The sequence below is a fragment of the Callorhinchus milii genome, unplaced genomic scaffold, assembly GCF_018977255.1.
Source record: "Callorhinchus milii isolate IMCB2004 unplaced genomic scaffold, IMCB_Cmil_1.0 Scaffold4, whole genome shotgun sequence".
NCBI classification, from domain to species: domain Eukaryota; kingdom Metazoa; phylum Chordata; class Chondrichthyes; order Chimaeriformes; family Callorhinchidae; genus Callorhinchus; species Callorhinchus milii.
Window position 1 is genome coordinate 45,872,192 of NW_024704745.1, and position 144,179 is coordinate 46,016,370.

The 144,179-nt window shown below is 39.1% G+C and overlaps 1 protein-coding gene across 1 annotated transcript; it reads right to left on the reverse strand.

Moving 5' to 3' along the window:
- Nucleotides 1-1,679: 1,679 nt before the first annotated feature.
- On the reverse strand, nt 1,680-102,529 carry gap43 (growth associated protein 43). Its single transcript, XM_007903037.2, has 3 exons — nt 102,438-102,529; nt 59,915-60,461; nt 1,680-3,910 (listed from the first exon to the last, which is right to left on the reverse strand). Exons 1-3 carry the CDS (start codon nt 102,465-102,467, stop codon nt 3,822-3,824), a joined length of 666 nt encoding a protein of 221 aa, XP_007901228.2. The 5' UTR covers nt 102,468-102,529; the 3' UTR covers nt 1,680-3,821.
- Nucleotides 102,530-144,179: the final 41,650 nt, after the last annotated feature.

Consider the following 144,179-nt stretch of genomic DNA (forward strand, 5'->3'; position numbering starts at 1 on the left):
ATAAAAGGCTTTACTGGAAGTATAGATAACTGATACAGTATTCCATCAATTTATTACCTGCACTCTCTGCTGAAATTGCTATTGGAGTACAATTGCTATAGCAATTGGTGCTCATTTAGCCACATCAACAAGTGGATTAAAACAATTGTGCAACTAAAATTTTCTACAGCTCTGCCTACTTGGCATTTGGGACTTGCATTCGGTTTGCTACAGTGAAAATGACAATGGATTTATTAAAAATACTTTCAGATAAAGACTCAAATTTGCGGTTGGATTAGGGTTACAAACATATGAATAATTCATAAATTAATTATATTAAACTATTTCTCCAAAGGAATTTAAACTGTAACCATGCTGATTATTTCTTAAATATATTGGTTTTTTTTCCACAGCTAAACTCACACCAATAATGGAAGTGACATTATTTTGTTATTTTGGAACAAAATGAAGTCTACAGATTCAGTTAACTTTTTCACAAGATGTGGATTCAGTGTTTGTATTTTGGCCTTGATTAATGTTTAACTTGACAAAATATATTAAGATCCCTACAGCCTAAGTAATTCTTAAACCATCAACAAAGTGAATGAAATATTGTTCACTTGTGGCACTAAATAAAAGCTTGTTTATTTTTTTTTAAAAGTTCACATCGCTCCAAGGTTTTAGTGAAGAAATCGATCCAAACCAGTTAGTAACAAAATAATTCAAATTCCTTCATTTATCAGTAAATATGTCTTGTGTTTAAAAAAACAAAATATTTGAAATGTAATGGAAACAGATCCTTCTCTAACTTGTATGCAATAATTTGTCAGTGTGACTCAGTGACTTTTTCTGATTTATTTTACCACGTTGATCCCATTCAAGGTGGCTGTCAGCAAATGACACACAAGAGGTCATGTTTATTTCATAAAAAGTGCAGACACATAACATGAAGATTCTCGATGCCCATTAAAACTAAAATGTCATTATTTGTGACAATGTAATAGACTCTAAAACTACACTTGCAACCAAAACTAAAAACAAAAATTAAACTTCAGAAACAGCTTTTATTAGCTGAACTGAGTTGTCCCCCTGTATTTCCTACCAGCCTTTTCCCACAAATACACAGTCACCACACTTTGAAGCACTTTCAGTTGGTTTCATGTTGTGATAAGGTATTATTTCAAATAGTAGGATTTATATTATTAATGATAATGGATTTTAAATTTGTAAATTGAAAATGCAGCTTAATAAGGGCTGTGCAGTTGAAGAAACATGTAAAGATGTGTAACCTAACCAGTCTGAGTTAGGTGAATTATTCAATTTAAATAGATTTTCAGTTGGGAAACAATAATATTCTCAGCACAAATAGAATATATGAACAGATTAATACAGGCAAAGGAAGAGAACATCCAATACCTGATCCATTGACAAACTTCTCTCGTGCCTTACATCTACAAACTTCAAATTGCTTAATATTGCCTATTTTTGTTCATGCTGTCTATAAATTGTAATTGTTTAGCTGCTGTCCCAGTACACCAGCTATGAACTCATGGCTTTGATTTTGCTAATCAACTGACCAGCACGGGTGTTAAAATGAAAGAGAACATTAAAATCTATCTGGTTTTAGTTACTGAGAGATGTGTATGTTTGTTTTGTGTGGTGCGATTCTTTGCTTCAAGTCATTTTTTTCTGACATCCAATTGACCACAAACACAAACCTTTATTTCATCTTGTAAGATAGTTTACAGGACATCCCAGACACGCTTGAAAGTTTGTTTTACAATGTGTTCCTACCCAGCTAACTCACACAGATAACTAATAGAGTATTCTCTTTTGGCATTGGGTAACATGTTTTCTTTCTTAGTTGTTGAGCAAACGGGGTGCCAGAAGAGGTGATAACGTAGGAAAGGTTTGAAGAGAAACTTAAGAGAAGGGGTTAAGTAATAACAGAATAGTGAAGGTAGTTTCTACTGAGAGGGATGAGCAATATTTTGGGCAGTTGCAACAATGAATATTGTAACAAAGTAAAATTCTGTCCATTTATTCACTAATAATCTGTAAGCAGATCTGGTCAGAGGATAATGAGTGTTGGTAGCTGGTAATAGATCAGATTATAAGGAAATCATTCTCTACATTCCCAAACAAAAAATCAATGGGATTTTGTGTGATTGTAACTTTCTTCATGATCAGTCCTCAGCTTGGACTATAATTGGGCATTAATATGATTTTAGGAACTCATTTTCACCAAGAAAGTGCATGATCCAAATGGGTCTGCCGATGGTTCTGACTAAAGGTCATCAACCTGAAACATTAACTGACTTTCCTCTCTCCATAGATGCTGCCTGACCTGCTGAGTGTTCCCAGCGAATTCTGTTTTTAATCCAAATGGGTGATGGCTTTTAGACTGAATTCATCTTCAGAGATAAAGAATCATCACTTTCTCACTCCGTTACCGATGTAGAAGTTCAGTGAACTTTCTGTGTCTGCCATGCTTGTTATGTGGCATAATGTTCCCGTCTTTGGAAGGATGAGAGGACCTGTAGTTAAGGCAGCTATGTGAATCTGTTCTCTTGAAATGTATACTGCAGCATTTCAGTGCATGATAGCAGTTGTGTCAATGAAATGCACATTTTCTTTCCCCCAGAATGCATGAAGTAAATTGAAGTGTGAAATGTGAGTTACTGAGAAAGTGTTTCAAGTTTCTGTTGTAATATCTACACAGACCATATAAAAACAATGGTAAGAGATTGGTATTTTAGGTAATGAGAGACTTGTTACAATTTTTTAAAATTCGGATAATTCCCAAACAAGTCTATGTCCAAATGTTTGAGCATCTTTAGGCATACTAGTCTGGAGTTGCATTTTTATCTGTGGTGTAAAAGATCACAGAATAAGAGAGACAGAAACCATATGCAAATAGGGTCCAACTCATGCAATAATCCCAAATCAGTTATTCTTCAACTACCGAATCCTAAATAATCTGAGGTGTATGTACTCTGCCACGTTTATTTAGCTACTTATTTGATCTCTTCTCACAAAATCTCCTGGATCTTTTACTTTTGAGGTGGAGTTTCCTCCTCTTGATTGTAAATGGAGGAATATCCCATTTTTTAAATTAGATGTGTTTCCTGCTAGTAACAAAATAGTTTGGAATACCTTGGAAATTCTGTGATGAACAAAGGATTGCTGCAAAGTACAGAGAATGGTAAATCACACCATGGCAAGAGGTCACTTAGCCTTCTGGCAGTGGATTGTTGTTGGTTAGAAAATCAATACATCCCCTGTCCCTTCAAAGCACAATATGTTTCTGCCAAAGGTCATGCAACAAACATCAGTAGAATATGTCAAAGGTTATGAGACATTGATGTAATTATCACATATTTATGTTTCACTGGGTCAACTAAAATCCAATCTAAAGTAAGTTTCAGTTAATTTGATTACAATCAAACATCGTCGGTTATTCTATTCTATTAAATGGAGATTATGTTTGAGATAAATAATAACCCATATTTAGGGTCAAAATGAGGCCTTACCCACCATTAATTGGCACTTTGCTTTATTCTCAAAACAAATGCTAGATTTGTTCCCATCACATTTAAAGAATACCATTTTCACTTACATTTTTACTTCTTAAAAGAACATTGCACACAGTGAAACAGAGAGCCAGAGAAATTTGTACAGTGCAAGAATTCCATGATGGTCATCAAAATGCCATAACAACACCAAGAACATTTAAATTAAGCCACACTGTTTGACTGGAAAACTTTCCCGCCTTTAGCCATATGGGGAATGATCCACACGTCAAAGGGGAGAGCATAGCTGGGATCGGAGAACTTGCATCTTCAGGCATTTTCCTCAGCATCCTTGCTTCCATCACCTTTAACCTCTTCATGTTGGACACTTTCAGAGAGTTTTGTTTCTTCCGCAGAGTCTGTAAGAAGAAACATTTGTTTCACTTGAACATAGGATTGATAATTGAGACTTTTATAAAATGTCCATCATATTCCCACTGTTATTAAAGATGAGCCAACATGGATTACTTATATGGCCTAGTTTGTACGTATATCAGAACTATTTGCTAATTCTCATATCCCTTACTTTATGTGTCAGACAGTTTATTTTTATGGTTGTGGACTGCTTGGCTGTTGGATGGGATTGTGGTGCAGAAATATGGCCACAATGGGAATTGTAATCATATGCATTGACTATATTTTATACACTATATTTTTGCATTTTTCACTTTGTGATTGTCTGATGTTTCCACATGTTATGATGTCCGGCACGGACTAGTTGGGGCAATTGGCCTGTTTTTGTGTCATATCACTCTATGTAATCATATCGATCCATACAAGCATAACAGAATTTTCACCAGGGAGGAAGCAAAGACCACAAAGGATAGCATCGAAAAAACAGCACCAGTTTGTCAATACCTTCAGACTGGCATCAAAGTGCGTGCCGTAAGAGTTACAGTGCAAAGAGAAAGTATAACAGGTAAAAGATATCTATACTAGTAAAGACGAAGTGTCTGTGTGTGTGTGTGTGTTTCCGCCAATAACGCAATAACCGATTGACGTAGAGACATGATTTATATCTCATGGGAAAGGTCTTCCATGCAAGAGTGTCATGGGCATTTTTCTGTTGGGGATCTCCTATCGTTGATGAGCTATATATAAAATGCTTTAATTAAGCCCCAAAATATGAGGCATGCATGGTATTCTGCAACAAAGTAATGACAGAGGAAAGCACACACCCTTCTAAGGAGATGCATCTATACTAATATATTCTGCAACAAATGTATGGCAGTTTTTTTGGGTTGTCATGAGAGCTACACTCCTCCCAACCAGGATTCCTCCCACTGAGACCTACCAATAGGAGTCCTTCCACTGAGTCTTCCCACTCAGTCCTCCCAACAGGAGTCCTCCCACAGGAGTCCTCCCAATAGTCCATTTTCTCAATCTTAAAGGAAGATGGCTAAGAAGCGAAGTTCAAAACTTTCAAGGATGAATAATAATACAAGACAAAAGAGATAAGGCCGATTAAATGAAACTGAAGAACAAAGAACACCATGGCTGGACTTCAATGCTGAAAGGAGTACAAGAACAAAGCAAAATGAGTTGCCCGCTCAAAGAACAGCACACATATGAAATGTCTGTCTGTGTGTGTGTAAATCTACATTCCATATTGGATTCTTTGGTTACGAGCAAAGCTGCAACCAGTACAGCTAGTTAATGATAAAATAATAAAGCAAATGTGTAATAATAATAATAATAATAATAATCCTTGCATTTGATATAGCGCTTTTCACGTCGGGAGGACGTCCCAAAGCGCTTCACAGAACACACTGTAAAGTGAATTGACTGTAATTACAAAGTTGTAGATGGTGCTCTGAGTTTTGAAGACATTTTTGGTGAACATTCCGCAATTTGGTGTAATTATTATGCCCCTACCCTCCAGTTTTCTGCCCTTCCCTTTAAAGGTGCTAATGTATTCTAGGATATAGTTCCATGGAAGTTGGGATCTCTCTATTGTTCACGTGTGAACATTGGTCTATTCTAGTCTATTTGCCATAGGATGTATTATAGCATAGAACCATACAAAAATTTGAAAAAATTCTTCCCACTTTGATTTTCAAATGAATGAATTCTGTTTGCAGTGTTTTTACTTCTGATACTTGTTTCTGTAAATGTGAAACAGGTTCCTGCACTCCACAGAGATGTGACGGAAACAGAACTACAAACTTTCAGCAGCTGTGTGGCTGCTGCCCCATTTTTAATGTTAAAGCTGCTCTGGTACAGTAAGGAGTATTGTTGTGAAGTTAAAATGTAATTCCTTACTCAGGTTTATACAAGAAAGCTTCATACAACATATAACAACAATAAAATTATATTTGTATAGTGCCTTCACATCCCAAGATGCTGGATAGTCAATGTTTTGGATCCAAGCTGGGGATCGGGATCGGGGAGGGGGAAGCGGGGTGATCGAAGCACGGTCAAAGAGGAGAGTCTTGAGATGGGTTTTGAAGGAGGCAAGGGAGGGGGTGAGGCAGAGGGACTGCGGGATGGAGTTCCAGAAGGAGGTGCAGGATGGCAGAAGGCCCACCCGCCATTGGTGGGACGTGCGAGGCGGGGGACGTGGAGCAGGCCGGAGCCCACTGTGCGGATGGAGCGGGCAGGATGGTAGCAGGTTAGGAGGTCACAGAGGTAGCAAAGCCCTCCATGGAGCAAGACCATGGAGGGCTTTGAAGGTGAGGACCAGGATCTTCAACTGTATCCTCTGAGTGATGGGAAGCTCATGGAGTCGGGCGATGATGGGGGTGATAGCGTCACGGAGCCTGGTGTGGGAGAGGACACGGGCTGGATGATCTGGAGCCTATGAAGGGAGGAGTTGGGGAGGCAGACAAGCAAGGAGTTTACATAGTCAAGCCTCAATGTAATGAATGCGTGTATGTGGGTCTCGGCAGCCTGCGGTGTGAGACAGTGGCGGAGCTGAGCGCTGTTGCAGAGGTGGGGAAAGGCAGAGCTGATCATGGCACAGATGTGGGGTAGAAAGGATAGTTGAAGGTCAAACAAGATGTCAAGGTTCTGGACTGGCTTAGTAAAGTGGAGTGTGCAACCATGGATGGCAATGCTGTCAGCGCCTGAGGTGAGGAGGCGCTGATGGGAGCCAATCAGGAGAGCCTCGGTCTTGTTGATGCTCAACTGAAGAAAGTTAGCTCTCATGGAGGCTTTGATGTCTGACAGACATTCTGTCAGGACAGCAGTGGTCCTGGAGTCGAGGGTGGAGGTAGAAAGGTACAGATGGGCGTCATCCACATACATGTGGAAGTTGATCCCGTGTCTGCGGATGATGTCACCAAGAAGGAGCATATAGATGTTGAAGAGCAGGGGACCAAGGACAGAGCCCTGAGGAACACCGTACAAGACGGTGTGGGGGCTAGAGGAGAAACCGTTTGTGGAGATGAAGTGGAGGCGGTGTGCGAGGTACGATCTGAACCAATCAAGGACAAGCCGTGAAGGTTGAAGTGAGAAGAGAGGTGGTGGATGAGGATAGAGTGGTCAACAGTGTCGAAGGCAGCAGAGAGGTCAAGGAGGATGAGGAGGCAGAGGGAGCCCTGGTCGCGGATGGACAGAATATAATTTGTCACTTTGACCAGGACTGTTTCTGTGCTGTGGACGGCACGGAAACCCGATTGGAGTGGTTCATGAAAAGAGTGGCGGGAGAGGAAGGAGCAAAGCTGGGAAGCAACAACTCGTTCCAGGACCTTGGAGAGGAAAGGGAGGTTGGAGATGGGGCGTTAGTTTGAGAACTTCATCTAAGCTGTTACTTTATGCTTATTGTGGAACATTTTCCTCTAGGTTCTAAGTGATGGCATTAAGCACTCTCAGGTCAGTTACAGCATTTTAATTGTTTAGAAACGTATCATTTTAATTGTTTTGAGAGGCTAAAATAATATGAACCACAAAATGTTTATCCCTATATTTCTCTCTTTTTGTGATTGCAGCTTATTCCTTCTTCTCCAAAGAATCAAGAATTGGATCACCAAAATGCTTATATAAATTTTGTGCAAAATCTAATCGTGGAGGAATATGTTCACTAACAAAGCCACAAGGGGATTAATTATTTTACAGCAGACCTCAGCACATGAGGTGGCAGAGAGATGGATTACGCAAATGATATATCACAGGAGCTGCAGCACTGGCTAGCCAATCATAGCAAGGATTTGTTTCAGAGGTAATGTGATAACCAGCAAGAATGTAACATTGGGGGAAATAATTGACAATGGATTTAACAGACACTCTCATGTGGCATCACAAAATAGTTTATATTTGATATATACTCTGTGTATATATTTTAGTTTGGTGGTTTAATTGATTAATAATATGAGAAATATTAGCACAATTAACTTGATAAATTGTTACTCCATTAAATAATACCCAGTATAAGATATGCAAGAATATGGGTACTTAGCGTATTGACCATATTGTGGATGTATCAAAGGTAAAGTAGCCATCTACTGCAGTTCCAATTTCAGTAGCCTAAAATGTTGCTGCAGTTAAACATTCACGTCATGGCTGTTTTGGGAACATTGCTGAGTACAAATTGGCTGCCATGTTCACCTACAAATTATAGTCATTCAAGCTTTGAGACGTCCCCTTGATGTGAGAGGCTCTATATCAAATATAAGTAGTATTATTATTTTAATTGTTGTACAGAGCAGAAATAAACAATAATCCTTGTATTTGATGCAGCATCTTTTATAGGGTGCCTCAAAGCACTTCACAGGATTTACTGTTAGGTGTAGTGTATTTTGTGGGCAAAGGTAAAGCATAGTTAATATGTATGTTTTATATATGAGAAAAAGCAACATACTAGATGTTACAATATCATGTTAGTAATTAAAATGTAATAAAATTTGTGGTGCAAATATTTTGGTTTGCAACGAGTCTTGCATGTGTAACTCATAGAATATATTAACCTTGTGTTCTACCAAAAGAGTCTGGCTCTATAGGGCAGATATTGTTCCTCAAGCTTGTAGAATCCTTGATGAAGAAATATGGTGGGAAACTAATTATGCAGTAATTACAATACTTACACAGTGTCTGAAATGTCATTGGGCTATATTCAATGTGCAGGTTTTGAATTTCATAGATAGTGCATTCGGGTCAAACTAAGACCTTAGAAAAAGCCACCAGAAATTACTGACATACAAGCAGACCTAAGTCTTGTGTTTCAGTTTTTCTTAGGATGATCAGTAGTCAGCCACGACCAGTTTGATCTGGTTTTCTTTAGATCTTTCAAACTGAAAATAATGGTGTTTTCATTCAAGTGAACTGCTTTGTGTTATTCCCGCGAATTATGCCTTTTTCATATAAAGAAAATGTTGCGCTACAACTGAACTATTTTTGCAAATTCACTGTTCATCAGAAGAATTGCATCAACACAGCTGCTAAGATGTGAGAGCAGAGGAGCAAGACAAGTCTCCCAGGACCCAGAGCACAGGGAACCAAATATACTAATTTTTAAGAAATGACAGAATTCCTAGCTTGGGACGTGGACTTTAATTCCTTTATCGTGGGTCCTGATGAACTTCTTGGCTACAATGCACATCAAACAACTTGCCTTGAATAAAACCTGTTTATCAAGTCTTAGTGGATTCCCAGGGCAGATTTAGGCAGTGGAGGACATTTGAGATATTCATATAGCATATGTGGCTTCTACCTTATATTAGAAATAAGGAAGCATTGTTACAGCCATGAGCATTGACTATGCAAAGCATTGGGTTATTACCAGGCAAAGCTGATTGTGCAGGGGAGCGGTAACATTTTAACATCCCAATTATTCACTGATCCAGAAGTGAGTGGTTGGACTCAGCAAAGCAAAAGGTCAAAAAGCACAAAGGCAATCCTATAATTGGACAAGGTTAAAGAACACTTCTTCAGTACATTTTTCATTTTAACATTAGTGCTTGCATCTCACCAGGCAGCTAAGGGGGAATCAAGAAGCTCCAACTACAGTTATCTATTAGCTATTTGTGGTGGTTGCACAGCCATCATAGAGGTGTGGAAATCAGACCAGAATCTAGCCATATGTGTTTGACTTGGTATTTTGTATAGTCCTGGAGATAGCTCCAGGAGTCTGATTCGTACTTGTTTCTAACCCAAGAAGCTGTTCAACAGATATTTATCACTATGCTGGTGGGAAACAAAAAAATAATCTCAATTCAATCCCACCTCAAAAAACTCCACATAAGGACACTTTACAGCACTGAAGAAGGCCATTCAGCTCATAATGCTTGTACTGTCTATTTTAAGAGCAATCCCTATTCACTTACTCACCACTGGACCACTTTTGTGGAGCCACACATAAGTAACTTTCATGTGTATAGAGCCATTCATGTAGAATAACATCTCACAAGGTGAGGATCACCAAGCAAGTTGAGAAAAGGATAGTATGAGAGGTTTGAATAAAGGCACTATCAAAGAGGTAGATTTTGTATGAAGGTTTTGAAGATAGAGTGAGGACACAAGATGAAGACATTTTGAGAAAGGGTCCCAGAGGGCTGGAAACTTAACCAATCATAGTGGGATGAAGGAGGTAAGAGACAAACATAAGAATTACCCACATGCCAATATCATTGTCTCACACACATACCCGTCCACTTTAGGAGTACAAAGGGGACTGGGCCTGAAGGGAAATCAATCTGGACACAGATGATTATCAGGTGATATCACTCTCGGCCCATTCTTTCACCAGTCTTAACTTAGTTCCTTCTAAAACCATGTTCCTTGCAGGATCCAGAAGTGAATAAACGTGTGGGTGAGACATTCTGTCATCAGCACCTCCTGGGAGTGTGTGCACCTGGGAAACACTTCGCTTAGCATCAGTGCCATAACCTAAAGCTGGAATAAGACTCCTAATACAGTTATTACTTATTTGTGCCAAATCACAGACACTTTCGTGCTGTGGATTTACACCTACTTGTTAGCAGGCTTGAAGTTAACTAAACTCAGTTAAATCAACCCTTTACACCAGACAGAGGAATCCATGCCGGAAGCAAGTCCAGGACCTGGAAGTAAACAGTTACTTTTTTAGCAATATTATTCATGAAGAGTTCCAAAAAAATTTAATAAAACTTGCATTGTTGAGTGAAAATCTAAGTTTAAAAAAAGAGCATTTCAATTAGTAATGCACAAAAAGGACAATAAATGATATTTAGAAAATAGCTAATATAACCCACTGGAATTGAACTATATGTCAAAACTGTAACAACATTTAAAAGCACATTTTTATGTTCCATGTTTCAAGTTTACAAGAATAGAACCAGATTCATCAGTGTCAAATTATAAAACACAGTCCAGGTTGCAAAATTTGCTGCCTCTGTCTACCAATGTTTCCATAGGAGGCTATCTTTTATTATTATCTGGAGTGCTTTTATGGATTACCTTACTGTCAACCATCAAATTCCTTCACTTTAATGGTTTTAAAAGGTTCACCATCAGCATTTTAGAAAGATGTCCAATGCGCTGATTTGAACCACATACTTGACAGGTTTCAGAATGTATGACTAAATAACAATTATTTAATCTTGATATCAAAAAAATTAGATATCTTTTCTTCCCTCTACCCCCGTTTGAATACACTTGTAAAATGTCTTCCTCCTCTCTATGATATTTAACATTTTGTATCTAAAAATGAAGGTTTGTTATGAATGCTCAGCCCAAAAACATTGCTGTTTTTGAATCATCGTATATACAGAGCAACAAATGCATTAAATCAGAGAATGAAAGCGATAACAATCAAAATACACTTTCTTTTATCAATAGATTCTGACTTCATTATTTTTTGTTGCAAAAGCCCATTACAATAAATGAGAGGATCACAGTTGAGAGAGATCTGTGACGAACAGCAGTAACCTAGTTTTCTGTACTATTTTAAGGTGCTTTCACTGAATTACAATATTTACACCTGTCTTTCAGGTGTCTCTACTTGCAGTTTTTACCTGTCATGTTGCTACCTACATAGAGGATTGCAACTCTCAACAGAAGAACACCACCTGCTGACTTTTCACAAGTCAAGTGAAAATGTCGCCAAAAATTTAAATTGCGTGATCATGAGATTACTATGTTTCCGATTACTCAAGCAGCACAAGGTGCAGAGGTCTGATGATCAGATCCAGATAAGTGCATAGAGACAATTAGACATGTGTATGGATAGACAAATACATATCTGAATAGAGCTAGTACCAATAGGTGCAGATATTGGATTCTCTAGTGTAGATGTAGTGAACTATTGAAGGTGCAAATAAGTTTTGATTTGAAAAGAAAACCCTGTACTTTTACTGACGACGGCACTGAGATTGAAATATGATCTTCTGGAATATATATTGTTATAACCCAAATAGTTAAAGGCATCTGCGACAACCCCAAAAGATTGTTTCTGACCTAAATAACAGAAACTATGAGCATTACATGAATGAAAATGATTTATGAGGAGCCTTTATTTCTGAGCTATCTTTGGGTGATGTTTTGAGTCAGTGATCAAAGCCTGAGCTGAAGTGAACTGGCCACGCCTAGTTCAGGATAATCTGCAACAAGATAAGGCATTACAGCGGTTGGACATTTTTTTACATCAATGCACAAAGCACTTCTCGCTGAGATATACCACAAGCTCATGGTGATCCCATTTTAATAATTTAACAAAATATGATTATTAAAAAACAAAACACAGTCAAACATTTGATTATTCAGACAACAGAAAAAAAAGTTTTAAATAAACACATCGAGCTCAATACTTTGTAACACAAAGAGCAAACTTCTGAGTATTTGTGGGTTATAGTAAGGGTCAAAACTATCTCTCCACCATCCCCCACCCCATCTCCAAAAAAAAGACAGTCTTCATGGTGAGATTGCTTTGTCCTCTCTTACCATTTCAAAAGATGGAGGTTGGCTGCTTGCCAAGTTGTATCGCAAAGGACAAAATGGAGATTTAATTTGCAAAAAACACATTGAGCTGCTTGCTTAAGTCAAAATGCCCCATATATGAGTGAACAAAAACTGTACAGAAAATCAGACTTGATAAGCAATCAAATTCCAGTTTAGGTATATTCAAACTCGCAGAAGCAATGGTCACGTCTATTCAGTGTCTTAAATAGTTTATCCTGGAGCAGATATCATCAACACTTCATTATCCAGAATTTTGCAGGCCCTATGCTTTACTGCACTTGTCTCCACGAGCCCATCAGCCCCATCCTTACTAAACTCCACCGGCTCCCTATTCCCCAGCATTTCAGGAACCTCATCCTAACTTTTAAATGCCTCATTCCCCTTACCCCATCCTACCTCTGTGATCTACCACCGATTCTTGCCTATTGTACGAATCCCAACCTCTCCATTTTATTTGTGGTTGAGCATTCAGCCTATTTGCCCCTGTCTCTGAAATTCCCCTGACCTTGCACCCTCCCTTTCTGCTCTCAAAAGTCTATCTCTTTGACTGTGCTATAGTTATCTCCCTTCGTCCCCCTCTATATCTACCCCACCTTACTTAGATTCCTACTCATTCTCTATAATGTGCTTCAAGGAATTACTCTATGAATATTGTGTTAATAATTGCAAGTTGCTATTAAATGGGGAATACATGATTCATTTTCCATAACTAATCCAAAATTTAAAGTGCCCTATACTTAGTACCATAGGTAACACCTAAATCAAGTATTATATCTCTTTGTTGCATATTTTCGATTTGACCCAAATTAAAAGAGAATTTTACATTGTGAGAATTTGAGACAAATTTGTTCATTTTAAATACACCTTTCCATATATAAGTGGGATGTATGGAACTCTGGTTTGGATACTCTTAAGAGCTGTGTTGAGTTTCCGCATGTGTCAGACACCCGGCTGACCAAAACAAAATGCAAACTATATTGAGATGTTGCTAACAATGAACTGGTTTGATTAATATTTTCTGTTGTTTTGTTTTCACCCTGTGTGCTGAAAGCTTCCGAATTACAGAGATTGGTATTTAACGGCAGCCAGAACAGAATATTAACCGAATTTTTATAACTGCACACAATACCGTGTGATGCTATCCTCAAATACTACCTCCAGGATGTCACATTCTCCCCAGCACACGGAAATTCAAAAATGGTGCTGCAAAGCTTTTGTAGTAGCCCATAAAGGCCATTCTCAATTTGAGATAAATCAAAAAGAAGAAATGGATGATATTTTGTAATATGTTCAGTGTTATATTTATCACAATGATGTATTATGAAACACTGCTAATTCACCTCTATGTGTGGCACTAATGTATATTCCTCATGAATATCGTTCATTTATTTGTGTAAGAGGTGTTGGCTACAAATGCTGTATTACTGTGCTGGCACGTGGCTATTTTCACCAGCCTCATTTTAGGGAGGGGGGTGCACCAGTGAGTAGTTTCCTCTAGAACCAACAATTTGTTGAACTTGCACAAGACTATTTATCCTTTAGATTGGCTTAGGTTCTTCGGTTGCAATGATCTCTATGAGGAATTACCATGTCAGCAAAAGGCTGCGATTCAGAGGTCAGTACTTATGCTGAAATTGTTTCAAGGCACTAAGAGTGTTGAGATGATGGTTATAAATCGTAAGTGAAAAGGTCAAACAAGTGCTTAGCAAAGGTTTTCTTTAACCTTGAACAGCATTATGTGCTTAAAATATTGGCATCTTCTTTATTCTGTATGATACTGTATATCTCAATGCAGTGGGAAGGCAATTCCATTTGGTTGTCCATGTCAGTTGTTCCCCCAACCCACCCCTCCCATGTACCATGATGGAGAGTGATGAATGGCAGACTACCTTTTTGGTTCAAATGGCTTGAAGACTATTTTCGTGAAGGGGCAGATGACTGCTGGACCTCAATTGTGGAAAACAAAGCAGCTCCAGTTAACCCATGTAAGGAATGCTAATGCCTCATTGCTAAGACTAATCAAAAGCTATTTAAGAGAACTGGCTTCAGCGCAGGGAGGAGAGGCATCACACCCAGGACTTGCGGAATGGTACTGTTTCTTTGATTCTATGTCTGAATAAAATATTGTTTTAAATTTCTTAAAGTGATTTCAATGGTTGAGTTTGGGGTCACAAACACCACAATCTCACATATTGTGTCAGAAGTGGGTTTCTCACTTGGACAACCACCAGTGAAATGTGCAGAAAAAAGGAAAGTGTTGATGTTGGACTAATGTGATGAGTTGGATCAAAGAATATCTGGGACAATGGCTTTTGGATTTGAACCCACAACCTTCTGACTCAAAGGTGAGAGTGCCATCACTGAGCCAGGCTGATACAATGCTTCTGTCTTTGAGTGAATATTGTTGGTGGAGGTTATTGTATGGCCATAATTACTCACACTAAATGTTTTTTTTTCCTTCCACATTGATATCTCATTTGATGAATACATCTGCCCCTGAACTATTTCATAAAAAAACCTGAATGTTCTAAGTATGTTAATCATTTCAGATTAAATAAACTTTGAATTTGATAAATTCACAGCAGGACAAAGTGTATTTGGGACGTTGTGTTCTTGTGAAGGGTCGCACCCCAAATGCTAACTATCACAATATTTTTTGCTTACAGATTTTTTAGTGAAAATGCATTCTCCTAGTGTTCCATCTTTTACGAAAAGGCAGAAGAATATACTCGGATGAAGACGCCAGAGAGGAAAGATAAGGTACTTGGGAGCAGGGTAAATATTGTGTTTGAAGGGTTGAAATTGGCTCAAGTTCAAATAAGTACCTATTTCAGATTAAGTGGATGTTTCATATGAGAACCATTAGTTTCAGAATGGACATTCTGGATAATACATTTCTCAATGAGAGACCGAGAGTTTTTTTTTAAAAAGTGGCATTTCTACTCTTTTATTATGCAAGTATAATTGAAAGTCATTCATGGATTTCCCTGCTATTCCCATGGTAAACACAACTGTATGATGTCTTTATACTTTACAGGTTAACTGCCATTATGAAAACCATCTTTTTACGTGAATTTCAATAATTATTCTTATTGATTTAAATGGCTCCATTGTTAATGGTTTTCTGCAATAAGTAATGGTCTACTTGACTATTTCTGACTGTCAGCACTTCAATTCAGTTTTATTGATGTCAATATATGGTTAGCTCCTTTTAATCTGTACAGATATTCATAATTGCTAAGTTTTTATGATGCACACAGTATAGAATTGAAAAACATTATGGTGAAATATAAGTAAAATATAAATAAAATAGAATTTAGTTGAATTTACAGGAATCCTGATACATAATTGTGTGAATTAAATTGCAGTCCTTTCTATCGCTGTCTACAAATAACATTGTAATAAATCAAAGAGCAGCGAGAGACCGAGACTCTAGTTTAATTGCAGAGCATCCCTCAAACTGGCTAGACAGTGCAGGCAGTTGCCATAGCAGCACTGCACTATTGGTTGGTGGCTTAGGAGTCTCCAGTGGCTAGGTGCTTCATTAGTTTTCAAATTTAATCTTATAGATAAACTAGAAGTATCTGATATGAGGCACCAATGACATATTCATTGACTGTTACCAAGGTAACCTAAATACCAGACAATTTGCTGTCATGTCCTTCATATTGATGATGCCGCTTTATATTTAACAGCCTTCCTACGTATTTTTCAACATGTATGTTCTTCATATTTGCTATTCATGATTTTGACTGAGTCAGATTTATCATTGCCCGTTAATGAAGTTCTGCCATAGATTAATTGGATTTAATTCTGTTAACTTGTTCCTGAGATGAATTTGCATGATTATTGAAATGGCTGCAATTTAGAAAAGAGAACCTGCATTTATATAGTAGCCTCTGACATCAAATTAAAGTGCTTCACAAGTAATTGTTAAATGTAGTGACTATTTCTTCGTAGGCAAACACAATTGCCATTTGCATTGGTATGGTCCCACAAACAGTCAGGAGGTGATTGACCAACTAGTCTGGAGGCTTGTTGCCAGCACAAGAATATTGCTGCCCTCCCCACAGACATTGGTTGGGCCAGAAGAATTCTCTGCTCCTGATGATCAAGATTGGTGTTTGAGGGAACTTAAAAATGGGGAATTGATTTATCTCAACCGATATCCTGCAAAGTAGCACTCAAATGCTGGCTCTGGGGGAAAAAATGGCACTGGCTAAACAAGTAAGAATATCTTTGAAATTGATCTTTTGACCAAACTGTAAGCCAAAATTAGGGGAGGGGACGCAGCCTTGGTACGATGGTGCAGTCCAATGGAATCACATATACTGTATCCCAATGCAGAATATCGATATCTGAATGCAACAGAAGAGGATATAGTTGAATTAAATCAGTTTTCTCTTCTGCTTAAGTTGAATTCTGCCTTCAGGGCAGCAGATCTGCTTAATGGGCCCAGCACAGGAAATTCAAGATTATCCCATCTAACTATTCAAGTGGCCACTAAATGTTCTGTACAGCAATATTCCTTGCATTTGATATAGTGCCTATATTGTCAAATATCTTGTAGTGCTTCAATATTTTTTAAAATTGGAGTGACTGTATTTGTAGGCAAATCCAGCAGCCAAATTGTGTGCTGCAATATTCTACAAACAGCCAATACGTGAATGACAAACGTGATGTTCTCCAGAAGATCATCGGTCCATGCTGCTATTCTAAAAGAGAAGGGAGTTTCTTTCAGTGTCCTGGCCAACATTCTTGCAGATTGATTGATTAATCTTGATGGTTGATGGTTGTTTGTGGGCTTCATTGGAGCAAATGGCTGCCATGTTTGCAAATTTAAAAAAAAACACTCCTTGACTGCATTACTTGTGAAATATGTTGATGTACCCCAAAAATAAAATGCAATTTCCTAGTTCAGTTCTTCGCATCAAGTCATGAAACTTCATGATTTTTACTGCTGCTGAATACAGTCTCTCAGGCATTAACAGAATGTTTTCATCAATTTTTCCAACTAAATGAACCTTTCATGTTAATAACGTGATTTATCTTAGTTAATCTGCTATACATTGACTGCTGATGCATATTAGAAGGGCAAAGTTTAAAAACTATGAAAAAGTAATATTTATTGCTCACAATGTATTTTCTCATCATATATGAGATATGTTTTACACATTAAAATGCATAGATAGTTAGCTTTCTAGCTGAATCTAGGTAGGTTTTAATGCCCAACACAAATTCAGTTCTTCATATTGTTGTGACTGCATTCATCATGTTAAATATAAGGATTTACAGCATTAATTATAGTATTTATTATATTATATATAATCATACCTATGACAATGTACTAATGGCGATTTGTGCTTAATATAATTCAATATATCAGAATATATACTTAGGTGTTATGAATAAAATTAGAGCAAGTCAAATTTGTGTAGGAATAACTCCTCAAAACCTATGAACCATACAAGGTTCCCTGATCCTCTTATTATAGAGAGCCCTCTGCAGAAACTGGAACCGTTTCACCGAGCGAAACGTACAATTGTATTTAACATGGATGAAAATGTTTGCACCGTGAAGTGAATGAACCAAATCAAAGAAACAGAGAAAGAAGGGACTGGCAGGCGATCGGTTGACTCATTTTATCTGTGCCATTGATCCCCAATTTTCTAAAACTTTCTTTAAAATGATCCCACTTTTCAGCTCACTCCCCATATCCCTTAATGTTTTAAATGCTCAGGTGCTTATTCAATTCCCTTCGAACACATCGATTGATTCAGTCTCAATTGTTACTCGTAATTAATTTCAAACTGTAATGACTCACTGAGTGAAAAATTCTATGCAACTCTTTCCTCATTTTTCTAGCAATCCTGAAACTATGTCCTCTCAATGATTTCCCCCAACTAATCAAAATATTCCCTCCCCACCCCCTCCCCCCACCCATATCTACTCTGTCTTGCTCCTAGAATATTTTAAATGCCTTTATCATATCCCCTCTTGATCATATTCTGCTCCACTTAAGGAAAAAAATTCAGCGAGCCTCTCTGCACTTATCTATTCGTGTTTTGGGCTGTGATTGAGGTATTCAATGTTTTGAATTAGAGGATTGCAAAATAATATATAAACAGTGTTTAAGTATTATTTTGGAAAAGACATCTGTGGCCAACTTCAACTATCAAACATGACTATCAGCCCCTGAGTAAGTGGGGACTGGAAATATTATTCACAAGTTGAGGGGGTAGAGTATTTTTCAAAACTTATTTTAATGATTTTTGTTAAATAAAGAGCAGAGTGTGTTTAGGAATACCAGAGTTTTGACTCCATCAGATATTACTTTTGAGAAGAGTTGAAGTTTGAGCCGGGTAGCCAATAACATTAATCTGAGGCAAGACGGAGATTTGAGACCTTGGTGAATTTTCGGTTCGTGTTTTGCAATAAGAAATAGGCAATGCTGGCAGGGAAGGTGTTCCCATGTATTCCACGGGGATTACTTTGGGAGGCTTGTACAGCTCTGTACATTGTGGTTGGTTTGATTATTTAGATTTTAAGAAAACAGGCACACAACAAATTGCGATTCTGTAAAATTCCAGAAGGACTCATTGGAGGCTAATAGCCAGGATGAAGTTAATGAAGAAATAATATTACGTGAAAGTTTTACTAAAAATATTATTATTGAACAGATGGAATGGGCAATAAAGAATTCTATTCATTAAACAATAAATATGCTTGCAATTGAGAAAGTGCCTATAACACCGAGACATCTCAAAATGTTTCTCAGATAATTGCTTTCAAGTATAGTGACTGTGTATTGTAGGCAAAAACAGTATCCGATCTGCAATACAGTAATATCCCACAGTCCTAAAGCTAGCTAGTTAATTTGGAGGATTATTGGATAGGGTAGAAGAAGAAATTATTTTCTCCTTTTGAATAGAACCATGGAATCTTTAATATTGACCTGAATTGGCAGGTGGGATCTCAGTTTAATGGCTGATCGGAAAAATGGCACCTCCAACAATGCAATGTTTTCCCCTCCTGCATCTCTAAAAATTACACAGCCTAGCCTATGAGCTGAAAGTCCTGAAGTGGAACTTGTTGTACAAGCGTCTATAATGGGACTACTATTCCATACACTTACATTGGAGTTGGCAACAATCTGGATCAATTGGAATTTTGCCAGGAATTTGCTTTTTATCATAATGTATCAGTGTGAATTGAGATAACCAGCTTCACAAACTGCGAATTAGGGTCTGGGTTAACCATTTGATACAATAGACACTACAGAGCTGTTATGGGTATCAGAGGAGCTGGACCTCTGAATATACAGTTCTAATCAGAGCAAAGTGACAAGGTCACCTAGAACATGGTGCCTTAACTCAACTAATATAATATGCTCCTCGACAGCAATTGTTTTGCTGTAATGTTCATTCGAATACTGTGTGCATTATTTACAAATCATATTTTCCACTCTCTTTTGCTGAACTGTACAACATTGAAGTTAACTGAAAAAGGATCAAAACATGTTTAAAGTTAGATTACATTTCTAAATCAAAATATTTTCAAATTCACTCCTGCTGCAACAGTATAGACAGCATTTTATGTTCTGAAAAGATGCCACGACCTTCAGATTTGCTTAAATACCAGAGAATTGGGACAAAATATTAACCTAGGCATTTTAATACTTTGTTTCACCTTCCAGATTCATCAGGTGAAACTCTTGGTTTGCAACATAATCAGCAAGACTTACAAAATAGCCTTTTTTCAGCCTTTCTCCGATTACCTTGTCTTTTCTATTATAATACAATTTGATCCTGATAACTTTAGCCTTTTAAAACATGTATTTATTTATGCCCATTGTAATTCAGATCCTTTCCCAGTGCAATATTGAAGGGACTTTAACCTCCACTGAATAAACAGGATCTCATTTATTATGACCAGTGCTTTCAGTGTTGGGAGAAAAGGACACCAGAGAAAGAGAAACCAATGAGCCTCAGGAGCCTTCACTTCCTGAAACTATGGACCAAGTGATGTGCTGTTGTAGTGTAATTGCATTTGTAAATTGTTTCCCGATTCTGATATCTTCTAAATATGAGAATCTGGTTTCTACATTACAAAGAAACGACACTGGCAAAACCTCACACAGCAAGCTGTATTTTTCCAGTACCCAAATTATTGTAAAACAATAATCCTTGCATTTGATATAATGCTTTATCATGTCATTGAGACATCTCAAAGTGCTTCACAGAACAATAATAATCGGAAAGTGAATTGACTGTATATTATGCACAGAATGCGCACAGCAGTATCACACAAACAGTCGAGGATTGAGCAACCAAATTATTTATTTATTTTGGAGGGATTATTACCTCCAGAGAAAGATCCGCCAATCGACTAACAACCGGGTTTCTACTTACTGCTAGGTACATAGGGGTGTCTGGAGTAATGAAATTTCACGGTGCCCAGGAATCAAACACTGGTCCTCTCACTTGCAAGGCAAGTGCACTAATCACTATGCTAGCAAGATGACAACAAATGTCTACGATTTTACTGTTAGTGAGTTGGTTTAACCCTTGTCATTACAAAAATCTACACAAAAGTTTGAACAAGAAGCATTAATCAGAGCAAAGTGACAAGGTCACCTAGAACATGGTGCCTTAACTCAACTAATATAATATGCTCCTCGACAGCAATTGTTTTGCAGTAATGTTCATTCGAATACTGTGTGCATTATTTACAAATCATATTTTCCACTCTCTTTTGCTGAACTGTACAACATTGAAGTTAATTGAAAAAGGACCAAAACATGTTTAAATTTAGATTACATTTCTAAATCAAAATATTTTCAAATTGATAGGATTGATAGGATTACCTGATGCTTTCCTGCGCATTACCTAATGCTTTCCAGCGCTAACAAAAGTGTTATTTGTCAGTGTGCAATTGTGTAAGTGGAGCACATGAAGTTAATGAGTTGTTAAGTGAAGGCTAGAGTCAAATTTCAGATCCAATCATTCTGGATCAGGAAATATTCCCACAAGTACATCAGTAGATGGTTTATTCTAGGTACAATACCCTGTACCAGGTTTACTCAGCATCACCTGCTTAATCCTGTTCCTCATGTGAGGGGCTTTGTTAAAAGACCTGCTGTGAAGCTGCCCCCTCCTTCGAGTCAATTTCCCTATTTACCACAAATGCACCTTACTGCTTGGTCCTGGATTTAGATCATATGTTATGAACAAGTCTAGAAGGCAACATGGTGTCATTTCTTTAAGCGAGAAAGATTCTATGAGAAATGTTCATATTGGTGGGTTGTGGGAGAGACACGAGAATGGGACTAACTAGCTCATTCAGAAAGCCAACACGGGCACAAAATATATAAAATATATTTTTAAAAAGGCCTCTTTCTGAGCTGAAATTTGTGCTCCACTGCTGATCTCTACTAAGATTAAGGGTAAGATTCTTGATCTGAAATTTTTTTTAATGTGTGTGCATATATATATATATATATTTCAGACCCCTTCTACTGCCTGAGTTGGAAGGTTGTATGCTCAATCTGCACATCAAGACTTTGAGCTCATGGTTTTAGGCTAATGCGACAATACAGTGCTGAAGTCATGCCTTCCAATTATATGATTAGATTACAATTTATTATGTATAGTGAATAAATACCAGTCATAAATGCCATTATTAGGTGCAAACATAAAGGTTTGAATCAGATTTCCTCAGCCTCGATGCACTGAGACCCTGGGGAGGGGCTGAATTTCAATGGAATTATGCTATAGCTCGAGAGAGATTCTATATTTTTTTCAAAATGTTTTGGAGCCAACGATGGCATCTCAAAGCCAAAAGAACAGACACTGACAGTTGGTTTATTCCAGGTACATTGCTGGATTCCAGATACATTACTCAGCAACACCTGCTATATCCAGGTCCTTCTGTGAGGGACTTTGGTAAATAGACTTGTGAAGCCAGCCCCTCAGGCAAAGTGCTTAGCAATGTAGGCCAGAGCCCTGCCTCACTGCAGCTACTTTCCCTTTTTACCACAAATGCACCTTACTGCTTGGTCCTGGATTTCGCAATTGTCTTAAATGAGCTGAAGGAAATCCCTCTGCTATATGCCCAGGAGCTCGGAACGAAATGCAGTTGGGAGTTGACAAGATGTTAATTCATTTAAATGTGTAGCTCCCCATAGCCTCAGAAGCTGCAAGGAAGCTGCTTCAAAGATGAATGGTCTGTCATTTCTTGGACTATAATGAGAGATAAATTTAAATATGAATATAAGTTGAAAGTACCCTCATCCTAGAAATGGTGTAAATTTTACATTGCTCAAAGTTCAAACCTATTGAGCCTACAGCAGGAAAGAAGTAACTCATGACTTGGTTTCTCAACTTTGCTCCTCTAAGAAAGGTACAATAGATTTTCCTGGTATGCTGGCTAATAACTTCTCCAGATTGATTTACCTCAATGCCGTTAGTGGAACTTTTCTGACGAAAATGGCTCCTGAGTCTAGCTACAAAAACACTTTACACTAGATATTTGTGAAGTACTTTGAAACATGATAATGTCTTATAAAATTCTCGTTAGTCTCTGTTCTTCCTTTTTGCAACTTAAATGTCCTTACACCTAATCTACCAGGATTTAAACAGTTTGCAAAAGCCTTGTACAATAGGAGCTTTGGATTTCTCCAAAGGATTACTACTCTATACATGCCGTCATTTATACGCTATATTGTATCTGCATGTGGAATGCTAAGTCTCAGAGGTAGCTGGATTGCTCAGTGTTCATAGTTAATTTAAACAACCAATTACTATATGTTATGACGTCCTACTGGCATATTGTTCACTGACCTAAAGGGATAGAACCTGCATCAGTAGGTAGATATAACTGACAGTTTCAAAGTTCATTGTGACACTGTGTTGTCAGGATAATATATTGATCTTAAGGCGTCATGTAGTTCTGAATGTTATACTGGGGCTGACATAACACAAGCCCATTGTCAGATCAGCACCTCTTTGTCTCATGTGAGTCTCAATGGAGTTGACACAGTCAAAGCCTCTTTGGATTTAGCTGCTCTGTAATAGGAATTGGTGCTATATTTGTGCTGAAAGAAACAATGTGATACAGGAAGTCCTTGTACTGTATAATGAGCTATTAACGAATAATTTCAAAAAATCAAGTTTAACAAAATCCTCCTTTTCGGTGGGTTTCCAGAGTCGACAGCAGAAAATGCAATATCTCACTGTGCCTTTCTCATCGCATCGGAATCCTGTAGCTCAGTGGTTAGAGCACTCGCCTTGCAAATGAGAGACCTGGGTTTGATTCGTGCCAGGTCGAAACCTTGTACAACTTTCCTTACTCCACATGCCTGATAATAATCTCTCAAAAAAAAACAATAATAAATTGGTCACTTCAATCCATGACTGTTTGTGGGACACTGCTGTGCACAATTGTCTGCGGGATTTTGCCCACAAATATAGTCAATTCACTTTACAGTGTATCCTGTGAAACACTTTGAGATGTCTAGAAGACGTGAGAAGCACTATATCAAATGCAAGGATTATTATTATTATTAATTGTGGGCAATAGTGAAATAATAAGCGGCAGAGTAATCAAGGCTAACATGCCTACCCACCTGCCTCAAGCTATGTCCTTTTACAATTAAAAAGGTTATGAGCGCTTGCGTCTGCTAAGGTTTGTGTAACTAACAGTGCATTTACATGGTACGTTTACAGCAGTTGAGAGATGCGCACCTTTATTAAAATTATCTTTAAAAATAATGGACTGAAGTTTTTCATAACAGATTCGATATAATTGACACTGAATCTGTTATGAAACATTGCATTTTCATCACAATATTTTATTTGGACATGTTTTAAACCACCCTCAACCTCTGTTTGCTCCAACTATTGCCCAATTTCAAACCTTCCCTGCCTCTCGAGTATTAGGACCAATTGTTAGCTCTCTGCTATAGCTATTTCTCCCACAACTTCATTTGGGACCATCCAGTCTGATTTCGGTTCCACCTAAGTCATCGAGAATGATCTTGTCAAATTCACTAATGAGATCCTATAAATCTGTGGCTAGGAATCTCTGTGCCACCTTGTTCTCAATCATTGTCACCTTCAACACCATCAACTATTTCATCTTCCTTCACCATTTTTACACCCTGCTCCATATCTATTGCATTATGTGTCCACCTGTCTGTTTAGATGGCTATCAAAAATTCTGTGCACTCCCTGAAAATAGAAGTGAGTTTCTCCGAGTGTCCTGGTCAAAATCCCCCAAATAAAATTGGCTATTCACTTCATGGCTGTTTTTTGAGGAGGATATTGAGTGCAAATTTGCTGCCGCATTTTCCCATAAGGTACACATCATTACACTTAACAATAAATCCTGTGAAGCATTAGGAGACAGTGTGTGGATATGAAAGGCAGTATATCAAAAGTATTTTTTATATATCTATATATGTGGCAGTGATACTATTCCATGTGATCCAAGCTATCTATTGCTGAAACAAACCTGCAAATGTCAAGACTTTCAAAAATGGCTCTGTATACAAGTGAAACTTCTAATTTGACATTCCTTAAATGTGCTCTGAGAAATGTTAAGTGCAAACTTTGTCTACTCTTGAATCAGTCTCCAAGTCGATACATAATGCATTAAGGTGTCAATATCACTCGTGCAATCTCAGCAGGTATTATACAGGTCAGTAGAAAACCCATGGCAATGCATATGTAATGAACAAAAGACACTTGGTAAAATCTTCATTATCTTATATTGAATCAATTTTACATGCAGAGTGTGAGCTACGCATATGCCTTTCAGTTAAACAATAATAGCTTCACGTTTTTGTACTCTCCTGAACATGAACACATTTTGGATGGCTGAATGACTGAGGAAAAGAGCAAAGGTCAGGTCCATCAGTCTTGCAGCTGTCTGCCTTTAATTTGCTCAGACACTGTGTACAGACAAATTCCATTACTGCTGTTCAATTACAATTTTAACTCTTAGGCTGCTTTTTTGTAAGCTGAGTGTCTCAAATGCAGAAACTCATTATCATGCTTAAGAGGATCTAACCAGAGCTCCACAAATGTATGCTACCTACACATAAGAACTGTCCTGTGTTTGGAATGGAATGTGCATTCTGTCCCTGTGGGTTATACCCTACTTACCTAATTCTAGATTATTAATTGCAAGTTAGCAAGAGTTGAGGCTTGGGAAACACAGAGTGTGTGTTGGGGTACTGCTGGAGCTTAAACAACTAAAACCCTAAAGTTTGCCGATGAAAGCACTGTCTGACAAACTTCCCACTGCTTGTCCAGCTTGGATTACCCTACCCATTATGAAGTTAACTTACAAGGTTAATAGAAGCTGAGTGGAAGAATCTCTGACCTCAGTGTCTGCAACTTCAAGTCCTGGTGATGAGGTTGGCTGATCTGTCATCAGATGTACTTTGGAATATTGTGAACCCGCCTAGCCCAGGAACCAAACTATCAAGACTGCGACAGAAGGATGACATTCAGCATTTTAGAACATCTTCCTAACATGAAAGGCGCTATACAAATGAAATTTGTATTGTATGACTTGATTCTGACATCTTGTTGCCAAGCATGTCACCTTAGAGCTAGCTAAACCCCGAATAGACCCCTTTACCTTTTTCTCCTTCCCTCCCTCCCCCCCACCTGCCCATCCTGGAAGGAAGAAAAACGATAGATGTAAGTCCATGTAAACGTTAGTACGTTATTTTTTGTTTATATAAATTTGGACAGACCACAAGTATCAAAAAGAATGTAACAGACTTGTAGTCACTGTTAATGTGGTTAGTTTGGCTTATTTAAACAAAATTAAATTGACTTGATTCAACACTGCACAAACATTTTCATACGTTCCCCTGATGGTTAAATGCACCATCTGTTGTGGCAGTGAGCCATGCAGACGAGGAAGGTCCCAGGTTCATCCTGGTTTTCGTTGTTTAAAAAACTGAGAAAGAGTCATCATGATTTTCAAGAATTTTTTTTATATAGTGCAATAGAAATATTGTTTTGACTGAGAACAATTTGATTAAATGTCAAGACTTAGAAAGGGTTAATATCTCTGTTTCTTTTAAGAAGATGAGATGGGAAAAAACCCTTCTTTGATCTAAGGTTGATTTTTCATTCTGTGGAACAAGGTAATATATTCAGGATGTGTTATGATTGCTCTGCAAGCTCTTTGTTTAGTGATATAAGCTTATTTCTCAGTTTGGCTCAGAAGCTAGCACTCTTGTCTCTGGATTAAAAAGTTGTGAATTCAAATCATATGTTGAGAGTTCAGCTCATAGTCATGCCTGACACTCCAGGAGTGGGGAATGGAGTTAGAGATTCGGTTTTCACATGAGATGTTAAAAACTGATGTCCTGTTTGAGACTGCTGGTGCAATGGCTGCTGGATTTGCCTACAGAAACTATCGCTACATTTGACAAATTACGTGTGAAGCGTTTGAAAAGTTTTATCTGATTAAACATTCAAGTTTTTTTTCCACTGAAAATGTCTGTACTCCCATGGTGTTATGGAATGGCTCCAATTCTCGTTCAAGCCAGTTTATTATAGCAATCATTCATTGAATTCAACTAATGGAAGATAGGCATTTTAAAAAAAATTAAGACATGATGATGATCCTTGCATTTATTATAATGCCATATAGTGCCTTATCAAATTGTTGAGATGTCTCAAAGTGCTTCACAGGATATACTGTAAATGTAATAACTATTTTGTGGGTGAAACTTGAGGACTATTAGGTATTGAACTGTTCATCAAAAAAACTCCACATAAACAAACCTGTAAGGCAAGTTGTCTGTCACTAATAAAATCTCAAACTGGGCATAAATGTGAAATCATATTATATGATGTATACTGTATCTTCAAAATAAATTATGAAAGCTACTGTGACTTTAAAAATAATCCAAGTGAAATAGGATGTAATAAAATGTCTCTGGTGTTGAGACCACAAGTTCATATATCATTTCTGAAAACAAAATTCAATAATAAGTTTATTAAATTTGTGTTCGCTATCTACAATATTGAATAAACTCACTTCTGAAAAGAAAATGCTAGATGTAAGTACATAAATGTGGGTTCCAAACTTGACAGCAATTATATTAAAAATAAATCAATCAACAACAATAACTTGCATTTATATAACGCTCTTTACGTAGGATAACATCTGAGTGTTATCCTATTGCGATAGGGTTGGATGCCAAGCAAGATACGGCTGAAAAGGTAGATTTTAATGTGGTAGAAAAGGGCAAAATGGAGGGATAGAGGCAGGGAGCTCCAGAAATCAGGAGTGTAAAGTCTGAAGGCTCGGCTACCAATGATTGTAGAGAGGGGATGCTATTTGGCTGTCTTCTGTTGCATATTTTATACCTGGCAGAGTGGGTAAAGACATTAGGTCATTTGAACCAAAATAGTTCAGGTTTTTATTCTGGTATTTGCTAAATTAGCTGATTTCAACCAGGGCAGCAATTGGGGTGTTACATTTGGCCTCAGCTCTCTACTTTAGAGAGTTCTCTAAATCAGCATTCTCAAGCATTCTCAAATTCTCAAGTGCCTCTTCTCAAACGTCTGTTAGTGGATGTCAGATGACGGCGGCATTAAATTCTGTTGCGATGCCTCATATGCTTAAAATGCCCTAACAATGTGGAGGCTTACTTATGGAATAATAGCTACTTGGGTGACCAGTGCTTGTATAACCATAAACCAGTAGAAATAAAATTGAATTGCTAGGAAAGGAGAAGGAAAAAAAAATTGGCAGAGAGAGGAAAATAATGTGCCAAGAATTTAGATCACATGGCACTTGTATTAACCATTTATGAATCTATTATATCCTTCAGAAACAATACTTTGTATTCTCCAGAGATTTTTTTTGCACTGATATTGCAGGACGAGAGAAAGTCGTAGCAGAATAGATGCAGCACCATCTGTGAATCTCTCTGTCCAGTTTCACACAACCGGATTTACTGCCCATATGTGATCACAGAAGGTTGTCACAGTTATGAAGTTATTAAGCTTGATCTGCAAAATAACCTTTTTGATTAAGGTGTGTCCTGCAACATCCCTCAGTTACTCTGTTCTGATGCAGTATTGACACAAGTCTTCTTTGAAAAAANGGGAATTGTGCAGGGAATTATGTAGCTTTTAATAGTGAATGAGTTAATGGAATTATTTTATACTTTGTTAGTTCTAAACTTGCATGGGTTTGTTAAGGAGTGTCTCTTATTGCCCCTGGAACATCGCCAGACCACGGCACTACCTCACCACTCATGATGCTGAAACTCTGGTCCACGCCTTTATCACCTCAAGGCTGGACTATGGGAACTCTCTCCTCGTTGGACTTCCCGACACCTCCCTCTACAAGCTGCAGGTCATTCAGAACTTGCAGCTCGTGTACTGTCCCGCACCAGGCTTCGCGACCACATCACTCCCACCCTCGCTCGCCTCCACTGGCTCCCCATCCCCCAGAAGATCGAATTCAAGATCCTCATCCTCACCTACAAGGCATTTACTACCTCTCTGACCTACTATCCCCCTACTTACCTGCGCGTACCCTCCGCTCCTCTGGCTTCGGTCTGCTCCACATCCCCCGCCCTAACCGCCCTACCATCGGTGGCCGGGATTTCAGCCTCTCAGCCCCTAGGCTCTGGAACTCCAACCAGTGCCTTCACCTTGCTTCCTCCCTTTCTTCTTTCAAGGCCGGTCTCAAGACCTTTCTCTTCAACCATGCCTTCAGCTCCCCTCTCGACTCTCTACCCCCTCCTCGCTCCCTCCCTTCCCTCCCCTCACCCTGACCATTTCCCCCCTGCTCGGGTCCCGACCCAACTGTCCAGCGCCTTGGGACGTCCTCCCAACGTGAAAGGCGCTCTATAAATGCAATCTTGTTGTTGTTATTTAGCTTTTGAAGCTACACTATACTATACTAATCTTTGCTACCACCCCAATTTTTTTCCCTTGCTAGTCCCTCCTATTGGTTGCCTGACAGTTGAGGGTCAAACAAGATGCCAAGGTTCCAGTCTGGCATCTTGTTTGACCCTCAACTATCCTTTCTATCCCACAACTGCGCATGACCCACTCTCACGTCCCCCACCTTCGCAACATCGCGCGGCTCCTCCACTGTCTCACACCACAGGCCGCCGAAACTCTCACACAAGCTTTCATTACATCGAGGCTTGACTATGCAAACTCCCTGCTTGTCGGTCTCCCTAACTCCTCCCTCCATAGGCTGCAGATCATCCAGAGCTCTGCAGCCTGTGTCTTCTCCCGCACCAGGCTCCACTATCACCCCCATCCTTGTCCAACTCCACTGGCTTCCCATCACACATAGGATCCAGTTCAAGATCCTGGTCCTCACCTTCAAGCCCTCCATGGTCCTGCTCACCCCTATCTCTATGACCTCCTAACACCCTACCAGCCTGCTCGCTCCTCCTACTCAGCAGGCTCCGGCCTGCTTCACATCCCCTGTCTCGCTCGCCCTACGGCGGGTGAGCTTTCTGCCACTCTGCCCCCACCCTCTGGAACTCCATCCTGAAGTCCTTCCGCCTCGCCCCCTCCCTTGCCTCCTTCAAGACCTATCTCAAGACACTCCTCTTCAACCGCACTTTCGATCTCCCTGCTTCCCCCACTGCCCTCCACCTTGCCTGATCCCAACCCCCAGCTCGGGTCCGAAACGCAGGACATCCTCCCGACGTGAAAGGCGCTATACAAATGTAATTTTGTGGTTGTTGTTGTTGTCGTTGTTTTCTTCTAAACTACACCACTCTGAACCAGACACCTGGTGAGTTCCCCAATTGATTATGAATCCTCAGGGAGCAAGGTCTTGATCTCCAATATGTCTAGCCCAGTTGACAGCAAGACCCCAATTGAGTGGAAAATGCCCCTCCCATTATTTAGAATGAGGTCTGGATCAATTCAAAGGCCTGGTCACAATCAAGAAAATATTTCTGGACCAGGTAAAATTAATAGCATAATATTATTTTAAATATAGTATTGTACCCTGTTTATACATTGGAGACCTAAAATAATGAATATTATTGATCAGAGGGACCTCCAAGTCATAAATTAACACATTGATGGTTGCCACTGATCTCCACACCATACCATGTTGCTGAAATAAAAGCTGTTAACACTGGGCAAATCCTACTTGTGAATCAGCTCCATATCGGATGTTTTGCCTCATTCGAAAATCAAAGATGGCTAAAAGTGACAAGTTGTATCCATCGCATGGATGCAGGACACAGCTTGTCTGTCCTTTAGACCAAGTTCACTCTCTTGTTATTGCTGATGTTTCTGCTCTAAGTCACTGATTTTCTTCATTTATCGGTAACTAGAGAGTCCTGTTCTCCTGTTAACTGCCGGAACCAGTGTTTTCAGCCAGTGAGAATCAGAAATTACTGTTCTCACCATTAAAGTTGCGCATTGGGCATAGCACAAGAGCAGCTGGTGTGAAGCGTCACTAAAACTAGGTATACTTTTAAAGTTATAAATGGAGTCTGCAGATCAGCTGTACCATCGTTGATGACTGAGAAGATATGGCTTGCTTGTTAGTTCTTTTCAACCATTAAAGATCACAATGGCAAATGGGCGGCCAGTGGAGAATGCTCTTTGCATGTAATCATACACGGAGCTCTGCCTTGCCAACTTCATTACATTGTGAACGAGCTGGGAAAATGTGACTCCAACTTGACTCACGTTGTACATAGACCCCATTCTCCTTCCTGCAATGCAGTGTAAGAGTGGCTTTATCACATTATTGTTCTCTCTTCCTCTATTCTCTGCCTTTCATAATTTTACAAAGTAGCTACCAATGAGGGGGAAAACCCATTGGCTTCTACTCCTTTTTTGAATCTAATAATATATTCCTGCTTTTCATTTCTTAGTACTTTATGTAACATTTTATTTTGTTTTAGAAGATAGAATACTATAACTGGCCTCCATCCCTCTTGATTCCAACCACTAGCTCAGGTGCAAACCCTTAACTGTCCGGTGCCTTGGGACTTCATTCCAATGTGAAAGCCGCTATATGAATGTAGTTTTGTTATATAATTCATATAATATTCTTACATTCATTTGGAGGAGTGTCACTCAACACATACTACAAGCTTTTTGTAGAACAGAACAAGTATGATATTGATTTTTAGAGAAATTTGTAACTAGCAGACTTGATGTGATTGAATATGTTGAACAGAATTTCATGTCTAAACACCCACGTTAGCACACTAATTAGCTACATAGAAGCTTTTGATAATTATTTAGCTGTCACCTTTTTCTGTACCAAGCAGTATGACTAAAATACATGTTTATGAGATCAGACACAGCATGTGAGTGCTGATTTACTGGATACCAGCTGAGTTAAGTCGTAACCTACTTTTTGATACTCAAACGTGCTCTTCTCCAAGATCGATATCTTCAAGACCAACCATTGTGCTGAAGGCAAAGGAATTCTCAATACTTGTCGAACATCTGTCATAAAGTTGAGGGAGGCTGGGGGGGTCACTACATTTTAAACTAATTTATGTGTAACTTTAATAAGGTTCACATCACATCCATTTTGAGATTAAAAGATTAATAAGAAGACCCCTATTAATACAACAACTTGCATTTATATAGTGGCCTTTTCAATAGGATGTTTTGGAGTGCTGGACAATGGAGGTGTTGGACACTGAGGAGGGGAAGGGAGAGATGACCATAGGCACAGAAATTTGTAATGCACCCAGAATTAGCTCAAACTGCAATGATTAACAAACAGTGCCTTTCACATCGGTAGGATGTTTTAAAGTGCTTAAATTTGTAAGAGTAAGATCTAAAATCCAAGCAATTCAATTAACAGCTAATTTTACAAGTGAGAGGTGCGATTTGATGGTTCCTGTACTGCTGGAGCCACAACGGGTGTCATCTGTTGAATGAAACTGGCCAATACTGAATAACTGAGTCAAGAGTTTCAATAGTCGGGTGGAAAAAGGACTTCTCAGAAAAGCTGTTGACTCTCAATTGGAAAAAGTCCCTCAACATCAGCCCACTGGGAAATATGCTTTCATTTTATTCCTAAAATTCTATTTGTCAAATGCCTGCTGCCTGACTTCAATAATACTTGAGTCCAAAACTGTTTATAAGACTTTTTTTTTAAAAATCATCGTCTCATCTCATTATCATTTAGAAGGGTTATAAAGCTCACAAATTTTACTTCATAATCCCACTAGTTTCATTTTAGATTAAAATATCTAAAAGGTGGCTCTGTTATGACCAATTTGGGTGATTAATCTGTCCCATCTTGGATTGCTAGCTTAGTCGGTGCACCTGTTAGTCGATTGGCGGATCGCTTTTCCGGGGATAATAATTCCTTCAATATAATTTTTTTTAAATAATAATTTGTTTATCCAATCCACAACTATTTTGTGGGACACTGCTGTGTGCAATTGGCTGCGGGTTGCGTACACAAAATATATACAGTTAATTCACTTTACAGTATATTTTGTCAAACACTGAGACGTTTCAAAGACATGATAAGGCTCTATATCAAATGCAAGGATTATGATTATCTTTTTGATAGGCTGTAGTTTGAATTTTGAATATTATTGCTAGCTCTTAAAAAAAACACGATCGCTGTGTAGGGTCTTCGAAGTTTACAGAACAAAAGGCTGTTCGGCCCTTTATGCCAATTTGGCCATTGGGTCATTGGCCATTGGGTCATTGGCCATTGGGTGATTTGATGAGAATTTGTGATGCTCATCTGTAAATAAGAATAAAAGGGTAGTATCGAGCAATTGGAGACTGGCTGAGACCAGGTGGAGAAGGTGGGATACAGGAAGTAGAGAGAGTAAGATGAAAGCATTTAAGAGCTGCCAGTTCATCTGAGTATACTCTAAAAGAGCCTTAACCCAACACACTCCATTGTAATTCAATTTCAGTGAATCATCATTAATTGTTCAAAGCTTACCAATTTTTGTGAGTTGAGATTGATTTTTTTTAGTTTTGGGTTCTATATTTGGTGTATCAAATTGACCTAGAACAGCACGTTTCAGAATCTCAGTTTTTGATGACAAAATCTAAGCTAGGCAATACATTTCTGGCTTAAGGATTTGACTTCCAGATGGAGGGATTTTGTGTAAACAAAAAAGCCAGTATTTTGATAATTGACAGTCAAATGGTATAATCTGTGAGTTAGTAATATAATGCTTCAGGCTTGATTTCTTGGACCTTGACATTAAGAGTGACATTGGGGATGGCACAGTCTACAGATGCACATCTTGGTCCATTTGATGTGCCAAAATATAACAGTTACTGCTTAATTAACTCTGTTGTGTGCACAATACCTGTTCACATGAAATCTATACTAATTTATCGTGAGGCGAGTTGGTAAAGGCATCCACCTTGGCGATATGAGCTTTTCTTGTGATGAGCTGAGGTCAGTAAATTAACTCTAGTGCAAAGGTTAGTAAAATTATGCTTGCTTCATAGTGTAAAAAGGTGAAATTCTGATCCTCTCCTTTAAACTTTTGATAATATGTTGAATGACAAAGAATATTAAGTTCAAGCATTTGGGGGGGGGAAATTGGGAGTTTTATGTGGCACATAAATATGGAACAACTCTCCAAAGGTTTTGATTTAACAGTGTTTGGATTGTCTATAAAAGGATGACACCATTCTGTCTTGAGAACAGTAAATATGCATAATTCTTGCGGTAGATGTTCCAAAAAGTTTTATGCCATCAACATTTTTTGACACTGTCCTATTTTAGGAATAGCTATCTAGCAGCTATGATTAACATGTGACTTAAGAGAGACAGACTGGCAAAGTGGGTCACATTCATCTCATTTTTCCATTTTTCTCATCTGCAGTATTAATTCAAATGTAGCCAGAATTAATGGAACGAAAGTCTATTCTGTTTGTTAGCTTTTAGTGTTGGGCTGTAAGTGATCTGAAAGCAACCAGCCTGTGTGGCACATTGAGATTGATGAGTTTTATTTTGAAAGAGCAGCACAGAGATGCTTCAATTAGAAGGGGGCAGTTCTATTAATTTCGTCCAGTTTATATTTGAGGCTAGTTTACAAACAATTATACATATCCAATAGGTTTAAAATCATGTTTGTTAGTTCACTGGCTATCAATAATATATTGTCATGTACCACAGATCAAGAGCTAATTTTGCAGAGGGAATACCTTAATATATAGCTTCCAGTAACACTGTCTCAAGAGTTATGGACAAAATCTCTTCTTAAGGGATCAGAAGTTAGGGTCAAATTGTACAGTGCTTTTGTTGAGATACATGTGGAGAACAGTGTAAGATGCTTGTCATAAGAGGGCTGATCCTCTTATGTTGAAACAGATCTGTATATGCAGAGAAGACTACTATGACTGATCTCAAGTGTTAAAAGAATGAGCTATGTGGAATAACTAGAGTTTGTGTTTACATTAAAAGGAGATGTCTGAGAAGGGATCTTTTATAAAGGTACATATTCTGGAAAGATGAGATCAAATGGGCCAAAGGGCATTATTCATCTTAATTATCTTGTGATACTTCATTTGCAGGAATGTCAAAGAAGGTAGGGCTGTCATCAGCTGCACCGTTACAAAGTAATGGCACACAAAATGGTAAACTAATTTAACAGGCCACAGGGCAGATGGATTGACAAATGAATTGTCACATTAGTTCAGCAAGGTGTTATTTTCTGAGGTTCGGCAGGAGACCAATTTGTGGGCAGTGTGAAGGAGAGCTTTGTTCTGCATAGAATTTACGCCTTACAATTCACCCAAGTGGCACCTGCATTTTCAGGAGCACCTGTAGACCATGCAGTGCCATTGAATTGTACATGGCAGTTGTGAGGACAGTGTGGAACACTGATGGGATTAGTATCCAGTTATGTCCAGGATGATATGCTAACCTGTGCTTCTATGTGATCTGGAAATGCTTGATGCTGGTTTCCAGAATTATAAGAAATAAAAAGGGTAGTTAAATTCACCTAGAATATCAGTGATGTTCATTTCCCCAAAAGAAGCGATGTTACAAAATAACATCCTTTATTAAATGACAGTTTACTTTTAATAGGTGAGATTGCAATATATTCCACTGACCATCAATCTGTTCTGAAGCACTGACAGCAAAGATTCATTGTGTCTGCTTACTTAACTCAAACTCACCAGAAGGAGATGTTTCCATGGTTACCAGAGGCAGGCTATGGTCTATGCTAACAGGATATTGATCTGAGGAAAATCAGGATGGGAGATAAATATGTCTGTGATTGATATTTTTTTCTTAACATTTATAGTTGCGGAAAGAAATATTATCTTGCACATGAGGTAAGTAAATGTGACCTTCAATGCCACAGTTATCACTAGGGATCATTTTCACTGATGATCATTATCACATCATCAGACAATGCACACCTGGCAATGCCCAGTCAATATGTGGTGAACACTATTTCTCCCTCCCCTAACTTTGTGAAAAAGGTTGGACCCAAAACCTTGCAGCAACCAATGAGCGAGCCACTTTGAGCGTGTTTCTTTTCCTTACACAACCCCAGTCTCCTTGCAGTGAAGTTCAGCTTTTCAGAGCCAGTTTGTGAAACACTGTCTTACCGCACTCACACTGCTGTTGAAACGCTTATCCATTCCTTTGGGACCTCAAGAGCAGATTTTTCCAGTGCTCTCCTTATTGACCTCCCCAGCTTTGCACGCCAGAAACTAAACAAGAGGGGTGCCCTGCCATCTTGTGGCTATATTTGCTGGAGCTGATTAGTAGATTTAAAAATCTACAAACTTTGCTCCCAAAAACTCTTGAATAGCCTTATTCGATGAAATGTCTTTAGAAATATTTGCTGTTGGAACTTGGTACTTTTATGGTACTTGGTACCTTGCTCGTCCCACTATTGGCGGCCGGGCCTTCTCCACTCTGCCCCCACCCTCTGGAACTCCATCCCGCAGTCTCTCCACCTCACCCCTTTCCTTGCCTCCTTCAAGACCCATCTCAAGACCCTCCTCTTCGACCAAGCTTTCGATTTCTCTGCTATCCCCCCCTGCCCTCCACCCTCCCCGGTCCCGACTCCCAGCTTGGGTCCGAAACTCTGTCTGTCCTGTACCTTGGGACGTCCTCCGGATGTGAAAGGCCCTATACAAATATAATTTTGTTGTTGTTGTTTATGTAGTTAAACAAGGTTGTGCAATTAAGCAGCTTCTCTTAAAATTAATGAACAGAAAAGAAATCTCAGCCTAGTAGAAACGTGTGTCCACTTTCCTGTTGAACTCTTGATACTATAGTATGGATATGGCACTAAATGCTGAAACAATGAAACACCTCCATTCTTGATTGATTGGTGTGTATGGCATTTATATTACTACTGTTCGTATCTGGCACAGCAGCAGAAGTTCTCCCTGGTACTAGATGGATTAGAAGAGCAAAACTATGATGATAACATGCAAACAAGCAGGTAAAGGAGAATCAAGTGAAAGTCCATGTTTTACACAAATGGTGGTCTATGCATATATAATATAATCTATGATATGAGTTATGATTATGTATGAAATAACGGGGGAACTCAAGCGTTGTCATCTCTTGAGATTAATTTAAATTAGAGCTAAGACCTTTTTTCAAGTCAATTTGCAGTTGTAACAATTCCTCTGCGGCAAGAATTTTTATGGACCTTTTAATAAAGACAAACAATCTATGCAGCTGGAATTTATTTGGAAAAAAATGGTGGGGAAGCGCAGAATTCACAATCATTTTTCTTGTATTTAATACAGTTTGTGGGGCTGAAGATTTTTCCCCTCCTCAAATTCCTAACTTTAGGAAAATGTATTTTCCTTCTAGCTGGTTCAAGGATCAACTCAAACAAATGAGTTGATCTGAACTTTGTTTAGCATTCTAGTTACTGCAGTCGCTTTTAACACCATTTGGCCAAGAGCCTTAAACTCCCAGCTGTATGCAGTTTAAGAGTTAAATATCGCCTTCAAAAGCTTCAGGTTGGAAGATTGACTAGGCTAAGGTCACAGGTATTTGGTTCCTCAAGTTAATTCAAACTGCTTTTCCCTTGGCTCCTCTATTTTATCGATCTCAGTCAAGCAGTATTGGCCAGTGTTAAGTGGAAAGGAACAAATATTGCATCCACTGAATCCTGAGAACTACATACCAGAGAAACCACAATGAATCAAAAGTTGTTGCAACATTTTAATCAAAACAGTCTGCTTCTTGAGAACAAATTGTCATTTTTTACAACAAGAACTTGGAGTTATATAGTGCCCTCCACGCCGGACGGAGTCTCAGAGTGCTTTACGGTTTAGGATCCCGGGACCGAGCCAGGGTGGGAAGGAGACAAAGGGAGTGAGGAAGGCAGTTCCAGAGCCTTGGGGCATAGTGGCTAAAGGCACGGCCGCCGAGGGTGGAGCAGAGGACTCGAGGGACAAGGAGGAGGTCAGACCCGAAAGAAAGAAGGCAATGGGTACTGTGCTGAGGAGAGAGGAGGTCAGAGAGGTAGGGGGGTGCAGAGGAGTGCAGAGACTTGAATACGAGGGTGAGGATCTTTATATCGATCCTCTCTGGCATAGGGAGCCAGTGCAGTCTATCAAGGACTGGGGTGATCAGCTGAAGGAAGTTTGTGCTCATCCAGCCCCTGAGATCTGACAGTCAGGCTGTCAGAACATCAGGAGACTGGGTGTCGCAAAGAGAGGTGGAAAGTAGAGTTGGGTGTCATCTGCATACATGTGCTGCGGATGACATCCCCAAGAGGGAGCATGTAGATCAGAAAGAGGAGGGGGCCAAGGATGGATTCTTGGGGTACCCCGCAGGTGACCGGGTGAGAGCGGGAGGAGAAGCCGTTTATGCAGATGTACTGCTTGTGAGGTAGGACTCAAATCAGGCGATTGCGGTCCCACTGAGGTGGATGACGGAGGAAAGGCGGTGGAGGAGGATGGTGTGATCGACTGTGTCGAATGCGGTGGAGAGGTCCTGGAGGACAAGGAGGCAGAGGGAGCCCTGGTCACAGATAGAGAGGATGTCGTTTGTGACTTTCACAAGTGCAGTCTCTGTACTGTGGGCGGAAACCGGACTGGAGGGATTCGAAGAGGGAGTGGGAGGAGAGGTGTGGGTGGAGTTGGTTGGCAACAACGCATTCTAGAACTTTTGAGAGAACTTTTTTAACACTGTAGGACTAAGATTTCATCTTGTCTTACAATTCAAATTGTCAAATTTTAAATTCAGTTTTAATTTGAGAACAGGTTTTTTATTTTTCCTAAAATAGAACTGGCTCCAAATACAAGACTGCAATAATTTCCCTATTTTTACATTTAAGACAATAGTTTTTAGGGCTATGTGGAATTTAGGGTTGGCTATATGGTAAATTTAGAGTTGTCAAAGGTTTTTGCCTACAAAATATACAGTCAATTCACTTTACAGTATATTCTGTAAAGCGTTTTGAAACATCTCAAAGATGGGATAAGCCGTTATATCAAATCCAAGGAATATTATTATTATAAGAGACTTTTGAAATGCCATCAGCTGAGAGCTAGCACCGATGTTGATTTTTGAAATGGAGTTTGCCATGTTTAGTCAAACACTAAGTGATCACTGGTTGTACGTGGTATGCCCTGGTATCCCCGAGTGCTGCCCTACCCCCGCCCCAAGCTTTTTGAGATCAATTGGCTGCCATGCTCAAATAGATCTGATTTTAATTGTGAATTGTAGAGCATGAGGCAGCATTAAACATGTTTTTTTTTTTGGGTATGATCTCATGAGGAGGGGTGACATATTTGTTCTCCCATTACATTTTACCATTCAAATGTGAGGTTGAAAACTTAGGCCGCTCCTACATTGAAACTCAATTGAGGGAACTGCCTTGACTTTGCTAGCTTCCCCCAATTCTCTGTCAACTGCCTGCTCTTTAAGTATTTCTTTAAGTTTTTATGAAACTGTCACATGGGGAGGGGGAAATAAAAGTGCAGCTGAATTATCTCCACAAGTCAATGTTAGAAGCAAAGCTTCAGCATGAATTGCTTTGCCACAACAATAATTTCTACTGTTATTTCTGGTGAATCACTGTTAAAGTCCATTCACTATGAAAGATGCATTATAAATGCAGTAACATTGGGAACACTGAGTCCTTATCAAACGTTTGCCTTCAGGGGTTGATGGAAAGGCCTGTGGCTATTTAGCAATGGTCATTGTGTGATCTGTTTCATTAGCAGGCAGAGGTAAACTTACGTCAAAGACATAGATTTGGAGGGTAACAGAAAGTGAGGCTTCAAGAAAGCCACAACAACAACAACAAAATTACATTTGTATAGCGCCTTTCATGTCGGGAAGATGTCCCAAGGCGCTGGACAGACAGAGTTACGGACCTGAGCTGAGGGTCGGGGTGGGGGAAGGAGAGGGCAAGGGGGGAAACAGGGAGATCGAAAGCACGGTCGAAGAGGAGGGTCTTGAGGTGAATCTTGAAGGTGGTGAGGGAGGGGGCTAGAGGGAGGGACTGCGGGTTGGCATTCCAGAGGTGGGTGCAGAGTGGCAGAAGGCCCACCCGCCGATAGTGGGGCGAGCAAGGCGGGGGACATGAAGCAATCCGGAGCATGCTGAGCGGAGGGAGCGAACAGGGTGGTAGGGGGTTAGGAGGTCGCAGAGGAAGGTGGGAGCAAGGCCAGCCATGGAGCACTTTGAAGGTGAGGACCAGGATCTTGAACTGTACGCTCTGTGTGATGGGAAGCCAGTGGAGTTGGGCGAGGATGGGGGTGAAAGGGTCGCAGAGCCTGGTGCGGGAGAGGACACGGGCTGCAGAGTTCTAGATGATCTGCAGCCTGTGGAGGGAGGAGTTGGGGAGGCCGATAGGCAGTGAATTTGCATAGTTGAGCCTCGATGTAATGAAAGCGTGTATGAGGGTTTCGCCATCCTGCGGTGTGAGACAGTGGTGGAGCCGTGCGACATTGTGGAGGTGGGGGAAGGCAGAGCGGGTCATGGTCCAGATGTGGGGTAGAAATGATAATTGAGGGACAAACAAGACCCCAAGGTTCCGGACTGGCTTAGTAAGGTGGAGTGTGCAACCATGGATGGTGATGCTGTCAGTGCCTGAGGTGAGGAGACGCTGACCGGAGCCAATCAGGAGAGCCTCTAATTGATGTGAATCAAGTTAGAGATACCGTCTTATTTAGTTGTTGTTCTGATAACCTGAGATTAAGATGTTAAAAGCTTATTCTTTGGATAGAAGCATGTTTAACACAGGGGTCTTGCCATGTTGAACAATTTGCAACAACAACAAATTATATCTGTATAGCCCCTGTCATGTCGGGAGGATGTCCTAAGGCCCTGGACATTCAAAGATTTGGAACCAAGCAGAGGTTTGAGATCAGGGGTCGGAGGCCAGAGAGGGTATGGGTAGGAGGGTGGCCGAAGGCGCAGTTGAAGAAGAGGGTGTTCAGACAGCAACATCAGAAACACTGAGTTTCTAACAAATTAAGGATCTGTCCATTCTCTCCGCTCAGCAGACTCCAACCTGTTCCACGTTCCCCCATCCGGCCCAGCCCACGCCACCATCAGCGGTTAGGGTTTCAATTTCTCGGCCCCAATCCTTTGGAACTCCATCCCACATTCCCTTCACCTCGCTCCGTCCCTTGCCTCCTTCAAGGCATGTTCAACCCTCCTGTTCAACTGTGCCTTCAGCCACCTCCCTACATCTACCCTTCCTGCCCCAGTGCTTTGGGACTTCCTCCTTACGTGAAAGGCGCAAATGCAAGGATTATTATCATTATGCTATAAAGTGAATTGACTGTATATTTTGTGTGTGAAATGCGGCAGCCACTTGCGCATAGCAGTGTCCCACAAACAGTCGTGGATTGAGTGACCAAATTTGTTTAAGGGATTATTACCCCTGGAAAAGCAATCTGCCAATCGACAAACAACCGGTTGGCAGCTTGAAATAGAGTTAGCTGAGTGATTTTAAAATCTTACAAAATGCCTGTATGCAGATGTAATAACATTGGTGTAAAATTATCATCATATATTTTAGAATTGTAATTTTTAAAAGATTTCTCAAATAAAAAAACTATCATGAGAGGAGAATAAACGATATTTCCTGCAAAGATTCCCAGTGTATTTTGTAGGATGATGATCAGAATAATAGATAATCCTTGGATTTGATGATGTGACCAAGCTACACTGCTGAGGACAAGAGATTCTTAGTGATTGAATTCAGTGATATGATTGCAAAAGACCTTCTAGGCTAATTGTTGGCAAAATGGCTCATTTTGAGCATAAGTGATATGTTTTACACACAATCCATCCAGAATAGCAATTACAGTATTTTTTTTCTTCCGAGGCACTGGAATGAAATGGAGGAGACAGGAATGTCCAAACGTGTTTCGATTACACCCAGGAGCCACACATTCCATTGAATGGTCGCATTGTCACTTGACATTAGCAGAATTTCTGCCACTTATGATTGTCAAAGAATTTACCGCATCTCCAAGTCACAAATGCAGCTAAGCAAACCTGACCAGCCAGTATCTGGTGGCTGATTGATGTCTCATCTCATCATGAAAACATTGGGATTATTTTGAGGTTCAATTTATAATGACAAATGAACCAGCAAGATATCTCTCATTCTCAACAGTTTGATGACTTGTGTTGCACTGCAACATGCCACATCCAGAACTGTGTCAACACTCATCTCAGCTCAGTGGAATTCTTTCATATCAACTGGAGAATGCATCTAGCCAAGGAAAGGTGCTCCCTAGGCCCGTCAAAAGTTATGATGCAAGAAGTTTGTGACAGCTGCATCACAATAACAGAATACAAGTCATATCAGAGCTATGTGAGTGCTATAGTCTGAAATCTGAAGAAAGGAAAATTACATCTTTGGGAATGGGGTGTTTCATAACATTGTGCTTTCATATCTGGGGTCAAGATTTGAATCCAGTCCAGAATAATAGTGAGATGAATTACTGACATTTATCTCATCAGTATTAACAGTCTCGTTAAAAAAGTCCATTGAACAAAACTTTGCTTAAATTTGAAACAAAAACAGAAATCACTGGGAACACTTAGCAAGTCAGCAGCATCTATGGAGAATGGAAAGTGGGTCAATGTTTCTGGTCCATGACCCTTCGTCAGAACTGCGGGATCTGCAGTATTTTGCATTTTATCCTTAATTTTGCATTGGAGTGGAAGGATCGCTAAATGAGGCTAGAAGAAATGACTGAAATGAGGGGTGGACACTTAACTTTAGTGGAGCAGAGAATTTTCTGAAGTGTTTTGGAAGCATTTAACAGAACTTTATGAAGAAATTCCCTCATGCTATATCTAACCTAGGAAAGCTAAAACCAATACTACAGCAACAACAACAAGATTGCATTTATAGAGTGCCTTTCACGTCGGGAGGACGTCCCAAGGCGCTGGACAGTTGGGTCAGGACCCGAGCAGGGGGGAAATGGTCAGGGTGAGGGGAGGGAAGGGAGGAAGCGAGGAGGGGGAGAGAGTCGAGAGGGGAGCTGAAGGCACGATTGAAGAGAAAGGTCTTGAGACTGGCCTTGAATGAGGAAAGGGAGGAAGCAACGCGAAGGCACTGGGGGATGGAGTTCCAGAGCCTAGGGGCTGAGAGGCTGAAAGCCCGGCCACCGATGGTAGGGCGGATGATGTGGAGCAGACCGGAGCCAGAGGAACGGAGGGTACAGGCAGGTACATGGGGGGATAGTAGGTCGGAGAGGTAGGAGGGAGCAAGGCCATGAATGGCCTTGTAGGTGAGGATGAGGATCTTGAATTCGATCCTCTGGGGGAATACTTGGGAAAGGATAAAATCTATACTAGTAATTTCATTACAAAGCATACTCAATACCTGAGTTAATTTGGCTTCATCCATAACATGCAACAGCAACAACAAAATTACATTTATAGAGCGCCTTTCACGTCGGGAGGATGTCCCGAGGTGCTGGACAGTCAGGGGTCAGGACCCCTTAATTCATGACACTTAGAACCATAGGTAGATCCAAAACTTGGAAATTTGTAATACGTTTCCTTATTAACTCCCAAGTCTCATTGGATTGCTGCCAGTAATTGGATGTTGTGCTGACCTGTGGGAATGCCACTCCAGATATAGATGGAGATAGACTGGAGTTTGCATTCCGTTTACTCTCCTATCTTCTTTCTGACTGTAATTAATGTCAGAATTTACAGGTAGCTAATTTGTGAATCTTGCAAGTCGATATTCACAAACTGAAAATTACAATCAGCAAATCTGATCCGCTTTGTAAATACCACAAATTAAAATGATGTTGACAAGTGTCAAAGTAATACCAGGAGGAGAGGGGTTTGGCCATCTGAATTGAAGATCTTTCTTTTCCACAGTAAAACGATGGTTGGAAAATCACTTCAATTTGTTGGAAAGGTGTCCAACATGTAAAATTCTGTCATTTTTGGATTACAGCTCAGAATATTGTAGTTCTTTGTCTTTGTTCTTAAAGGTCACAGTTTACCTAGTTTCTGACAGCATTAAAGTTCAATAGCTATTTTTGTTGGCATTTCATAATCTAATTAGAAATGCATTCTATCAAACCAAGCTCTAAGGTCATCTATTTTATGACCCTGGGAGGGAAAAAGGTTCCTCATAAAAGGTTCACTTAATTTTCTCTCTACCTCCCCTAATATCTTTAATTCATCACTTCTCAGTGGGGAAAACTGTCTTTAGAGGTGAGACTAAATTCAACAATTTGTCAGATTTTGTATGCTCTGAAATACTAAGAAAATATTTCACCCAGGTGAAACTTTTCCTCCTTTGCCTGCATGTGTCTAAATATATTTCTGAATGCCTATCTGCATTTTAATTAAAGAACAGATTTCTGTTCCACAAATATTCACTACTGTTTACCTTAGTCATGAGAATTGAACAACTTAAATAGGCTTGGTTGGGTAAAGGTCCACTTTCTTCCTTCCTTCCTGTTATGAATATAGGTTGAATGTGGAATCTTCTCATCATGAACACATTGCCCCAAAAGGGTTTCAGAATTTTTTTGAGATTTTAATCCCGCATTCAGGATATAATAATATAATAATCATCCTTATATTTGATATAATGCCTGATCACATCTCAAGGACGTCTCACAGCGCTTCACAGAATATATTGTAAATTGAATTGACTGTCTATTTTGTGGGCGAAATGCGGCCAATTGTGCACACCAGTGTCTGATCAATAGTCATGAATTGAGTGACCAATTTTTTTTGAGGGAATTGTTTCCCCCGGAAAGCGGGGTAATAGCTAAGCAAATCGACTAAGAACTGGGTTCCTACTTACTGCCAGGTATGGAGTAAGGAAACTTGCCTAAGGTTTTGCCCCGCCCGGGAATCAAACCCCGGCCTTTTCACTGGCGAGGCGATGCTCTAACCACGACTTTAACCATTACTCACTTTAGCCACACTTTAACCACTATATCAACAAGACCGAGGCCCTCCTGATTGACTCCCGTCAGTGCCTCCTCATCTCAGGCGCTGACAGCATCACCATCCATGGTTGCACACTCCACCTTACTAAGCCAGTCCGGAACCTTGGCATCTTGTTTAACCCTCAACTTCCCTTTCTACCCCACATCCGTGTCATGACCCGCTTTGCCTTCCCCCACTCCGCAACATCGCCCGGCTCCGCCCCTGTCTCACACCCCAGGCCGCCGAAACCTTCATACATGCATTCATAACATTCGTGGCTTGACTATGCAAACTCATTGCTTGTCGGCCTACCCAACTCCACCCTTCACAGGCTGCAGATCATCCAGAACCCTGCAGCCCGTGTCCTCTCACGCACCAGCTTCATGACCCTATCATCCCCATCCTCGCCCGATTCCACTGGCTTCCCATCACTCAGAGGATGCAGTTCAAGATCCTGGTCCTCACCTTCAAAGCCCTCCATGGCTGGCCTTGCTCCCGCCTACCTCTGCGACCTCCTAACTCCCTAGCATCATGCTCGTTCCTTTCACTCAGCGGGCTCCAGCCTGCTTCACGTCCCCCACCTCGCTCACCCCACTATTGGCGGGCAGGCCTTCTGTCACTCTGCACCCACCCTCTGGAACTCCATTCCTGCTGTCCCTCTGCCTTGCCCCCTCTCTTACTTCCTTCAAGACCCATCTAAAGACCCTCCTCTTCGACTGTGCTTTCAGTCACCCTGCTTTAACCTCCTAACCTCCACCCTCCCCATTCCCATCCCCCAATTCGGGACCGAAACATTGACTGTCCAGCACCTTGGGACATCGACCTGACGTGAAAGGTGGTACACAAATGTAATTTTGTTATTATAATAATAATAATAATAATCCTTGCATTTGATATAGCGCTTTTCACGTCGGAAGGACATTCCAAAACGCTTCACAGAACACACTGTAAAGTGAATTGACTGTATATTTGTGGGCGAAGGTGGCAGCCAATTGCGCACAGCAATGTCCCACAAACAGTCGTAGATTGAAAATGACCAATTTAATTATTGTTTTTGGTTTTGGAGGGATTATTATTAGGCGTGTGGAGTAAGGAAACTTGCCCAAGGTTTCGCCCTGCCTGGAATTGAACTCAGGTCTCTCGCTTGCAAAGCGAGTGCTCTAACCACTGAGCTACAGGACTCCTGTAATATAAATATAAATATTGTTATGCCTGTTGTGTATCTATAAAAATTGGTAACTATTACTTGGAATTCTGGTTGCTTAATTACTCCTAGTGATCAGCACAAAATAATCCCTCATGCCCTTATAAGACAGCACAGGAAGAACAACAAATGTAGGGAGGGGAAAACACCAGGGAAATAATTAAAGGTATTTTCAAGTGATTTTCTCCATAGAGTAGTTTTGTTTCTTGAGCAGTTAAGCTGATGTATTATCAATAAATAAAATCAGCAGAAATCAATGTAAATGAGCTGACATTTACCCATATTTATAGGTGGCGAGAAATCCTGAAACAGCGTTTCATGATGGTAATGAGTCTCTTGACGTGGCAGTGCTTCATTTGGCCAGATATTTTCAACTGTCATTTTGTGAATTGTGCCAGACATTTTGTGCAGTCCACAAACGCAGGTTCACCGGCTAGTTCCAAAGATAATACTTCGGATTTTTACTATAGAACCAGAGGAATTTGCAACCCAGAAGGCATCCGGCCCATTGTGTCTGTTCTGGCACTTTTAAGAGCAATAGAGCCATTTACCTGTTCTTTCACCATACCACTGTTGTTGACTCCTTTTTAGAAATATATATATTTCCCCTTTAAAGGCTAGTGTGGATTCTGCCTCAACTATAATAAAATCTATATACCATCAGCAACCCCGGTCATTTTGTGTGGTCAAAAATTAATATTAATCCATTATGTTATTCGCCATTTTAACCCTATAGATTCCTAGTTGACTCAAGACTTTTTTGGGCTGACTTTTTTGAAGCTTTCAGCTCACAAATTGACGCTGAAATGGGCACTAATGTTTTCGTGATGCCCACATTGTATCGGGAACTTTATTCCTGTAACATTAACCATAGAAATGAGAATAAATTCAACTTTACATAAACGCACGCAATACTTTGCTACATGTTAGCCATTTGCAAAACCTGCCTTTTCTATTCTTTCCCTTTATAGTTTTAATCTCTTAAAGTTTACTAATTTAACATTTTATCTTGTCTAATTTAAAAAAAACATTTAGAATACCTCACTCATTCTTCATTCTGAGTCTGTCATGGTATATTTTGACCTGAACATCTCAAGCCCACTTCACAATGATTCTGAAACAGAATTAAATAAAATGCTTTGCTTAGTAAAAATTGGTTACAACATATTCACTCTCTAATCTGTTTTCATTGAAAGGAAGTTTGTTCACATCACTATAGACTAACGTGCAGAGTTCTGGTTGGCACTAGATAAAATTACTAGTACTCCAAATTTAATGTATAGTCAGCCTCTCACGCAAATATATGCCTCCTTAATGGCTCCATCTAATATCAACAATCTTTTTGTTAAAATCAATAAGATCAATAAGAATAGTGGGAAATATAAGTCTATCTCTTTGGATTACAAAAAAAGTAATTTGAGGATTCTGACCCATCTAAAATCAATTATATTCTACCTGCTATTGTTTTGGGGGAATCTGTTTGAGGGCATTTGTGTAGTTGATTGTTTCTTAAAAAGATAATGATAAATCCCCATATAAATATCACCTCAGGGAGCTAGTTTTTCACACTGAACATAGGATGTTCTTGAGATTCAGTTAGCTAGCTCAATGCCAAGTGTGATGTATGATACACTTAGAGGTGTGTCAGGATATCATTACTTCTGATTACTTCTAATTAAATTGCCAGCCTATGATGAGTAGAAACCTCGTACTAATTTACCACTGGACACCATTTTGGGTATATCCCTGACATCTACTAATCTTAAATATGAAGCACATTCTATATATTTCATACATAGGAAACATCTTGCAGTTTAACTGAGCAAGAAACATATTCAACACAGGATCTGACCTCATAGATCAGGTAGCAAGTCCATTGCTATCACCTGGGCACTCTATTCTATGGTTATAATTTTTTAAAAATTGATGAGTCGCCAGTACAAATATTTATACTTTATGATCTTAATGGTATGGTAGGCAATATCTTCATCTAGTTATTTTGGAATCTGAAGCTTGCTTTGAAGATAAGCCACCTGAAGTGCATTCTGTATTTTGGTCAATGAGTTTAACAACATTTTCATATTCTAGACTGACAGAAATCTTTGTCAAACAGTAGTAATTTCTGATTTGAAAGGAATGAATTCTCATGAGTTGTTACATAATCCTAAATGTCATAAGGAGACAGATCTGCACATCAACTGGTTTAGGAATATCTGAACACAAAGAATGATCTGTGGAAGATGCAACCTCACAGACTGAATGCCCTTCTCTCGTTCCATTATATCATGAACCCAACCTACCTAGTTAATCTCCAAAACAAAAGCTCTGCATAAATACTCTGATTCTGTAAATTAGTCAAGTAAATCCTTAATATTAGTCCATCCTAAATCAATATGCACCAAGACAATAGATCAAGGGGGCACCAGTTTAGAGATGCAAAGGGCAATTTCAGGGTAGACCATCCAAAGTATTTATCTAGAGGGTAATTGATGACTGAACTGGAAGGGTGGTTCAGGCCAGGGTGCCAGACACATTTAAAAACGGCTTGATGTTTTGAATGGGAAGTCAGTTGGGTGGATATTCCGGAAGGATGAGATCAAATGGTCCAAATGGCATTCTTCATCTAAACCTCTCGTCATGTTGCAATAACTTTTGCTGGTGATCTGTTTGTTTCCTGCTCTGCAGACAAATATTTTTTTTCTCTCATCTTCGTTTTGCTTTAGCTTTACAATATTGAACCAAAGTCCTCTAGTTCAGTGCTCACAACAAAATTAAATAATCTCCTAACATCTACCAGTAACTCACACCTGGATTCCCCTCCCACCCGCCCCATTCTTTAACAATTTGGTTCTGAGTCTCTTTTCATATTGTAAGTCCTAGTGTGGAGACATTCTAAGGGCTGGAACCATTCTTGTAAGTACAAGGATGGTTCCTGTCCAAAGAATCAATGAGTGAAAAGTTAGTATGCAATGGGATAATTATCGTTGGTTTGATTTGAAGCTGGTTGATATTTTCTTGGCCTTGCCATCTTTGTGTTTGCTGTCTCTGTGTGGTTTTGAGATTACCGGGCATTCTTTCAAACAGTACTCAGATGCCCTGTGACCAGCAAAAACAACGTAGTGATGATTGGAATACTGGACTGACTTTGGCCATCCCACTCCTGGAGTCATTGATGTTCATTCCTATAAACTTTAGATAGTTGAAGATTGGTTTTGATTGTGCTCATACACCATATTTTTCACCCTTTTAGCAATGGCCTTTTCCAAGTAGTTCATTATTATTCCATTTTGTCACCTCACCAGTTATCTATTATTTGTGGTCTTTGTTATTTCTGCTTTACGACTGCTTCAAAACATTCTGAGAGCAGACCTTCCCCATGGGAGTGTCAGCCCACACTGAGCTCAAAATAATTAAGTGGGGCTTGAACCCACAACCTCCTACTACAGAGATAGTGGTGCTATCAATTAAACAAAACTGAAATCTTCTCACTTCTGATATGCAGCAGATACTGCAGTGATTTATTTTCAGTCTATTTTGCTTTCAGAATGTCCCAAGACCCAGTGCCTTGCAACATCTTCCCGACATGAAAGGCACTATATAAATGAAATTTGGCATTGTTGTATTTATTGTCCAAGGAAAAGGCCTGAAAAGTCTGACAAAAGGTCAGGAAGCAAAACACCTGTTGCGGGTATTTGGGAAAACAGCAAATTGCATTTGTATAATGTCCTTCACATGAGATAGCATCTTAGAGAACTTTAGGATAGGGATAGTTTTGCAATTAATCTAGCAAATCTGTGCAAATTTCAAGTGCAACTGTATGGCACAGTTAGCTCAGATATGCGAATGCTGTACTTTCAGCACAATTATAATTCTTTCTTTCCTCCCGCCTCATTTTCTGTCAGGCTATCCCTAACATTATTAGGAAATAACTCACATTTGACCGAGGAATGCATTTTTATTTTTTCCAGGTGAACTCTTACTGATAAACACAGAATCATTCAGGTTTTCTAACTTTACACTTCCCCTGTCATCTCTGCTCTGATTATCTGTATGACTCGGGCTCCTTTGGGACTGTGCTGATTCATCTTACACACACTCAGTGCCTTTCAGGCATCATCTGAGCTAATGATCCAATTTCAACCCAGACAAATGCAATCAATAGGTCTGTCTGGTCACAGTTTGACAAAGTTCTGTCTGGGTGGATGTCAAGTGAATGACTGCATTTGAGAATGCCATAAACTTGTCATCTATTCCAGTGTATGCATGGATTAGTACAAAAAGCACTTAGATATGCCGAAATTGATTGAGTAAACCCTTCAGATATGTATATAAAAGAAAGAAAATTATTGCACTTTGTTTCTGCTTATCGAAATGTTTGGTTAATACAGCATTTTACTCCTTTTCAGGAATATTTTTACTACTTCTGTTCAACTGAAATACAGATTATTGGTAAATGTTTCTTTATTGCAAAAATGTCACTTTTTTCACATTTACATGTGGCAATCCCAGTAATTTAGTTTGAGACTCTTAAGCATGACAATGGGTTTCTTTTTGTCATATACCTTGCTGACCTCCAAAAAATAAACACTTGCTGATCTATATGTTTAAAGTCCCCTTTGCAGTAGAAAACAGAAATATTTTACAGTAGAATACATTAGAATATACAGCACAGAAACAGGTCATTGGCCCAAATGATCTATGCCAGTGTTTATGCTCCACATGAGCATTCTCCTGTGCTTCCTCAACTAAGCCTTCAAGCATAACCTTCTATTCCTTTCTCCCTCATGTACCTGTCTAGCTTTCCCTTAAATACATCTATGCTATTTGTCTCAACAACTCCTTATGGTAGCACGTTCCACATTCCCACTACTCTCTGTGTGAAGACATTTCTTCAAACTTCCCTATTTCATATATTTGTGACTATTTTATATTGATGGCCCCTGGTTTTGGTCTCCCCCACAAGTGGAAACATCTTCCTTACATCTACCCTATCAAAACCTTTCATAATTTTAAAGACTATTATCAGGTCACCCCTTACCCTCCTCTTCTCAAGAGAAAAGAGTCCAAGTATGTTCAACCTTTCTGATAGGTTTAACCTCTCAGTTTTGGTATGTAGACTGGTGACACTTTTGTGAAGCAAACTGAAGATTCCTAGTTGGTTACAATCCACAGAATGGTAAAAATGCATGTGTGCTCCACAATTTCACGTTAACATCTAAAGTTTTGCTCTACAGAGGTCCTAATACAAGAGTATTAAAGTTTACACCTGAATAGCAGACAATGAAAAGGCACTTACAGTAAAGTCATTTTCATAGGTTAATGACATAAATACAGATTAATTTAATTCAAACAAAAGTTAACCAGCTGTGGAGTGTAAAACTATGGTGAATAGAGGAGTGCTGAGGATAGAAAAGAGTGGTTTCCCAGCAATCATGGTGTATTCTCAGAAGGACTTGGCAGGAGGTGACCTTTTGAGTTAATGGAGTCTAAATTCCAGCACCTTGGCATGTCCTCCCGACATTAAATGTGCTATACAAATGTAATTGTTGTTGTTAAATTGCAAGATTCACAAAAAGAGTTAACGTGGATTTGCTGCATCAAATCCAGTGGAACGCTGCACATACACTGAGTTGCAGCTCAGGCCTGGAGACAATCGTAGAATTATACCATTCAGAGTATAGAAAACCGGGCCAGGCATCTCATAACATAACATGTAGGAGCAGGAGTAGGCTATTCGGCCCTTCGAGCCTGCCCCGCCATTCAATCATGGCTGATCTTCTAATCTACTCCAGCTAATACCATAATCCTGCCTTAACCCCATATCCCTTAATCCCTTTTTTGCAATAAGAAATCTATCTATCTCAGTCTTGAATATGTTCAAGGACTGAGCGTCAAGAGCCCTTTGGGGTAGCGAGTTCCATACATTCACCACCCTTTGAGTGAAGAAGTTCTTCCTCAACTTAGTGCGAAAGGGCTGGCCTCTGATTTTAAAGTTGTGACCCCTGGTTTTAGTTTCTCCAACCAGGGGAAACAATCTCCCACTATCTACTCTACCATGCCCTTTATAGGTTTCTATAAGATCCCCTGTAATTCTTCTATATTCTAGAGAATATAGGCCCAAATTGGTCAGCCTATCCTCGTGACTCATCCCCTTCATCCCTGGTACTAACCTAGTAAATCTACGCTACACCCCCTCCAAGGCAAGTACATCCTTCCTTAAATAAGGAGACCAAAACTGCACACAGTATACCAGATGTGGTCTCACCAGGGCCCTATACAGTTGCAGCAAGACTTCCCTACTCTTATCCTCTAATCCTTTCATAATGAATGCTAACATACCGTTCACCTTCCTAACTGTTTGCTGCACCTGCAGACTAACATTCTGTGATTGGTGTACAAGGACACCCAAGTCCCTCTGGACGCTAACACATTCCAATCTCTCCCCTTCAAAAAAATAACCCGCTCTACTGTTTTTGCTACCAAGGTGGATGACTTTGCACTTCCCTACATTATACTTCATCTGCCACCTATCTGCCCAATCACCTAACCTATTTATGTCGCGCTGCATTTTTTAAATGTCATCCTCAGTGTTGACACTTCCTCCTAGTTTTGTGTCATCCGCGAATTTAAATATATTAACTTCGATGTCCTAATCTAGATCGTTGATGTAGATGGTAAATAGCTGAGGCCCAAGGACTGATCCTTGTGGCACTCCACTGGTCACATCCCGCCAATCTGAAGAGGACCCGTTTATCCCTACTCTTTGTTTCCTACCCCCAATCCACATCATCACGTCCACTTCAGCTCCCTGATTGTGCTACCCATTTAGTTCCATTTCCCTACAGAATCCTAGCATATAACGCACACAAGCTACATTTAAAGGGGGGCAATTCAAACATTGAAGCGTGACAAAAGAAAAGAAGAGGGAAGAGTAAACAAATAGGAATTCAACCTATAAATGTAATCTGACAAGTTACAAGGATGTGTATGTGCCAGAAAGTATTTCTGAAGAATCATTTAAATTGAGCAAATAGCAATGTTTACACATGGCACTGACCATTGATTGAGGCACTGTTACTACACAATAATATGAATACAGAGCACTAACTATAATGGAGAACTTCAGTCTGCAGGCAATAGAAATAAATTGAGTATCTTCATAAATGCAATCCTCCTGCTATGCAAAAGTTCAAGTCTCAAATCAAGGAAGCAGCCGGGGTCACATTTAACTCTCAGAAAATACTTTTAGTTAACCATATCAGTAGATTTCAGAAGCTCACAGTTCTGGACTTGCAGAGATCAGTGGCCATCTGGAACAGATTGCTTCTGCCATTGGCGTGCTTGGAATAGTATAGCTGACTGACAGTCATGTCAGTGGCAGGTCTGTGCCATCATAAAGCCCTGGACAAGAGACAGAAGGTACTACTTCTGAGAATGCTTTGTTACCACAGTGACGATCAGACCGCGATGATGTCAGGTCCTCTGAGATTAATGCGGAGCTAGTTGGATGAGTCATAGATAGAGGGAACAGGACTTCTATATCCCCTATGGCTTCTCAGTTAGGAATACAATTGTTCACTGGGGTTTCGTATTCCATTGACGAAGCACATCATAGTACACTTACGTTGACTCATTTACCTTTAAAAAAAAGTGGCTCTGATACAAGGAAATGCACTATTCCAAATGCACAGCTGCATATTTATCCATGTTTGTAAGAATCACAATATACTTTTATGTGCAGCTTCATGCTCCTCAAGTCAATTATCATTGAGGCCAAAGACAATAGCAAAACAACTCACAATTTCACTGCCTTTTTCAGATGCTTATAAATTAAAAATCATTTGTAAATTGAACAGAATACAGTCTATGCAGGCTATTTTAAAAATATATCAGACATTTGTGAACTCTTCTTTCTTTTTATGTCCATGTTCCAAAACTATGGGGGTAAATAGGTGACATTTCATAACTGCTTATTTATATTATAACTGCTTCAATTTGATAAATATCACATTGAACTATTTTGAAACATCCCAAATTTCTTAGTGCTTGTTAATTTATTAGTATGCTCGGTTACCCTCTCCCCTTCCAATTTACCCACCTTGATACATTTATTACATTTTCTCCCTATCCACCCATTCCCATGGCATCAGCACAATGATGCACTTAAAGTTTGATCACAAGATCAATTTGGATGAAGAGGCCCTTTGGTCGATCTGATCTCATCCCTCTAGAATAACCACTTTATTGTCCTCTCATCACAGCACCAAGCTGTTTTTTAAATAAATCCAGTGCCCTGGCCTCGACCACTTTTCTCGGCAACCTGGTCCTGTCATTATCCTCTGAGTAAAAGGAAAAACTTCCTGGTTTCTGTTCTCAAATTGTCCTCCAAGTTCTTCTGTCTTGGTGTATCCTAAAGTAGGTCAGTGGAAGCTGCAGACGTGAATATTGAATACTCGTAATCTCCATTGGCCTCTGCGAGCTGTACCTGTTTGACAGGTCAGTTAACATCTCTGTAAACTTAGCTTGGAGAGTTTGATGATAAGTTCCTTGTGTTAGGTTACCTTTGTTAAACAGCATGACATACATAACATATTATTATTATCCCACTATTTTTTATGGGCTAAAAGAATAATCTGGGAAGTTGAGTCCATTGGCTGGTGGCTGACCTAATTTTGATGCAATAACATGAACTGTATCCTACACACATGGGAACCAATCTACAGTGAAAACTAGGGGAAAAAATTGAATTGACCTGTAAGCATTAATAAAGCACATCATTACCATTGTTCCTTCGGTTTCATATATATGTATCTGCTAATCAACTCCATGCACACCTCTCCTCCCACTCCCTCTTCGAACCCTTCCAGTCCGGTTTCCGCCCTGCCCACAGTACAGAGACTGTGCGTGTGAAAGTCACAAAAGACATCCTCTCTATCTGTGACCAGGGCTCCCTCTGCCTCCTTGTCCTCCAGGACCTCTCCGCCGCTTTCGACACAGTCGATCACGCCATCCTCCTCCACCGCCTTTCCTCCGTCATCCACCTCAGTGGGACCGCACTCGCCTGGTTCGAGTCCTACCTCACAAACCGCCAGCAGTACATCTGCACAAACGGCTTCTCCTCCCGCTCTCACCCGGTCACCTGCGGGGTACTTCACCTGAATTCTTGTTTTTAATTTGTCCTGTGTAAATCATTTGAGCTGTGTTAAGTGGGGGGCATGCTCCAGGTTGAAATCAGACTTGTGTTTTTCACACTCCAAATATATGGAATGTTTATGGTGTTGATAGGTGTGTGTATAGAGGATATTGTAATGTACCTGACAGTCAGTCTCAAACACAAGGTAATGGCCCCAGATGAGCAACATGTTACTTGTGCTCAGGAAAAGCTAATGGTCAAGAAGGTCCAGCAAGGTGTTCCTGTTCCTCTGGTTGTTGTGGTCTCTTGTTAGCTCCAGGATAGAAGAGATTCTCACTTTTCTGTTAGCGGCATTCCCTAGTGTAACAGAAGGATGCCTGAGGAAATGCCTCCCTACTGATGAGGGCAGACAGAGGAAGGGGGTTTGGACACCTGTATTGACAGCAACAGTGGTTTGTGCCAATCAGGGCTACATTGTTACAAAGGTCATCACTATTTGAGAGGTGGAGAACATGATCATTCAAAGCAAACTAAGCTGCGTAAAGGGGGAGTGAGATGAGTCATGTATTGCACCTGGGCCTAATTGGAGTAAATGCCCCAATTGAATGGAGATCCAAAGTAGAGCAGCATACAAACTCCTCAGTGGCAGCAACTGAGCAAGCTTATTTAAGCCACCGATTCCTATTTATGGTTGCTCCAATATGCCATTGTCTGTGATCAGGAGCACAAAAGTCATTGAGTCCATGCATTTAATTGAAACAGAAGCAGTGGTCACTTATTGGCTTCAGCATAGTGGCTGAGACCAATGATTTTAATACTGGTAATTACAAAGAACTGTATTTGCATAGGGAATCTGTTATGAAATATTTCATTTTTACCCCAATGTTCTTGTTGGAATATATGAGTTTAGGAACAGGAAGAGACCATTAAGTCAGTTGAGTTAGCTATGTCAGTTTCTTGGAACATGGCAGATCTTTTAATCTTATTTTCTCCATACCACGGAAGTCTGAATTTACTTGTTGGTAGGAATAATACTAGACTTTGAACTTGGGAAGTAAATATGCAGAAGCAACATAGACTCCGTAAATTGTGTAAGTTTACTTTATGAACTTTGTTGAGAAGCACACAAAGGATTAATTGCTCCAAGGAACATATAGTTCATTAACATTTGTCTAAGTGGATGTATATATTTCCATAATCAAACTGACTATTTGGTCTCATTGTGCTACCTCAATTATGCATCCACAAATGTGGATGTGCAATGAGAAGTAGAGATCATCCAAACAAGGCTTATGATTGGCTTTGAGATCCTTGGGCAAACGTGCATCGATCCAGAGAGTTACAGCAAGGTGATGCACAGATATCTGTGGAAATTAACCTCTTTCAAATAATAATCCTTGCATTTGATAAAGTACTTTTCATGTCTTCGAGACGTCTCAAAGCGCTTCACAGGATATACTGCAAAGTGAAGTGACTGTATATTTGTGGGCGAAACGCAGTAGCCAATTGCACACAGCAGTGTTCCACAAGCAGTCATGGATTGAAGTACCCAAATTATTATTGTTTTTTTTCTTGAGGGATTATTATCAGCTGTGTGTGTGGAGTAAGGAAACTTGCCCAAGGACTTGCTCAAATGCAATTAAAAGGAATGGAATGCAAAATACTATAGATGTCAGAAATCTAAAACAAAAACAGAAGTCATTGGGAACACTCAGCAGGTTAGGCAGCATCTATGGAGAAAGGAAAGTGAGTCAATGTTTTGGTTCCATGACCCTTCATCAGAACTGGGGCATGTTGGAAGGAAGAGGCTTTTAAGGGCTAATAGAGAGGGAGGGAGGTAGAGAAGGACGACAAAGGAGAAAATGGAGTAGAGGATAGGGGATAGATGCAATACCTGCCCTTTCACCTCCTCCCATACCAATATCCAGGGCCCCAAACACAGATTTCAAGTGAGACAACGATTTACATGTATTACTACAAATGTAGTTTACTGTATTCGCTGCTCGCGATGTTGTCTCCTCTACATTGGGAGACAAAACGCAGATTGGGCGACCGATTTGCCGAACACCTCCATTCTGTCCGCAAGCACAACCCTGAGTTTCTTGCCATTTCAACTCTCCTTCCAACTTGCACTCTGAACTCTCCATCCACAGACTCCTGTGCTGCTCCAATGAGCCACAGCGCAAGCTCAAGGAACAGCACCTCATTTATCTGCTAGGGCTCTTACAGCCCAATTGCAGAGCATAACAGCTCACATTCCCCCTCCTCCTCTTCTGTGACCATTGCCACATCATCTTGTTCCCAGACACACCTTTTCTGGTCTGCCTATTTTGTTGCAATCTTTCCCCCTCCCCCCACCTGCTTTGTTCTGCAGTATAAACACCTCTATTTCCCTGCTTTGATGCAATCCTCCCTTTGTTTTGCATCATTAACACCTCTTTAACCCATCATCCCCTGTCCCCTACCCCATTTTCTCCTTTGTCTTCCTTGCCCTGTCTCCCCCTTCTCTGTTAGTCCTTAAAAGCCTCTTTCTCACAACATGCCCCAGTTCTGATGAAGGGTCGTGGCCCCGAAACGTTGACTCACTTTCCTTTCTCCATAGATGCTGCCTGACCTGCTGAGTGTTCCCAGTAACTTCTGTTTTTGTAAAAGGAATGGCAGTCTCCCTGTCAAATGATATGGTAATAATAGTAATAATAATACTTGCATTTGATATAGCGCTTTCACGACTTCTCGACGTCTCAAAGCGCTTCACAGAATATATTGTAAAGTGAATTGACTATATATTTGTAGGCAAAATGCAGCAGCTAATTGTGCACAGCAGTGTCCTACAAACAGTTGTGGATTGAAAATGACCAATTTATTATTGTTCTGTTTTTTGGAGGGATTATTATCAGGCGTGTGGAGTAAGGAAACTTGCCCATGGTTTCGCCCTGCCTGGAATTGAACTCAGATGTCTCGCTTGCAAGGTGAGTGCTCTAACCACTGAGCTACAGGACTCCACATGGTATTTACTTTGCATGAAGTATTTTTTATGACCTGCGTGGGAAGTGAAGCTTTGAACAGGTGTGATGGTTGTGCTCAGGCTGATAAATGTATTAAAATGATGACAAATACATTGCATTACTCAGTCGCTACATTCAGCATACAAATACTGTATATGTCTAGTTCTAGTAGATAATTTTGGCCTTCAGTATTGCCTTGCAATCTTATTTGAGGCACAAAACCATGCCTATATCTATAGCCCCAAGTGATGAATTTCCATATAGCTTAACTGCAGACTTCTCAAGAAACAATACATCTGTTTTAAGGTTTGCCGTATGCACTAAGAACGTGTAGAATGGCTCAATCGAGTGCTAAGACGATTTGCAAATTTCGAGCATTGGCTCAGCATACAAGACACATGGCTTCAAAGTGATTGGATACATACAGTACTTGTATCTGTCATCCCACCAAGCCTCAACTCTGGTGGGATATGGCGATTGCTCACATTGCAGTGGTGACCCCTCGGAAACCACCTATTAATAAACCCCAACCATACTGCTGGAAAGTTTCTTCCAATATGTGTCAGGACATGTTAGTCCAAGCTGGCATTTTGCTGCCAATGCACAATACTCACAAGTGCTACAAATAAGTGACCTGGAAAGCAACTATCCTTTGTTGGGTGGTGCCCATGGAGCAACCTGAGAAGAAGGTACAATTGACAATGATGCCCCAAAAGTAGTAGCACATCTTGAAATGTCATGGTATGCATGAAAACTCTGCGGAGACAATGTTCAAGAGGAAAAATGAGCATTAAGAGAACCGTACTTCTACTTCAAGATGATCAGTGGGCTGTTCTACTCTTGCAATAGACCACTAAGGGTACTGATTGAGATGGACGCAGACAAACCCTCTTGAAGACCACAAAGTTTATATATTTATATATTGGATTGTTCACCTTTCTTCTATGAATTACTGGGCATTTAATGATTTATAGCAATGATACTGTTATGTCAATGTGACATAGGCTTTTTCCTTCTCGTCTTAGAAATGTATACAAATCTTATTACATCCATTATATAATGATTGCACAACATTTATATATTGCTAGCATGTACTGTTTTAATTCACACTTCATTATATCCTTGAACCTCTGTTGGCAATAGATTTTTAAAAAAAAAGTAGCTGTGATTTGTCAATGACTATTGCTTTCTAAAAAGGATATATAGATTGTTGCAAACTTTTGTTTTGGATGAACTACAACACTTAAATGACTGAAAGTATGAGAGCTACAAAGACATCAAGACATTAATGTTAATTCATGGTGTTTTGTGATGCCGGATGCTATCCCTCCTCACACACAACATGTGCATAATATTATGGAAGGATATTCTATATCCAGAACAGTTTGACTTTTGAAAGCCAACCTGCCCTAGGCACATCCATGTGAGCTGCTGCTAGGGCTCAAAAGCTTGTTGTACTCCTTATATTTTTTTTATAGCACACATCTCTCTTGATCCCCAGTGAAAATAGTTTATGAGGTGGTTATCTCTTCACATAAACTAAGCATTCCACAGCCACCCCAGTGCACAAAAAGCATTTATGTAGCTGCAATGCTTAAGTTAGTTCCCTAAATGTTGGCTCTCTGACATTTAGAAAAGATAAAGAAGGAATGTTCATGTAAAGTGTCAGTCCTTCTTTGATTTAACATTAGAATAGTTGCATTGCATTATCCAAATCTTTTTCTAATTGCTTCCAGCTTACCTGGTGCTGTGCTACTATCAGTTGTCTCGGTTTGGGCCTTTGATGCTGCTTCAGCTGCAGATGCCTCTGCTTGTTTCTTCTCCTTTTCTTGGTTGGAGATGACATTGGAAGATGGAGTACTTTCAGCTGCCGCACTTGTGTCACTTCCTGTTTCCTTGGCATCCTTCTCACTAGCCGTGGTCTTTTCATCTGTCGCAATGGGCGCTGCTTTCTCCACGTTTTCCGTTGCGGTCTCTTTCCCATTAGCTGAGGGGGCTGCTGCAGAACTGCTAGCTGTCTTCTCTGCCTCATGTGTTTTTGCCTCTGAACCAGGCACAGCTGCATTTGCTGCTTCTTGCTCATTTGTTTTTTTAGGGTCTTCTTTTTTCTTATCTCCCTCCACTGTCGTTGCTGCAGCTGGCTCTCCTTTCTTCTCCCCTTTAAGCTTTTTCCGTGTTATATGGCCACGAAAGCTGGCCTGGATTTTTGTGGCAGCCTTGTGGGCCTTGTCTTCAGTTTTGGGCGTATCTTGCTCTGCTTTCCCATTAGCCTCATCATTCTTCTCCACCTATCATAAAAGTCAAAGGAAAAAATGGTCATAATTCAGATAAATAATACGTGCAATTGCAGTCTTCCATATTTAAGCTTGAAGCAGTTCGGAGCGGTTTTCTGTGAAGTGCATTGACTGTATCTGACGATGAAAACAACAGCCAATTTGCACACGGTAATATCTTAGTAACAGCCATTAAGCAAATGACCAATTTTATTGGTGGGGGGCAGTAATTGGCCATGACACTGGGAGAAACTCCTTCCTCTTTTGAATAATGCCATGGGATCTTAATGTCCACATGAACAAGCAGATAGGATCTTAACAATGCAACAATCCATCAGTCCTGCATCGAAGTATGAGCTCAGGATGGGATTGAAACCACAACCCCCTAATTCAGAGTCAAGTACGCTACCGACAGACAACTAATACCCAAGATCATTAGTATTAAGTACCTAAAGCATTGTCCCAAAGCGGTCCCTGGATTATGTCCAGGTATGCAAATTATATTAAATGGAGTGGATTGGCAATCTGTGAGAATGATTACATAAGACTTTAAGAGAACAATAATAGACTGGAAATGTAGCCAGGCAAGTGTTAGCTGCAGTTTAACAATAAATACATTTGAAGTACTGTATTTTGGGTAAAATACCGTTGAAGCCCATAATAACAAACTTTATTACAATGCGACTTTGTACATAATGATTGGGGTATGGTCCCGAAAATGTCTGCAGAAAGCCAGCCTGTTCACTTTAAATTGCATTGGCACAGTTCAAAACATCAGCCAGCTACCCATAACATACAGGAAGTGACACCCGTGCCAAACTGATGCCTCAGACGTTTTGGCTCTCTGCATTAAAAATGTCCCCTTCCAGATTGTCAGGTCGCTGCTGATGTTTTGTGCATTCTGCACATCGCAGGAAGTAACATTGGCAGCAACATAATGACTCAAGTCAGCCATTTTATCACACTAAGCCAAATGGGTTTCTGTGCCCATACAATGAATAATAATCCTTCCATTTGACATAGTGCCTCATAAAAATGCCAAACCATCTCAAAGCATTTCCAGGGGACATTACAGAGGTATAAAAAACGTTAAATGGGATTGGGAAAGAAAACTCAGAATACTGTCAAAACCTCAATATAAACTCCTCTGAAAATATTACAAGTTAGTCTCAGCTATAAATTTACAAAATATGATTTAAAAATAACTAAAACTTGCACAGATTAGCAGCCAAAGTTACAAGTGCAAATTTTCCATAACAGTAAAGCTTTTATTTAAAAACATGAGTTAAATTGTGATTTGACTGGGATCAGAGGAGTTAAAAAATCTAATTTGAATATGCAACATAATGATATAAGACAGACTGGATCTTTTTGCCCTTGCCAAATTTCTCATTAACATTTAAGCACAATACTCTTCAAACTATTAATTGACATAGATTCTCTCAGAGGATTTCACTCACTAAGACTTGTAAATTGCAAAAAAAAATGAGCTATTGGTCAAAAGTGTCAACTTTCCCAATTACATATATCATCAGCATTTAGTTATGACACTGTTCCCACAAGGCTGACTAAGAATTTCACAGTCAGCTCACCAGTGTTTCACATATAGCAGACATGAGTGAGTAGTGTAAGAATGACAACCTTCTAAGAGTAATTAGTGGTGAAGAGTGTCATTAAGTATAGAAATATTACAAAGGTTTTTGTGGTTATCTATGTCTTTGAATATGATGGTTCCAGTATTGTATCATGTAAAATAGTTTTGTCTACTTTGAAAATAATGCATCTGATTTTGTATTTTGTAAAATGCCAATGATACCAGAAAATTGTATACTTTGGCCATTTATTTCTTATTAATTAATAATGGGGTCAAACATTTCAATTTAGAGAGTAATGGATAGAAAATACACAGATCAGCTGGAGGTGGATGCCCTGATGCTACCCTCAATGTCAACGTCTGAGAATTAACAACAACAACAAATTACAATTTTATAGCTCTTCTTACTTCAGGAGGATGTCCCAAGGCCCTGGCCAGTTAGGGATTTGGACCCAAGCAGGGGAATGGGATCAGGAGAGGTGGAGGATAGGGAGGGTAGAGGTAGGAGGGTGACCAAAGGCATGGTCAAAGAGTAGGGTCTTGAGACATGCCTTCAAGGAGGCAATGGAGGGAGTAAGGTGAAAGGAATGTGGGATGGAGTTCTAAAGACTGGGGGCAGAAAGGCTGAAGGCCCAACTGCCGATGGTATGGAGGGCCAGGTGGAGGACGGAGAGGTGATGATGTCTGTGGGTAGACGGGCAAGGAGGTGGAGCTGGGAGGTAAGGAGAGCAGTAGGGATGGGGTTGAGGGAGCAAGTGGTGGGTTTCATATGGGTTATAATGGTGGTGAGAGGAGAGGGAGACAAATTTGAAGGTGCAGAGGGAGAGATGAGTAGGGTCCGGAGTGTGAGGGGGCGATGAGAGACGGTAGTAGTTGGATGGGCAGAGGCAGCTGAGTGGATATCCTGGATTTTCGTCTCAAGTAAGTCCAGCATCTCCTCGCAGTTCAGGATGGACGAGGCATGAAAGAGTGGGTGGAAGAACCGGTTGGTGGTGGAGAAAGGAGCCTGGGGTTTTCCTTGGCCTCCAAGATAATCTTGGAGTAGGATGATTTAGCAGAGGCGAGGGCGGCATGGTAAATTTTAATCCAGATCTGCCGATGGACCATTAAATTAGATTTGAGCCAGTTGGGATTGGCGGCACCAACCTGTGCCTTGAGGGAGCTGAGGTGGCTGGTGTACCGGATTACTTGAGAGGAAGGTGGTTCGGGAGGTGAGAGTGGCAAGGGCATCGAGAATAGAGGCAAGAGAGTTGTGGAGGAGAGTGACCGAGTTGGATAATAATAATCCTTGCATTTGATATCGGACCTTATCATGTTTTCGAGACATCTCAAAGCGCTTCTCAGAATCCACTGTAAAGTGAATTGACTATATTTTGTGGGTGAAAAGCGTCAGCTATTTACGCACAGCAGTGTCCTACAAACAGTCGTGGATTGAAATGACCAAGTTATTATTATCTTTTTTTTGAAGGAATCAACTCCCCCGGAAATGCGATCCGCCACTCGACTAAAAACCGGGTTCCGACTAACAACAAAATCAAGATTACATTTTTATAGCGCCTTTCACATCAGGAGGACGTCCCAAGGCGCTGTAAACAGAGGAGTGTGGAGAAAGGAAACTTAGGATGAGGAGGCATTTCATATAGGTCATATGGGCGGCAACAGAAGTCAGCGGAGAATAGAGCAAGAGGGGGTGAAGTGCAGGTTGAAGTCGCCTAGGATGAGGAAGTGTTCAGAACACAGGCAGAGGGAAGCTAGAAGGATGCAGATGTCAGAGAGGAAAGTGGAGGAGGTTTGGGGGGTGGGGCGTGATAAACAAGGAAAATTTAAAGGGAAAGATTGGAGGGATGGTAAGGGTAAGGTGCTCGATAAAAATACTCAAGAGTAAAGTTGCTATTACGCTAACTGGCAGTATGAAAGCGACAATCCCCAGGGCAGCGATTCCTGCCACTACTATATCTGGATATTTCCTATTTGATACTTCAGGAATTTCCAATTTTAAATTTAAATTGGCTGAGAGATTGCAATATTGCCCATTTTAATGTCATCCAATATGTTCAAACGTGAATAAAAGGAAAGGAGTGGCATTGGGAGTTAATACCGTTTCTTTTATCACTGAGATCTTCAAATATTGCCCAGACTGAATAATAGTAATTCTTGCATTTGATATAGTGCCTTATCGCGTCTTAGAGACGTCCCAAAGAGCTTCACAGAATATACTGTAAAGTCAATTGACTATATTTTGTGGGCGAAATGTGGATGAAAGCCTCCTTTCTGCAAAGGTCCACAATTTAACGACTATGGAAAGCCTCTCAATTCAGTTGTTGATAGACGTGAGATCACAGCAACAAAGTACCAATAATTCAGCACTAATAGGCAATTTTAATCAGAGGCACAATAAGAACATGGCTCAGTGGAGAATACTTTTCTAAAATTAAGTTCAAATTACTTTGTTGGAGGTAGATGAAAAAGACTTCTACTTTAGGAGTAATGAAATAAATCCAGGACATGAAGGTAAATGACTCATGAGATGTATATTGAAGAAAATATTTATTGTATAAAAATGTTCAAGGAAATTCAGTTTCATATTGATATTTTTTTACTGATTTTACCTAAATACCTTTCTTGTGCTAAGCACTAACAGCAATTGAGGCTAAAGAAGGTAAGAAAATATACATTTAGATTCTAATTTTGTGGATTTTTCCCATGCAAAATTAACATTTGATCTAGCGCCTTTCATATCAAAGTGTTTCAAATGATTTGCTAAAGTGTAGTTACCGCATTTTTGTAGATGAATACAACAATGTCCCACAAATAAGCATGAAGTGAATAATCAATTCTATATTGAGGGATTGTTGGCGAAGACAGTGGAAAAAACTTCCTTCCTTTTCTGACTAGTGCCATTAAATCTTTAATGTTCTCCTGAACAAGCAGATGGGATGCCAGATTAACAAATCATCTCATTCAAAGGATGGCAGTGTAGTCTAGTTTGAAGTCCTGATATGGAGTATGAACCCACAACATTCTGACTTAGAGGCAAGAGTACTGATGAGACAGGCTAAAAATAGACCTACTTGACCCCAGTTTTGAATACCTAGGAGTCCATAACATAGCGTTCGGAAAAGCCACCAGAGGCTTTAGACAGGCCACCAGAGAGCTCAGCTTTACCAAATATTGTCCAAAAATAATATTAATGGCAAAGGTTTTGCTTTTAAAAGCAACATGCAATAGTAAAATTAAAGATGGCGGAGATTACATTCTGAAGTCTTGGAGGGTCAAACAAAGTCAGGTTCAGTCCAAAACCTGGTTAAGGAGAGGTTTAAAAGTCATGTTCTAACTGCTTTCTCAGTGTACTGTTCTTTGTGGATTTCTGATGTTTACAAATATTGCAATGTTGAACCCTATTGATGGAAATCTATCCACCAGCCTCTGATGTCTGATAACATTTGTAATAACTAAAAAGATTCAACAAAATAATTAGTTTTTTTTATCAATAGCGAGGTGCCGCTGGTGTGAATGCCCTGATGGTCTCTAAAAGATTTTAGAAAATTACTGGCCGCAGTGAGCCTGCAACTCGTGACCTTTGGAAACAGGCTGGAATAATCTTTTCCAAGTTGTCATTGAAATGTGGCCAAACACCAAAGTGATGTCAGATTGACAGGGTTGCACTAATCGTTGGATATTGGAGTTGAAAAGAGAAAAACTTCTACCCTACAGGACATCTTAAAGAAAAGTTGGAGATTGTCACCCATGTTCAATATTTACGAGCCTCCTGACAAATAGTTCAGGGTGACATTGGCAGTCAATGCAGAAATCACCAACCATCCACTTTGAAAAGAAATAAGATTTTTAAAACAGCTTATGTCAAACTGTCTGAATAGGTTCAGTAGGTTCAGTATTTGCTGAAAACCATTGTGACTTCTTTTCAAATGTGGCAGCCATTAACACAACTAGGTCTCACAAACAGGTGAACAGTCCATTAATAAAACTGTTGTCCAAGACACCAGGAGAAAATTCTTTGTGAATAGTGTCATGGGACCTCCAACATTAGTAGAAACAGGAAGGTGCTGAAATCGTAGTTTAACGCTTCAGTCAATGACATAGCTTCCAAAAATTATCGTCAAATATAATAATAATAATCCTTGCATTTGATATGGCACTTTTTATGTCTTCTAGATGTCCCAAAGTGCTTCACAGAACACACTGTAAAGTGAATTGACTGTATATTGTGGGCGAACACGGCAGCCAATTGCGCACAGCAGTGTCCCACAAACAGTCGTAGATTAAAAATGACCAATTTATTATTGTTTTTGGTTTTGGAGGGATTATTATTAGGCATGTGGAGTAAGGAAACTTGCCCAAGGTTTCGCCCTGCCTGGAATTGAACTCAGGTCTCTCACTTGCAAAGCGAGTGCTCTAACCACTGAGCTACAGGACTCCACTAATCACCTCCCCCACCCCACAGAGGCTCAGGAAATGGACAGTCTGATGGAATCCCCACAATCAAATACTGTCCTTTACTACAATTGATATTTCAGTGCAGAAGAATGAGGATATTGACTCAATCAAGTCAGTTTTATCTTCTGCTGGACCCAAAATCTGCATGCAGAACAGCAGATCTCACTGGGCCCAAATCATTTTAAAAAACAGCCAGGACAGTGTCAATGCTCCTAAATTGACACAGAGATGGTGATCTCAAGAAAGAGGGAGTGGGGAGATATTAATTGTTGAACAGTATGAAATTATCAGTATTTTATGTCACTTCATATGCCTGTTTGCATGCAGCTGAAGAGTGTATTCAGGTGCATGGGGTCCACAAGAGTTTGAGCTTCTAACCATTGTAACCCTCCCCTCACTAGCCTCATTGTATACCACAAAAAATCTTGGAAAGTTGTCTTCTTTATTGATAGGTCCAACAATTTCTGGCCCATCTGCTCTTGAATCATAGAATCATACAGCACAGAAGGAGGCCATTTGGCCCATTGTGCCTGTGCCGGCTCTTTTAAAAGATCTATCCAAATCAATCCCACTCCCCAACTCTCTCCCCACAGCCCTGCAAACTTGTCCCCCCCAAATAATTATCTACTTCTCTCTTAAAAGTTATCAAATCGGCTTCCATCACCCTTTCAGGTAATGCATTCCAGATCTGAATGACGGCTTACAGTTTGTGGTCACATTACAGGTAACATAAATCATATTGATGAACCTATGCTGTATTATCAAGGTATGAGGGAGCTGTATCTGACATAGCTTGGCACATGCGGTAGAAAGAACACAGAAACAACAACTTGCACTTATATAGCAGCCTTCACGCAGGGTAGCATCTCAGAGCACTTAAAAGAGTGCTCAGAGAAACTACAACAACAACAAAATTACATTTGTATAGCGGCTTTCACATCGGGAGGATGTCCCAAGACGCTGAAAGAAATTAATGCAAACACATTTCTTTATAACATCACTGTTCATCCAGGGATTAACATCCCTTGATCCTTTGATGATTGTACAGGACAGGTAGATTATTGACTTGCACCTTTGTAAAACATCTTGGCATGTTTGAAATTGTTACTAACAACAGTTTCAGCTTTTGATCCTCCAGTGCATTTGCAACCAGCCAAAATGTCACACCTCCTTAGCTCAACCTAAATCCAGAAACTGACTTCTCCCCTGATCCAACAAGTATATATTCATGGATATACTGCCAATGAATGCTTGTTTCATCTGTGCTACACATGTGTGGCTTGCTGATATGCAACTTGCCTTTCATTTTAAGTTGACATATCAAATTTTGAAAAGAGTTAATCACCCTGCAATATCACCAATACAGTCGTGCTTGGAGCTATTTTGCAAACCACACAGCTTTTTCTAATGGGAGAGAAAAATTCAAGGATTATTGCCATAGGCCCAGATATGCGATTACTTTAGTATGTTTAGAATCCTACAAAGAAAAAAAATACTCATAAGGTAAATCTTCTGTTTTCTTTACCTCTAGAATCTTTTAGAAAGCAGCATCAGCTTCTGAATATCTGATACTGTAAGACTTGTGACTCTAAACTCCTCTGTAACAGCCATAAACTCTTCCCTATTTCTTCCCTCTTCCAGCCTCTTTGCCTCCACCAGTCTGTAAACCAACCTGCAGCTCAGGTGGAAACCTCTCATTGTCCACCACATTGGGATGTCCTCCAGACGTGAAAGGCACAATATAAATGTAAGTTGCTATTGTTTTGGGTCAAGCTCCACATTACAGTTTTGAGCTCGTAATCTAGGTTGACACTTTAATGCAATACTGGAAGATCGCTATTCAAAGAGAAGGGAGTTTCTCACAGTATCCTGGCCAACCATCCTCCAGATAAAATTGATCATCCACTTCAAGGCTCTTTGTAGGATATTGCCTTGTGCAAATTGTCTGCCAAGTTCACCCTCAAAAACACAGTCACTAGACCTTACACTAAATTCTTGTGAAGTGCTTTGAGACATTTTGAAGATATAAGGCATTGATCAAATGCATGTTCTTTTTTTTATCCAATCAGTTTCAATGCATTGTTAGTCAGTGACTTAAAATAAATATTAGAACCACATAAGAAACCAGGTTTATCCTTTAACCATCCATAAGAGCCAAAACTAGCTTTAAATCCCCGATGAAAGGCTAGAAAGTCCTGTTATTTCTGCTTAGAAAAGGATTGAATGAACCCATTTAATTACAAGTAGGGAAATTGGCTGGCTTGTTCAATGAAACTGAACATAGTACCAGTTTTCACGAAGCCTTTCTGCTGTTTGGACATTTTCAATGCACTGCATCATGTACACAAACTGATAATTATTGCATCCTAAATAATTAAAATCTAATTATAGTTCATATAATATAGCAGGATTTCAGGTATTGATGTCAGTAATATTGACAAGTGAACTACAGTGAAGTTTGTTCAATTGTTATAATATCTTTTTCACTGCTGATAGTTTTTACTTTATTTTTATCTTTGTGTTTTCTATCTTTTGCTTGATCTCCCCAGTTTCCTACCTCTTGCCGCCTTTTTCTGATTCACTTCAATAACAACAAATTACTCCGTTAAGTGTATACTATAGACTACCAAATAGTGGGAAGGAGATAGATGAGCAAATCTGCAAGCAGATTTCAGAAAGATCCAAAATCAATAGAGTACTGATGATGGGGGACTTCAATTATCCTAACACAGACTGGCAAAACAACAGTGTAAAGGGCAAGGAGGGGGAATGATTCCTGAAATGTGTGCAGAATAACTCTCTGGATCAGTATGTTTCCAGCCCAACGAGAAAGGAAGCAGCGCTGGATCTAGTTCTGGGAATGAAGTGGGGCAAGTGGAGCAAGTTTCAGTAGGAGAACATCTGGACAACAGTGATCACAATATCATTAAGTTTAGAGTACTATGGAAAGGAACAAGGAACAAAAGTGAAGATACTCATTGGAAGAGGGCTAATTTCAGTGAGTTAAAAGGAATCTAGCCAAGGTGGACTGGAAAGAAAGATTGGCAGGTAAAACACTAATGAATAATGGGAAGCCTTTAAGGAGGAGATAGTTCGGGGACATAACAAATACATTCCCACAAAGGGGAAAGGTAGGCATCCAAACCTCCCTGAATGAGTAAGGAAATTTGGATTAAAATAAAACAGAAAAAGGTTTATGATAAATGTCAGGTCCAAAATACAGAAGATAATCAAATAGAATATAGAAAGTACAGAAGAGAACTGAAAAAGGAAATAAGAGGGGCAAAGAGATTGTATGAGAAAAGATTAGCGGGTAACATAAAAGGGACCCTAAGGTGTTTATAATCCTTGCATTTGCTATAGCGCTTTTCGCGTCTTCTCGACCTCTCAAAATGCTTTACAGAATAGACTGTAAAGTGAATTGACTGGATATTTATGGACGAAACGTGGCAGCCAATTGCGCACAGCAGTGTCCCACAAACAGTCGTGGATTGAAGCGACCAACTTAATATTTTTTTTCTTGAAGGATTATTATCAGGCGTGTGGAGTAAGGACACTTGCCCAGGGTTTAGTCCTGCCTGGAATCGAACCCAGGCCCTCTCGCTTGCGAGGTGAGTGAAAAGCGCTCTATAAATGTAATTTTGTTGTTGTTGTTGTTGAGTGCTCTAACCACTGAGCTACAGGATATAAGCATATAAAGAATAAAAGGTTAGTCAATGGTAGGGCGGGTCCAAATAGGGACCAAAGAGGAAATCTTCTTGTGGAGGCAGAGTGCATGGCTGACGTACTGAATGAATACTTTGCATTTGTCTTCACAAAAGAAGATGCAGCCAATGCCACAATATCAGAGGAGTGGGTAGAGAAATTAGATAAGATAAGAATAAACCGAGAGGAGATACTGAAAAGGATGTCGGTGCTCAAGGTAGATAAGTCACCCGGTCTGGACGAGTTGCATCCTAGGTTACTGAGAGAAGTAAGGGTGTAAATATTGGGAGGCTCTAGCCACAATCTTTTAATCCTCCTTCGACATTGGGGTGGTGCCGGAGGACTGGAGAGTTGCAAATGTTATTTCCTCGTACAAAAAGGGACAGAAGGATAAACCTGGGAACTACACTCCAGCCAGCCTACCGTCACTAGTGGGGAAACTACTAAAGACTATAACCCAGGACAAAATAAATTTTCACTTAGAAAAATATGGGTTAATAAAGGACAACCAACATGGACTTGTTAAAGGCAAATCATGTCTAACAAACCTGCTAGAGTTTTTTGATGAAGTAAAGGAGAGGGTGGATGAAGGTAGTGCAGTTGATGTAGTTTATTTGGATTTTCAAAAGGGTTTGATAAAGGGCCACATACAGCAACAACAGCAAAATTACATTTATAGAGCGCCTTTCATGTTCGGAGGACGTCCCAAAGCGCTGAACAGTCAGGTGTCGGGGTGGGGGGGGCAGAGAGGGAAGGCAGAGAGGCGGGAGGGCGACTGTAGGCACGATCGAAGTGAAGGGTCTTGAGACTGGGCTTGAAGGATGCAAGGGATAGAGTTCCAGAGTGTGGGGGCAGAGAGGCCACTGATGGTAGGGCGGATCGGGCAGGAGATATGGAGCAGGCCGGAGCCCAATGAACGGAGGGAGCGGGCAGGTTGGTAGGGAGTCAGCAGGTCAGAGACATAGGAGGGGGCAAGGCCATGGATGGCCTTAAAGGTGAGGACGAGGATCTTGAACTCGATCCTCTGGGGGATGGGGAGCCAGTTGAGTCGGGCGAGGGTGGGAGTGATGGGGTCACGGAGCCTGGTGGCGAGAGAACACGAGCTGCAGAGTTTTGGATGATCTGCAGCTTGTGAAGGGAAGAGTTGGGAAGGCCGATGAGGAGGGAGTTCCTATAATTGAGCCTTGATGTGACAAATGCGTGGGTGAGGGTTTCGGCAGCCTGAGGGGTGAGGCAGTGGCGGAGTCTGGTAATGTTGCGGAGTTGGTGGTAGGCATAAGAGACTTGTAAGCAAAATAGAAGCCCATGTTATTAAAGGGACAGTGGCATCATGGATACAGAACTGGCTGGGAGACAGAAATGACAGAAAGACAGAAACCAGAGTGATGGTGAACGGTTGTTTTTCTGACTGGAGGGTGTGCAGTGGTGTCCCCCGAGGGTCAGTATTGGGACCACTGCTGTTTTTGATCTATATAAGTGACCTTTGGTATAGGGAGTACAATTTCCAGGTTTGCAGATGATACTAAGCTAGGAAAAGTAGTAAACAGTGAGGAGGATAGTAGCAAACTGCAAATGGATATAGACAGACTGGTAAAATGGGCAGACACGTGGCAGATGAAGTTTAATGTGGAGAAATGCAAAGTGATGCATTTTGGGAGGAAGAATGAGGAGAGGCAATATAAGCTGATGGTACAATCTTAAAGGGGGCGAAGGAACAGCTTTGAAGTAAATCTTTGAAGGTAGCAGGTCAGGTAGAGATAAAGCTGTTAAAAAAGCGTACGGATTACTAGATAAATAAGGGCACAGAATATAAAAGTCAGAAAGTTATGATCAACCTGGTTAGTCTTCACCTAGAGTACCGTGTTCAGTTCTGGGCACCACACTTTAGGAAAGACGTCAAGGCACTGGAGCGGGTGCAAAGGAGATTTACCAGGATGGTACAGGGAATGAGGGACTTCAGTTATCAGGAGAGGCTAAAGAAGCTAGGATTATTCTCCTTGGAGCAGAAGGTTAAGTGGCAACTTAATTGAAGTTTTCAGAATTATACGGGGATTCGATAGGGTCGGTGGCCATTTCCATTCTGGGTCGGTGACCCGAGGGCACCGATTTAAAATAGTTGTTAACAACAACAACAAGATTACATTTGTATAGAGCCTTTCACGTCGGGAGGAATACCCAAGGTGATGGACAGTGTACTTCAGACCTGAGCTGGGGTCAGAGGGTAGAAGGGAGGGGAAGGGAAGGGAGGTGACCAATGGCATGATCGAAGAGGAGAGTCTTGAGGTGGGACTTGAAGGAGGCTAAGGAGGGGGCGAGGCGGAGTGATTAGGGAATGGAGTTCCAGAGGTTGGAGGCAGAGTAGCTGAAGGCCCTCCCGCCAATGGTGGGTGAAGGGACGTGGAACAAGCCGGAGCTGGCTGAGCGGAGGGAGAGGGCGGGTTGGTAGGGGGTTAGGAGGTCACAGAGATAGGGTGGGGTGAGGCCATGGAGGGCTTTGTAGGTGAGGAGCAGGATTTTGAACTGGATCCTCTGAAGGATGGAGTTGGGTGAGAGTGGAGGAGACGGGGTCACGGAGTTTGGTGCGGGAGAGGACACGGGCTGCAGAGTTCTGGATTATCTGCAGCCTGTGGAGGGAGGAGTTGGGAAATCCGACAAGCAGGCTAGTTGAGCCTGGAGGTGATGAAGGCATGAACAAGAGTTTCAGCAGCCTGAGGGATGAGGTTGTGGCGAAGTTGGGCGATGTTATGGAGGTGAGGGAAGGCAGAGCGGGTCATGGCTTAGATGTGGGGAAGAAAAGACAGTTGAGGGTCGAACAAGACACCTCGGTTCCTGACTGGCTTGGTGAGTTGTAGTGTGCAACCATGGAGGTTAATGTTGCCAGAGCCTGAGGTGCTGAGGCACTGGTGTGAGCCAATCAGGAGGGCCTTAGTCTTGTTCACATTCAACTGTAGGAAGTTTGCCCTCATCCAGGATTTGATGTCCGATGGCAGTCTGTCAGGACAGCAGTGGTCCTGGAGTTGAGGGTGGAGGCAGAAAGATAGAATTGGGTGTCATCCGCATAAGTATGGAAGTTGACTCCATGTCTACGGGTGATGTCACCAAGGGGGAGCATGTAGATATTAAAGCGGAGAGGGCCAAGGACAGAGTCCTGGGGGACTCCAGGCGTGACAGTGCGGGCGCTGGAGGAAAAACGTTAGAAGCAACAAAGTGGAGACAATGAGAGAGATAGGAAACGAACCAGGCAAGGGCAGGTCTGTGAAGATTAAGTAAGGAGGAGAGGTGGTGTATGAGGATGGAGTGGTGAAAAAAACAGAGGGGAGGTGAGGAGAAATATTTTCACACAGCGAGTTGTTCAGATCTGGAATGTATTGCCTGAAAGGGTGGTGGAAGCCGATTCAATAACAATGTTTAAGAGAGAAGTAGATAATTATTTGAGGAGGACAAGTTTGCAGGGCTATGAGCACGGGGGAGTGAGATTGAATTGGATAACTCTTTTCAAAGAGCGAGCACAGACCCGATGGGCCGAATGGCCTCCTTCTGTGCTGTATAATTCTATGATTCTATGATTTATATTTTCACATCCCAAAGCGTAGGATAGTCAGGGATCTGCACTTCATGTTCAAAAGACTTTGGTTAATTTGTTATATATCAGTAAGCATATTGGAGAAGAGATTGTGAATGAGACTGGAGTGATGAACAGCATCAAAGGTGGGAGAGAAAGACAAGGAACATAGCAAGAGGAGTAGGTCAGTCAGTCTGTTCCACCATTGTGTCAGATCATGGCTGATCTGTACCTCAACCCATTTACCTTCCTTTGTTCCTTATCCCGTGATGCCCTGATCTAACAAAAATCTATCGACCTCAGTCCTCTGAGAGAGAGCTCCAGATTTCCACTACTCTTTGTGTGTGGGTGGGACAGATACCAGATTAGAGAGATTCTTAAAAGGAGTGGTGGGAGAGGTGGAGCAAAGCTGGGAGGCACTGACACATTCCAGCATCTTGGGAGACAAAAATTAGGTTGGAGATAAATGGCGAACTTGGTGGGGTCCAGTGTAGAGGGTAGGGGGACACACCAGCTGGTTGGACAGGAGCTCTGTGGGAATGGAATCAAGTGAGCAGGTGATAGATGAAGAGAAGATTTAGGAGATGGGTCAAATGTGTGGGAATGGAAGAGGTAGAGGAAGTGGAGGTAGCTGAATGTGTCATGTTTAATTTATAGTGCTGCCTCCTATCTGCTTGTGATGGTGTTGCTTTTACTGTGGGATACATTTCTATATTTGATCCAATTAGCCATTTTCCATTAACAAGCTCAGTGAATGTAGGAAGGCTATGCAAATATGGGTAAGGGGGGGTGGGGGGGAGGGGGTAGGGGGAGGAGGTATTAAATTTAAGCATGATCCTGTGTTCTGTGCACTTCCCAGCAGAGGTCACTGGTATCTAGCAGAAGTAGCAGCCCTGCTCAATTTCCCTACTTCACTAATCCAGGACCAATGAAGCCAATTGTAACATCCATACAGTTGCTTAGGCGAGATCAGTTAACTCAGCATGCATCAAGGATCAAATCTGACATCTTCCAGTCCGTATGGTTCAGTACCTTTCAAGAGAGAATTATTTTTGGAGGACAAGCTTGCAGGGCTATGGGGAGAGCGCGGGGTAACAGGATTGATTTAGATAGCTCTTTTCAAAGAGCCGTCACAGACACGATGGGCCAAATGCCCTCCTTCTGTGCTTATATAATTCTATGATTTAATGATACCTCACTTGGCAGAACATTTATTCACTGAGTTGTTGGAGCTCAAAGTATTTTAAATGTAGTAAATGTCAAAATGAGTAACAAAACTAGTTTGCATTACGTATACTAAAATATATTCTCAGGATGATCCTTTACACACAAGTTATCTGAATCATCTGAAATGATACAAAGACAAGTAGCTCAATAAATGAGCCCTTAAACTTTTTGAAGAAAATAATTTGATTTCACGGGCATTTCTATAATTTAATATTTGGCATCATTTCAATGAGAAGGAACATGATATTGATCGTGCATTCATTACCTTAACTGATATATACACTGCATGCAGACATTGAGGTCAAATACTTTCAATAAACAGTAATGGATTCTGTGGTTTTAATCTGAAATGGCTGTGGTTCTTGGAAGCCAAATGATCTGCGATTCATCTGGGATGTACTAATAAAAAAGTATTTGTAGCAATCTTACAACTAGAATTTTAAATCATATTGGTGACTGAGAGCAATGCTTCTATTTCTAAAGGCAATGATGATTTGACGCAGCTGAACTATTCAAGCTGGTGTTTTTGGTTTTTCCAGCCCTGTACTTTCACCTTTACGACTGGGGTTCTATCCGGCACAGAATCATGGGCTGAAAGACTCGTCTCTCCTGATAGCTGTCAAGTGTTCCATGCAAATAAGTTTTGGCAAACTCAAGCCAGTTCCTAGTGGGCACTATTCCCAGCAGAAATGTCAACAATTTGAAACTAATTGACATGGCTGATGAGATGCAGAGATTTATTGTAAAGAGATTTAGTATATTAACACAGGCATAATTCCTCCGGGATACAGCATACTGGCCAGAAGACTCATCTGGACTACTATTTCAGTTTGGGGCATGCTACCTGCTGATAAATTACATAGAAGAGTAGAAAGCCATTCAATCCATCAAGTCTGCTTAGCCACTAACCAGGGAACCATCACCCCTTCCCATTTACCTATCATATCACTGTATTGGTTAATATTTCTTCTTGCCAAGTATCTATCTGTCTTCTTTTTGAATTCCTTAGTTGATTTCACATCTGTAACTTTCCAGAGCATTGCACCAAACACATGCAAATCCTTGTGCTCCTTTCTTTCACAGACACTCTGCCTTTACCTAGCAGTAGAAGTGCTGAAACTTTAATGTCAGGTGTAATATTTATTCATCCCAGCCTGCACTTGCGATCTATTTTTGGTAATTGTCCTTATTTGAATATCTTTTTATACGTACAATACTTATGGAGTCCTGTAGCTCAATAGTTAGAGCACTCGCTTTGCAAGCGAGAGACCTGAGTTCAATTCCAGGCAGGGCAAAACCTTGGGCAAGTTTCCTTACTCCACACGCCTAATAATAATCCCTCCCAAACCAAAAATAATAATAATTTGGTCATTTTCAGTCTACGACTGTTTGTGGGACACTGCTGGGCGCAATTGGCTGCCGCGTTCGCCCACAAATATACAGTCAATTCAATTTACAGTATATTCTGTGAAGCGCTTTGGGACATTCTCCCGATGTGAAAAGCGCTATATCAAATGCTAGGATTATTATTATTATATTATTATGCTATACAACACATTAGTTGTACTTTGGCAATGGTTTTGTGATACTGATGGTAGTGTATGTTGCCCCTCAGGATCGCCTTGGTTTATTTGACTTTGAGACAATATAGAAATATTTATATATAATAAAAGCCCCTCAAAAAGTGTCAACATGTATAATGCAACACAGTCATCTCTTACTTTGAAACAAATATCCATATAGTTGATAATTACGTTTATTTATTGGTTCCTTTACCTGAACCATACCTCCTCCAAGTTTTAGTGTCCAGAAATCACTACATGAAAATTAGTACAACATGCTAATTTTCAGCATAAGTTGCCATGTGTGAAACATTTAGTGTGAAGAGGGCTCGAAGCCAAAGGTCCCTCTTGACATTTACAGAAGCTGAATTTGTATTCCAGTGTGTTCTCTGGCTTAGTTAACATTTTACAGACCTACAAAATCCATTAATTTCTAAGGAATACACTTTTTTAAAAAGTATATTATTCAATTGATTGGATTTTTTTCAAACACAATGAAAGTCTTATAGAGTATAATGATATAAAAATATATGTATTACAGGATTCGTTTGCTGCATATCGCAAAAGATAAAAAGCTCAAAACCATTCAGTTCTTCTGTTTCAGTGTTCAGTGTATTTTCCAGCATAGTCTGCACTTCCCATCTCAAGGGTTTAATGAATCCAGAAGGCTCAGATGTTTTGTTTGATCCCAAAGCTGCCAACGTTTCAAGATGCTGATTCCAAAGTTTCAGTCTGCTTTGTATGTGACAAAGCAAGGTTCTTCCCACTGCACTGTGTGATTTCTAATGTTAGAATGGAGTGAAAAGCAACGTGTTTCTTATGTAGAGTTTCAAATTGTCACATAACTCTCAGAGGCACGAGAGAATTGCTGAGAATTTTTAGACATCTATTGACCTAGCTACAATATAGTAATGAAAACTTGGGTTTAACTGCCTTGGGTTTAAACATCCCATGCCACGATTCAAAAAGAGAAGTGAGTTTCTCCCTGTATCCTGGCCAACAATCCCCCAAATAAGTTGGGGGAGCCATGGCGACATTGCAATAAAGTGTTGTGGATAAATAAATCTGGATTAATAGAGATCAGGAAGAAAATCAATAGATTATGCATTAGTATTCACAAGATCACAACGCTGCTTTGGATGATGAAGATTTTTCATCTCATTTCATCTCATCCTTACAGAATATCAAGCTGTTTTTTGAACGAGCCCAGCATCCTGGCTTCAACCACCGTTCCTAGCAGCGTATTCCAGTCATTAATTTCCCCACTAGGTAAATAATTCCTGGTGTCTGTCCTGAAATTGCCATTTGCAATTCAAAACCCTTTGTTTTGCAGTCTTAGTTCATCCAAGCATAGTGTTCTAGGTTCACGTTTTCAAACCCATTTAAATTTGTATTCACTTCTATAAGGTCCCTTTTAAGACCCGTCCCTTCAAGACTGAAGCGCAGCTCATTCCTCTGAAACTGGGGAACAACTTCTCTGCTTTCCTCTGCACCGGCTCTAGAAATTGGATATTCTCAAGCAATGTGATGGGTTTCTGCATGACCAAAAGACAATACAGTATTCTAGGTATGGATTGACCAAAAAACTGTATAGCAAAACATGCATTGTACAGCAAAACATGCATTGAAAATATGTAGAGATTAGGTTATTCAGGGTCTTCAGATCTATTGTCAAACATATGTGAAAGCTGTTCTATGCTACTTTTATATATTATACAATTTTTTTTTGTCACAATGCAATCTAAGTGACATGTAGAGCAACATATGTAGTGATTATTTCACTATTGGATATCAAGACAAATATTATATTCCAGCCAGGAGAAAGGAGACAGAGGATTCCCCTTGGGCCAATTATTGTAAGTACTGAAAAGGTTGACTGCGCTGAAGGTAGATAAGTCGCCCGGTCCGGACGGGATGCAACCAAGATTACTATGGGAGGCACGGGTACAAATACCAGAGGCTTTGGCTACAATTTTTCAATCTTCGTTGGACACAGGAGTGGTGCCATAGGACTGGAGAGTGCAAATGTGAATCCCTTGTACAAAAAGGGGCAGAAGGACAAACCTGGGAACCACAGGCCAGTCAGCCTAACATCAGTAGTGGGGAAACTCCTGGAGACTATAATCCGGAACAGAATAAGTCTTCACTTAGAAGAATATGGGTTAATTAGGGACAGCCAACATGGATTTGTTAAAGGCAAATCTTGTCTAACAAATCTAATAGAATTTTTCGATGAAGTAACGGAGAGTGTGGATAAAGGTAGTGCAGTTGATGTAGTTTATTTGGACTTTCAAAGGCATTTGACAAAGTGCCACATGAAAGACTTGTAAGAAAGATAGAAGCCCATGGTATAAAAGGGACAGTGGCAGCATGGATCCAGAACAAGCGAGAGACCTGAGTTCAAATCCAGGCAGGACGAAACCTTGGGCAAGTTTCCTTACTCCACATGCCTAATAATAATCCCTCCAAAACCAAAGACAATAATAAATTGGTCATTTTCAATCTATGACTGTTTGTGGGACATTGCTGTGCGCAATTGGCTGCCGTGTTCGCCCACAATATACAGTCAATTCACTTTACAGTGTGTTCTGTGAAGCGCTTTGGGACGTCCTCCCGACGTGAAAAGCGCTATATCAAATGCAAGGATTATTATTATTATTATGGAGGTAAAATCCAATCTTATAATTTACTAAGTGAAGAGTAATGGTGTTTTTGTACACATTTGGAAATGATAAGTCCCAGTCACAAAGAAGCTCAGACAACAGAAAGATAAGTTTGACCAAAATAACCTGTACAAGATTCATAGTGTGGACTTGTTATATTTCTAAATGTCATGCTCTTATGTATTTGAACAAAAATCAATGAATTTGACATGAATAAAATGTTATGTTTAAGAGGAAAATTTGGCTATCCCTTTGGCATTTTAAACAAAGAAAAAGGTTAGGTGCCTGATCATTAGAGGTGATGATTGATAGATCTTGAGCAGAAATGCAAAATGGTCCAATCAGAATTGATTCATGGACTAAGACAAAAATGCAAGATATATTTAGGCTCACATAGTGTGATCTTTGCAAAGGGGAAAGGGTCAGCTACGCTTTGTATGAAGTTGTCAGAGGCAACAGATGGGATTTTGAAAAACCCAGGTACTTTGTTGGTGAGGGTGGTGAGTAGAGAATTTCCTTTTCCTTCATGTATTGGACAAAGCAGGTGTAGAAAAAACAAAATGTGAGAAATGCCATTATCTTTGCTAGGGTTAATGAGGTGATTGTTCAGTGCAATCTATAAGGCCAGAATATCTAAAGGCTTTTGTATATCTGGGGATGTTGGTGATATCATGGCAGGGCTAACATTTATTGTCATCCCTGCTTGCCCTGAGAAGGTGGGATGGTCAATGTCTTTGGGGTTTTTAGGAGTCCTTGAGAAGGCCCGTCCCATCTTTGAGGAATCAGAGGTGGGCAATAAATCTCTGCCAGCATTGCACAACAACAACAACAACAACAACAAGATTCCATTTATAAAGCGCCTTTCACGTCAGGAGGACGTCCCAAGGCGCTGCACAGTTGGGTCATGACCCGAGCAGGGGGGAAATGGTCAGGGTGAGGGAAGGGAGGGAGCAAGGAGGGGGGAAATGGTCAGGGTGAGGGGAGGGAAGGGAGGGAGCGAGGAGGGGGAAGAGAGTCGAGAGGGGAGCTGAAGGCACGGTCAAAGAGAAAGGTTTTGAGACCGGCCTTGAAGGAGGAAAGGGAGGAAGCGGCGAAGGCACTGGGCGATGGAGTTCCAGAGCTTGGGGGCTGAGAGGCTGAAGGCCCGACCACCGATGGTAGGGCGGTTGGGGCGGGGGACGTGGAGCATACCAGAGCCAGAGGAACGGAGGGTACGGGCAGGTAGGTAGGGGGATAGTAGGTTGGAGAGGTAGGAGGGAGCAAGGCCGTGAATGGCCTTGTAGGTGAGGATGAGGATCTTGAAATCAATCCTCTTGAGTGAAAAATAGGAAATTTCTATAAAATGTAATGACCGCATTATCAAAAGAGTTTCTCATGGTGTCCTGGCAAACAATCCCCCAAATAAAATTGGTCACTCACTCCTTGGCTGTTTGCGGGACATTGTTCTGTGGAAATGGCTACTCTGTTGACTCACAAAATTCACATAGTAGCACCACTTTATAATATATTTTGTGAAGCGCTTTGAGAAGTCTCGACGATGTGATAAGGTGCTATAAATGTGAAGATTATTATTATTTTATTTCTCAAGGAACGTGTTATGAAATGCCACAAATTTCTTCCTGTTGCACAAGTATTGCCAGGCTGCATTCACCTTCCATCACAGCTGTGTTTATACTGTTTGTCACAGGAACTGTGTTTGCCATATTGCTTTTCTAACTTGGTTGCTGTCATGGAGGCATATTTTCAGTAAAGAAGTATAGGAAAGTGACTTAACTCTGCTGCTATTTAAATGCAGCTATTCTGTCACTGCCTGTTGGTGTTAAAATGTATCTGTTTGACATCAAAACAGAGCTCAAAAGTAGGGATGCCCTCAAGGAGATGAATGATGGCAGATTACAACAACGGTCGGCAGATGAAAAACAAGATGGCGGCCCTGTGGCCAGTAGTGTTCGTTGTTAAACAGTCAAATACTCATCCACGAGGGAAGGGGACTGGTTATCTGGGGATACTTACCAAACAAAGAAATTATTGGCATTTTTAACATGGTCCTTGTATTATGAAATGCTGCAAACTTTTTGTTCGGCTGACAAACTAAATTTTCTTGAGTGAATATTTATTGATCTATGCCACAAATCAAGAAATATTCAATCAAGAAAAACTGGGACAAAACATTGAGTTAAATTGGTGTGAATGTTCAGTGGGCCACCTCTTGATGGCCACTTCCAGCCCATGGGCAATGGGTTGACCACCACCACCAACAACAACTTGGATTTATATAGTGCCCTCCACACCAGACGGCTTCTCAGAGCTCTTAAATGAAGGCTGAGTAAAATTAAGAAAAGCTCTGTCTACTTATATCACCAGGAGATCCTTGCTAGCGGTGAGAAACTTGCCCTATTGTAAGGGTCAATACGATCAGGGGCTTAATCTTTAATACCAGGTATTAAAAATTGATTCTAATTTTCCTTTCTGATTACTCAGTTTGGTTCTTTGAGATCCTGAACAGAATGAAATTCTCACCAGTGTGGTTAGTCTCTGAGCCCCACTGTACAGGAAGCGATTGTGTGATCAACAGCACAGTGTGTTGTGTTGTGTAAACAGAAGTTTCTCACCGCTAGCAAGGATCTCCTGGTGATATAACCCTTTTAAAATGGCAACCCTGATAGAGCTAATTGGTCCCTTCACTCATGTATATGCAGCTAGTAGACAGAGTATTTCTTAATTTTACTCAGCCTTCATTAATTCCTGTTGCCCAGACACAACACAGCCTAGGGATGCCCTCAATCACCAGGCAAAGCTTTGCTTATGTCAACATGAATGAAGTTTCATTGACTGAAGGATAGCAATTTCTAGGTAAATCACTTTTAAAAATGTTTGGTGTGCGGATTGTAAATTTCTAATTAATTCTTCTTTATGATTATTCATTTTGCCATTAATTTTACAGTTGTCGGGAATAAAACACTTAGCAGGCGTCTTTAAAAAATTGCAAGCAGCTCTGCTGAGGTTGATAAAATGATGTTACAAGTAGCCCTCCCACCTCCAAAGGCCTGAAATCTTTCATAAAGTTATTAATAGTAATATAATAAATTATCCCGTCTTTGAGACGTCTCGAAGCACTTCACAGAATATAGTGTAAAGTGTATTGACTGTATATTTTGTGGGCGAAATGCAGCAGTCAATTGCACACAGCAGTGTCCCATAAACAGTTGTGGATCGAGTGACTTTTGGATGAGATTATTACCCCTGGAGAAACAACCTTCGCGAGGATTATTTTGTGTTCTGGGTTTCAAGGCTGCATTCCTGCAAACAGGCAATTTCACCTAACTAGTCCATTGTCAGTTTTTATACTCCACATGAACCTTCTTATCCTCTCCCTAAAACCCCTTTATTCCCTTTTCCTTCAGGTATGTGACAGAGTAAGAGCAGTTTAAAAAAATGAGAGGAATGCCAAAACTTCATTACTAGGTAACAGCCTGTTTAGTATGGTGTCTTGGGAAGAAGGTAAGAACGGGTTATATGTTCCGTTAAATGAAACATTATTTATTTTTAGCTATTGCAGCCTTTAGCCATAAACACTAGTCATGACATCAGAACCTTTCATTGGTACTGGACCCATTAAACTTTTGTACCCCAACACCAGATGGTAAAAGAAATTAACATTCTGTGGGTGTCTATTCTCCTCAGGGAACTTGCTTCATTTTTATTGGATCAATTTCACCGCCCCTCACCCCCAACATGATTGGAACTGTTTCTTGTCCCCCCAGCGTCTCCTGTGGCATTTCCATTTCCTCATGCTCAAACAATGCACTTTCTCCAACAACCAAGGGCAGGTGGCTGCTTTGATCAATTCCATTCTATGTGGATAAGCTTCTGAAGAAGATGCAGAAGAGCAGCAGGAAAGTTCTCCAGCCAGCATGAAGGAAGGTATCACGTCATTCTTTTTTTGGCAGAGATCAGTAGAAACAACCTTTCCCCATCTTACCTAAGCCACAACTTGAAGCTGGCCAAGAACATAAACAGACTTAAATGATCCCTTACTCATGATTAGTGCATCTTTGATTTGAGTTACAACCCGCTTTACAGTTTAACTACATGCAAGATACTAGGGACACTGGTGGAATGGTCTCAGTGCTGAACAGATCACCCTTCATGAAAATAAATACATTTCACATTTCAAGGACTGTTCCGATTAATACGACTTATGCGATTTTTACTGTCCAAGGTATTTCCTAAAATTGATTAACTTGGTCCAGTTTGGACCAGTTCGGAGTCCTGTAGCTCAGTGGTTAGAGCACTCGCCTCGCAAGCAGGAGACCTGGGTTCCATTCCCGGCAGGGCAAAACATTGGGCAAGTTTCCTTACTCCACATGCCTCTGTTTACCTAGCAGTAGGTAGGAATCCAATTGTTAGGCGGATTGCTTTTCCGGGGGTAATAATTCCTGCAAAAAAAATAATAATTTGGTAACTTAAATCCATGACTGTTTGTGGGACACTGCTGTACCAATTGACTGCCACGTTTCGCCCACAAAATATATAGTCAATTCAAATACAGTATGTTCTGTGAAGAGCTTTGAGATGCCTCAAGACATGATAATTCACTATATCAAATGCAAGTATTATTATTATTACATTCACTTTATAAAGACAAAACACACATTTTGTATAAGGAGAGACCAAACTTCAGTCTATGGATGGGTAATTCTACTTCCATTGCCATTGCTATAAACTAGCATGAATCCAAACTAAGGATTTTTGCTTAGTAAATTGATTTCCAAATGTTCTATTGTGTATATTGTGCATATTTCCATGCTAATGTCGTGCCAGGGACATGCAAATATTGTTTCAGGGGACAACTGAACAGTTCAGCTGCAAAAGTTTGACTTTTTAAAACATCAGTTAATAATAATAATAATAATCCTTGCATTTGATATAGCGCTTTTCACGTCGGGAGGACGTCCCAAAGCGCTTCACAGAACACACTGTAAAGTGAATTGACTGTATATTTGTGGACGAACGCGGCAGCCAATTGCGCACAGCAATGTCCCACAAACAGTCGTAGATTGAAAATGACCAATTTATTATTGTTTTGTTTTTTTGGAGGGATTATTATTAGGCGTGTGGAGTAAGGAAACTTGCCCAAGGTTTCGCCCTGCCTGGAATTGAACTCAGGTCTCTCGCTTGCAAAGCGAGTGCTCTAACCACTGAGCTACAGGACTCTACAGGACACAGTTGTGACGAAAGGTCATTGACCTGAAAAGTTAACTCACTTTCTTCTCTCCATAGATGCTGCCTGACCTGCTGAGTGTTCCCAGCAACTTCTGTTTCTATTATTAAGTTTCCCTGAGGTAAATGTGGAAAAACAAATCCAAACCAATTATTCTTTTTTTCTATATCGATGCCATGAAGATTCATTTAAATCTCCAATAATCCCAGGTCATTGCAACTTGAATTGAACTTGAAGCAATATATAATAGTGATTGTTCTTCGGCTACATGCTCACTTCTGACATGATAAGTCTTGGTCTCTTTAATAGAATTGTAAAGTATATCAATAGATGTCAAAGAAATGTAAAGTAAATCAAACCAGCATTAATTATCCCACTATTTGTGTGAAAAATAGTGCAAGATTCACATCAAACCTAGTGTGAAACACCAAACAGTCACTAGGTGGCAGCACCCTTTCCAGTGTGCTGATTCCTGAATGAAGCATTCCAACATGCATTTTTATTTTTGATGTAATTTTGCTTTCAAATTGTAACCCCAGGGATGTATTTTTAAGGAGTTGTTTTCTTTGTTGGATATGTTGAAGAAGAGCAAAATCTATGCTCACTCTGGCTCAGACTTGTTTATCCCTAATCACTGATTCTGCAACTTTGTTTACAAACTGGTTTCCTGCTGTTCTAAATTCAAGGATTTTTTTCATAATTTTGCATGATCTTAAATTTTAAGACAAAGTCTTCAAAGCTAGGTGGATGAATGCAGGATTTTTGAACATAAGTGACATGAGACAGAAAAAGAAATGGAACTGATGATGCATTCAGATTCTACTTATTTGTGACACTTAGCTGTCAGCTGTTGTCAGATAAAGGCTGAATCAGCAGATCATAATGAGCATTCATATTTTATGCAAAAAATCATGGATGTCAAGCCTTGTGATTTAATTTAATGTATAATGCAAACAGTAAAGCTTTATACAATAAAAAAGGTCCCTATAATAATCTTGGATTTGATATAGGACCTATTACGTATCAAAGCTTTTCACAATGTTTCTGTGAACGTTAGCCACCGTGGATCTTCAGGTGAATATGGCAGCAGATTTTGTGCACAGCAATGTCCCACATACAGCCATTGCAGGGAATGATCAATTTATCTGAAAGGATTGTTGGCTAGGATAGCAGGAGGAACTCCCTTCTCTTTTCAAATAATCCCATGTGGCCTTTAATAATCACCTGGACAGGCAGACGGGCCTCGGTTTAACATCTTAGTTGAAGGACTTCACATCTGACTGCACTAGCACCATGAGCTCAAAGTCCTTACGTAGGACTTGAATTTACAACTTTCTGCCCCAAAGATGAATGCTGCTAACTAAGTCAAGCTGACACACCCAATAGCAGAAGTGGAACAAAAACAAAGGATTTGGGCGAGTCAGAATGTCACCAGTAAATGTAAAGCTGCAGTGAAGAAATGCAAAGATGTTAATTAAATTATGATACATCTCAAGGGCATATAGTTTACAATTGAAAAGAAGGTATTCTGCCCGAATACAGTCTTTCTCACTCGCCCCCCCGCCATAACGTGACTCCTTATAGTGTGAGTCTATATAGCATGGGAAGGTTGTGGACCTGTACAATACCAGAAGTGTGATATACATCTAGTTTCTGGCACTGAAAGGCAAGCTTCCTGCAAATGCCTTTTCAGTCGAATGATTGATGTTGAGTTGCTTAATGTTTTGAAAAATAATTTAATTTGGGGGGGGAGTTTAAAGGGATAGGTGCAGGCTGAGATGAACAACCGTTTGACAAGACATAATGGGGTTTGATGACAAAGGTTTCGGGGGATTTTGACTATAGATGGAAAAGAGGTTTGAATAATATAGATTTGGGAACGGGTGAATATTCTGAAGTTTAACTTAACTACCTTTGAGGATAAGGGAGTGGCTCTACTGAATGTGGAAGCTCGATTCTTAAGTAGTTACATTTATCAAATAGAAAGAAGAAACAACTTGTCCTTTTATAGTACCTTATCATGTCAAAATGTCTCAAAGCACATTACAGTAATTAGCGTTAAGTTTAGTAACTCTTTTGTAACTATACATGCATACAGCAATGTACACAAATAACCATGAAGTGAATGACCAACTAATCTGTTGGCTGGCATATCGGGAGAAACTCTATTTCCTCTGTTCTTTCTTACCCCCCCCACTACCACCACCATCAGGGTGTCAGTGTCTTTAATATCTATGTGCAAGAACAACTGATGGGATCTTGGTTTAATTTATTATCTGAAGGATAGCATCACTGACAAATAAATACTCCCCGAGTTCAACACTGGAGTGTCAGCCTTGGCTATGACCTGAAGTCATAATAAAGAGCTTGAACCCACAATGTTCAGATCCCAGGCGGGGGGAGAATGTCACCAGGAGCAAAGTAGAATGGTACAGAAAGTATTCCAGGTATAAAATAATATAATTTAAAGTGATTGTTTGGGAGATGTCAAATTGAAGTTTGGTTAGTACTTGATTTCATGCTATTCTTCAAAGAGATTAGGCAGAAACGAAAGATGAGATAGATATTGATACAGTTTTGATGGACTGAAGAAGCTGGCAAATTGTCAACAAAATCAGGGAACTGGTCCAAATCAGAGTAACCTAGAGGTGGAAAATGGAGTATGGTATAAACAAATAAAATCATCAATTGATTGTGTCAGGCATCTACATCTTGTACCTTGCAAATTATTCTGTGATCGAATTACAGGTTAGCTCCTCCAATAAAATCTCGAACAAATTCTCCTTCTCTGACAAATTATATAAAGACTTTTATAAAGAGAGCGTAAGAAATGCAATGGTTGTGTTCACAAAAATATGCACTTCAGTATGAGAAAGAACCATTAGATACAATTCAGACCACAAAACACTTTTTTAAATAAGAGCCACGGAAATGGCAGGGCCACTGACTTAATTTAAGAAAGGAAATAATTTGATTCTGTTCTATAATAATTACTTTACCAAATGATCTGAAGCTTTTGCTGATGCTACAGTTCTTTTCAATGATGTTACAAGCAGACATGGTGAACCAGCTGTGTTTTATTTAACAATGCGCAAAGTTTTAAATTCAATTTATAGAAAAATATGGCATTTACCAAAATTATAAAAGCTTTAGCTGTCCAAAAATAGCTTACTACAATGCAGTATTTTCCACGTGAAAATACTTGCATTTGATCCAGCAACTGCAACATCAAAAAAGTACTTCATGGGTAGTTGCTGTCAAGTGTAATGACCATGCATTTGTGGAAAATATGACAGTCAATTTGTGCAAAGCGATGAACCACAACCATCCGTAATGTGAATGATCAATTTTATCTGGAGGACTGTTGGCCAGGACCTTCCTTCTCTTTTTGAATAGTGTCATGGGAATGTTAACATCCACCTGAACAGGTAGACAGGACCTCAGTTTCACATTTCATTGCACTGGAGTATCAACTTGGACTGTGAGCTCAACGTCGGAATTTGAGGCTTGGATCCACAAACAGTATGAGGTGCTATTAACTGACCCAGGCTGAAAGTGTTGTGACAAAAAAATCTACATTAAAGATTCTGTTCTAATATCTATAGAAGTTTTCTGGATATATTGTGATTAATGGTGTAGGATATGTAACTCAAGGAAAAAGGTGTTTGAAATATTTCTATCAATCATGCACCCAGCTAAAGGATAACCTTGATGATGTAAACAAATTCTATACTTTGAATTAATTCTAAACTACTACTAATCAACTCAACCAATTAGATACTGATGAACCAGAAATAAATACTGGACATATTTATAGTTCTCATTTCAAGTATAATAATAATCCTTGCATATAGTGCCTTATAAGACATCTCAAAGCGCTTCAATGTTGTATTGTTGCAAGTGAGGAAGACGTTGTAGAAAGCTAAGAAAAACTCTTGCTTTCTTCTGTTTTGTAAAAAAGACAATAATTTGTTTGCTGCCCTTATGTCTTGATGTGAAAGGTGCTGTGTTAGTAGAAATGTTAGAACTATGATGACACTTGGCATGCCAGGTAAGGCTTAGTTCAGACACCAGAGCACTACCGACTCAAGCACTTAAAATAGTACCTTTTTGCCTTGCTTTCAAGATCCTTGTAGCAGCAGCAGGTCAGCTCCAGGCACCTGATAATGATCATCACATCTCATCAGCAGAGTTCCCTCCACCAACCTCACCCAGCCTATTGCCTGCTCCAAGAATGCCTACATCCCATAGTCCCAAACCCATATCAGGTCAGGCTGGAGAGAAATCAAAAACTGCACAGCACAATAGTCGGTGGCGTCTTGCAGACTGATGTCTAATAGTATTTTCCCTTAAAACAAATTAGTGCATTTGTGTATGATGTTGTTGTGAATAAAACTTAATTGCTTTAATTCTTCCCCACCCTGCCCCTGCCATTCTGTGAGTCATTCTCCATCCTATTACAATACAAGGGTGTCTATTTTAGGATTTCTTAATTAGAAAGATCAAGGGAGTTAGCTCCAGATCTTTAGGATGATCTAGGGACTTTGACACTAAACTTGACAATACAATTTCCATTTTTAAAGCATCTTTTACATCTCACAATTTTTCAGACTACTGGCTTGCCAGCCAAGCAGAGGGGTTGGAAGCCAAAGGGGTTATGGAGGGGAAATATAATAATAATCCTTGCATCTGATATAGTGCCTAATCACATCTTCTAGACATCTTGAAGCACTTCACAGAATATACTGTAAAGTAAAACATTTTAAGGGATTATTATACCTGGAAAAGCAATCCGCCAATTGACTAACAACTGGGTTCCTACTTACTGCTAGGTAAACAGAGGCTAGTGGAGTAAGGAAACTTGCCCAATGTTTCGCCCTGCCTGGGAATCAAACCCAGGTCCTCTCACTTGCAAGGCGAGCGCTCTAACCACTGAGCTATAGGTCTCCACATTACTTTGAGACAACATAAGTGCTCTACCAAATGTAAAGATTATTACTTATTATTACTGTAATTCTAACTGGATTCCTGTTTCGATAAACCACAGACTTGACACAGTTGCAAATTGATTTCCTTATGATTTTATCACTTCCTTAAAAATAATTGGTACTGGTAGAGCAGATCTGAATAAATAATAATTGTTGCATTTGATATAGTGCTTTTGAAATGAAATTGATGTACAGAAATAATAGTCACTGAATATTTTAATGCATGTTACATGAGATAATCTCATTCCAGGATTGTGCATTTTTGTCAATTGAATACTTAATAATTGATTTATTGTTTTGAAAGTCTCTCTGGTTTGATTCTCTAACTCAAACCAGCAAGCTCATGGTCTGTAAGATGTAGCTCCATCCACTACACCACAAAGGCCACAGTCACTTTTTTATGTCTTCTGAAAATATTAGTGTTATGTCCCTTAAACCCAAGTCCTAATCAATGTGCTTTAGAAGAAAATATCCAACTCAACTTGCATTATATTTTACCATTTCTTATTCCAGAGCTTGGTCTTAAGAACTGTGGGAAAACAACTTCCAAATGAGGACTACATGTAAGCAGTTCTATGCAACGTAATAGTCTTATAAGCTAAGGAAGATGTTTGGAATTGAGATATGCTTTGGGAACTCTGAGCAAGCTTTCCAATTTGTGTTGAGTTTTGGCCTGTGGGCCACAACCCTGTAAAATGAGTTAAGACTACGTAGGACTTACCACAGGGAAAGAAAAGCTTTTTCATTCCATTAGCCTGGACTGGATCCTGGACTGCTAATCCACTAAACTATTCAGTCACATAGAGTATTTCTTCAAAGCGCCTCTTTAAAATTCACAAGAGGTGAATCTGGATGGGTGATGCATTTGAAATTAACTATTAATTTCTGAATGATGTTGGCACCAAAACAGCATGTTACTCCTCTGAACACAGTGAATGAGAAAATCATTATTATGTAAATCAAATGAACTGGTAAGTGGTCTGGTGCAACTGTGCATAATGAAAAATTGGCCTCAGAATCATTTCTGTGCAATATAAGCAAAAATAATCTTGCAGACAAATGTTACTTTAGAAATTATGGCTGAAGCGTCTGCATGAGGTACAAATCCTACACAAGTACCCTCTGAAATCAAGAGGCGGAGAAAAGGAAGGCTTTAAACTCTGATCCCTTCCAAAGATGCTAGCAGGTAGCCCATCTGAAATTTCATAAACTCTCCTTGTCAGAGAGTTTCTTTTCATTGAACCTCAATGAATTTCTACCACATCTCCTGTCTTGAAATATTTAATAAAAAAATGATTCATACCATTAAAAGCCAATCCCAAGACTTCCACATTTGTCTTTCTAGTGACTGCATTATAAACCCATTGCACTTACAATTCTGAATGGAATTGTAAGTGCAATGGGTTTATTCACAATAGAATGAATTCTTTCAACATTGAAAGCGTACCTTTTACAGCCAGTCCCTGAGTGAACAACCCAGCCAGGCATTTTTAGTGATGGTGAAGATAACATTTTGGTAGCAAGATTTCAGTGAGATAATAATGTGCTGAGGTATTTCTGAAGCACAGACATCAACTGAGATTAGACAGTACAACAACAAAAAAGAAATGGAGGAGCAAGGAGATAATAAATGACAGATTCATCGAATAACTTTCTTTGGCCCCTCCCCCAACACTAACCCATTAGAACACATTGTCAAAGTTTAATTTAAATCGACAAAGAGAATGAAAGATTGTAACTAAGGCTGAAATCATAGACAATAGAATTATGAGTCATATTGTTTTAAACATTTCAAAGCCATGATGATAGTTTTGAAAATATCTAATAGAATATCACTTTCCTAAACTTCCAGCTCGAACTTGGGTACTAAATTTCACTCATTCAATAGATGCCATGATTCATTCTCACTGCGACCTGAAGTGATGTTTTTAAAGAGCTGACCGTATGAACTGAAAGGAATTGGTATTCAAAAAAGGAAGCCACTGGAATGCTAAGCAGATTGGCAGCACATAAATGAGGAGCTGACCATTTAAATGTCAAAGAGCTGCAATTCTTTCATTTATTGAATTTGGTTGGTTGTCACAACCAGAAGGTTTTCATTGTTCCTAAATCCAATTTCCCACAACCCAGTTGATATCTCGTACCTCAGCATAGAATAGCCTATTTTTGTCTTAAAATTAGTGTACATGATTAGATGTGTATGATGACAAATGTCCACATGTGTATGGTGATAAATGTCCACACTGGGATCTCTAGATAGAGTATTTCCACAAGTACATCATATCAGAGTGCAGTTTTGGTGGGCCAGAAAGTCTTTAATCTGTGAGGAGCCATGATTTGCAACTTCCAGTTTTAAACACTGTCTCAGACCCCACTTAACCTCCAGATAATTGGTCAATTACGCTCTGTGGCTGTTTGTGGGACCTTCCTCTGTGGAAATAGCTGCTGGGTGTAACAACCAAAACAGTCACTGAACTTGATAATATTGTAATCATTTGTGAAATGCTTGATGTATCAGAATAATGAAGTGCAGATTATTTATTTCCAAAGTCCTTATGAACCCCTTAGTAATTTCCTCCCTCCCCCAACCATTGGCGGGAGCCCTATAGCTTACTGGTTAGAGCACTCGCCTCGCAAGCAGGAGGACCTGAGTTCGATTTCAGGCACAGTGAAATGTTGAGCAAGTTTCCTTACTCCACGTGTTTCAGTTCACATAGCAGTAAGTAGGAACCCGGTTGTTAGTCGACTGACATATTATTTTTCCAGGGGTAATAATCTCTTCCAAAAAAAAGTGATAACAATAACAATTTGGTCACTCAATCTATGTTTGTTTGTGTGACACTGCTGTGCGCAATTGGCTGCCACATTTAACCCACAAAATAAATTGTCAATTCATTTTACATTATATTCGGAGAAGTAGAATATATCCAGTGGACAGTCAGATTAATATAAATATTAATCTTTGAGACGTCTCGAAAACGTGAAAAGGCGCTATATCAAATGCAAGGATTATTATCATTGCCCCAAAACCAAAATGCTCCCAAACTATCCCAGGCCTGTTGCTTGTAATCAAAATGATATTCCACAATAGACACAATTTGGTCAGATTTATCAGATTAGCAACCTCAGATGATTTTGCAATTGATTAAGTTATAGAACGCATACATTTAAATGGTTCTGGTTTGATTATATAATGTGTTTAGTGGTTCCTATCATATTTAATGCTTAGCCTGTGAGTTATTAGCATGGAGAATAAAATGCACTACAGTTATCAAACAGAAAATCTGTGTCATGTGCTAATGTATCAGTTTAACATGGAGGTGGTATTGTCAGTCTTCAATATTATTTCACAAAGTAATGCTGTATGTTGTCTTTAAATAGTTAAACGGTCAGATGTATAATTGTGAATTTTTCATTGAAATCAATAACCATTACACAACTAGTTAATCCTGAAACCACAAAGTGTAAATGTTTGAATAGTAATTCTCAAGACATGAGGTCAGAGGGGTTAGTGGTACAGTAAATAAGGGCACGCCATGGGCTTTATGACCAATGATTCGACATTGACAAAAACAAAATTAGCAAATTTTACATCCTGTCAAATAGAACTCAGTTCAGCAGTCCTTCTGTCATGTGACCTCCCAGTGGACAGTCAGATTAATAAAAATGGAAAACAAGATGGTGGGAGACATTTCTAAAACAATTTTGAAATTGAAGCATTTATAAAGTATCATTGCAATAATCAAGTCAATAGCTTTACGATGTTACAAATCAGAAAATGTTGCTGCGTTGCTAACTTATTATCTACCTTATCTTGGAGCAAGCTAAATGCACTGACTACATCTCCCATTGGATTATATTAAAGCATCTCGTTATTGAACAAAACACATCCATTAGTATTACCAATAAATTCCTTTGATACCACAACATATTTGCTGAATGTCAGCATGGCATCATCATTTATAACCAAGAACAGCAGTTGACAATAACCCTGTCATTAACTCTGTCAATCATTAGTTGTGATGTATGCTAACTTATATTTGAAACGGTTAGTCACAAACAGGAATAAAGTTAGTTGATTGATGATAAATTCTGTGGCTTTAGATCATTTGACAGGACACCATTAGTCAATTGAAATATGAAAATGCTTTGTCATAACCTGTGTTTCAAGCTAACTGCAATACCAAATCAGACTACCCAATCACTGCCTGGTCTTACTGTGTCTCATGTCAGTTATCACATTTGTTCAACTTGATGATTCAAAGGAACTAAGTAGAATCACAATAAAATGTGAAATGTTACAAAAAGAATAAAAACAGAAAATGCAACTAAAACTGCACCATTTTCTTGCTTAAAAAATATATTTGCATAAAAAGCTTTCTTCTGTAGTTTCTTTGTGTGTGTATGAGTCATGTGTGCTTCTTCTTGGCTTTGAGTTTTCTGCTAATTATCCACAGTGCAGTTGATGGTTCATCCTTTTTCATCGATTCACAGGTTCCTCAGGGGCTCTATTCTCTCCCCCACTTCTTTTTGTTCCACATCAATAGCCTTCTCAACTCTACATTCATTCCACTCTACATTCATCAACTTGCTTCAGACTCCACGCTGTCAGTGCACATAACCTTTACTCCTCTCACGAGGCAATGCCCAAATCAATAAACCTTGATCTCCTCCATGTACTTTCATGGGACACTGATAGTGCTTAACAAGGAAATGGGATATTAGTAATAGCAACTTGCAATAATTCCATTCTTACATAATCAACTTTCAGAGCACAGTTCCTGTGAGTCGTTGTGAGTGCATAATTATGATATTAATAGTTATCAGGACTTCCCCTGACCCTTTTGGAGGAAACCCATTGGAAATTGGAATATTCAACCTCATAGGTCTTTCACAAGTCTGCCCAAAACGTATCAGCTCTCAACTTTGAGATCTCCACTCTTCATCCTTCATTTATTAAAGTTATTCATGTCCTGTTGTGTTCTGTAATTATAAACACTTAGAATTACAGAACACAACCATACTTAGAATACTTGTGCAGTTCTGGTCCCCACATTATAGAAGGGATGTAGAGGCACTGGAGAGGGCGCAAAGGAGATTCACAAGGATGATCCCAGAACTGAGAGATTATACCTATCAAGAAAGGCTGAACATACTTGGACTCTTTACTCTTGAAAAGAGGAGGGTAACGGGTGACCTGATAGAGGTCTTTAAAATTATGAAAGATTTTGATAGGGTAGACATAGGGAAGATGTTTCCACTTGTGGAGGATACCAAAACCAGGGGCCATCAATATAAAATAGTCACAAATAGATCAAATAGGAAGTTAGAAGAAATTTCTTCACACAGAGAGTAGTGGGAATGTGGAACATGCTACCACAAGGAGTTGTTGATACAAATAGCATAGATGTATTTAAGGGAAAGCTAGACAGGTACATGAGGGAGAAAGGAATAGAAGGTTATGCTTGAAGGCTTAGTTGAGGAAGGGTAGGAGGAGACTCATGTGGAGCATAAACACCGGCATAGACCAGTTGGGCCAAATGACCTGTTTTTGTGCTGTATATTCCAATGTATTCTAATGTAACTTATTCTAAAGCCAAGGCTTGAAGGATTTTTACAAAATTGAACAGGTGGGCTTGATGGACTAATTCCAACTCCTGCCTGAAACTGTTACATTATTATGTTACAACTTCCACATCATTTAGTATCTTTAATGCACTGCTAGACAGAATAAAATATTTTCTATCTGGATCAATTATCCTTTCCTAACCTTTGGCTATACATACTCTCTGTTGCATTTGCTTGTATCTCTTAACTTTTATCACTGCCAACAAAATTGCTCCTCTGAATTATCTGTTATCGTCTCTCCCAATGGCTGAAAGTTTAGTGTGTTCTAATCAAAACTCAACTCACCGTCTACCAGAAACCATTCTTTCACAGAATCTCAAGTCTCTGGAACTCCAGGCCACCCTCACCTTTGCCTTCCTCCTCAAATCTACAGACTTTAAAGCCATTGCTTCTTAAAATCTCATTTCCTTTGGTATTCTTTTCAACAGCAGTGATGTGGGGGTGTGACCTTTCATCTTCCAGGCTTTCAATAAAAATGGAGCAAGCACACTCCTGATAATTGAGCAAAATATTTAACAAATGAAATGTAATCCTGTCCATTGCACATCAAAGATGCAAGTCAATTCATTATAGTTCTCTTAAACAAGAATAGTCTGGAAACCCACAGTAAATTATTAGTCCCATTAGTCTGGGTTATTATCTAACATGAATAAGTTTCATGCAAGCTGGCAAGAAATGTTGGGAATTATTTCTATACTTAATATCGCCACTCCACAGTAAATCCTGTGAAGCACTTTCAGATATCTGAAAGTGAAAGATACTATACCGAATCAAGGATTATTATTATTACTACCACCTTTGAATACTTGCTCTTTTTAAAAAATAGTGGTACTGATTCTCACTAAAATGTAATTATCCTCCATTTGTCTGCAAATATCCTTAGCAGCAAATTACACTGGTATTAAATCCACATGGATGCCACTTTCTGCCTCAAACACCCCTGACAAATTAACCTAATTAATGTTAATACTTTTGAATAATACATATTCAATGAATACATCATGTACTACAGGGTGGAGATAAACTATTTTTCTTCCACAGTTCTCTTTGATGGTATTTATTTTGAAACATTGACTGTACCCCTCCCTCTATTTTTAATTAATTGTGTTCCTTCATTCCATTATAGCAGCACTTAGACACATATCCACTTTTCATTGAGTGTATGAGAATAGGTTGTAAGTTTCTCTTTGCTTTTTGGCACCTCTACCACATGGTTTTTCGCCTTCCAAAATAAGAGAATGTCCAATATCACCGGGGCTATCCAATAGTCACTGAATGCTTATTATGTTTGCTTTTTGTAGATAATTGCAGTATTTTACTCATCATTGTCTCATTTCCACCATTACCACATATCCCTATGCCATAAAGAGTGAAACTGGCAGGCGTCAAGTGTTCTGTTTGTGAAAAATATTTTTATGTCTGTCAGAAAATGAACTTACCATGATCCTCAAGTCACAACCATTCAAAGAAAGCAGTTTATACATTGGAAGCTTTATGCATTTTTTTAATTAAATCACCCCAAACACTGAATGCACACAAAAGTAACAATTGTAATAATAATAATAGCCCTTCCATTTGGTATACCGCCTTTCACTTCAGGAGGACGTTTCAAGCGTTTCACGGGATTTTCTACTGGTAGTTGAGCAGTTTTGCATCACTACAGATATGTTTGTACCAGATACAGATGTGCTTAAAAACTACTACTAATAATCCTTGCATTTGATAAAGCGTTTTTCACATCTTCTAGACATCCCAAAGCGCTTCACAAAATATACTGTAAAGTGAATTGACTGCATATTTGTGGGTGAAACGCAGCAGCCAATTGCGCAAAGCAGTGTCCCACACACAGTCGTGGACTGAAGTGACCAATTTATTATTATTTTTTTTGAAGGATTATTATCAGGTGTGTGGAGTAAAGAAACTTGCCCAAGGTTTTAGCTAGTGAGGAATCGAACCCAGGTCTCTAACCACTGCGCTACAGGACTAATGAGTCCTAACTAATGATCAATCCATTTTTCTTGTTCAGATGACATTTGACCTGCTATTCCACCAGGTTCTCTTTATATTCAAGTTTTTCGTTTTATAACATTCAGTTTCAGTTCACATTTCTGTATTTCAACTCCAGATGTTAATTGCACATGTGTGCCAGTATCATAATTGAATAGTCATGACTATTTTTTAATTAGGTACATGGGGTACTTTATATTTAATCCACTTGCACTAAAATCCCTATTGCTCATTTTGACTTGACTACTGAGTGTGTATGAAACAGAATGTGACTCCTCTGCAACCTAAAACATTAAAGGATTAGCTGACAGGATGTACAGCACATAATGGAAGATGAAAGAAGTGCCAGTTTTTCTAAGCATATTTGGGTTGAGTTGGGAAGAATTAGGACAGACTAAAACTTGGGTCATTACACCTCCTTTCTGGCCCTTGATGACAAAACCACACACGATTATCAGAGGTCATGTGAAATTCTATTTGTAGCCTGGAAATAAAACTCATAGCTGAAAATTGTTTAGATATATTACATTGGAGAGAAGAGACAAATGTCCATGAATGATGGTAAGGGATCAGGAACAGTAATAGCATTGGTCATTCTGTTGGAAGCATGTATTTAAAGCAACAAGTCCTGAGGCATCTACTTTAGACATCATTGATAGATCCTCAGATAAAATATTAAAAGCTTACATCCATTACAATCGTGTTAGAGGACAGACTTTATTTTGTAGTGGGAAGGGGAAAGGTAAAGCCGCATTCTGCCATTAATCCTACTGTGAACTCAGCTAAGAGCTTCTCAAAATTGTGAAACATATGGGGTGACAGATTTAAATGTCAACCCAACAGATTTCTCCAAAAACACCACGTATTTTCAGTTCCATTTTGTAACACAAATACTTAACTTCAAACATATTTCTTTAGCAGTGAGTTTTGAATGGTGGAAGCTCAAAAGAGTCATTTTATGGAATAAGATTGAAATGAGAAGTGGACGTTGCAATGATGTGATGTGTTCATGAACACCTATGGTGCCAATTAACCCATGCGTTGGATTTAGCAACTTTATGGTACTGAAAATGTTGATTTGGTTGTTCGGTGGCCTGGAGGCAGCCGCTTGCCACGCCCTTCTGAATGGTAATGTCAAGAAGGCTGTCATGCCTGCCATTGGATTTCCAGTTGATGTTTCACAGCAATGAATTGTTGATAAGTGGGATATGGGTTTTAGTCTTATATTTTGAGTAAATCAGCTGACCAGAAGAACAATGCTGAAATCTACAAGCCACAAGTCCAGTGCACAGTGCAGCCAGCTTCTTGAGACCTCTAGAAGACGTGAAAAGTGCGATATCAAATGCAAGGATTATTATTATTATTATTAGAAACCATTTCAATAATAGTATAATAACTATACAGGGTTTATTTAGGGAATTTTTTTTAACAATGGATCAACAATCCATTAATTATTTAAGAAAATCAACATTATAAATCTAAAAGTTGCATTTTTTACAACAAAATCTTCATATATTTTTTCTAAGCCTGCTTTTCCCCCAGTTATCTCTCCTTACTGGTTTCTCTTGGTACACACGCCTTAGGGCAGGTGGCATGCTCTCAGGACTCCCAACAATGTGGAGCTTGTCTGTCTGCCAGAAGGCACACCAATTTTCTAAGCTCTCCCACAGGGACAGTGTTGGCCTTCTCTCAGATACATCAACCATTATAATTAGCAATCAGAGACACAAAACAGAGTATTGTAATAGGAGGGGTTATAGGAATGTTTGCTTTTTTGTTTAATAAATCCTCCTCTATAATCAGTACATTCTCAGAATGGTAACCTACAGGTGCATTTTAATGAAGTGCATTGTTTTACATAATATTGATAATAATCCTTGCATTTGATATATTTGAAGAAAATCTTATCAACCTCCTTCTATCCATACAACTAATTGTGGAAGGTTGAGGGGGAAATTTCAGTACAATTATTCTAAATTTGTCATAAAGTCTGCGCTGAAGCCCATATGTTTTGAAATTGCAGAAATGTCTCCCCCATTCATTTTTGTTGACTGCACAATACAAACAATTGTAGAGCTGTGGGAAGAGGCTTTAGTCCTTGGTTGTGATTGATGCTAAACTAGCTCATTTGTTATCTCAAGGCTTACAGTGCATTGCATACAATTTAAATCATGAAAGGGCAGAGGAAGTACAAGGTAGGAAATATTTTTTACTTTTTTCAGTTTGCACCCCACTTTCTGAGTGAGCATCTCTCATACTGGAGAAAACTGAAAAAAAAACATCTCATCTACTGTATATCTGCATGTTTTGCGACCTGAGAGATGAATGGCTGTGAGTAGGGATTCAGTAAATAAGAATGGCATCCAATGAAGCTTTTTAATCCTATTTAATTCAATTACCATAAAACAATACAGGAAAATATAACGTGATGAATTGGAAATTATATGGTCTTCATTTTGAATCAGCGTGATATGCAAAGCTACACATCATAAGCATTTTTATTGGTAACATTTACATTTTAGTTTTCAAACGTAAACACGTGTAAACCACATGTTGGGCTCAAAGTTCCACTTTGTTTTAGCCTGTAAGACCATTTTGTCTTAACAATTCAGATAGCACAAAATTGCAAAAACATTTTAATTCAGTCTTAATTTGGAAATGAGAAACCTTAAAAAGGCAGCTTCCTAATTAAGGCCAATTTAAGAAATTTCTACGATTGAGCACTTTATTGAATTTTAAAACAAAATAATCTTTCAGGCTGAGATTAGGAGGGCGTTCAGGCCTATTAATATCTGATCAGTAACAAAAGCTCATCATATGGCATAAAGGTTTACATCATCAGCATGATCGGAAATGATAAAGTGTATTCTCTAGAGGGCTAGTAAACTGCTTTCTTCCAGAAACACATAATGGTCCTTGCATCATATGCAGTCTTACAGGAATAACAATTATTCAGTTATACAATTAGGTTTGCAGAAGTCAATCCTCCTTTGTCTTTTTTGACTTTCCTTTGTGGATATGTGTTGGCAAACCCTATTTTACTCATACAGTTACAAATAGTTGACTGCAGATGTTAGGAAGACAGAATATTTAACTCGTCATCTCTTTTTTTCTAGGTGCTGCAATTTGTACCACCCTCTTGCTGCCTTAACAATTTTCTTCCTCTTTTTAAATGAATCAGAATTAAAACGGAGCATTCCAGTTCAGAATGGATTTTTTCCTGTAATAGCTGTATTGACAATGCATTAGGCGTCAGATGTTGATTGATCATCTCAGCAACTGAACCCATTAATGCCAAACTCAAAAGAACTCTATTGAATTAAGAAATAATGAAGAAATATTGTGTATTATTGATAATTAATAATCACTAAGGTTTAATTCCTGCAATAAGCAAAAAAAATCTATCAAATTGTACATTTTCTAAAGCATTGCTGAAGAAGCCTTTCTGTGGCAACACCCTGTAGTGTGAAAAAAATGTTCCCTTTATCCAGACACGCCTAATCATCATTCAGTGTGCAATGTAGGAGAAACAATCATTGCATGATCAAATGTTCCCATTGGTCATAATACCCATTGACTGGTGTGTATTATAATCATGATTTTGTATTATTTCTGTTCGATTGTTCATTTCTGTCACAAATTACAGACTAGTTTAAGTAGCCGAATGATCCCTAATGGTTGTACTAGTCTAAAATCAGGTGTAGGAGAAAAAAGAGGTTTGATATGTGTACCTAATGCACCATTTTACTAAACCTAATTTCACTGATTGTGTCATCCAAATTTTGGGGATAGAGATATTGGATGCATACTTGGAATAGGATTTGAGGATTTGATAGCATCATATTCTAAATTGAATTAGATCTTCTCCATGTCCCATGCAACATTCATCAGTATCATCGAAATCGGGCTGTAATTCTACCCTTTTTATGGAATAGATTGATTTTTTTGAAAAAAATTGTTATAACTACATTTACATCCAAATGGGAATCCGAAAAATATTTTCAATCTACAATTTGGTTAGGTGGAGACATTTTCTGCTGTTTGAAGTGAACAATGAATCTTGTGGAGAGTATCACTTTCAATTCTTGTGAAATTAATACAAAATAGATACAATAGTTGGTGTTTAGCAGTAGCCACTATGTCCACCCATCCAACATCAAGACTGAAGACTGTTGCTCCTGCTGTGAGCATCCCTTTAATTTTTCATTACAAAGTTACTGTTGGCCATTTGATCAACAAATGCATTTTTCAGATGTTTTCTATACATAATCGATTGTAAATCCATTGTATTATAGCATAAATATGGACATTAATAACATTTGCCTCCCACATTGAATTTGAGCCTTTCTTCAAATGATACTCTTGGCACTGTTCTCTGCTTTGCTGAGTTCCTTTATCATCTTTCAGATATTCAGTGTTTCACTGAACACCTTTTTTTTTCCTTAAGACATTAATCAAACAGTTTTCTTGTCTTTTGAAAACAAAAGCTGCAATGAAATTCTGCACACAAAGAAGGGTTAGGAGAGACCACCGCCCCCAACACTAGGAACCAATATTCCACGTCAGCCACATATATTAAGTGCCACTCCCAAAGCTGTACCTCTGCAGCCAAACCATCCGATTGTCATAAGCTGAAATTCCATTGCAAGACTCGATTAATTACTGACAAACTGACCATACCTGAGAAGAAAACCCATCCGTTCATTTATTTTATTGCAATGTGATAGTAGTTGTTACTATCATCTTTGCTAATCCAGCATCCCAGACAATTGGACTGGGGTGCATCTGTTTTAGGTAACATTTTTGGCTTGAATTCATATTGGTTGAAATAACCATTCAGTTAAAATACATTTAAAACTCTTCAGTAGTTGCACCCCAATCAATTAAGCATTTTTTTTTCACATGAGACAAAAAATAGATTCTGAAATAAACCAGTCACTGTGCTGAACCTGATGCATTCAGGTATTTCAACTTTCAGCAGAAAAAAATCTTAAAATCAATTCTGAACTGAGATCTTGACATGAATTATTTTAGCTAATCTTCCCATTTACCATTCACTGAAATTATTAAGGATAGAACTACATATAAATTGTTTTAATTCATCTAGAATATCTTCACAATTAAATCTTCGAAATAAAACAATGTATTATAACACAATAAACATTAATGTAGTTTTTTTCATTTTGCAATCCTCAACTGCTTAGTTTCTTTTCATGCAGACATTTGAAGACTCAAAGGTACATCTTCTTAAGGTGCTGCTTTTTTCAATTTTAGATTTCAGCCATCTATAATAATGTAGCATCTCAATATGTTACTTTTGAAGAAAGAGAATGTTGCAGAAATGTTGCTTCAAGAACTGAAAAATATATCCTGTACCTGTTTAGTTCTTCTAATGCAGCACAACATGATTCCTGTGTTCCTTTCTTTTCTCTCTCCCTTCCTCTTCTCTTTCTTGCTCCTCTCCCCCTCTCTCTCTCTCTCTCTCTGTGTGTCTCTTACACTCCCCCTCTCTCTTCCTCTCTTGCTCACACAAGCACTGCCGACAGCTGCACAGTCAACTGCTGTTGCTCACTACACTCTCTCCTACCAGCTTCCCCCTCCCATGCCACCACTCCCAGACAGCTCATTAAATATTAAACATCTCTTCTATGCCCTCAGTGGCCACTGTCTAAGTGTGCACGTTTCTAGAGTATTAACAATTTAAGTACTGAATTTCTTCAGCATCTTGATTCAGCATCCACATATCATCATCCAACATTGATAAGAATGTAATTTTGCAGAGTCAGAATGCCTAGGATTCTGTGTTGCAAAGGGGGTAAATGGCAATACATCAATGATAAACACTTCTTTATCAATAGCATTGTCATAAAAAGAGGCAAAACACTTAATTTCTGGGGGGGGGGGGGGTCTTTTGGAAAGGTGCCAAAATGCTACTGCAGTTCATTATTAATTAAGTAATCTGCCACACCCAAACTGTGCTGCCTTAAAAGGACAGTCTGACAAATTAAATTGATTCTTTCCCCTCTCATAAATACTTGAAATTGCAGGGATTGGGGCATTCTCTAACAACCTGCCTCATGTTCACATACGTTTTTAACCCAGAGGCTGAACAACAGAATATGATTGGATCCAATAACCTCACCATATATTAACTCTTGCGATGCTGTGGGGGTTTTTTCAGCTTTCTGCAAAGCAATCAATATGTGAGGCACACAACAAAGAATGGAAAGGATTGCATCAAATAATCCTTTATAATATCCACACGAAAAAGGGCCTTCACATTTTTGTTGCACACAACCTGTAAAAGGTGCAACATTTAACATTATATAAAAAAATCACAGTAATTATAAAACTACACCTGAACACCAGCGGTTATTTGTTTTTTTAAAAAAAACTAAGGGCCTTTGATTAAGGGCAGAATCATTTCTCACTATCTATAGTACTAACGGATTTTAAAATGTGGAACTCTTTAAGTGAAATTGTTTTCTGATTCAAGAGTGTAGAATGCTCTCATATACATGAAACAAAAGATTTAGAGCTGAGAGAAAGGGAGCTAGCATTAATATGCACTGTTACAATCACTGAATGAAAATATAATGAAGGTTGTTTGGTAGGTGTGTCAAATGTTATCAGTCATCGTGCAGACATAAATGAGGATCATTGAAATCATGCACAATGGGAATATTTTGTGGGCGTGGAGACAACCATTTCATGTCTATTTGGGTATCAGCAGCATAAGTTGGGAACTTCAGTGATTTTTATTGTTTCTTATGTCAGAACACAATAAACTATAAGGATGATATTTCCTCATCAAATGATGGTTCTGAAATGTTAATCAATGTGATGAGCTTGCCTGGGCTTCCCAGGAAGCAGGGTGGAATAGCTTAGAGATAAAAACAAATTGTTAGTTTCTGGTTAATTTTAAGGAAATCATCACTATCTGCCAGATATTCCTTTCAATGTCCAAGTTCCAGCTGCTGAATGTATAAGCAAAGGATAAAATAGGAAGCCCTGCTCATCAGTGAAGAGCTAGTACCATAATCCATACACACTGTAAACAATATTCACATACAATAGCTTACATGTTAAACAAATACTGCATTTTTCGTCCAAATAATGTGGGTGGAATTCTAGTGAAGACATATTTGCATCATAAATCTATCTAAAAGGTAACATACATATGCCCAAACCTTGTAATCTAACTCCTAATGACTCTCTAATGTCACTGAATTTGTCTGTTCTGTCATCTCACCCAATCAGTGTCAATGCCCCTTCTTATATTCACTGTCAAAGAACTGTGTGAACCACTATTGGAAAGTGAGATTTTGCCTTCCTAATGCATATGAAAGAGCTTTATTACCATTGCTGTATACAATCTCCATCTGGGATTAATCATTTGGCCTTGCCTCTTGTATGGTTCCTGAAATGCTCCACCCAGGCATTCCGGTGAATCCAGTCTGTGCATTCCACTAGTTCTCAAAGCTTTAGTTGCTTAATGAGTTTGGCAGTAAATTGGATGTGGGTCAAATAATCCACAACTGATGTTTTCCTGTAAGGATTCAGCACCATGAATTATTCAACTGGCAAAGGATATACCTTGCAACAGTCAGATTGGCCATCAAAGTCCAGTAGATGCTGTGTACATGTACATAGAAATCTATGACACAATAGGAGGGTATTCAACCTATTATATCATTATTTGTATTTTCTCCTCAAATTAAGCCATCTATCCTAGACCCAATTCCTTGCTCTTTCACCATAATCTCTGATGTCCATCCTCCAACAGTCACTCCTGGCAATGCATTCCACACTCTGACATTTTTTTCCCCTAGCTTCCCTCTTCATGCAACTAATTATAATCTTATCTCCTCATAGCTGTAAGTTCTCTGCAGTATGACTCGAATGAATCTATGCTGCATCCTCTCTTAAACTCTAAATATGTTTCCTGCAGTGTGCTGCCCAAAACTGCACACAAAATGATAATGGTGGCCGATCTGGCTTCTTGCACATAAAACCCAGAATACAGTTTGACCTTTCAGCAGCCTTCTCTACAGGTAATCCCACATTTTATGATCTCCATATTTAATAATAATAATAATAACCCTTGCATTTGATACCCCTAGATCCCACTGTTACTCCAATCCATTGGGAATTTTGCTACTTGGAGTATATTTCCATTTTCTAATTTTCTTCCCAAAACAAAATGCTTCACATTTTTCAGTTTGTTTAAACATAGTAACCCAACAGGAATAACCTTCCTGTGTCACTATGATTTGAGAGAATTGTGGTTATAAATAATTATTTCTTAATATCCCAGAGAGCATATTCTGTACCACTTCAGAAGCTATATATGAATCTAGATGGTATGAAAATCTCTACTCTGTTTTGTCTCATGGTCTTAACTAAAATACATTATTTGCAGAAGTGAGAGCTAAGTCCTATAATTGGTCACCAACCTACCAATCTAACTCAAAGTACAGCTATGCGTAGGAAGTGGAAATGTAATGCTTGTCATTGTGGGTGACTGCTACTTTGATGTTGGGTAAAAGGCACATTATTGGGACTATGTAAGGAACCTCTGTATATGAATAAATGTATTCTACACCTGGGAGGCCACAAAGCTTCCATGCTACAATGAGGAAATATATTCTTTCACCCCATCACCACTAATATAATCAGCTTGAGGAATGCAGAATTGACATACAAAACATCAGAAGTATTGATTGATTCACTGGTGTACATATTTTATGAAATTAATTGAAATGCTCTTACAAATGTTGGAATGTAGACTAATCGGAACCTTGCAAGTCAACCTGCAGCAGCTGCAAAGAAAAACTACGAACACTGGAAATCAAAATAGTAAATAACGGAAATGTACAGTAGCCCCATCAGCATTTGAAAGAAAAAGCTAGGTTAATGTTTTGAGGATGATGCTTGATTAGAAGATTATTTGTCCGTGGATACCCCTTTTGCGAATATCACAAGTTAGAGCCCACTTCCATTCATGTTAACCACAACAGCACCTCATTTCTGCAAAGATATTGGCACTTCTCTGCATATCCTAACATCAAAACAGAAATTAGTTTATCTGAAAGCATGGTCTATATATGCCAATGCCTAAAATATAATCTATGGTAGCATTATTCTCTGACTGTTGAGAAATTACATTTTGCATAAGAACATGAGAAATTCTTGGATAAGAAAAATTCATTTTGGACTCAATTATCTTCATTCCCACCCAATACCTTACAATTATAAATGTTATAAATGTTAAATATTAATTTCCCTCACAGTAGTGGTCTTCCGCATGAATGATTTTAATGGCAAAGTTTCAGCAAATGTAATTGAGAGACAATATGCAAGCACAGTTATTAGCATTTAGTTAACAATTGGAATGCAAAAATAGATTAAGCATTTATCAAAGATTATTCTGCCTACAAAGGACATAAAACATGAAAGAATATCGCAAAGATAATAGTATATTGTTGGTTAATTAAAAGTAGATTCGATAATACCATGAATACCATATCTATGTCACTCCCAAAGCATAGCCAAATGTATACATGTTAATCAAAACACGAACAAGAACAACAATTTGCATTTATATAGCGCCCTTCACACGGGGTGGCATCCTGGAGCGCTTGACAGTGGTGGAGTCTGATCCCGAGCCAGGGGGAGAGGGATTGGGGTCGTGATCATAAGCGTGAGCAAAAACGAAGGTCTTTAGGCGGGATTTGAAAGTGGAGAGGGAGGGGACATGTAAACACGTTAAACAAATACACGCCCCAAAACGTGACTCCAGACAATTGAAGAATGAAAATAATGGCAGCCTCATGACAACTCTCACCAGCAGACACAAACAATATAGCAAATAGACTGTAAATCTGAAGCAATTCTTTGAATGTGTTTTTTCTTTTTCAACTGGGACAACTGAGGATGCTCTTTTAGGCCTATCCAACACAGTCAAAAGTTATATCAAACAATGGCTGAAGTTTAATACCTGTGAACTGTGAAGAAACTCCTGTGATTCATTTTAAAGAGATGGTAGCCATGAGCAGGGTGGTCTGTTGGAACAGTTAATCCTTTATGGCAGCTTGCACTTTAAGAAGGGTTGTTTCTTCAAACCTCTGCCACAAACAGAGAGATGTAATCCCCATTGTGTCTTGATAGAAGCCTGCACATTCAGAATGCCATTGTTAAAACTGGCTACGAGCCCTAGATGTTGGGGGAAAGTGCCAATGTTTGGAGAACTAGGCAATGCCAAGGGAGTAGTTGGTGGAAAGGAAGCAGTTCCGATCACCAGGAATCGGGCAAACAACAGGAAGTAGAGCATCAGCAAAACTCAATTGAGTTATAATAATAATCCTTGCATTTGGGTTACATGAGGAAAGTAAGCATCTGCAGAATCAAAATGTTGGTCATTTAAGACAGGGCTAGCCATTAGCCACATGTAGTGAATTGGGAATCCAGATGCAGCTAAATTGCATTTTTGATTAGTAAATAAAAGATGAGTAATAGATACTGCTGTTGGTGTGTGATCTCAATACTCATATTCGCATGGCGAATGCATTGTTGCTTTGAACTTTTTGTGTGTTTTTTGGTAAAATGGTAAGATCAAAAGCAGTATGTGAAAGTGTTTTTACTTATTCGTTATCTGTTAAAATGGTGTGTAGCTTGGATGAAAACCCCAGATCTGGTGTGCCTCGCAAAAGAAAAGTAAAGAAAGAGAAGATCTGCCCCTGTTCTCCATCCAGAATGCAGTTTGGTGCTTCTTGCCCTTTGTTATGATCTGTTTGTTATTGGCCGGGTTTGTTTTCTTCTGCTGGCCTGGTGTGGTTATTCTGATTGATCGAGCTGACCACGATTAACATCTCCCCTCTCCATATAATATTGCTGCTGAAGTCTGATGTTTCCACCCTGGTTACAGGTGGAAGGAAAAGCAGCCTACCAATTTGGTGAAAGAAAAAGACTACAAGAGTTCTCATTGAGTTGTAGTAGATGTTTGTTAAGTAGATGTTTATTAAGTCACTATACATGTAAACATACATCCGAAGTACATCACCTGTATTGTGTGAGAATATGTAAAACATTTTCTACTAATATTAGTGCATGTGGCTAAAACTGTGTCGCTGTAGCTATGGCCCATCAGTGATTTCTATTGGACAACACTCATCTAAGGACATTAAAAGCAGTTCCACTGATCCCGCACCAGGTGAAGTAGGGTGTGAACACTGTCAATATGGATATAATCATAAGTGCTAAAATAACTTCAAACATTTTGAAGGAAAGTTTTGACCCGTACATGAGTACCAATGATTCTTTCTATTGCCTCCAACAAAAAGGCCACAATATCCATAAAAAATGATTAGTTGTCCAGGCATTTTAAACATGCGCTTTGGGTCAAAAGAGAGTATTAATTCTTGTCTTTTCTGGAAGCATGCTTTCTCAATGCTCTAGCAGATGTTCAAAAATACTATTTTCAGATGTTGGTAGTTTGAATACCAAGTCTACTTAAGGAAGAAATTATTCTTTAACATGTCACTTTTGCTCATTAAAAATAGGAATTGGTTACAAAACACACCAAATGTTACCCGCAACATTTAGTACTTAATATTGGCTCAAATTTTTTAAGAAACCTACAATAGGGTTGGTGCCACAGAAAGGTTTAAAGAATGCTATTGTCCTTAAAATGTTTCATTAAAACATATATGGAATGAATTTGATGTATTTATTTCACAATGCAATAAAACACAATACAATATGAAATACAATTTACCATTAAACAGCACCTATCATATCAGGAGAACATCTCAAAGTGTTTGGCCATATATTTTAGAATATATTCAACAAGCAATTACATTTATAAAGCCCCTCTTAGGTCGGAAGGACGTCCTAGGCATTTGGACTCAAGCAGGGTTGGGATCGGGGTGGGGGTGGGGGTTTGGTGGGCAGGGAGTTAGGGGTACGAGCATGACCGAATGCACGGTTGAAGAGGAGGGTCTTGAGATGTGCCTTGAAGGAGGCAAGGGATTTCAGTACTGTTATTCCTCACTTTAATGTACATCAAATGCACAGAAATAGCAGAAATAATTACAATATATACAGTCATAAATAATCTAATTTCATTGCGTTATGTACAGCACTTACCATATTATCTTTTGAGTAAGTCATCGTTCCAAGGCACAATATATGACATGTTTAGTCTATAAAGAAATGATAAATGGGTTTTGAATTTAAACTATTAATTGCGCAAAGCCTTTTAACTGTAAAAATCATTATAGATTTGGGTTTGTTCAGATGAGGTTTCCTGAAATTTAGATCAACTATCCATTAATATTACTCACCTCTTTACAAGCACCACTGGTCTGACTGGCATTACATATCTCTGAATGGTATGAAGCAAGTGCAATCTGTAACCAGTGCACACATACAAAGCGACTTCTTTGCTTTAATTAATTCTAAGGATGCTTATAACTAGCATGAGGAAGAATGCTACTCGTTATGTTTTGGAAAGAAAAGTTTAAAGGACTTAAAGGAACAGCTGTGTGAAATTTGGCGTACAATTATTGTAAAATGTGTAAGTTGGAGAAAATGCTGAAATTTATAATTACATATCGTTCAAGAGGAGCAGCAAAAGGTTGTTTATTAAAATGATGAGATCATATGTAAGGGCTCTTCAAAAACCTGCCTGTTCAGGTACTTGTTAAAGATCCCACTATTCAAAAAGAGGAGATTCTCATAGTATCTGGTCAGCAAACCCCCAAATAAAATTGGTCACTCACTCCATGACTGTTTGTGAGACACTGTTGTGTTTAACTGGCTGCCACATTTCGCTCAAAAAATATAGTTCAACCCACTTTACAGTATACCTTGTGAAACACTTTAAAACATCTTGACAATGTGAAAGACACTATATGCAAAAGCAAATGCAAGGATTGTTATTATTTCAAACCTTTATGATGTTCTCCACTATGGGCTTCAGTCCTTCTACCCTTCAGTAAAAAAAATCCACAATCTGAAGGATGAGTAGGTAGCTTGTTTATTGACATCACAAATAGGTTTATATTTCAATAAACCATCATTTGATTTTTGATATATGGCCACTCAAACTAACTCAAATACAAATACATAAAAAATGATGGTGGTATGTACACCTATAGGTCAAGCCACTTCGACGAAAATAAATCTTTGCTCAACAGACCACTTGTAGTACAGTCAAGTCATAATCCTTGAAGCTCACCATATTAAAGTTAAGTTTAATCAGCAAGTTCAGGGTTAACACGAGTCAAACTGATAGGGGTATTATATTCATTCACTTAACAAGCATTCACTTAAGTGAAATTGTGCCAATTCTAATAGATGGTAAATACTGAAAAATTTATTGTCCAATTACTATGGCTGTACAACCTGACTTGGGCAGGGTCAATGGTGGAATAAGGAACAGGGATACTGCTGAAACAAGGATTAGGGACTTTAGGCAGGATCAATCATGGATCAAAGTTCAGGGACTTTGATGAGGGTCAGTCCTGAAAGAAGGATCAGGGACTCTTAGCAGGCCAACACTGGAACAAAGATAAGATAGCTAATTTAATCAATGTTCCCAATTTCAAAACAAAATCATTCATTTGAACACAGGAGTCATTAATAAATATGTGTGTTAGGTGGTGAAATGATCTTAGAACATTTTTTCCTGAGAACCTTCATATAATACCAACAATTAGTGCCCATTGAATAAATTACAACAATATTAATAATTTTTGCACTTGACATAGTACCCTTCACGACAATAGTACATCTCAAAGTGCTTCACAAGAATTACGTAAAGTGTAGTGCCTGGATTTTGTACGTGATTTTAGCCTTTATTTAATACAATGAATGGTGGCAGTTTTAAAATTAATTGTAACTGCTAAAAACAAAGTTTTAATAGTTAATAGCTGAAATATTTAAGCACAAAATTTGTTTTCAAACATTATTAGCCAACTAAGCTTGTCCAGAATTTTAGAAAATTGTGAGATTCAATCTGGATTTGGTAATAATTTGGTTAATCGATCCATCACTGTGTGTCGGACACTGTTGTGCACAATTGGCTGTTGCATTTTGCCAACAGAATATACAGTCAATTCACTTTACAGTATATTCTGCGAAGCACTTTGAGACATCTCAAAGATGTGATAAGGCGCTATATCAAATGCAAGGATTATTATTATAACTATGGTCTGTACTTTCCTGTTATTTTGAGGAAACAATATTTTCTGTATTATTTGAACTCACAAATATTTATGGTTGAATACACAAAGGCTAAGTATTTTAAAAAATCTTCAATTGTTTAAATGGTATAATCTAGTGCTCAACAAAAAAGCTCATGCACAGTAAATGTCCACATGATTTCTCGGAAGACTATTTACTGTAATGAATGTTAACTGTGATTAATGTATTTTTCCATCTTGAGTCATTAACCAATTGTGACTCATAATTTTAATTGGTTACATATGTTATACTGCTGCATCAGGTGAATTCAGGATTTGCATTTGCAAAAATGTCAAAAAAAAGATGATTCTTTTCTGGCAATGGTTAAATATTTGCTCATCTACTGTACTTTACATAATCCCTATGAAAAAGCATCATTTAATTGATCAAATAGCATTGCTCTACTTTTTAATTTGTTGTAGAGCTTTTTCTTTCCACTTTAATGTTTTCTCCTCTCTTGAAGATGCTGACTTTGGCATAGGTTCTAGTCATGTTGAATACTCTTCAGTGACAAGTGGCTGTACTTCAAGGGTGCATCTGGACAATAAATGCCAGTAAACTATACAACAGTGTATAGTTGGAAGCGGTGTATAGTGTATGGAAGCGGTGGGGCCGTGAAGGGAGAATCACAAGTAAACCCAATCCGATCCTTAAACTGATGTCCATCAATTCCAGCAGGGAGTTTAATATATTGTTGGAGATTCCATTTTTCAGCTGAGATGATCAATCAAAGTCCCATCTGCAGATGAGCTCAGGGACTCAACTTGGGGTTTGAACCTACCATTTTAATGATTTAGAGGCAAGAGTGAACCACGCCAATTGAACCATGCCAGATGTACCTACAAATGCATGATCAACACACTTGTCAGCAATAACTCATGAAGTGCTTTGATAGACTTTGATGCTACATTAACTACAAGAATGATGATTATTGACACATGCAAATTTTCAAATGAAACTTTAACATATAGTTAGTAACAATAGGGCGATAAATATTTATTGATATTCTTCAAACAAATTATTGAACTCATATTAATCCTGTTAAAAAGATAGATAATACCAATATTCTGATTGTTGATCTAATTCATAACTGATATTTAGCAAAATTATGTAAACAAGAAGAACATTTAGAAATATCATGAAAAATATATCTCAAATCATTTGTGGGAATTTAAAATAGTGCCCTTAGTTCCCTCCCTCTCTCCAGTAAGTAACAATAATAATTATCCTTGCATTTGGTGTAGCACCTTATTGCATCACTGAGATAGAGCTTCTTCACAGGATACACCGTAACTGTATTATAGGGGCAAATGTGGCAGCTAATTTGCGGCACAGAAATGTAATGCCGGTATGATGCAGATTTGTTCCTGTTTTTGTCACACTATGAGCCCTTTATTTCAGTCAAGCAGTCAGGAGGAGGCATGAGCATGAGTGAGGCAGTACTCTGGAAAAAAAGGATAACAGATCAGGCAAGATGCACCATTCATGTGTATCTTTTGAGGATCTTTTAAATGTACCATTGACAGCGGCCTGAAATAGGCCACCTACCCACACACTTGACTGAGAAATAATATTTAAAAGCTAAGAGAAATCATAATAATAACTTTAAAATGTAGGGGGTAAAATAACATTAGGTGCACACCGCTCTTTTTATTGACAGGAAAACTGGTAAATATGATGAATTCCAAGAAGGGCATTCATTTTTTAACCAACCCCCTTTTAATATGAATTCTGAAAGGACTAAATTCCAATTATATAGAAATTCTCCATCTTACAAATTTACTGGTAATTTTAATACTTTTGGGGTTCTTAATCTTGAGGTTGTGATTATTGAATGTGTTTTTTTTTAAAAGGGCGTTGGCTGCACAATGTGCTACTATTTTCTCATGTCGTATTTTCTTATATTTCATACAGTTGAAAATCTCCAGAAATGCTGAGTTACTGTTAGGAGACAGATAACCATGTCATTTTCTTTTGCTGCTGATTTTGATTTGTTTTCTTTAATTATATTTAAAAATGTTACGAATACATTTTCTTCAAACTCATTTTCTTAGTGCATGATGTTGCTTCAGTGTTAAGTGTGTTCACTCTGCATGGCTGCACTGTGCATCATACTGGTATTGCCATGGTAACTGGAAGAGAGAGCAGCTGCTGCTATGACAGCCAAGCAATGCTATATGAACATATGACAACCATCAACTCTTAAATTTTTTTCACACCTGATGCCTCAAGAAAGCAAAATCGTTTCAACAGCATGTCGGAATTTACAAACCTGATACATTTATATGTAATATATACACATATGGTGTCTTTTATCTTTGGCGCACTTCTCAATCAGCTCGACGATGCAAATAACGTTGAATAATAAAGAGCAATAAATAAAAAAAAAATTAAAATCTTTCTGAATGTAATAAAGAATAGGAAATCGATTTTAAAAATCCTATCTGCTAAGAATCAAATGATAGAAGAGCTTTCAAATCTCCCACTGGAGTGCTTGCTGAATGCAAAACACTGAATTGTGAGTATTCCAGCAAGTGGAAAGAAGTCAGTGCAGGCTGGTGCAAGACATACATATTATTACCATTTACTAGCAATTTTGTTTTAAAGGAGAACCTCTATCTGACTTCAGGCTAATACGACAAAGGATATATCTGGCGATTCTTTGCAAGAACATGTAGGCAAAATTGAAAAGGTAAAACCTGTCATTGTGCTGATACAGAATAAGGAAGCAGGATATAATCCCACAATAGCTGTCTGCTATTGCAAATTGATGAACTCTCTGTATCCTAGATAGTTGTCTCCCTTCAGTCTCTATAATTTCAGAGTGGTGTACCTGCTGAAGGGAGCTAAAGACGATTAACGTGTCATGGATTTTAAGCATGGATAACTAGAATACCTCCAGAGTTTGGAAAATTGTCATGCTGATATTGTGGTATTACAAATAAAATGCAAAATACTGCAGATGCTGGAAATTTGAAACAAAAAACAGATCGCTGGGAACACTAAGCAGGTTAGGCAGCATCTATGGAGAAAGGAAAGCGGTTCAACATTTCTGGTCCATAACCCTTCGACAGGTTCTGACCTAAGAACCTGATGAAGGTAATAATGCAAAGCCTAAAATTGTCCAGTTCTAGATTAGAAATTCCTGCAATGATCCGAGATTGAAACCCAACTTGATCTTATGCTTCCCCAGTTTAGGTACATTGAGGACTATTTTGCCAGCTGATTCTGCACTAACCAGGGATCAAAACCTTCTTGATTTGTATGGCTTACTATCAGATGGAGTGGTTTAGTTACTAAATGGTTTGGGAAAGTTTCAGAAATCTCACCTTTGCCCTGACGCGGATCAGCTAATTGTTCAAAGATCAAGAAAAAGATATTTTGGTCTGTGTGGTTCTGCATCACATTGTAGTAGATTTAACAATTGAGGTACCAGATGGCTTTTCCAGCTCTTAAATAATCCAAAGTTTATTAAACTATTTCAATAAAGAACTGGACTTATACCCATTTATTAATAGTACTGGAATGTACTATATGCAGATTGTAATGAACAAGTACTCCATTAGTAGGAATGGAGATGCGAGACGTCTCAAAGTACTTCACAAAATATAATCTAAAATTGGCATGACTGTGTATTTTTGTGGGTGAACATTTTGTATAGATTGTTGAAGTAGAATGATTGATGGGTCAAAGGGTCTTTTCACATGTCATGCTTTTTTATATTCATGTATTTCTATCCATGTATTTATACCTGTCATCAGGAAGAATGAGCCCTTTAAATTCCCACTGGCATTTCAGTCGATTTACTGTAAGGCACTTTGGCATAGTTATGTAAAAGTGCATCATAAGTGGATGGACGTTGATTCATGCATGCTAATTTGGTGGCACTTACTGCGCTTAGCAATGATGAATAAAATATAAATATTTTTAAAAAATAGTTCGTGTGATAAGCCACAGAAATGTGCTTATCACTAGAATTAGAACTATAGTATCCAGTGTATTATTAGAATAGATAATGTTTTCTGCTGTCAGCTAAATACATAAAATTTGGATACCAAAACATAATGCTTTGTCTGGCACAGATTCTAATTAGTAACGGCCAATAATAATGCTGATTTAGATGACAGATGAACCTACTAGGAAATGGAATATCTAAGTCTCCTACTAATTGATACTCATCATGGAACACTCCTCCTGAGTATGAAATTCAGCCTCTCCTTCTGGATTACACTGTAGTCCTTCACTGCATCTGATTAATATCCTATGGTTACCAATAATAATAATCCCTCCAAAAAAAAACCCCCAAACAATAATTAAAATTGGTCATTTTCAATCTACGACTGTTTGTGGGACATTGCTGTACGCAATTGGCTGCCGCGTTCGCCCACAAATATACAGTCAATTCACTTTACAGTCTGTTCTGTGAAGCGCTTTGGGACGTCCTCCTGACGTGAAAAGCGCTATATCAAATGCAAGGATTATTATTATTATTATTAGCACCACCTTAAGAGCCGCTGTTTAAAACAGGCTGACCTTATGAGTAATAGCCTTGAAAGAATTTGTATTTTCATAGCACCATATCACATCAATGTGTCTAAAAGCTTCTTACAGGTAATCATTGTCAAGTGTAGTGACTGTTTCCGTAAGTAAATTAGGCAGCCATTTTTGTGCCAGGAAATTCACAGAAAGAATTATGATATTAATGAGCAATTAATCTGAAGAACTCTTTGCCAGGAAACTGGAAACTTTCAAATGATGTCATGGAATCTTTTAACATCCATCTGAATACAAGCAGATGGCACCTCTAATAATGCAGCACTTTGATGTCAGCACTACACTAGATTGTCAACCTTGACTATGTGCTCAAGTTCTAATGTAGGATGTTAACCCACATCCACCTGACTCTGGAGAGTGTCACCGATTGAGGCAGACAGAAAAAGAATTGTTTGGAAAATGGTAATTTAAATTTCCAAACGTATGAACATGCACTGGTCCAAATTGCATCAAAACACATGACTGTTCAACTTGCTTGTGATACTTATGATGAAATGGCTCTTCCCAAAAAGAAAGGTTCACCAAACTTTTTCTCCCAAAGGCAATGTACCTTTAATATTCCTCTCTGCAAGGGGCTGGATCAATCTATAACTGTCAGGCTGATGAATAAATGATTCAATTTAAGCAAAACCATTTGGCAACTTTAGAGAAATCTCTAATTGCAATGGACTGCAGGAGCATCTTATGGTCAATAGCATTTGTGGCACCTTCACAGGTTAAAAGCGTTCAGAGAGTGCAGAGTAGCAGCTCCACTAATAGAGGTATATTATTATCATATTGCAGATTTTTTATTTATGCATGCAAAGTATCCCTATTATTCAATATTACTCCCAGTATAGTTTTTAATTTAAGGAGTACAGATAGGGGTTGGAGACGCATCACCTTATTTGATGTAAGATCCTGTGTTTTGTAATATTTTATACATTTAGTCCTGTTAGTGCATACGTGAATAAACATGAAATATTGTAGTTGAAGGTTCTGTTTATTATTATTGATAATAATAAAATAATAATAATTCTTGCTTTTTGATATATCGTCTTATCACATCAAAATGCCTCAGAAATGTTCTGTAATATGGAGCAGTGACTGCCTTTTTGTAGGTGATTGCAGCAGTTAATTTGCACAGCAATGTCTCACAACCAGCCAGGATGAGATTTTTTTCTGTCTGGGAGGTTGTTAGTCAGGACAGCAGGACAAACTCCCTTTGCTTTTTGAAAAGTGATATAGGATCTTCAGCACTCTCCGGAAAGGTCGGATGGGGTCTCGGCTTTAACGGCTCAATCAATAGATAGCACCTCTGTCAATATAATGTCCCCGACACTACATTGGAGTGCCAGCGTTTGCAGTTTCGTATGATGTATGAAGAATTTATACTGATGGGCATGTGCATGTCCTTTGTCATTTAATTTTAAGAAAATGTAGTGAAGATTTTGGAGGAAACCCATTTAAAACATTTCAAGCTACTTTACTGTATAGCAAGGTGCAGGTAAAGGAAGTGCTACAACAGAAATAGAACTGAACTCCTACATTGCAGCCTCAATGATTCTTTTCACAAATTTGTTGCATGCGTGTTACCTTGTTAGGGCTGCAATTGAACTGCTGTCACCATGATATAGACAATTCATCCAGTGGTAGTGTACTTCTATTGGACATTACAAAATCATTTCGAAAAGATTGGACTTGGTTGCCTCTACGACATCATCATGTCAATCTTCAGACATGTAGGCTTCATTGATTAGCTGATAAAACAGCTTTTCTATGTGTCTTTATCCAATCTATTTGATGTTGTTCAAATAATATGGAAGAACCTGGGAGGCAATGGAACTAACTTGCTGTAATTTTACTGAACATGAGATATGCACAAATTTTGCAATGAATGATTTCAATGAATGAAGTGCATGTTTTTATAGGAAAGTGTGCTCAAACTGAGTGAGCTTCCTACAATCTATTACAGGCAATAGAAGCTGGTTATAGAATAGTCATAGAAACAATAGAGGATAATGATCTCAAGGGCAAGGTTAATGACCTACTTGGCTGATTTGTGTTGAAATTATTTGTCTAACCTGTAGTGGATTTTGCAGTGAGTTTTGATATTGACTACAAACCACAGAGTTTGGATGTCGCCATAATAGCTCTTAATTCTTATTTGATGCATTGACTCCACCTCTTTGCCTCTTTACTCACAGACATCATAAACCTCTCCCTGTCCACTAGTACTGTTCCCACCCCATTAAAAACGGCTGTCATCACACCTATCCTTAAAAAACTTTCCCTGGACCCAGCTCTACTCACAAACTACCGCCCCATCTCCAACCTCCTTTTCCTCTCCAAGGTCTTGGAATAAGTTGTTACTTCTCAGCTTCACTCCTTCCTCTCCTGCCACTCCCATCACGAACCCTTCCAATCAGGTTTTCATGCTGCCCACAGCACAGAAACAGCCCTGGTCAAAGTGACAAATGGCATTCTGTCCATCTGCGACCAAGGCTTCCTCTGCCTCCTCATCCTCCATGACCTCTCAGCGGCTTTCAACACCGTCGACCATTCTATTCTCATCCACTGCCTCTCCTCTCATCTCAACCTTCACAGCTCTGTCCTTGACTGGTTCAGATCATACCTCTCACACCGCCTCCACTTCATCTCCACAAACAGTTTCTCCTTTAGTCCCCGGACTGTCTCGTGCGGCGTTCCTCAGGGCTTTGTCCTTGATCCCCTCCTCTTCAACATCTATATCTCCTGGTGACATCATCTGCAGACATGAAGTCAATTTCCACATGTATGTGGATAATAATAATAATGATAATCATTGCATTTGATATAGCGCTTTTCACGTCTTCTAGACGTCCCAAAGCGCTTCACAGAATATACTGTAACGTGAATTGACTGTATATTTGTGGGCAAACGCGGCAGCCAATTGCGCAGCAATGTCCCACAAACAGTCATGGATTGAAAATGACCAATTTATTATTGTTTTGTTTTTTTGGAGGGATTATTATTAGGCATGTGGAGTAAGGAAACTTGCCCAAGGTTTCGCCCTGCCTGGAATTGAATTCAGGTCTCTCGCTTGCAAAGTGAGTGCTCTAACCACTGAGCTACAGGACTCCAACTATACCTCTCTGGCTCCACCCTTGACTCCAGGACCACTGCTGTTCCGACAGAAAGTCTGTCAGACATCAAGTCCTGGATGAGAGCTAACTTTCTTAAGTTGAAAGTCAACAAGACTGAGGCCCTCCTGATTGGCTCCCATCAGCGCCTCCTCACCTCAGGCGTTGACAGCATCACCATCCATGGTTGCACACTCCACCTTACTAAGCCAGTCTGGAACCTTGGCGTCTTGTTTGACCCTCAACTATCCTTTCTATCTCACATCTGTGCCATGACCCGCTCTGCCTTTCCCCACCTCCACAACATCTCCTGGCTTCACCACTATCCCATGCTGCAGGCCGCTGAAACTCTCATACACACGTTCATTACATTGAGGTTTAACAATGCAAACTTCTTGCTTGTTGGCCTCGCCAACTCCTCCCTCCATAGGCTGCAGAACATCCAGAACTCTTCTCATGTCCTCTTCCAAACCAGGCTCCGTGACCCTAACAACCAAATCCTCACCCGACTCCACTGGCTTCCCAGAGTATACAGTTCAAGATCCTGGTCCTCACCTTCAAAACCCTCCATAATCTTGCTCCCCCATACCTCTGCCCCTCCTAACCCCTGCCATCCTGTTCGCTCCCTCTGCTCAGCGGTCTCCAGCCTGCTTCACGTCCCCTATCTCGCTCACCCCACAATTGGCGGGCGGGCCTTCTGCCACTCTGCTGTCACCCTCTCTAACTCCATCCCACAGTCCCTCCACCTTGCCCCCTCACTTGACTCCTTCAAGACCCATCTCAAGACCCTCCTCTTTGACCGTGCTTTCGATCACCCTGCTTCCCCCCCTGCCCTTCACCCTCACCGATCCTGACCCCGAGCTCGGGTCCGAAACTCTGACTGTCCAGCGCCTTCGGACATCCTCTCGACGTGAAAGGTGCTATACAAATGTAATTTTGTTGTTGTTGTTGTAAGTGGAGATAAGAACTCTTTAGCTATGGGGGCTCAGGCCTGTCGTATAACCTGTTAGTAGCTTGTAGTTCTCAGTTGCACAGTGGAAACCACAAGCTAGATCTAGAAAGAGATCCAGAAAAAGGAAAATGATTTGAAGAAAAGCACTCATTCCAGAAACAAAAAGACATATAATAATAAATAGTCTTTGCATTTGATACAGCTCCTTATCATATCAACAAAACATTTCCAAGTGCTTCACATGATAATAATTGCATTTGATTCTTGTATTTGATATAGACATTGTATGGGACATTGGTTTTGGCCACGGTTTGGAGTACTTAAAAACTGTTCAGTTTTTATCACATCAGATCTGTTATGAGATAGTGGAAATTCAATCAAAATTATTGACTTTTTTCAGCCCTAAACACACCCACAGGTTTAGTGGATTGGTTCTGTAGGAATCTTTTAGCTGCCAACTTGAAATGAGGCAATGGAAGAAATCTACATTTTTCTCAAACCTGAGGGAGCATCTGAAGCCACTTGTACAAGTTACAAGCTAAATTAACCATATCTTAACTTTAGTTGATAAAAATTGCTGTGTTGGTTCTCACCCCTTGACGTACGTGCAAATTTTATTAATGCTTTCGTAACAAGTATCCTCTGCTTCTCTCCTAACCCTGTCTGTGTGAATCCCTATTTCACGGGTGCCTCATCCAAGTCAGAGTCACACACAGACAGGTAGTTCCAGTTAACCCTAATGCCCGGTAACTGGAATATCTGATTGGAGTCTGCTCGCACTAGTAGACCTCAGATGTTGACAACTACCCTCCGAAGTGCTTACTCTTTTTCTTGTCGAGAATACTACAGAGACTCGAGGATATATTCGATGGAAACAACAGCTCTTTATTAAAACCTGGCAACCATAGGCTACCTTACATATAAGGAACAAATAATGGAAGCTTTACAACATTGGGATCAAACACTGCTATCACACATAACTATAACAACTGGCAGCACAATACTACATTAGTAAAGGAACATGAAACCAACCCTGACTGTACAGTAGTCCTGTGCACATCAGTACGTACCGGATGACAACCATTAGGTAGCGGCCATGAGGAGCGCTGAGCATTGCTTTATATAGGTGTGTGGCTCCGTCCACCATATGATGAGATTGCAAGGGTTTTTTCCCGCGCTTTTACTCTTCAGTCTACTTGTCAGTGCTTATTACCTGGCTGTCAATCAAGCAGAAGGGGATCTATTACTTTTTTGCAACTCATGCAGGCTGCTTGTTAACTCTGTGCTGCAAGCAACTTGGAATCTTACAGAACCCATTTAAGGGGGCAGGCCTCCCCATTTCCCTTAAATAATATTAACACAAGAACATAACATAAGAAATGCTGGACGAAAAAAGACCAAGATTCATCTAGTTCGCCTACCACCTTCCTGGAGGTCCCATGTACATATGTCCCAAATTATCTATGCACTATATCCCATAATGTTATTTCCTAAAAGAGCACTATCTAATCTGTGTTTGAAAGAATCAATACTTCCTGCTTCAAACATCTCCCTAGGGACAAATTCCACACGTTCACTATTTGCTCACTGAAATAGTGTTTGCATAGATTTGTTCTGAATTTACCCCCCTTCAATCGCAGGCCGTGTCCTCAATATAAAATAGAGTTATTTACATATATTATTTACACATTACAAAATAATAATAATAATCCTTGCATTTGATATAGCGCTTTACCATTACCATTACCATTCCTCACAATTGGGCAAATGGTACTGTTTAAGGCAGGGGACTTAAGCCTAACCTTCTCATACAAAAGATAGTCCCAGTATTGGAATTGAACATTAACCTAAACTATCAACAACAACTTGCACACATATATAGCTTTTATCAGTTCAATTCCCAATGTGGACCAGTATAATGATATCTGAGACAGAGCTCCCACCTCCATCACCTCCTTAGTCTACCTCCATGCCTCAAGAACTAGGTTGGTCTGTATTGACCAGAAAGATCAAGATATGGGACCTAAATTCTATTTTATGATAATGATAATAATCCCTCCAAAACCAAAAACAATAATTAAATTGGTCATTTTCAATCTATGACTGTTTGTGGGACATTGCTGTGCGCAATTGGCTGCCGCGTTCGCCCACAAATATACAGTCAACTCACTTTACAGTATATTCTGTGAAGCGCTTTGGGACGTCCTCCCGACGTGAAAAGCGCTATATCAAATGCAAGGATTATTATTATTATTATTATTAATGGGTATCGGTGAAAAAACCTACGCTGTACTACGTGACCTGTATTCTGTTCTCTACGGGGAGTTTGCCAGTGAAAAGGAGAATGCTTAGGAGCTTCCAAAGCCAGAGACTATCTGAGGACTACTTTATATTCTAGGAAAGTTTGCACGGCTGATGCAATATGTTTCTACCATAACCCATTTAAGCATGCTCAGAAACGTTGATGGGCCAGGGGTCATGCAATTAGGATCCTGTGGCTAGTGATGATATTGGGTGATGCAAAATCAACCGTGACAACTTTACTCTAATCCTGCAATGTTGGCTGGTATTGTGGCTGTCAATAATCAGATTAGATTCCTCTTTCGATATGGGTTTGTGGTTGCTGGCCAAAGCTCAAGAGTTTCACTCTATTGCTGATCCCATCAAAGTCATAAAAAGTAAATGCAAAATTTGACCTGAAATGAAAGTAAGTTAGCGAGATTAACATTTTTAACCAGTTGCAAAGGCCAATACACAGAATTAATAAAACTGAAGAAGACCATCTGCCCAGTCCCAAGCAAAAAAAAGTAATTGTTAGAATTATAAAATTGAAATATTTTAGAAAGGAACATTGTGCTGATGTCCAATAAACTTTAACAAGTCAAGGATTCATACAATGTTACTGAGAGATTCTTGAATATCTAGAGTTTTGGGGAAACTGGAAAATAATTTTGATTCTGGACTGGCCTTTGCACGATGCTGCTCAATGACCCACTTGAATATAAGGTTGTTAACGGCAACAAAGTGCCTTTATCAAATGGGTAATTAAGCAGCCTCCTTATTGTCTAAAGCAGAAACATTTTTTTTGATTAAGGTGCTTGGTTATTTCTTGAAGTGTTTTGCCTTTTAATAATATGTTTTGAAAACTACTAATTGAAAACAGAGTTTGATTATGAAACAGGTAACCATTTTTTCAGGCAGTGTTTTCTAGGGGGAAATTAGAGGGGCAAGAAAGAGGTGCTCCTTTTCAATGGACTTTATCGTGTTCATTTTGAGATGTCCTCCTGCAGTGAAAGACATTATATTAATGTAGATTGTTGTTTTGAGCTCCAGTTTGCTCTATGTTTTCCTATTACTTACTATGCATTTATTTTGCAGTAGCCTTTGGAATCTTAGAAATGGATGAAATGGAAATTTAAAAAGGGCAGGTAGGGATGAAAAGAAAATAAGACAAAAAATGAATGATGTACATAGTATGTACGGATAAAGCATTCATTGTTTTACTTTGGATTGGGTTTAATACAACAATGACAACTTGCATTTATATAGTGCCCTTCATGCAGGGTAGCATTCAGAGCCCTCTATAAACAGAATGCAGCATTACAATCACACAGCTTTCAGTGTTAGCACTCTCACTCTGAGTCACAAGGTTGTGGGTTCAAGCCCCCCAGTGCAATGTTGTGTGCTGTATTGTTGGAGGTGTCGTCCTTCAGATGAGACATTAGACCGAAGTCCTGTGTGTCTGTTCAGGTAGACATTAACAATCCCATGGCCACTATTCGAAAAGAAAAGAAAGTTTCTCCCTGTGCCCTGGCAACCAATTCCCTAAATACAATTGGTCACTCCCTCCATGACTGTTTGTGGGACTTTGCTGTGCGTAAGTGTTTTGCCCACAAAATATGCAATCACTCCACATTTCGCCCACAAGATATACAGTCAATTCACTTTACAGTATAATCTGTGAAGTGCTTTGAGACGTCTTGAAGACATGATAAGGCACTATATCAAACGCAAGGATTATTATTACTTTACAGTATATCCAGTAAAGCGCTTTGAGATTTCTTGATGAATTAATAAGAAATGAGATTTAGAATGTAATGATTTTAGGCTTGAAGTATATTCTCTTGCTGTAGGTTGTGTACTGATTCCAAGTTCAGTCATAACCAACTGGTTTCACAAAGTAGCATTTTTTATAGTAACAAGTGAGATATTCTGTATGGCTTTGAAGTATGAACTTGAAATAAGTTTCTTTGTTCTGATCCTGCTAAATAATGTGCAGCATGGTGTATCTGACTAGCCTGCAGTATAGCATGAGGCCTGGGCTTTAACAAATGCCCCTTTGATATTACGTTGAATGCAGCGCTGTCACTGAAGAAAACCACCTACTAATGTTTTTTTAGGGTCTCCAAAGGCCTCAACACCACCAGTGGCAAATAAAAATTTACACCGTCCCTGGAGAGAATCATCATCATTTTTATCTGGCAATAGGTGTACTGTATGTCTAATTGATGTTATACGCCATTAGATGATGCAGCCATTCCCTAGCAATCGAGGAACAGCCATACCCAAAACTGAAAAGCTCCATCCGTTTGATTGTCATGGCTGATGTGGTGTCCATTCTCAGTGTAAATCACACCAGTCTTTGCTAAGCTCCACTGGCTCCCAATTACCGAATGGATCGATTTCAAGATGCTCTCATATGATTTCAAATCCCTTGACGCCCTCGCACCTCGCTACCTATTCGACTTGCTTACCTGACTGTCAATCAAGCAGCAGGGGATCTCTTACTTTTGTTGCAACTCATGTAGGCCGTTTGCTAACTCTGTGCTGCAAGCAGCTACTGCAACTTGGAATCTTACAGAACCCATTTAAAGCGGCAGGCCTCCCCCCACTCCACCACCACCTGCTGCCTCGTTCGGCTGCTTCCGGCCTCCTGTTTGTCCCTTGACCCCTCCGCTCCACCATCGTTGGCTGTGCCTTCAGCCACTACAGCTCAAAACTCTGGAACTCTCTCCCTCAATCCCTCCGCCTCACCCACTCCCTCCCCAACTTCAAACCTTCCTTTTTGATTGTGCTTATAGTCACCTTCCACCTCCCTCTCCCCCTGATTCTGCATGAGACCTCGCCACTGTCAAGAGCTCCGGGACGCCACCCAGTGTGAAGGGCGCTATATAAATGCAAGTTGTTGTTGTAAATGAATGGTCTACAAACACAACAGAAGCCTATCATAGGCCACATTTCATGGATGTGACTGCGTGGCATCACATTCCTCATTTCTGTACCATTTCGTTTTGCTGTTTTTTGTCCTGTCCTGATAGAAATAGAATTTTGGGCACAATAAGAATAAATAAAATGTAGTGTAAATCTTTATTCTATAAAAACAATAGATTCATGATTGTAATGATTCAGCATTCAGCCGTGTGACAAAAGTGGAAGCATCACTGTGTTTTGCTCACCAAGAATCTGGATAATCCAGAGTTCCTGTCAATTGTAAATATGATGTAATATAAAGGGGGCATGAAGGTAACCTGTTTCACTTCTATATGAACAAAGGGATTGTGTTTGTATCACCACTGCTTCTGATACTCCATCGAAAAGTTAGCAAAAGAGGACAGCCCAGCCTTTGATCTTATACTCTAACTGCAATGCTATTGTTGGAACCACATTGAAATAAAATCACTGTGTTCAGAAGCCTGACCATATCTATCACATTAAATGCCTTATGAAATGCTGCAAGTTTGCTCCTGTTTCTTAATTATTACAGTTTCCCCAGATCATCAGGACTGCAAACAAATTCACTTTGGTAGAAATTATAATGTATAACAAAAAATGGCTTCTTATAACTGTTTTTTCCCCTGTAGGAAATTTTGAGGATTTCCTGAGTAAAGCAATTAAGTGCGGTGCTCAGAACAGTCCCGGCAGTATTGGTTGATGGCTATAATTCTTTTCCTGTTTTATTGTATATCAGCAAATACTGTATGTCCTGGACGTGGGATAATTGGTGTTAAAGTAGGATGACATTTTATAATGTAGTTAGATGTAATAGTTATCCCATTGAACGCATTAGGAAAAGTTGCTAAATTATCCCTGATCCTTAATTATTCCTGGGATGTAATAACCCTCTCCTAAAATTTAATTACAATTCAATACTCACATCCTTCCGATGTAAAAGACACTATGTATAAATGTAAATTGCATTGTATCATATTGCAATTAACATGCTTTGAGTCAGCTTTTTTGCTCTGGTTTTACAAGAATCTAATTGTAGAACCACCTTTGAATTCTGGACACTGGCCAGATTGGTCTGAAGTCCTGGAGTCTATGAGTGGTGTTTCACAGGGTATTCGATTTAACTCAGTGGATATCCTGCACTCAAATGCAGATCACCATAATCAGGGCAGCTTTTGACCTGGAGATTTCCTTGGCTTTAACCATTGTGGTGAGGCTGTTGGAGGAGATGGTGTGGGGGTGGAGATGTTACCTACAAATAATAATTTAAAAAAAGTAAAAAAAGTAAATTAGTGGCATTCTATCACGTGTTTGCTGTGATAATTATGGTCAGGCATAGTTTTGGTCACGAGTGACTCGGTAAGCCAAGAGAATGTGTTGGAAAAACACTGGAGTTTAACCTGCTAAAACTGAACAGCTTGTAATTGCAAACATTATTGTAAGCTTCTCAATACTTGTTCAGATAAGAAAACCTACCATTAGTGCTTTGTCTTACGGAATTAACAGGAGTTGAGTATGAAAAATGTGTGACCCAGTAACTGGTCTGCTCTAAATCCTGCTGAAAAACCAGATTAGCTGGTCTGTCATGAAGAGATCAATTAGTCCAACTGGCTAAACCTGTATTATGAATTTGTGAAGTTAACAACTAGAAAAGCTCATTTGGATCATCAAGAAAAATCTACCCTGAAAGAATGCTGGCCTCAGAATTCTTTCCTGAAACTCTCACCCACCAAAGCAAATTGGAAATTATTGTGTTCTGTGGGATATTGTTGAATTAAATCTGCAAGTTTCCTTACATACCTATAGAAGGGAGTTTCCCCTGGTATCCTGGCCAACTATTTCCCCAAATGAAATTAGGCATTTGCTCCATGGCTATTTGTGTAATATAGTGGAGTCCTGCAGCTCAGTGGTTGGAGTACTCACCTCGCTAGCGAGAGGACCTGGGTTCAATTCCCAGGCAGAACGAAACATTGGGCAAGTTTCCTCACTCCACACGCCACTGTTTACCTAACAGTAATAATAATCCTTACATTTGATATAGCGCTTTTCACGTTTTCTAGACGTCTCAAAGTAAAGTGAATTGACAGTATATTTGTGGGCAAAATGCAGCAGCCAATTGCACACAGCAGTGTCTCACAAACAGTCGTGGATTGAAAATGACCAATTTATTATTGTTTATTGTTTTGGAGGGATTATTATTAGGCGTGTGGAGTACGTAAACTTGCCCAAGTTTTCGCCCTACCTGGAATTGAACCCAGGTGTCTCGCTTGCAAGGCGAGTGCTCTAACCACTGAGCTGCAGGACTCCATATTCTGGATTATAGGCCTCAAAATGTAGGCAGATAGAAAATACCATTGAAGGTCAGAATCCATTCTTGTACATCCAAAAATAAAATATGAAACTATGATAGAAACTGTACATCAAAAGTTGTATATTGCATATTCATTTATTACTTGTTAGTCGATTGTTGGTTCGCTTTTGTGGGGGTAATAATTCTTTAAAAAAAATTGGTCATGCAATCCACGACTGTTTGTGGGACACTGCCATGCGCAATTGGCTACCGCGTTTTGCCCACAAAATATACAGTCAATTCACTTTACCATATATTCTGTGAAGTGCTTTAAGATGTCTCAAAGACGTGATAAAGCACTATACCAAACGCAAGGATTACTATTATTATATTATTGTGTGCAAATTGGCTGCCCACAAAATAAACACAATCCACAGTTCCACCACTTTACAGAATTGGTAGTGAAACCTTTTTACGATGGGGAGGTGAGGGGGGCAAGACAGAGATCTGAGGAGGTGAAATTGGCACAAGTATTATTCAATGACTCGCAGCACCAGGCGACTAAAGACCCCGAGCTCAACATTCTCCGCATCATCAACAAACCAACAGCAGCTGCCATCACTTACAGCCTGGAGAAGCAGAGCAGGCATGGAGGAATGCCCTCACCTTTTATCTCAATAGCAGCAATTTTGATGAAGTCAATTGACGACGATGACGGAAGCTTTTTAAATTGGGGCAGGAGCATACTTCTGCCACCTCGACATTTTGATTGGGGGTTGCCAAACCTCCACTGGTTCCACTGTCACTGCTTTACAGCATATGTTGTAAAGTGCTTTGATACCTTGACAAAATGATAAGATGCTGTATCAAATACAAGGATTATTATTGTATCCAGCACAGATTAGTTGGTCTAAATGGTCTGTTTCCATGCTGTAAAATTCTATGTAATTGTTAGATAGAATATCCCCCAATATTGTTCTCCAGTATATTGAGTTATTATTCCAGCAAACAAGCAGCAGTCTATAAAATGTATAATGCTGGGGATATAGTTTTGTGCCATAATGTAACACAGAAAAAAAGTGGACCTACTAAGTCAAATAAATGTGTTCTGACATCCTCTGCCTGAATTCAATGGAAAATTTACTACACACAGATGTTGGAGACTAGAAATACACTGTATCCACCAAGCTTGCACATGGTCGGGTGCTCTTCCGAGACTGCAATACAGCAATTATACCCACCAATTGGCCCTGGACCAGACAGTATATGATATAAGAAATGGAACCACTGTTATCGAAAGCAAATTAGAAAATCTACTACCTTTACAGAACTTTTGTAGTATTTCTGCCTCTATTGATACCATTAATATGTAATTAAAACACATTATTTTCAACGTTTAAGGACTGTTCTAAACTGCAATTTCCCCTTAAGCTCAAATAAAAAGAGAATTCAAACTGGATGCATTAATGCACTGTATGCAGACGGATTGCTACAACATTCTTGAAGGAGTTTCCAAAATCAATCTATTTCAATCCCTGCAAGGTAGACCTGAAGGAATCAGCACAGAAAAGATCATGAATTGGCTAAAAATGGATTAACTGACCCATATCTGCCTTTTCACAAGATATGTAGACAAATAATTCACTCGACTAGGGGATGAAATCCTACTGACTGGTGAAGTTGCTGACGTTGGCAGTGTATGCTTATAATAGAGAAATTCTATTATAGGATTAGAAAACAATCCTAATGCATTGTCACTGGTGATAATTATCGCATGGTTAGAGTTTACACCTCTGCAAGTGTAATCTTGCACCCCAACTTTGTGGAAGTGTTTGGGCTCAAATTTGCTTGTGGAAGGCATTGAACCTGCCGCCCATGAATCGTAAAATTGTGTATTTCAGCTCAAGAGTTTAACTCAACTTTTAAAGTTATGAACTAGGCTTATTAGCACATTGAATTCAGTGTTCAGTCCTGTAAGTGGACACTGCCAAGATCAGTTTCTTTATGAACTGGCAGAAATTGTGCAGAAATAATCACATATGTAGAAATAGCTATATTCATTCTGACACGAGGTGGTCCAAATTTGATTATGCGTCTATTTGCAGTACAGAACACCTTATTAGAATTCTTTAATAGGGAATCTGAGCAGCACAAATACGAGTCCTTCTGGTTGCTAAGGTGTATGTCAAGCTCAGATACAATCTAACAGAAAAATACTACAAATTACACCCCTGTATCAAAATGTATTTTTAAAAATTAATAAAATAATGAAATTCAATGAAAGCAACAGAAAATGGCAAAAGACACATTTCTTTCTTATCTTAGATCTTGGTAAAATTCGAAACTCTTCCAATTTGTGTATGAATAAAAATTTTATACACGTTCACCCATAAAACACACAGTCACTGTAGTTTACACTGTATCTCTGAAGCACTTTGGGATGTCCGCCTGCTGTGAAAGCCAAAATATAAGTGTTATTATTACTGTACAATTGTACACAAGTTGCTGGTTAGCATTTGTGCAACTCTACAACTTGAAGTTGTAACATATGCATACTGATTCTATCAATTTGTATCAGGTACGAAAAAGTGCTGGATGAGTGAATGAAATGGGTTGATGTTTTAAATGTCTCTCGACATTTTCCATTTTGCTTTAAAAGAAATGCTCATAGAATAATGTTTTTAACCTTAAATTCTTCTTCTTCCTTATGCTGTGTATCGTATTGGAGATATATTATCATGCCACACTAGACTGAAATCTAATATTGAACGGTATTCACCACAGCTACCAGGCAATAGGAAAGAAGATGTGTGATTAATTGACTGGATCTTAGAATCTGCTGGTCGGACTGTGAAAATTCAGCCCGTACAGCAGACCTTTAGTGACCAAATGCTAATACCAATTATTCTGATTCACATTTATCATAATAGGAAACAGATCATACAGTAGTAATAATAATCCTTGCATTTAACATAGAACCTTATAAGGCAAGCTAGAGGGTAACATTGGCGTTCTTAAAAGAATGTGAATGTGAGAGGAGTGAAGCATTTTTGCCTACAGAGGTACTGTCATATTTAAAATGAAAGTATTAATTCCACCAACAGCACCATGCACCGAGCTCAACACTATTGGTGAGCCGCTGAAATTTCAGAACTATCATGAGAAACACAGATAATGATAATAATAATCCTTGCATTTGATATAGCACTTTTAATATCTTCTAGAACATCTCAAAGCTCTTCACAGAATGTACTGTAAATTGAATTCACTATATATTTTGTGGGCGAAATGCAGCAGCCAATTCCATACAGGTTTCCTATTTACTGCTAAGTAAACAGACGTGTGTGAAGTAAGGAAACCTCCTAACATTTCACCCCGATCCGTAATTGAACCCAGGTCCTCTCGGTTGCAAGGCTAGTACTCTAACCAATAGGCTACAGGACACCACATTACTAGTAATAATAATGGAACAACTACTGTCATGGTGTAGTAATTTAACCTGATATAGTACGCACATTATGTACATTGGTTAAATGTTATATTTGTTCCTTTTACTTCTTTGTGTAATTTCAGGTAGGAAGGATGCTGTTAACCGCATAAGGACTGACTTCTAGTAAATGCTGGAAATATCCTGACTGGAATTTATGTGAACGAGTCAGAGTCCTTAGCTCGGTTTCCATGGCAATCAATGCTCTGGGATTCTGGCCTAATATCTTATGACCTAAGGGGTATAAAAGTTATGTTTGTACGGTCCAGAGCAAAGATCAATCATTTTGGGTTGAGCAGAGCAAAGCTGTTATAAAATAATAATCCTTGCATTTGATATTGTGCTTTATCACGTCTTTGAGACATCTTCACAGAATATACTGTAAAGTGAATTGACTGTGTATTTTGTGGGCGTTCTTCAAACATTGGAAAGATTCTCAGCTATTTGTTTGTTTTGAAGTGAACCCTGCAGTTTTTCTAGGAACCTCACCAACATTGAATGGGCATATTTACTAACTGTGTTAGTTACTGGTATTTAGCTTCTGGGGTGATCATTATACTTTACTGATCTTAATAAACCTATGAAGTTGTAACATTTATGGACTAATGTTTCTTCGTTCTTATCAGATACAGATTATATTTGCAGGAGCAAACAACAACAAGTGCCTGTTGCAGAATCTTTCAATTCACTGTAGAATGCTATTGGAAGAGCTGGAATAAATTTAATTCCTAATACTTCTGCATAAGACAGAGGGGTTTAAAATTGTGGGAGGAAGGAAACCTACTAAAGATCAGTCAGCAGACTAGTATTTTTCTCTGCATCTCACCATTAATTTGTAAAAACAAAAGCCAATATGCAAAATGTCAAAAATCCTTAGCTTTGTCATAGGAGCGTCTGATACATTTTGACAACTATAATGAGAACTGCATTAGCCTATATAGAACTATTGTACGCAATAATCATTATTCTATTAAGGACATTTTGTCACACATATTTGACATTGCCTTTTTCTGACTTGCAATTGTTTCCCTATTCAAGCACAAATATTCACCTGTCACGAAGACAGGGAAGAGTATACCTCATTATGTAATCACTTATCAAGTTCATAAGAACATAAGAAATGCTAGACAAAAAAAGACCAAGGTCCATTTAGTTCACATTTCACCTTCCTGGCAGTCGCATGCACACATGTCCCAAACCACCTATGTACTATATCCCATAATGTTATTTCCTAAAAGAAAACTATCTAATCTGTGTTTGAAAGAACGCAGTTGAAAGCTCAATCCATTTCAATGATTTGTCTTTAACACATTTCTAAATGGAAGCTTTCAATTTCATTTGTAATCATACTGAATGCTGAACTGGGGTATAATTATATCTTGCATTAACTGAAAATAACAATAATTTACACTTGCATAAGACCCTTTGAATGCATTTTACAAAGACAATGTGTGAGACTAAGCTGGGAAGGAAATAAGGGGGTTTGGATTTGGTGAAAACAGTGTCACTCCTATGTTGGCATTTGTTGGTTACTCGTGTAATTCAAAACTAGGCAGAGTTGGTGCGTAAATCCAGGGTGACATTTTAAATCAGAATGCAAAGGACAAAATATACATAGTAGATTTAGAGCTCAGTAGATATTTTTATTGCACCCACAAGGTGTAAGATTTATCCTTTCAATTTGAAAGCTGTCACCTGTTTTCCACTTCAACCAAGAATAGAATCCCTAGTACATGTCTTTCTCCTGACGCTTATAATGGTTTACATATCAAGTAAAATAATATTGACAAGAATCAGTTTGCACAGCTGTAAGTGCATTCTTTCTTTTTCAGTGTTAGTGTTAAAGAGGGTCAATTGTATGAATAAAATTCACCATTACTTAAATAATTATTTGAAACCACGTCAGCAGTGAATGCAATTATATTTTTCTTTATGAAGGCTGTTCATTTCCTGTGTGTTGCTCTGTCACTGGCTAATTACATACCTTGGTTACTTTCCCAGCTAGAACATCTGAATACGGATTCATTAGAGCTGATACTGGGCAAGGAGGTAAAATGGAACACTGATGACTACATCAGTCAGTGTTTGCTCTCCAAATACATTGAACATTTCTAACCCTCTCAGTGGATTCGAAATGAAAGTGTCGTTAATGTATCATGTTCCTTTCAAGATGAAACTGCTGCACAAGAGTGGAGGACATAGAACAAATCTCCTCAATTCATATTGAAATCAGAGAAGTGTCTGAATATTCAAAGCTGGGGTATCTTTTTTTAAATGTGACAGGTTTTGTAGAATTAACAGAAATCAATGCGTGTGGTTAAAATGGAAACAAATCAACCTACTGATCCATAATGATCTTGATTCTCATAGCTGTATGTGGAAAAAGCATGGTGGTGGTGGACTTGAGACCAGGGTCTTAGCTTGTAAGGCTGTTAAAATTGTAAAATGGTGCAGAATTGTTGAAAAGTTTTAACTTCAGTCTTAATATGGTAATTCAGTTGTCTGCAGTTCTTAAAAACGATTGGCTTCCAAATTTGGAATTTTCTGCAATGTTATAAAATGGAAGATAAAATGGTTGTACAGGCTAAGAAAAGGAGGAATTTCAGGCCTTTTTTTTGTGCTGAGTTTGCCACAGAAATGTTTTCCATGTGCAGCACAAAGAGGGATAGACAGTGAACTCAAAGTACCTTGCTTGTGAACTAAGTACCAACAAGTACAAATGGGTCGGTGAACAAGCAGGTACGGGCCACAATAAACTGTCAAACCATAACGTCAGCAGAAGGGACTATGATGATGGCAGACCGGCATTCAGAAAAATCAAACAACCCTTTGGGAACATCTCCTTCATGATGTCTTGTGCGCGCACCATGAAGGGTTTTGTGTACCCCTGAGGGTTCACTCCTTTAGGCAGCTCAATATGTCATGAAGCATCATCAGTATCTCAGCTGCTCGAGCTGTGCCTTCAGCATCCAGTGAAGGCAGAGCAAGATATAAGAGAAACAATAATTGAAATAATGCAATAAAATGTTATTTGGAAAACAATAATATGCATTAGAAAATCCATGCTGATGTTGTCCATGTGTTTGTCCAAAATGATTTATAGGCCAAAAGAGCTTCAAGGGAATAAGGAAGATATTAATCCAACAACAATAGGCAACAATATATAAAAGACTTGTCAGTGAGAAGCAAAAAAATCCCATGTGCGTATAGGGTCTTCACTATGGTAAGTCACTCATCTACTGTACACTATTAGATTAAACACAAAGGGCTCCCAGTGAACAAACTTGCATTACCAACTAGCACCTGTATGGATCCATGCCAAAGACTTCACTATTTCCATAGCAATGTAAAACCATTTACGTATATACAACACTGTTGAAAGTGCCGTAAATACACAGCATTGAAAGTACAGTCCATTATTGAAAAGTAGCATAATTTAAAGTTAATAAATATATGTTCATGTCTTTCTGAATTCCCCACCTCTGTCATCCAGGAATCCTGTAGCTCAGTCGTTAGAGCGCTTGTCTCGCAAGCGAGAGACCTGAGTTCAATTCCCAGCAGGGTGAAACTTGGGCAAGTTTTCTTACTCCACACCCTGATAATAATCCCTCAAGAAAAAAAACAATAATAATTTGGTCATTTCAATCCATGCCTGTTTGTGGGACACTGCTGTGCGCAATTGGCTGCTGAGTTTCGCCCACAAAATATACAGTCAATTCACTTTTTTCAGTATATTCTGTGAAGAGCTTTGAGATGTCTAGAAGACATTACAAGTGCTATATCAAATGCAAGGATTATTATTATCATAATCTGTGTTTCTCATGATAGTTCTGAAATTTCAGCAGCTCACCAATAGCGTTGAGCTCGGTGTATGGTGCTGTCGGTGGAATTAATACTCTTTCATTTTAAATATGACAGTACCTCTGTAGGCAAAAATGCTTCACTCCTCTCACATTCACAGACTTTTAAGAACGCCAATGTTATCCTTTAGCTTGCCTTATTCCAGACTAGATAAAATTAAAGCTCTCATTGTATCCTACAAAACAGTCAGCGAAAAAGACTTTGTTGTAAAATTTGCAGTTGTTTTAAAGTGATTTTATGTTAATGAAGGAATGTTTAATAACTACCAACAGATGGAGCACTCCTCTCCAGGCAAATGGCACCATCCTCTTTCAGCTTGCCCTATAATATTTTATTGATTGTAACTTGCAACTGATTACTTTTAGACAAATATTTGTTTTCTAGGCCTTGTCAAACAAAGAGGAAAGATACATTTACTCTTCCCGAACCCAGAAATAATTTTAAAACAAGTAGTGTCAAGTTTGGAACTGTCCTGGACCTTTGAAGTTACTTAGAAGGCACAGTCAGATGCTGATCCCAGCCTCTGCAACCCATATTTGGCATCACACTTGGTTCCAATGGGGGGAGGGCAGAGAAGCAAATAAGTATACGTATGATGTTATTGCTTCTCAAACACGATGATACAAAATGAGTGATCGCAAGTCTACGTACATGTAATGGAACAGAAGCTGATGAGCATACATGTTTGGGGTGTGGTAACAATCCTTACATTTCCTTGCATTTGATATAGCGCCTTATCACATCTTGAAGACATCTCAAAGGACTTCACAGAATACACTGTAAAGTGAATTGACTGTATATTTTATGGGTGAAACATGGCAGCCAATTGCGCACAGCAGTGTCCCACAAACAGTCGTGGATTGAGTGACCAATTTATTGTTTTTTTGAAGGAATTTTTACCCCCGGAAAAGCGATCCGCCAATCAACTAACAACCGGGTTCCTACTTACTGCTAGATAAATAGAGGTGTGTGGAGTAAGGAAATTTGCCCAAAATTTTGCTCTGCTGGGAATCGAACCTAGGTCACTCACTTGCAAGGCGAGTGCTCTAACCACTGAGCTACAGGACTCTGAGGACTGGTAGTTAGAAATAGGCATTGTCAAGTCTTTCCTTGTCTTAGTCATTTTTTATACAATTGCCTTACTACACTTTGTGGTTAGACCAAATCTTTAGTAAAATCCTAATTTGATTCAAACATTTTTTTAAATATTTGATTTGTCACAAACTTGAAATGTACCTCAGCTATTACTGTTTCGTTGACATGACAGAAACCAAATGTCAAGCTGAATATTTTCAACTAAATTGGCTAGCAGCCATTACCTGCTTCAGAGCGGTTGCGGTATTTGTATGTCATTAAATGATAATAGTGTCAGGGGCTGTTTTAGGTTAAAACATAAGTAACTAAAAGTGAAATTTAATCCATATTAAATACATACTTTAAACACATCATAAGTTTGAAGCCATGTTTTAACTGCGCTGCATAATCAGAAGGATCTTACCATTAAATTTAACAATGAGAAACCAACCGGTGAAATGTATTAGTAACACTTGTTAACCGCCTGAATGAGATATTAAGGAACTATAAAGCATATAATGGTGTACATCCAGCTGTGCAGAACGGAAAATGAATGATTTGTGAAATTCTCAGCAATGCCGTAGAAGTAGTTCAATGAGCAGCAGTGGGAATAACACTACGTCTTTGGCAACATTTGTTAACAGAAATTATGCCTTTTTGTAGTAGTTAGCTGTCACAGATAATGAATGAAAAATAGAATAGTGTATGGGGAAAAAGCATTGAAAATATATGGGGGCAGGTAAAGTAGGGGGATGAATACTTTAGTTAATATAGTTACGCAACACAAACAAGCAATAAAAAAAGAGATTTTGTTGAAATTTATTTATGAGTAAGAACTATTTATTTTGAGTACCTCTATGGTGCAAAATTAAATAATAATCCTTATATTTGATATATCACCTTATCACACCATCTAAATGTCTCAAAACATTTCACAGGATTTAGTGCAATACGTAGTGAATTTACAGTATTGTGGAAATGAGGAAATGTGACAGACAGTTAATAAAATGTAATAAAGTGAATGTATAATAACAACATAAAATTTAATGAATGACAAGAGGAATATAGCTTTACTTCCCATCAAACCAACTAATATTTATTGTGGACAGAGAGCTGAAACTGCTCTCCAACTTGGCAGAATGGCTGGATCCCATTTATTGTTGTATTCAGTGAATTACATATTCCTTTATAGCGACAGTGATAATAGAATTAGGCTCTAATTTTACAGAAACAAAAAACAGAGATCGTTGGGAACACTCAACAGGTCAGGCAGCATCTATGGAGAAAAGAAAGTGGGTCAATGTTTTGGGTCTATGACCCTTCATCAGAACTGGGGATGTTGAGAGGGAGAAGCTTTAAGGACTAACAGAGAGGCGAGGTGGGCAAGAAAGACAAAGGAGAAAATGGGGTGGAGGACAGGGGATAATGAGTTAAAGAGATGTTATTGATGCAAAACAAAGGAGGATAGTAGAGGCACACCTAATTTTACAGATTTGGGTTACAAACTCAAATGCATAATTTTCCAGGGGTGAGTTAAGCATATGTTCAAAAGCATACAACTGACCTGAATTTTGTAGTCATTGACAAATGAGAAGGATTATATAATCATTGGTTGTGAATTAAATAATAAAAGGCCTCTGCAATTCTTCCTGTAGACAAGCACTTCCACATGGTTTATCCAAGCTGCACATTTTGCAGTTTGGTTGTGAACCCAAACCACGAATTGTACCCTGTTATCAGAAATGGATATGAATAATTAGTCACTGTTGACTATTGCCAATTAATTAAATATGGTTCGTGATTAAATAAATATTTTCATTTAGTGTTCCACTTTTTAATTCCCTCCGCAATTTACTGAAATCTTCCTTTTCGGTACCTCCATGGATTTTATTATTCATGTTATTGATTTCTTTACTGGCTGGAGGTACAGAGAAAGACTGCTGAAATGTTAGCTTTTTTTGGAAGTGTGATCCTCCTCTTTCGATGAGTCATTCTATTTATTCAGGGACCGGACTTACAACATATATCACCAAATGTCTCACGAAAGTGACTGCCACAGCAGGGTGTTAAAGAAGCACTTCCAATTGAGCCAAGTTTCTAAACTAAGTTTGCTTTGAAACTTCAAATTGAAACTGCAAATTGTTTCACTAAAATGCACTAATATAAATATATTTTTAGAAATTGAATTATCAGAGTACTTCTGCAAAATAAATTACTTAAGTACATCAAGAACAACAATAACAACAATAATAATAATAATAATAATAATAACAATCGCCCTTCACACAAGCTGGAATCTCAGCACTGAAAGTGTACACCAGCTCCACAATCTGATATAACAGCCATCTGTATGTACAAAATTTAAGTGTTATAATAATGCACAACCAATATTAAATATCTCAAACAACATAGAAAATAAAATAAAACAGCTGAGGAGTGGGTTCCTGGCCAAGAGGCTGTATATTATATTAAAGATGATCTGCCTTGTCAGCAGAATACAGTCTAGTTGTTCATTGCATTGCAACAATACAATGCCTTCCTTTATAATTTTCACCTGTATGGGAAAGGATGTCTACTTCCAGAAATCTTCAACGAAGATCACACAACAACAACTTGTATTTATATAGCGCCCCTCACGCAGGGTAGCGTCCCAGAAACACATTTGCCTCTTCTAATGATGCAATTGGTAACTCAGATGCCAATTGTGAAACTGAGTCAAATGGTCCAGGAAGATGCCATGATCAATATCTAGTCCGTGCTGTAACTCAGTCAGTCAGGGCAGCAATATGGTGCTGTAATTAGTCTCTCTAAGTACCCTGAGGATCGGTTTATCCATCCTGGGGTTTCAGCCTCTTGAGCCTATTAAAAAACTCAGCCTCCTTAAAAAGTCAAAGAATGTGTGTTGGATATTTCACAGCATATTTTTTGTGTCTCCCTGCTAAAAACCCTCCAGGAAGTAGTCCCACAAACAACCATGAAGGAAACCAACTATTTTATCTGGCGAAATGTTGGCCAGGATACCTTAAAAAAAACTTCCTTCTCTTTTCGAATAGTGGCATGAGATAACATCCTTTTGGTGGGTGGGGGTAAAGTTGGGGGGAGGGTGGGTGTAGGGGTATATTTGTGGTAATTCTTAACATGATTCTGTAAAAGAAAATTAGAATTCTTATCAAGTCAAAGGAACTCAGGAACGATTGCACCAGTTTCCTTGGGTCAATGTGAAATCCTATCAGTGACCAGAAGCCGTCTCCATTTGTGTGATAGGGATTTATTATTGAGGAATTCCATTAAGAATTATTGTGAATTAGATCCCAAATTGCCTAAATTTTTTTATCAATGTTCGCATTCCTATCATTTTCTTAATCTCTTCTGGGCTAATGTTGCACATTATTTGTTTGTTTACTGTTTCCTTTCTGAAGCCTGTCTGCTGTACTTTAGCTCATCTCCTTAATTGGTCCAGATCTTCCTGCAAGCTCTTATCTTTCTTATATTTGTGACCCAGCCACATAGCTTGGCATCCTTGACAATTTTATAATACAGTGTTACAAAACGTTCTTTGTTCCATGTCTTTCATAAATATAGTGTTCCATGTCTTTCATAAATAGAAGGCCCTAGGAACAGGCCATAGTGCTAGTCTTCCCCACTCCCTGATAAAAAAAATCAGATTTTTCATTGTGCTTCCTTTTACTGTGCTTAGACTTTTCATATGTTTCAGCAACTTTACCGCATGTCTTTAAATACCTGCAGATGTAATTTCATGTATTTTGTACTTCCTTTCCACGTGAAAGCAAAGCTTTAAATGCTATATGAATAATTATACAGTACAGTGATATTTTGCATATTTTGCTCTGTATGTATGCTGCTAATGGAATATTAGCTAAATATAATTGCCATTTGTTTGTGTTTCGGATCTGACAATCTCGCAGATTATATTCTGTATAGGTTGTAGTCAACATTTTTATCCATTCTCATTCACTGCATAATTAGAATTTCACTGCATTTGGAATTCTGGTCAGACAATCATTTCCTCAAACCTTTCCTATTCCAAAATGCAAAAGCACAGCATTTTGGCATATTTTAATGCCTCAAGAATTCAGCAATGGAATGTGTAATTTAATGCGAAATTAACATGCCTCACTGACTAGGTCTGAAACAATCTTCTTGTTGTAGAATTAAAAGCAAACGTTTGCCAACCATTTACTTACACTGACAAGCTGTGTGTGAAAGAAAGGTAGTTTTTTTTAAAACTTGTATAAGAAAGGGATTAAGATGCAGGTCATGTTGCCATAGTTTCAAGAGCTGTGTGAAGATCTGGCAAAGGTTCTGCTCAGTACATGATTCAGTAGGAACACAATGGCAACAATGATCATGTAGGAGAAGAAAAATGAAAATAAAAATAACCATACACAAAATCCTTTCATCAGAAATCTTTATGGTTTGTCTCAGTTAACTTCACAATCAGACGCTGTCCCTGGATTGGAAATGATTTGCTCTCACATCCAATGTTAGTCACCATGGCAATAGAGATAAAAAGTCCTCTGTTGACCAGAATTTGAGTGGTGGTTAAAAGGATGCCTTGCTTCACAGCCATATATTTCATCCATTGTTTATCAGATCAATAAAGATTTCGTACTAGTAAACAGGATTGACTGGGGTGTTTTACTTTGTCAAAGTGGAAGAGGTAGAACAGTGAAAGAAACCCGGTGCCACAGTATTGCCACTTGTGCTAAAACCAGTACTTATTAACTCTTGCGTGTTTGCCAATAAAATAAGAAAACTGTACTTATCAGATTTATAGACAGATTTGCAATATTCAGAGCATATAAATCACCAAAATATTTGACAATAGGTTAACTGCAAAAAGTATCAAAAACAAAAATCAAAAAATTCCTCTAAGATGGCATATAACCCGATGGTCCCCTAACGTCAGGTATACCTATATTTTGAAGAGCAAACCTGTTGAGCACCAGAAGGAAAAGCAAGGAAACTGCAGTTGAAATAGCATGCTGTATTTCTGCCTGACTTCAAAATGGCTGTGTTACTGCAGAATCTAAAATGGCTGCATGATTTCTATGCACCACTTAAATGGCATAAAGTTAATGATGCACAATTAATTGAGGAAAAGTTATAGTATTTTTTCAATGCTATTCAGGGTTCAAGAAATTTATTTTAGCTTTTCTTTAGCTAATACTGTGGCCTGTTTCTCTTATATTCTTGGCGAAGGTCAAAATACCTCCACCTATTTGCATTATCACATTTTAAACCCTGTTTTCTTATTATGCAGCCAATTCATTACTTAGTTTGTAACTTCTTCCTGTAGCCAAGGGCTTTTCGTGATAATCCTTGCATTTAGTATAGCGCCTTATCATGTTGGAAAGACGTCTCAAAGTGCTTCACAGGATTTACAGTGAAATGAGTGACTATGTATTTGTAGGCGGATGTGGCAGTTCAGTTGTGCAATGTTCCACAAACAGCAATGAAATAAATGACCAATTTTAATTTGGGGGATTGTTGGGCAGGAGAAACTCCCTTCTCTTCATGAATAGTGCCATAGGGTTGTTTAATATCCACCTGAACATGCAGATGGGCCTTCGGTTTAACGTCTCATCCAAAGGACAGCACCTCTGACAACACAGCACACCACAGCACTGCAATGGAGTGTCAGCTTTGAATATTAGAGTTCAAATCCCAGCATGAGATTTGAACCCACAACCTTCTGAATCAGAGGCGAGAGTCCTAACACTGAGCCCAGCTAACACATAAATGATATCTCAATTGAGGCACCATGTGAATTGTTCTCTAAAAATCAAGATGCAATACATTCATTGTATTATCATAATCCATCACTCTTGTTATATCCTCATAAAATTCTATTACAGTCATTAGGTATACAAGCTGCCTGTCATAAACGTGTTTGGTTCACAGAATTGCTGTATCGTTGAATATTTTCTTTATAACAGAAACCTCAAATTTTCTCACTAGAGATGTCAAGCTAGCAGGCTTCTAATTTGCTAATAATATGGTGGCAGGATTTGTATGTAGTGGAAAGATAATGATAATATCCAACCATGGTTTAAATAAACAGCAAGAACGTTAATTAACAAGGAATGGAAAGTGTTGTAAAACAACTGTCACTAGGGAAGTTAGTGTCCTAAGCTGCACCTAACTCAAACTCAGTTCAGGCTCAATACCACCTTGTTTTATGAAGTGTTGAAACTCTGCTTCAGACTAAGAAAACCCTCTTCAGCCTGCAGGGTATATAGGCCTGTACTATTGTTGAAGGACTATTTGTCCAAGTCATGAGCTGACACTGTGGCTGGAGTTTCAAATGCCTCTTGGAATCTGTTACATCGGGCACAAACTTGGGACACCTAAGAAGGGATCCTGAATGAACTTATATAAATAGAACACCAGGGGTTGAGCATGAGGGACTAAAAATAATAATCCTTGCATTTGATACACCGCCTTGTTACATCTCAAAGCGCTTCACAGAATATACTGTAAAGTGAATTGGCTGTATATTTTGTGGGCGTAACGCGGCCGCAAATTCCACACAGCAGGTAGTGAGGTGCGAAAGTAGTGAGTAGTGAGGTGATGGGTGTTCGATATATGTCTGCTAATTTATCTATTTGCCTGTTGAAGGAGTTCTGTAAACACAGTGATATTTGAGCCATGTGTTTTAACAAGGTCTACAATCATAGAATTGTACAGCACAAAAAGAGGCCATTCGACCCATCAAGTCTCTGCTGGCTCTTTGAATAGAGCCCTTTTCCCATAACCCTGCAAATCTGTCCTCCTCAAATACCCATCCACCGTGTTTTTAAAAGTAGTTATCGAATCGGCCTCGACCACCCTTTCAGGCAATGCATTCCAGATTCGAACAACTCGCTGCGTGAAAACATTTCTTCTCACCTCCCCTCTGCTTCTTTTGGAGACTATTTTAAATCTGTGACCTCGAGTCACGACACACCCACCAGTGGAAACAGCTTTTCCCTTTCAAACCTATCAAATCCCCTCATGATTTTGAATAACCTATCAAATCCCCTCATGAGTAGCTGGATGTAGCTGGATCATTGCAAATGGGCCTTTACAAGTTGTCCTGACCACTAAAAGCTACTATTGTTGTTGTGCCCTCAAGTCAGGGTAGTCTTGGGCAACCCACTCTATGACCATTGTCTGCAATATTTTTCTGGCCTTTTATTTGTCTGAAAGACAACTAGATTACAGGGATCACCACGCAACAATAGAGCTCTGAATAATTCTATTATGGCCGAAGGTAACAATGTCTGATACCAGTAACTTCCTGGTCACTCCATCCATGTTATGGAAGATGTCGCACTGCTGACGGATCATTATTTGCCATGAAAATAATGGAGTGACAAATTAAACCGATCCCCTGGTTGTCTAAATATAGTTAATACTGAATACAATTAAGAATAGGTACTTCTAAATACAATTATTATCATTCTTCCACATGTTTTAGTTGTTGGTCAGTGAACTATAGAAAAAAAACATGGGGTTACCAGGACTTTGTGAACACCATGTAGACTCACACATTATAACAGACTTACACTTCTAATGTAAGCTCCCACAGTAATGTAAACTCACACAGTAAAACAATGTTTATACATCTTTTATTTTTGTGTTTTTAATATTTATAGCAGTTCAACAACAACAAATCTATATAGTGCCTCAAGCCGCCAGTCAGTGAAGGGTTTGTACTTGACCTGGGGGTTGGAGTCAAGATGGGTGGATGGCACTTGGGGATGGGAGGGTGACCGGACACATGGTCAAAGAGGAATGTCTTAAAACGGGCCTTGAATGAAGCTCGGCAGGGGCGAGGCAGAGGGGCTCCAGGATGGAGTTCCAAAGGGTGGCGACAGAAAGACTGAAGGCCCGACTGCGTGTGATAGGGTAGGTAGGGCAGGTGATAAGGAGCAGGCCAGAGCCAAGTGGAAGTTAATATTAAAATAATGAAGCTGTAAATTTCCGATCATCATTTGTATGAATAGTAAAATATCATTGGAGTCGTGAGGGTTAACATTGCATTAGTTACATGATACTTGTCCAGCAAGGAACACCCTGGGGCATTGGCTTGCAGAGTTGAAGATGCGCTTACACCACCAAGTCAAATCGATTTACTAGGCAGGCAGACCAACCATCAATAATGCAATGGATTACAGTGGACCTGTCTGGTTTTGCTCAGCATGTCTCTTTCAAACTTGATTCAGTTATGGGGAGATCCTACTTACCTTTCTTTTCCTTCATGAGGATTTCTTTTGGAACGAGTATTAATTTTTAACCACGAATGAATGAAAAGCTA

What these genes read in the sequence shown, in the direction of transcription:
- gap43 (XM_007903037.2), bottom strand. Translation starts at nt 102,467, where the DNA reads ATGTTGTGCTGCATTAGAAGAACTAAACAG. An exon ending in GCATTAGAAGAACTAAACAG is followed by an intron (nt 60,462 to 102,437) that starts GTACAGGATATA and finishes CTTTTATGATAG; the next exon opens with GTGGAGAAGAATGATGAGGC. An exon ending in TGATAGTAGCACAGCACCAG is followed by an intron (nt 3,911 to 59,914) that starts GTAAGCTGGAAG and finishes TTCTTCTTACAG; the next exon opens with ACTCTGCGGAAGAAACAAAA.